Here is a 144,179-nt window from a genome sequence, read left to right as displayed (position 1 = left end):
AATAATATGCAGATATTAGCAACTGGGACTGAGGAGCAAGCAGTTTCCTCTGGGCACCTCTGGGCAATTTATTCATCCAAGCTACTCAATACTGCCCCCAGCCATAAGAAGTTATCCAAAGTTTTACTACTGTGGTCTGTGTGCTTTGTTGTTCCTATGGACACAGACAACATACAGTGCATTCAGAAAGTATTCAGACCCCTTCCATTTTTCAACATTTTGTTATATTATAGACTTATTCTAAAATGGATTAAATAAATATTTTTCTTCATCAATCTACACACAATACCCCATAATGACAAAGCAAAACAGGTTTTTAGAAATGTTTTCAAATAATAATACAAAAATACATAAGTATTCAGACCCTTGAGCTCAGGTGCATCCTGTTTTCATTGATCATCCTTTCAGATGATTGGAGTACACCTGTGATAAATATGATTGATTGAACATGATTTTAACCTCTCTTGGGTAGGGGGCAGTATTTTCACGTCCGGATGAAAAGCGTGCCCAAGTAAACTGCCTGTTACTCAGGCCCAGAAGCTAGGATATGCATGTAATTAGTAGATTTGGATAGAAAAAAACTCTAAAACTCTAAACATCCTGTGAAATTGCAGAGTGCGAAATTCAAACTACAGTATTATAAATATTTAAATTTCATAAAATCTTAAGTGTAATACATCAAAATAAAGCTTAACTTCTTGTTAATCCAGACACTGGGTCAGATTTCAAAAAGGCTTTACGGTGAAAGCATACCATGCGATTATCTGAGGACAGCGCCCTGCATACAAACACATGAAAAACATATTTCAAAAAGGCAGGTGCGACACGAAAGTCAGAAATAGCGATATAAAAAATGCCTTACCTTTGATGATCTTCTTCTGTTGGCACTCCAAAAGGTCCCACTTACATCACAAATGGTATTTTTGTTCGATAATGTCCTTCTTTAGATCCATAAAAACTCAGTTTAGCTGGTGCGCTTCAGTCAATAATTCACCCAGTTTCCCTCCAACAAAATGCTTACAAAATGAATCGCAAACATTACTAATAAACTTTTCCAAACAAGTCAAACAACATTTATAATCAAACCTTATGTACCCTAATATGTAAATAAATTATACAATTTAAGACGGAGAATCGTTATTGTCTTTACCAGAGAAAAATACCAAAGAACGCGCTCTCTTCCACACGCTTGGAAACACTACAGCCAAAATGGGAGGCACCTAGAAAAACTACCATTTCTGGCAAATTTTTTCAAAAACCAGCCTGAAACTCTTTCTAAAGACTGTTGGCATCTAGTGGAAGCCCTAGGAACTGCAATCTGGGAGGACTTTCAATGATAGCCATTGAAATAGTGGTAGGCTGAATATTTTGGGGAAGATGGTTTGTCCTCGGTGTTTCGCCTGCTATATCAGTTCTGTTATACTCACATAATTTGTTATACAGACATAATTTTAACAGTTTTAGAAACTTTAGAATTTAGTGTTTTCAATTTCAAATCTACCAATTATATGCATATCCTAGCTTCTGGGCCTGAGTAACAGGCAGTTTACTTTGGGCACGCTTTTCCTCCGGACATCAAAATACTGCCCCCTACCCAAGAGAGGTTAAGTAAATGTGATATTTCAGTTGTTTAGTTGTAATACATTTGCTTTGTCATTATGGGATATTGTGTGTAGCTTGACATGGGGAAAAAATGATTTAATACATTTTAGAATAAGGCTGTAACGTAACAAAATGTGGAAAACATTCAAGGCGTCTGAATACTTTCCGAATCCACTGTATATTCTTAAAGGGAGAGAGAGATGGCAGAGTGGGAGGGACAAAGGTCCAAAAAGAGAGAGAGGAAGGGGGAACAGAGGAGGAGAGGTATAGGGGGGAGAGTGGGGTATGTTGAGCCATGTTTTGCATTCAGCATCATTCCATCAAGGGATATAGGGATACAAACAACGCAATATAGTATTCTTTCTAGCAAAGATATATACAGTACCAGTCAAAAGTTTGGACAAACCTACTCATTCAAGGGTTTTTCTTCTTATTCTTACTATGTTCTACATTGTAGAATAATAGTATAGACAGCAAAACTATGAAGTAACACATATGGAATCATGTGTTAAACAAATCAAAATATATGTTATATTTCAGATTCTTCAAAGTAGCCACCCTTTGCCTTGATGACAGCTTTGCACACTCTTGGCATTCTCTCAACCAGCTTCACCTGGAATGCTTTTCCAACAGTCTTGAAGGAGTTCCCACAGATGCTGAGCACTTGTTGGTGTAACGATGCATGCTGAGAGTCGGGAAGCAAGTTCAGGGAGTGAATATATTGAATAAATAAATGAAACAAACAGCGCACCGACATGGAACAGAAACAAATACAATGACGACTCGGGAAGAAACCAAAGGGAGTGACATATAAAGGGCAGGTAATCAAGGAGGGGATGGAGTCCAGGTGAGTGTCATAATGCGCAATTACGCGTTACGATGGTGACAGGTGTGCGACATGACGAGCAGACTGGTGACCTAGAGGCCAGAGAGGGAACACACGTGACAGTTAGCTGCTTTTCCTTAACTCTGCAGTCCAACTCATTCCAAAACATCTCAATTGGGTTGAGGTCAGTTGATTGTGGGTGGAGGCCAGGTCATCTGACGCAGCACTCCATCACTCTCCTTCTTCGTCAAATAGCCCTTACACAGCCTGGAGGTGTGTTGGGTCTTTGTCCTGTTGAAAAAGAAACGATAGTCCCATGATGTCGCTCTTGCTGCTGGTGAGTCTCTGTTCCACCTCTACGCAGACGACACCATTCTATATACTTCTGGCCCTTCTTTGGACACTGTGTTAACAACCCTCCAGGCGAGCTTCAATGCCATACAACTCTCCTTCCGTGGCCTCCAACTGCTCTTAAATACAAGTAAAACTAAATGCATGCTCTTCAACCGATCGCTGCCTGCACCTGCCCGCCTGTCCAACATCACTACTCTGGACGGCTCTGACTTAGAATATGTGGACAACTACAAATACCTAGGTGTCTGGTTAGACTGTAAACTCTCCTTCCAGACTCACATCAAACATCTCCAATCCAAAGTTAAATCTAGAATTGATTTCCTATTCCGCAACAAAGCATCCTTCACTCATGCTGCCAAACATACCCTTGTAAAACTGACCATCCTACCAATCCTCGACTTCGGCGATGTCATTTACAAAATAGCCTCCAATACCCTACTCAATAAATTGGATGCAGTCTATCACAGTCCCATCCATTTTTTCACCAAAGCCCCATATACTACCCATCACTGCGACCTGTATGCTCTCGTTGGCTGGCCCTCGCTTCGTACTCGTCGCCAAACCCACTGGCTCCAGGTCATCTACAAGACCCTGCTAGGTAAAGTTCCCCCTTATCTCAGCTCGCTGGTCACCATAGCAGCACCCACCTGTAGCACGCGCTCCAGCAGGTATATCTCTCTGGTCACCCCCAAAACCAATTCTTCCTTTGGCCGCCTCTCCTTCCAGTTCTCTGCTGCCAATGACTGGAACGAACTACAAAAATCTCTGAATCTGGAAACACTTATCTCCCTCACTAGCTTTAAGCACCAGCTGTCAGAGCAGCTCACAGATTACTGCACCTGTACATAGCCCAAACAACTACCTCTTTACCTACTGTATTTATTTATTTATTTTGCTCCTTTGCACCCCATTATTTCTATCTCTACTTTGCACATTCTTCCACTGCATATCAACCATTCCAGTGTTTTACTTGCTATATTGTATTTACTTCGCCACCATGGCCTTTTTTTGCCTTCACCTCCCTTATCTCACCTCACTTGCTCACATTGTTTATAGGCTTATTTTTCTACTGTATTATTGACTGTATGTTTGTTTTACTCCATGTGTAACTCTGTGTTGTTGTATGTGTCGAACTGCTTTGCTTTATCTTTATCTTGGAACTTGTTCTCAACTTGCCTACCTGGTTAAATAAAAATTAAGTGAAAACCAGATGAGTTGGCGTATCGCTGCAGAATGCTGTGGTAGCCATGCTGGTTACGTGTGCCTTGAATTCTAAATAAACCTCTTCCTAAATATTTGGTACATTTTGTGTATGGTTTCTTATAAACAAGGGTGGCTCAACTTACCCCACTCTCCCTTTAAGAGAAATGAACAATGTGTTTCCTGTAAGAGTGTAAGTTGACTGGCTGGCTGGCTCCCCCTTGCACTGGTCCTCTAGTTAGGGGGATCTGCTCAAAGACAGGCTCCACTGGTACAGGCTCAATTATCCTTTACCTGTCATCCCTCGTAAACTGGCCATCCACTTCCCTCCACTCCCTTCTGCTCCCTCCATTCCCACCCTCGCAAAAGTTTGGTTCATTTTCAGCCCCATGAAACACCTAACATCGGTATGGACATCCAGCCACACACACACTCTAAAGTATGCATACACACACAGCTCAAATTCATGCACGCCTTTTAAGTCATGGAATGAGAACTCTCAACTGCAACTGTAGTCCTAAAAAGGTACTATTTAGGACCTAAAAGGGTACTTGGTCTGTCCCCATAGAAAAACCCTTTGAATAACCCTTTTTGGTTCCAGGTAGAACCCTTTTGGGTTCCATGTAAAACTCTTTCCACAGAGGTGTTCTTCCTGGAACCAAAAAGGGTTGTCCTATGGGGGCAGCCGAAGAACCCTTTTGGAACCCTTTTTTCTAAGTGTGTACTCATTTGCTAAATTGGGACAAAATCAATGATGAACGTTATGGTGCTGGATTTTTATGAGGAAGATAATGTAATTTGAAATTTGAAATTCAAATGTCACGGGGACTTGTGCTTACCCCTACTCCACTGTCTTCCCTCCCTCCCTCCCTCCCTCCCTCCCTCCCTCCCTCCCTCCCTCCCTCCCTCCCTCTTTCTCTATCACCCAGTGCAGGAGGAATACAAAGGAGCCTGAGAGAGGGAGGGCAGAGCAGGCAGGATCAAGTGAGAGGTAATTTCTGCTGTCTCACCTCAGCACTTTTCCTCATTCTACTCGGATTAACTCTAATAATCTATGTCAGTCTTTTCGCTGTTCACAAAGAAAGGGTGAATGGAGAAGACCGAGAGGAGTGAGATAGTGAAGGATGTGTCCGCTCCATCTATCCCCCTCCCTTAAGAACGGCATTCAATGTCTGGATCCAGTCTAGATCCCTCTGTGAAGTGATACCTTTGGAAATGATTGTGCGCCTTCGCACGCATGTTGATTTTGTACATCCACACAAGACGCGATCCAAGACATGCAGGTTGAAATATCAAAACAAACTCTGAACCAACTATATTTATTTGGGGACAGGTCGAAACACATGAATGGACATTTAGCTGTTGCTAACTATTTTTTTCATGTGATATAAACATTGGCTTGTTATTCACCAAGAAATGCACAAGGTCCTTTTTTCTGGATCTTGTAGAATTTTTACCCATTTTGAGTCACACAAAATCATGTGTTCTCTACTTCAACATTTAATCCACAGATAAAAGAGGAAACTAATAGTTTCTAGTAATCTTTCCTCCTTCAGTAGTAGTCTTCTTCTTCTGTGGACTTTATATGTCAGTTGGCAACCAACTTTAAGGTGCATTACCACCACAAACTGGAATGGAGTGTGGACCTCAATTCATCTTTCAATCACCCATGTGGGTATATATTCCTAAAAAACAATGAGGAAATGGGAGAGGCGGAACTTGCAGCGCATCACGTGTCAAAAATAGAACCAAGTTCTATTTCAGTGCCTGGCTATGCAAACGCTCGCAAGCAGTTTAGATGAAATTATTGAATAGCATGTATGTGTACATTTATTTTGCAATGTTCACGCACGCAACGCGAGTGGTGTGGTCAGCATGTAAGAGACAAACAGGACACACCAATGACTCCAAACGATATGGCTTCAACGTTGTGGAATTGGTATGGCACAATTCCATACTGAAGCTATTGGTGTCAACTATGCTAGTTATTGATGAGTAGCAATACAGAACAGTAGAGCTAATAGAGCTGCATAATCTGCTATCTTCAACTCCAGTTCATTTGTATCTGTAGATAAACACTTAATCAAAACTGCAATTAATTAAATATGTTGTTAGATGTTGTTCTGGCATTTGCAAAACAACCTTTTAGCAAATCGGGTCTTGGGGAAAGGCAATGTTTTGCTGCCAGATCATCATTGTTATGGTAATCTACAGGGGTAGAAAGCCATTCCACAACCATCTGACAGTGATTTATGAAAAACAGAAACCCGAGGAGAGAATGTATTCTCAGTCAGTCAGTCAGGACTGCCATTGGCAGTACGTATAACGGTCTACGGCAGTCTCTCAGCATCCTTCAAAGCCATGATTATGCACATCATTTTTATGTTTGATTGTGGCAACTTGCAACCTAGCAACTTGCTTCACAATTCACCTATGAATAGAGACTCCAGCAGCACCTGTCAGACCAGGGACTTTTACGGTAGCAAAAGTTGATATATAGGCTACATGTCTTTCACACTGGAGAGCACTGTCTAGGTTATCTACAGATTCATCTGTATTCTCTTCCAGGAAGTCAAAAGGACATGTCTCTCAGTACTGTTCGAAGAGAGCGGTATTGTATTGGCCCAAGGAACCTTCTTTATGTACTCCATATATCTAGTCATTTTCAGATGCATATATTGAGAGATATGGTACAGTATGTGCATCCTCAGACAACGTATCGGTTGAGCTAGCACACATTTACCCAGGCACAATGCCATACACAGACACACACACCAACATGCAAGTGGGCAGCCCCTGGTCATCAGGTAATGAGTCTCTGCCAGCTCTTCACAGACCAGTGACATGTCCATTAAGCAGCAGGGATCCCATTACTGCTCTCAACAGCCTCCCTGTCACGATCAACACACATAATTACTTACAACACCTGACTCACCCATGGTAATTGTTCCTCTCATCCAAACCCTTGTCTCTCTCCTTCTCGATTTGGTTTTTCTTCTCCCTCTCTTCTTCCACGTTCTGTACAGTACCAATTTCATCCAAAAGAGAGAGAGAGAGGTATCACTGGGAGAGCATTGACATCTGCTGTGAGATAGAGTTCTTGATCAGTAATTTACGATCATGAATATAGAGCAGCAGTGGAATCAGACAAAACAAAAGCCAACAAAACGTTTGTCGTATGGCCTAGGACTCTGTCTCTTTCGCTCTCTCACTCTCGCTCTCTCGTCTCTTGTCTCTCGTCTATCACTCCTTTACCTTACTCTCTCTTTCTCTCTCCTTTTCATTTCAATCTCTGTCATTAAGCAAAATCAGATGCATTTACATAGTACATGACTTAGATACACAGTGAGTACCAGACTGTACTTACTGTATCATCACTACTTATCAGTGGAGGCTGCTGAGGGGAGGACGCCTCAAATAAATGGTTGGAACAGAGCGAATGGTATGGCAATTCACCATGTGTTTGATGTATCTGATACCATTCCACTTTTTCCGCACCAGCCATTACCACGAGCCCATTCCCTCCAACCTCATGTGTTACTTATACATTATGTCACATGAATAGAGCGTCCTAGGGTACAGTTCTTGAATGCATGTATGACTAGAAGCATTCAGTGGCGTCATCACTTATTTATTGGCATTTCGGATGCTTCTGTGTTTCTCTTCCTTGGATCCTCCATGTTTTCAGAAATCCACTGCTGTTTGTGACACAACAGCATCACCTGTGGGTGTTTAAGTGATTCACACTCTCACATTCCAGGTACCAGTCTGCCAACCTAAACTAATTTAAAATCATTGGTACTTTCAATACAGCGACCTGACCTGTCATCATCATAAACAACATAAATACACACACACAAACATGCACACACACACACACAGATACACACACACACTGTTCTTACACTCTTCTTTATCCGGTCGTCCAGTTAGACATTCAACAAATATACCAGCTCACTATTCACCAAAGAAAGGGAAAGCATTCTGAACTGACTTTTTTTTTATATCATTGTAATGTGAAACAAAACACAGCAGCAGTGTGCTTTAGGACCATGCTGATGCCTCAGAGCAGTTGGGTAGACTGTTTTCCGGCTTCAGCAGGCTGGATTTAGGACCCTACGGACCACACAGCGTGCGGACAGGCTGGAGTATAGAACCAGCATGGGAGATGAAGAGAGGCTGCTGCTGTCTGTGTGTGTTGAACTTTTTCTCTTAGTTGTAAAAGCAAGCAGAGAGAAAACTGGCTAAGCTTTAGTTAACTGATCTAGCGGGCAAGATAACTGCTGTTTGACAGAAAAAAAGTATTATTCCCAGAGCTAGTAGTGTAACTGACATGTTACGTTAGCTAATGCTTCATTCCCTCTCGACTGAAGTGAATAAACTACAAGCAGATAGTTAGCTAGCTAGTAGCTACCACAGCCAGTTCAGCTCTAGCTAGTGAAGGGGTTAAACCAAGGCCTTGTACCTTTTAAAGGGTTATTAAATTGTGTTATGATAAACTGTAAGGTCTCCTCCTCTTTTGTTTTGAGTGTTGTGCCCTTCAGACACTATCAGAAGGCAGACACCGCCTATGTTCATACTCCTCCTGTCTGGACCCCACCTGGCCATCTGAGGTCCTGAGAACACAAAGCTGCCGCAGGCCTGATGTAAACAGTCACCTGTCAGAAGATGCTTGGACTTGCTATGACGCTATACTTGTGATGAAAGGTCAAGTTTTGGTCAAACCCACTGTGAGCTTTTTTTAAATGTACCTTTATTTAACTAGGCAGGTCAGTTAAGAACACATTTTTATTTTCAATGATGGCCTAGGAACAGTGGGTTAACTGCCTTGTTCAGGGGCAGAATGAGAGATCTTTTTTTATCTTGTCAGCTTGGGGATTTGATCTTGCAACCTTTCGGTTACTAGTTCAACACTCTAACCGCTAGGCTACCTGCAGCCCAGCAATTGCTGACAAGATGGATGCTGCTGTCAGGGGGAGGTTAGATGTATTAAAATGTTGTTGCCAGGGAAACTCATGCAAGGAGGACTGGGAGAGGCTCTATGAGTTACAGGATGTCTTAGACATTTTGCAGAACCTGGGGAGAGCTATCATATGCTGTACTCTGTACCAACGTCTGCCTACAATTGTAACACTAAAGGAGAATTGTAATACTTAAACAAAGAGTCTGTGTTTCCTTTCTACTACCAATATATACGTTTGATAATTATATAGACCTGATCATCTGTTGAAGAAATTGACCAAAACTAGCCTCTAGCTAGCTATCTGTCAGGTAGTAGTATCTTACAGCTGTTGTGGGTATGCTTTTCCCAGTGAAACAAAACATGTAAAACAAAAATGTGAGGAAGATTTGGGAGACGCTATTGATGATGATGAATGGATACAGATATGTTAGAATGCCCAGTCATGTTCATATCATCTCAGACATACATTTCTGCAGTTTAATACCATCCATAGAACCTACCCTATGCCAGTGAAACTGAATATAATGCACTCAGAAATGGTATTCTTCTGCTGGAGGTTTAAAACACAAAAGGGGACATCATATATTCATATATTATGGTCTTGTGAAGACTGGCTGAATTCTGGCAAAGACTATGTTCTTTTATCTCAGCATGTCTACAGATTCTCCCTGTTTTTGTTTGCTTGGAAATGTTGATACTGGAGAATGTTATCAGAAGAAACTGTGTAACCTGGCATTTATACAGCTAAGAAATGCATTGCCAAGGTTGGTTATCCTCTCACAATGGATGGCAGAAATGTGATTTATTACAAGATTAAGGGCACACTGTGCAACTTTCATAAGGTCTGGATGCCTTATATTGATGACTGTACGACAAAAGGAGTCTGTATTGAAAACATGCCCATGTCAGGGGAGATACTTATTAAGGCAATCCTTAGCTGCTGGGCTGCTCAGTCCTGGCCCTGGGGGTCTGCTGTACTGTTCGTTGTCCCTCTGGCCTTGGCCTAGCACACCTGAAACCAATAATGAATGTTTCACTGAGATCCTAATGCTGAGTGGGGTGTGTTGGGTTGGGGTACTGAATGGCCATGGACCTGTAGGGGCAGGACGGGGTGACCCAGCATTATTGTGTGCAAGTAAAAAGAGCTACAGTACAATTAGGCCTATGATATGGAGGATGTACTGTTTCTGTATGTTAATGTGTAGGTGTATGTGTATGTGTGTTTTTATTAAACTTTTGTTTTCCAAACATTTCCATTGAGACATTTAAAAAAAGTGGGAAGGAAATTGGGTTGGGGAGAGAGTTGAGTTATTGACAAGACTGGTCAGGGTCGGGCGTCCAGGTGACTCGGGCTGGCTGAAATTTGATATAGAGGATGTCATAATAAAGACAATCAAAAGTTAAGTCATTTTGTACTATATGTGTACAAGTTATTAATTTGTTAGGCTATTGGTTAAAGTTGCAACACAATATTGATTATTTAATTATCATTGATCTAGTTCAGTATTATCAATCACTTAAACATATTTAAAAATGATCGCTTACCTAGCTTGATGACTATCAGCATTTTTGCTTACTTTTTGTTGTTCTAAATAGAGACTGCTAGAAGGGCCATGGGTCATTAGATTGTGAAAAAATGCAGGAAATTAGCTTTAGATGCCCCCAAAAATGTGAGGATCCCCAGACCCCCCGCCAAGTTATGTCCCCCCAACTTCTAAAACTAAACTTACGCCACTGCTGCTCATTACTGCAATTACAGTACAAGGCCATTGTTCTCTCTTGTTTTCTGGGAGGGAGAACACGTAAAATTACAATTTAGCCAGATAAATCGTAATTTATAGCTGTAATTGACGCTAATAAAATGATTTGTCTTTTTCCCCCGTGGATCATATGCTAATCAAAATGTGAAATATTACAGATGACACCAACAGGGGTGATAAGCAGCTAATGAACAAGGTAAGGCAGAGGAGGAGAGGAGGATGGGGGGATTTGACGACTGTAATAGACGTACGCCATTTAATGTGTTCTGTGCTCATTAGAGCGTTGCGGCGCGGCGGCAGCTCCTGTACCCACTCCAGCACTCCTGTCTCGCCTAGCCAGAATGACAGCTATCTTGTCCCCTGTCAAAGTGATGGCCATAACCGCTGACTGGAATGAGTTATTAGGGGCTTCAGAGAGGGCCCTTAGCGTGAATTATTGTCCCCTTAGGCCTGATATATATGATTAAATACTGTTGAAATGTAGCACTCTAAACTTTCATATAGGATTTTTTTGTTTCTATTTAAAAATCTGAAAGAATTAAGTGAAAGAAGTAGAATGTACAGTATATCACTCACACAGCCTGCATAGAGTTGATATAAAATACTTTGATCTCACCTTCTCTGTCTCTCTTCTCTCTCCCTTTCCCCCCAATGGACCTCTGTATCATCCACAGACACCCATCCACCTGGAAAAGGCAGAATAAAGATGCATGAAATGAGTTGCCAAAGACTCGACTCTCCTCACGACTTGGCAAAAAATGGTGAAAGCGAGATGAGAGCAAGGGGAAAAAAAGGGAGAAGTTGAGTGGGAGAGAGGGGAAAGCAGGCCAAGCCATCGCCTGTAATGAATTGCATGCGACTCCAGTTCCCCACTGATGGGCGTATTAATCTGGTCAGGCATATACAGTGGGACGGCACCAAGCGCGACTTAGGTCCCAAATTACACCCTGGAGGGACTTTACCCTTTACAAGGAGTATGAAAAACTGCTCCAAAACAGCAGGCAAATAGCACCTGTCTTACAAATAGGCAGCAGAGGGGATGTGGGAGAGGCTGGGGGCTAGTCGGGGAGTCATGCAGGTATTAGGAAGCTAGGGATTTGGGCTAGGGATCAGGAGTGGTGGGTTTTACAAAGCAGGCTGAGTAGCTTGGGGAGACAGGGACGGGGATGGGGACAGGGACAGGTGGTTCTCAGAGACCATTATGGTAGTGCTGGGTTTCCTCATTCATTACCTCTGAGGCAGCAGTGCCGTGGGAACTGGTCCCAGTCAAATGTAGTAGGGAACTGCAAAGAGTTACTAGGCCAGCAGAGAGCAGCAATCCACCCAGCCCCACCCAGGACTAAGGACTCATGTTCAGCCGGTAGGGATCACAGGTAGTCTGTCCACGTGGGCAATACAGAAAACATACAGTTCTGCCCCTTCCTTACCATAAGGAAATAGTTGTGTTGGAGAATGATAGCTATGTTTAGGTAAACATGTGAATCATGCATGACTTGGATAGGCTTTGTTGCAATATACTTGACGTATACTTGCCTCTCTGACTTCTCCTTGCTTGAGCCCATTAGACAGTTCCGACATTTCTCAATCTTCAATCAACATCATGAAGCTGTTAGTGCTCCAATCTGTGCTCTGCTGAATGCCAGAGAGAGTTCTGTGTGTGTTATGGGCTATATTTAGAACTTAGATCAGTGGCAACGTTACATTTGTCAAAACCCTAATTGGCGGCAAGCAGAAATAGACTATTTGTACTTCTTCTGATCATTGTCAAAAGATGACTACTGCAAGTAAAAAGGGTGACACGCTTAAAGGTCTGCATGTGACATATCCAATTATCTTTACACACTTTTCTGATTGTATTTACTGCTGGTTCTTAAAACTATGTTTCCAGAGATCAAAGTAAGATATATAAAATATTAATTTCATGTTCTGTTGGATCATTAGGTTGCCCGGGCAATAGAGTTTGGTGGATTTAAATAGAGGATGCCAGTATCTTTGAATAACACAGTAATACAGACTATCCATTCCATCAGCTACTGATGTTTCCATGGGTAAGACAAAGAGAAACAAACGGTAGGAGCAGCAGTAGAAGCTCTCCACATGCCACACATCAGCTCTAACAAAGGCAACCAGCCAGCATCAGATGATATTGAACTCTCATCTCACTATGCTCATGTGTCACTCAGCTGGTGTCTGTGTGTCAGACAGAAGAGGCAACTATGTTGAAGTGTAAACAAATAGGCAGAGGCTCTGAGCACAGCAATGTGTCACCTTCAAGGAGCTGGTTCTGGCAGGATAACAGAGTATCCACAAGACTGAACAGCACACACCTGGATTGGTCAAAGCATCTTCCATCCCTCTCCATCCAGAGTGCTCTCCCGCTAAGAATGAGACATGGTTAGTGTCCTAAACACACAGATGGGGGTTTGCCCTTTTTACTTTCTTCATCAGAGGGAACATCAGACAATGGAAATTATGTTACTGTAACAAAGGCTATGCTTACACTGATTCAGTGCCATCATGTTGAAGTATTCATATGGAAACACGATTCTCTAGATGACAATTAGTAGAATGAAATACAATTATGGGGAAGGACAATAAATAAAAAACATCTATAATACAAAAGGAACATGTTGGCCATTGTTCTTGCAGTTAGCTTCGAAAGGTTGCAGTAGATATATTTTGCCAAAGGTTCTGACAGTAGAAAAATCATCAGCGTTGAGTCATTGTGAACTTCATACCACCTGGAGACATTCTGGGGCCATACTTGCTAACATAAGCACCCATTTAAAGTTATACAGGTTCTCATGCAATCATATACATATCAGTCAATGAAAATAGTTGATTTACTGCATTTGACCAAACGATAAATTGTAGTTGATCCCATCAGATAACATAGTTAGCCCTATGCTAACCTTACCTGGTGGCAGTGATTACATCCTGGCACATCTTCGATTTTCGATCCACCAACCAATGACATTTTTAAATCTACAAACTCAAGGTTTACTTGTTCAGTTGGTCTGTAACAAAATGTTGTTTGGCAATATTGCATTGATGCATCCTTGACTAGGCTACAACCTATTAACGTTAGACAACATTTTCAAGTTTTTGCATATGGCAAAACACATCAATGAGTTTCTATGGGGAAAAAAGATAAATGAGGTCCTTACAAGAAAGTTTATCACACATTGTAAAAAATAAAATAAAAACGTAGAGAATTATGTATTTGTCAAACAGCAGTCATGTAGGCTATAACAATCCTCATCCCCTCTGGGCGCCACACACTGCTAAAGCGGTTGCATTGTAATTGATAAGTCGCTCTGGATAAGAGTGTCTGCTAAATGTAATGTAAATGTAAATGATACTGTTTTTTAACCATGGACATGAGCCCACCTCGCATCAAGCTTTTCTGTTGAGGAAAAAACTGTTCAATGTCGGTCTTTGATTCTCGATTCAAAAATCATGTGACAAAGTGGGTTATTATAATATTGCATAAACTATAAAACATTGTAAGTGTAACCTACATAAGAATATATTAATGACAGCCAAGTGTCTTCCTATATTAAGACTGTCGATTCAAGCTGCAATACTGCCATCTGTAGGATGATAACGAGAGTGCAGACTATTTCTACTGCACATCTCTAGTGAAATAACACATATGTGACAAAGCAGATGATTATAAAAATGCATATAAAATATTTAGTTGGACATGTCCATGTAACATAGCCTATGCAATATGATTATTAGGCAATAGCAGTGTGTTTGTGTGCAAGGCTGAAATGTAAGTCCTTTTTCATTTGTAAGCTGTTGGCTGTAGGCTACATCCCTTTTCAACACACTAACCTAATAGGATACATGTAAATCTAAATGTCAAAGGGGGGGGACTCATGTGAGATTCGAAACCGTGCATTAATCTGTGACAATTACATGAACTAGGCACTTTACACAGAGAGCAATTTGACCAGTGTTGGAACATGTCCAACTCCATCTACGATTTTAATTGGCTGCAGAAGTTGTGCCAGGATGTAATCACTGCCACCTGGTGAGGTTAGAAAAGGGCTAACGTGTGCCATGTTATCTGACGGGACCAGCTACAATTTAGCTTTCTGTCACATGCAAGTAAATCGACAACTTTAATTGGCTGTTTAAATGTTTAACTTTAAATGCTTGCAAGTATGGTGTGTGTGTGTGTGTGTGTGTGTGTGTGTGTGTGTGTGTGTGTGTGTGTGTGTGTGTGTGTGTGTGTGTGTGTGTGTGTGTGTGTGTGTGTGTGTGTGTGTGTGTGTGTGTGTGTGTGTGTGTGTGTGTGTGGGGACATTTTGTGGGGACATCCCTATATCCCCCAACTGGGGACATCCCTATATTTCTGTTATTACGGTGCTATCACTCTGTTATTAGTACACCTGCGTGGTAATTTCACTGTTGATGGACCTGACCTGAGTGCAATGGCAACCATGTACTGTGTAAATATGGTCTAGTAAATGTTGTTAAACTGGAACCTAGTTGTTGTGTAATTTTAAGTGAACACCCACATGGTCAAATGTTATTTCCAGGGGGTCTAGGGTTAAGGTTAGAATTAGATATTTTTTATTTCGAATGGAACTGAATTGTGTGTCCCCAAAAGGTTAGTTTTAAAAGTGTGTGAGTGAGTGAGAGAGAGAGAGAGAGAGAGAGAGAGAGAGAGAGAGAGAGAGAGAGAGAGAGAGAGAGAGAGAGAGAGAGAGAGAGAGAGAGAGAGAGAGAGAGAGAGAGAGAGAGGGAGAGAGAGAGAGAGAGAGAGAGAGAGAGAGAGAGAGAGAGAGAGAGAGAGAGAGAGAGAGAGAGAGAGAAAAAACAGAGTGAAAGTAAAAGCTATGACAGGTGTGTGCTGTTATTCACTCCGTCATCCAAATTACTAACTAGCATGAACTTACCCTGGTAGCCAATTGGAGAGAGATAAGGATAGGACAAGGAAGCTGACAGCATAAAATACCCACTGCTGGAGCAGCACCTTGGTGTGTTTGGGCAAGCATTTTTTTGTTTGTTTTTGGAGTCGGAAGAGCACAACTGCTAGCACTGACAACAACACTTCACCCACCTGTGTACCGAAGCACAACTACTGTAGCTACCCACCTAAAGTCATCTGAGAGAAGAGCGAGAGAGGGACAACACACCCATCGAACACAGGCCTGGTCGGTCTCCATTCCACAGCTCTGGTAGGAAAACATGCTAAGCATTGTTAAGCAACCAGATTTGCTCCTGTTGTTCGTAGCTGTTATAATGACTGAATGTAATGAAATCAATCTAATGTCAAATGGCTGGGCATAGGAATGAATGGGTGTTTTCATTAAGCAGACAGTAGGTATTTTAACTGTAACAAAGCAATGTAGGCATTACTTTAATTGTCTTTCAAACTAGATAGTGCTTGTTTGGATTCATGTGTCTAACTGTGTCAAGCGTTGATTGCCAGCAATGCTTCTTCAACTTATCCATAACGTTCTATTGGTTCTATTCCAGCACACTCTGTTATGAAGCAATGCTATTTCAATCTGTTTCAGCACTGTCTGTAGGTCTCGATGTCATGTTTGACATTGGCCGTTACTTATACATGAGCTCTTAGGGATGCAAACCTCAGCTCCAGATGACCACTGATCTGTGACTGATTACATGCATGAAAGTTAAACTACTGTTTTGCAGTGGTGTAAAGTACTTAAGTAAAAATACTTTAAAGTACTACATAAGTAGTTTTTTAAGGGTATCTGTACTTTACTTTACTATTTATATATTTTTCACAACTTTTACTTCAATACATTCCTAAAGAAAATAATTTACTCTTTACTCCATACATTTTCCCTGACACCAAAATGTACTCATTAGATTCTGAAAGGTTGGCAGGACAGGAAAATGGTCCAATTCACACACTTATCAAGAGAACATCAATGGTCATCTCTACTGTCTCTGATCTTGTGGACTCACTAAAAACAAATGCTACGTTTGTAAAATATGTCTTAGTGTTGGAGTGTGCCCCTGGCTATCCGTAAAAAATATATTTTAAAAACACATGCCGTCTGGTTTGCTTAACATAAGGTGGAGTTAACATAAGGAATTATTTTAACTTTTACTTTTGATACTTAAGTATTTTTTGCAATTACATGTACTTTTATACTAAAGTATATTTAAAACAAAATAATTGTAGACTTTTACTCAAGTAGTATTTATCTAGGTGACTTTCACTTTTACTTGAGTCATTTTCTCTTAAGGTATATTTTCTTTCACTCAAGTATGACAGTTGGGTACTTTCAACCACTGCTGTTTTGTTTTAGGTTGAATGACTGTACCTGATTACAACCTACTCTACAGTAATCACCTAGCATTGGTTGTATCAGTTGGTTGGTTGCATCAGTTGGTATAAAACTCCACAGACTGTATCTGTCCTCAGACACATCAGAGCCAGGAAAGAGTGACCTGCCTGCACTTGCTTGTTGCTTACCTGAAGTGACATTGATCAGTGATCGGACTATTGTCTGTTTACTTCCTTCATCTGTAAGTCTTTCCTCATGGTTTTACATAATTATGTTATGAAACTTTGTTTGTTTGTTTGGTGATATGCACAGTCAGTGAATATTGATCAGAGGTGAGTTTCCAAAGCGCTTTGTCTAGCTAACATGGAACTTTATGACTCATCCCTGAATAGTTCACACCATGTATCGTTAACAAGTTAACCTTCAACCGTCCAGGAGACTATAGAAAATAGAAACTACTCCCTGATGATAGGGACATGCTAACTAAACAGTCAGGAATACAATGCCAGCAGTCTACTTCTATGTACAGTCTTTAGGCTGTTCAGACTAGACAGCAGGCAAACAGACAGTAGACTGCACTGATGGTAATCAAAAGCGTACATTTGGCAAGGCTTGGCAAGATGTCAATAGGATCTAGATCTGAACCCAACACTTGGCCTGAACTGTCAAAGGCCATATGCCTCTAGTGAAAATCATACTCAGGGATCTTGACTCAAGTTCTTGGGAAACTGGTTTTGGTTTGAGGAAGACAGTATAATTTATTATTAATACATTTTTTGCTTATTCTTTGTTTATTGTATGTTTTTTTCACTGCTCAAACCTTATGGTGGGTTGTGAGTCAAAATAAACTTTAATTGCTTGGTCACGAAACAGAAAAGTCTGGAAACCCCTGGACTCGACAAACACTAAAATATGTGACAAAGTCATTGCAAGTACTGTGGTGCAGCCACTCCGCCTTCCTGTTATATACTCGTCACAGGCCTCAGTGCCGACCTCCAACTTTAATAATGTATACTGAACAAAACAATGAATGCAACAATTTCAAATATTTTATTGAGCTACAGTTCATATAAGGAAAAAGATTCATTTGGCACTAATCTATGGATTTCACATGACTGGACAGGTGCGCAATGGGGAGCCAGGCCCAGCCAATCAGAATGACTTTTTCCCCACAAAAGGGCTTTATTACACACATAAATACACCTCAGCACACAGTATATATTTACATATTGAATGCAAATATGGTTGTGGTGAACGGTTTTCTCAACAACAGTTCAATGAACATAACCATGTTGTTGACACACTATGGCCAACACTTCACGGGCAGTCAAGGGAGTGATATAGAGAAGAGTATACCATGGTCCACATACCGTACTGTAGCACTACTGTCTTTCTATAAATATTCAAATGAGTATTCACTGATATTATTTATGTTGCATTTACTTTTACAATGTCACTTCTTTATCAATTCTTTAGACCTTCATTAACTTGTTTGTCAACTTTAAACGTGTCATTAAAGTCAAAGGGGGCCAACCAACTTTCTGGTAGAGAATGCAGTGATGACATCACAGAGGGACAACCAACTTTCTGGTAGAGAATGCAGTGATGAGTACTAAAATTGTCACCCGTAATAAAGTACAGTGCGTAATGATCAACTGCATCTAATGGCTTTAATGAAGTGGCAGCTGCATTCATACAGATGATGTTGCCATAGTGTAGGGCCGATAGGAACATTGACTGAATAATCTGCTTTCTACTATTTAGCGAGAGGCAAGACCTATTTCTATAGAAGAAGCCCATTTTTATTCTCAACTTCTTAACTCATCAATATGCTTTTTAATAGACAGCTTTTCATCAATCCAGATGCCCAGATATTTGTAAGCACGGACACGATCAATATAGACACCATCCAAAGTGCACATGCATAAATCATCAGACTTAATTTTATGCGCTCTAGAGAACAACATATATTTAGTTTGACCATTATTCAGTACTAATTTCTGGTCAATAAAGTTTTTCTATAATACGATGAAGGAAGACTGTAGTATAGATAGAGCCTTTTCAACCGGGGGGGGGGGGGGGGGCAATAGCATACACAACAGTATCATCGGCATACAAGTTTAGGTCACTTTTTTTTCCGATAGTCGATAGTTAATGTTAACAGTAAAAAGCACAGGACCCAGAATCGACCACTGCGGGACACCTTCTGTAAAGAAACTTGATTTAACACCATCAGTAGATATACATTGAGTTCTATCTGTCAAGCAATTTTTAAACCAGTTACATGCAACCTGGTCTAGGCCAATTGAAGAAAGCCTCTGAATTAGCAATGAGTGATCAACAGTATCGAAAGCCTTTGACAGGTCAATGAAGAGGGCAGAACAATGTTGATTTTTATCCATGCAGGTAACCACATCATTTATACCTAGGGGTGAAACAGAGATAGTGCTATGACCTGATCAAAAACCTGAATGATGAACACTATACTGTATATAAAAAAGTATGTGGACAACCCTTCAAATTAGTGGATTGGACTATTTCAGACACACCGTTGCTGACAGGTGTATAAAATTGAGCACGCAGCCATGCAATCCCAATGCTCAAACATTTGCAGTAGAATGGCCTTACTAAAGAGCAACAAGCTCACAGAATGGGATCGGCGAGTGCTGAAGCACGTAGTGTCGACAACATACAGTTCCAACACTCACTATTGACTTCCAAACTGCCTCTGGAAACAACATCAGCACAAGAACTGTTCATCGGGAGTTTCATGAAATGGGTTTCCATGGCCAGGCACTATACACAAGCCTACGATCACCATGCGCAATGCCAAGAGTCGGCTGAAGTGGTGTAAAGCTCGACGCCATTGGATTCTGGAGCAGTGGAAACGTGTTCTCTGGAGTGATGAATCACGCTTCACCATCTGGAAGTCCGAAGGACGAATCTGGGTTTGACGGAAGCCAGGAGAACGCTACCTACCCCAATGCATAGTGCCAACTGTAAAGTTTGGATGAGGACGAATAACGGTCTGGAGCTATTTTTCATGGTTCCAACTAGGCCCCTTAGTTCAAGTGAAGGGAAATCTTAATGATATGTCATACAATGGCATTCTACAAAAATCTGTGCTTCCAACTTTGTGGCAACAGTTTGAGGAAGGCCCTTTAGGAAGGCCCTTTCAGCATGACAATGCCCCGTGCACAAAGTGAGGTCCATACAGAAATGGTTTGTCGAGATCGGTGTGGAAGAACTTGATTGGCCTACACAGAGCCCTGACCTCAACCCCATCGGACACCTTTGGGATGAATTAGAATGTTGACTGATTTCCAGGCCAAATCGCCCAACATCATTGCCAGACCTTGCTAATGCTCTTGTGTCTGAATGGAAGCAATTCCCCGCAGCAATGTCTGTTATAGCAGTAAATTGGGCACCAACTCCAAATTAATGAAAATGGTTTTGGAATGATATGTTCGACGACCAGGTGTCCACATACTTATTGTCGTGTAGTGTGCATTTAGAATACTTTTCAAGGATAACAAAGATCTTAGCTGAGAATTAATCAAGGATTCTAATATTTTAGCTTGGCAAGAAAGTTTAGAAATAGGCCGCCACCTTTGTGAAGGGAAAGTACATGTGCCGCCTTCCAAACTCCAGGAGTATCACGTCATTAAATGTAACTAACCCATTTCATTCTACCATCAGAAGAACACATAGGCATACAGTGCAATCAGAAAGTATTCAGACCCCCTGACTTTTCCACATTTTGTCACGTTACACCCTTTTTCTAAAATAGATTTTTTTTAAATCCCTCATTAATCTACACACAATACCCCATAATGATGAAGCGAAAAACAGATTTTATTTTACAAATGTATTCAAATAAATAATGAAAAACAGAAACACCTTATTTACATAAGTATTCAGACCCTTTGCTATGAGACTCAAAATTAAGCTCAGGTGCATCCTGTTTCCATTGATCATCCTTAAGATGTTTCTACAACTTGATTGGAGTCAACCTGTGATAAATTCAATTGATTGGACATGATTTGGAAAGGCACATACCTGTCTATATAAGGTCCCACAGTTGACAGTGCATGTCAGAGCAAAAACCAAGCCATGAGGTTGAAGGAATTGTCTGTGGAGCTCAGAGACAGGATTGTGTCGAGGCACAGATCTGGGGAAGGGTACCAAACAATGTCTGTAGCATTGAAGGTCTCCAATAATACTGTGGCCTATATTATTCTTAAATGGAAGAAGTTTGGAACCAACAAGAATCTTCCTAACTGAGCAATCAAGGGAGAAGTGCCTTAGTCAGGGAGGTGACCAAGAACCCAATGGTCATTCTGACAGAGCTTCAGAGTTCATCTGTGGAGATGGGAAACCTTCCAGAAGGACAACCATCTCTGCAGCACTCCACCAATCAGGCCTTTATGGTAGAGTGACTAGACGGAAGCCACTCCTCAGTAAAAGGCACATGACAGCCCGTTTAGAGTTTTCCAAAAGGCACCTAAAGGACTCTCAGACCATAGAAACAAGATTATCTGGTCTGATGAAACCAAGATTGAACTCTTTGGCCTGAATGCCAAGCATCATGTCTCGAGGAAACCTGGTACCATCCCTACGGTGAAGCGTGGTTGTGGTAGCATCATGCTGTGGGGATGTTTTTCAACAGCAGGGACTGGGAGACTAGTCAGGATCGAGGGAAAGATGAACAGAGCAAAGTACAGAGAGATCCTTAAGGAAAACTTGCTCCAGAGCGCTCAGGACTTCAGACTGGGGCAAAGATTCAGTTTCGAACAGGACAACAACTCTCAGCACACAGCCAAGACAATGCAGGAGTGGCTTCGGGAGAAGTCTCTGAATGTCCTTGAGTGGCCCAGCCAGAGCCCGGACTTGAATACAATTGAACATCTCTGGAGAGACCTGAAAATAGATGTGCTGCCACGCTCCCCATCCAACCTGACAGAGCTTGAGAGGATCTGCAGAGGAGAATGGGAGAAACTCCACAAATACAGGTGTGCCAAGCTTGTAGCCTCAAATCCAAGAAGACTCGAGGCTGTAAAAACTGCCAAAGGTGATTCAACTAAGTACTAAGTAAAGGGTGTGAATACTTATGTAAATGTAAAGTTTCTTTTTTTAAATTATTCATTTGCAGAAAATTCTAAAAATCTGTTTTTACTTTGTCATTATGGGGTATTGTGTGTAGATTGATGAGGGGAAAAAACTATGTAATCAATTTTACAATAAGGCTGTAGCGTAACAAATTGTAGAATAATTCAAGGGGTCTGAATACTTTCTGAATGCACTGTGTATGTATGCAAAACAGACACCCACACTCTCCCTATACTAACTCCTTCTGCACTTTCACAACTGTCAATGTTGTAATTTGGAAATATCTAATTTGCAAACATCTCAACTCACTATGGGGAATAACACTGTCTATGTGCACTGTGTGTGATTACATGGCAGCCTACCAATCACCTTGTTTGGGGTTTTACTCCATACTGACTGTACGTGTCTTTCTCCCCCAGCTCTGGACCATGGTCCGTCATACCACCTGTATCATGAGCATCCCTTCCACTGCCAGCATTGAGAGCCAGCTGCCCACAACATGGAGCTCCTACCCATGCCCAGACAGTGAGGACTTGTTTGGTTACTCAATGGCTCTTTTAGTAAAATGCACTGCTGGTTTAATTATTTACAAGTACCTGGGCTAGCCAGAGTTAATATTTTTTCACAACACCCCCTGCACACTCAAAGATTGAAAATTTGATATGCTACTCACAGCTATTGCAAAACGCACCTAACCTCTATCTTCAACCCTATCCCCAGTTTCCACAGTGATGCCCGGTTACACCAGTAGCCTGTGGTCCCAGGACTACAAGCCTCAGTATTGGTCAAAGTACCTGGTGTGGCAGTGGCTACAGCAGATGGTGGACATGCACCAGATTGACGCTGCCAGCATCCACTTCCAGAACTTTGACGTGGACGGCCGTCAACTGTGCAGCATGACCTACCAGGACTTTACACGCGCCGCGGGCACTGTGGGGCCTATCCTCTACCAAAGCCTCAACGAGCTCAAATGGAGCGGTAGGTTCACACATTGGACAAAGCTGTAACGTCTTCTGTTATTGTTAGTGTCTTATGTTTATCAGAATGGAGGCCAGGTCTGGCCATGTATTATAAAAACATACTGTTAGTGATAAATTTGGTCTTCAGATGTTTGAATGTAGTATTTCATTTCAACAATATTTGAGTCGGTTAGAAAACCACAAACAAACAAGAACAGACAGTTGAACCAGTGTACGGTGGAAGGATCAAGGATTTAAGATTTCAGCATCAAATTTGATTACATGCAACACAAAATAAAGAAGGGTGTTGTTACTGTCAGTGTAATAACAATGACCTCTTGTTTCTCCATGTCATCCCTAAACAGGACAGCATCCTGGTGTGGAGTTTAACCCACTGGACATTATCAAATCAGAGCCAGATGGTAAGAGCTGTCAAAAGCATACAAACCCAGAGAGGATGTAGTACATTGTTTTTCACATGTCCTTTATTCAAAACGCATTGTTGCATGCTTATAAAATTTTAATTTATAAAGTTATAGAATATATACAATGCTTCAGACCCTCGTAGAGAACGGGGAGTCTATAGAACAGAGAGACTCAGGGTTCCCAAACTGGCGGGCCTTGTGCTGGATTTGTCCCGGGGGTGGTTTTATTTGGCCCCAAGCAACAACAAAAAAAAAAAAAAAAAAAATTGTTTTGTTGAATTTCCATTGTTGGAATTAAAAGACTAAAAACAACAGGAAAGCAGTTCCAAGTGATTTTAATTGGGAAATATTTTCCCAAGCATTCACACGCATAATAGAGAGACATATGTGATTGTATACAAATAATAATAATTGATTGGATTTATAAAGCACTTTTCTACCAATTGAGGTACTCAAAGCGCCTTGCATACAGTAGTAGGGGGAAACTCAACTCACCAATGTGTAGCACCAATTTCAGTTATGCACGGCGACCATTTTGTACAAGAACTCTCACCACAAATCAGTTATCATGTGGAGAGGTGAGGAGTGATATATGCCAATTAGGAATGAGGAGGATGATTAGGTGGCCATGATGGAATGTGGCCAGGTTGGGAATTTAGCCATAACACCAGGGTGAACACCTCTACTTTTACAATAACCGCCATGGGATTTTAAATGATGACAGAGTGTCAGGACACCCGTTTTAACATCCTGTCCAAAAGACAGCACCATACGCAGGACAATATTCCCAAATGTAATCAAGGTTTGAAATGATGTCCGTACGGGAGTTGCAACGATGGGACAAGACTGTAACTACCAAATGGATATCATGAAAATTGGGGAGAAAAAGGGGGTAAAAAGTTTTTCAAAAATGAAATAATTTGTTTGAAATCATTATGTTTTAGACAAATATTATATCTGTTTAAGCTTCTGCGGTCAATTTGCAGTCTAAAAATATCCAGTACTATTCAAAAGTTTGGACACACCTACTCATTCAAGGGTTTTTCTTTATATGTTCTACATTGTAGTGAAGACATCAAAACTATGAAATAAGACATATGGAATCATATAGTAACAAAAAAGTATATAACATATTTTAGATTATTCAAGGTAGACACGCTTTGCCTTGATGACAGCTTTGCACAATCTTGGCATTCTCTCAACCAGCTTCACCTGGAATGCTTTCCCAACAGTCTTCAAGGAGTTCCCACATATGCTGAGCACTTGTTGGCTGCTTTTCCTTCACTCTGCGGTCCAACTCATCCCAAACCATCTCATTTGGGTTGAGGTCGGGTGATTGTGGAAGCCAGGTCATCTGATGCAGCACTCCATTACTCTCCTTCTTGGTCAAATAGCCCTTACACAGCCTGGAGGTGTGTTCTGGGCCATTGTCCTGTTGAAAAACAAATTATAGTCCCACTAAGCGCAAACCAGATGAGATGGCGTATTGCTGCAGAATGCTGTCGTAGCAATGCTGGTTAAGTGTGCCTTGAATTCTAAATAAATCACTTACAGTGTCACCAGAAAAGCACCCCCACACTATCACACCTCCTCCTCATCCATGCAACATGGTGGGAACTACACACGCAGAGATCATCTGTTCACCTACTCTGTGTCTCGCAAAGACATTGCGGTTGGAACCAAAAATCTCAAATTTGGACTCATCAGACGTAAGGACAGATTTCCACCGGTCTAATGTCCATTGCTCGTGTTTCTTGGCCCAAGTAAGTCTCTTCTTATTATTGGTGTCCTTTAGTAGTGATTTCTTTGCTTCTTCTGATTCACACAGTCGATGTTGAGATACGTCTGTTACTTGAACTCTGTGAAGCAGAGGTTGGTAACTTTAACTTATTCTCTGCAACAGAGGTAACTCTGCGTCTTCCTTTCCTGTGGCGGTCCTCATGAGAGCCAGTTTCATCATAGCGCTTGATGGTTTTTACTTGGTCTTTTACCAAATAGGGCTATCTTCTGTATACCATCCCTACCTTGTCACAACACAGCTGATTGGCTCAAATGCAGGAAAGAATTAAAGACGTTTCACAAAATAACTTTTTGTGCAACCGGCACACCGGTTAATCGAAATGCATTCCAGGTGACTTCCTCATGAAGCTGGTTAAATAATGCCAAGAGTGTGCAAAGCTGTCATCAAAGTATAGCGTGGCTACTTTGAAGAATCTCAAATAGAAAATATATTTTGATTTGTTGAGCACTTTTTTTGGTTACTACATGATTTCGTGTGTGTTATTTCATAGTTCTGATGTCTTCAATATTATTCTACAATGTTGAAAATAGTACAAATAAAAGAAAATACCTGGGATCAGTAGGTGTGTCCAAACTTTTGACTGGTACTGTATATTTATAAAAGATTGTCCCGTGGATTAATCTAGTTGATGATCCCTGCTCTAGAGAAACATTGGGATACATGAGTAATGTACTTCAAGTCATCTCTTACAAGCCCATCCAGTCATGACATAGGCCTATCTGTGCTTGTCTCAACATGTTTGACGCCAGTTAAAAAATTAAGTAAGTTAAATCTAGTCTGTGATTTCAATAAACTCTTGAGATGTTACTTTATGCCTCTTATTAAGTAAATGTAAGCTTTATGTGCTCTCCTCTCCTCATAGATTTCCCTTGTTCATTCCCAGAACCTAGCATATATCCTGCAGGTAGGTACCACATTAGAATGGATAGGAGAGACTTAAAAATGCAACATTTTAACTAACTTACGGACAGCATAATTTTTTATATGTTGACCTGTCTTTACTTTTTAGACATTTTTGATCCCTCATGTCAATGCCTCGCACCTGTGGCATCGCTCACTATCTCAAGTCCAGGTAAAAGATGAGGACTGAAAACCTATAAAACATTATGTAAACAAAGAAATTGGAACAAGACCCAAGCCAAGGGAAGACTTTGATCTACAGTAGCCTAGTCCCCAAATAAATTATTGCTGGACCAATGTGAATTTGAAACATAAGACATCATTGAGCAAAGTGGCAATTCAAGGCTACTGAGTAAAGTCCATGAACTGAACGTTCATGGACTTTACTCAGTAGCCTTGAATTGCCACTTTGCTTAATGATGTCTTATATTTCAAATTCACATCAGTAAGTGACAATTTTGGGAATGGGCCAGCTGAGTTTACTCCTTCACTAAACAATGCCACTGAGAAAACAATGTATGACGATACAACTGAACAAACTCATCCTGTAAATGTTTCCCACACCCATGTAATTGTACAGTATTGGGTTCCATAGAATTAATATGGAATGCGTAAGATATAGCGGCACAAGGGTTAAACCGTGTAGGTTAAAGGTCTGTTTGATTAGTTGGTTGGACTACTATGATGCTAGACCCACTAGTGGGTTTGATTGTCACATCTACCAAATATATTGAATGTCTTCATTTTAATTTGTTGTGAGCATCTGCTTAATGACCATGTGTCTATTAATTTACTTTCAGACACAAAGAGATCTCACAGTCGCCCTCATCAGATCAAAAAACACAGTGAGTAGTATTTATCATCTTCAATACTGTCGTTACTTATCTTTTAATGTAAATGCTCAATCGGATGATGGCTACATGCTGAACGTTTTGCCTATGCTATAACTGATGTACAGTAGATTGTTCTAATGTCCACCACCCATGTGTTTCTCCTCAGACCCCCGGGGAACCCACCTGTGGGAGTTCATTAGGGACATTCTGCTGAACCCAGAGTGGAACTCAGGCCTGCTCAAGTGGGAGGACCGGACAGATGGCGTGTTCCGTTTCCTCAAGTCAGAGGCTGTTGCTCAGCTGTGGGGCAAGAAGAAGAACAACAGCAGCATGACCTACGAGAAGCTCAGCCGAGCTATGAGGTAAAGACTGAAGGGATTAGGGGGTTTTGATGTTTATTTCCTGGTTCGCATCTTAAGAAGGCAGTCATTTTGGCTGTTCCAATAACCTCCCTGTCCATACCTTTCCAGATATTACTACAAACAGGAAATCCTGGAACACGTGGATGGCCGAAGGCTGGTCTACAAGTTTGGAAAAAATGCACAAGGATGGAGGGAGTCAGAAAAGTAAAAGAGTCTGGAGGACACCTCTCCACTATTTTGTGCCTTTTTTTGTGCCTCTATTTATGTTTGTTTTTTATTTTAATGTGTCACTGTGATGTTTTACAAAGAGGAGCAGAATGCCTTGTTGCAACTCTTGACATTTGTGGGAGGTTTTGTATGATATGTTTACATTTGGTTAAGAAAGACTACATTTTACATTTAATTGCTTACCCAGCTAGCACATAACGTTCTGAGAACCAAATGTTTCTTAGAGCTTGGTGACAGCGGGGTTGTCATATGGTTATTTTGCATACAACCTTCCTACAACTTTCTGGGAATGGTGCAGGATAGTTGCTTGACTGTGGAACATTCTCGGCACATTTAAGGAACTTGAATTTAAAAAAATAATAATCTTGCTCTTTCATTACTTTAACTGAATGTTTCCTAAAAGTTCAAACATGGTTGGATTTAATGTACATTTTGGGAATGTTCTAGGAATGTTCTCCAACTAGTTTGACATTGGGAATGTTCTCAAATAGTTCAGAGAATGTTAAGAAACAACACTCTTCTGTAGGAATTTCAGCATAACGTTTACTTCAGCATAACGTTTTCTGCAGGTTTCCTCACGGTTATTTTTAAAGTCATGTTCTCAGAACGTTAAGAAAATGTTCCATAAAAACCACAAGAACATTAGTAATGTTCAAATAACTTTCTAAGAATGTTATTTGAAAAAATACAATACTTAGCATCAACAAAACTCTCTTTATCCTCTATCTTGTTAAGTGTGTTCAGGTGTGTTGGCCTTGCCCACTTATTGGTCACACCTGATCTTTATTAATGCTTGTTTCCTTTCAAATGGGGTCTGTTTGAATAGACTAAAATGAACATGGCATGCTAGCTTCATCCTGGTTGCGCAGTGGAGAAATTACATGGATAGAGAACCGAAGACTATAGGTACTGAATTTCACTAACGTTGTGCTACAACAAAAAATACATGTGTTTGCAAATTAATTTCTGTGTCCTATCTAGGGTTGCAAAGGGAAGGTATTTTACTGGAAACTTTCTAAGTTTACCAGTAAACTACCAGAATTTTGACATCTTTAAATTATGTAATCTACCACAAGATACTGTATCTATTGGTCTTTTGGGGGTATTTCATAATATCACCGGTGTCTGTAATTATCTCTGTCCTGTTTTCTGGCCTTATCACATGGAAAATATATTAAATAATTAAATACAATTATTTAAAAATAAAATGAATGAGAAAGCTGTAAAATATCATCCTAAATATAAACCATCCAACTTAGTGAATACCATTGGTGCATTTTTATTTATTTTACTACGTCAACATGTATTTTTTTGTGAATGTTTTTGCCTCAAACTGGTGAAAGTTGTGATTAGATGTTTTTTGATTAGATGCTTGTTGATTAGATGCTTTTCTATGCTATTTTCTCTTCACCCATATGGTCTATCTATTAGAAACTCATGGACAATATGGACACAGATTTTTAATACATTTGCAAAAATTTGTAAAAACCTGTTTTTTCATTATGGGGTATTGTGTGTAGATTGATGAGGGGGGAAAACGAATTTAATCAATAAAGGGGTCTGAATACTTTTCAAATGTGCTGTACAAGGCATCTCCTTCAGTACTGTTAATATGAAACTATTGCTGTCTTCTTTGCATTCATCCTCATCAGATGTATTTTAGTTTTGTATAGGTAACAGATTAGGCAAGTGTAGCTACTAAAACTAAAGCCACTAAAATCATGCAGTACAGTATACATCAAGCAGTTTATTAGTTACACTGGCGGGCCCCGTGGCAATAAATAAATTAAACCAAAAGCTTACCTTGACTTGGAAGAGTTCCAGTGTTGGATAGCCATAGCCTGCTAGCATCCCTCTCTGCTTGAACCGGTTGTTTGAATAGGGTAAACTAGCTAGCTGCATTCACTAATTAAGTAAGTGAAAGTAAAATATATATATATATATACACTACAGTTCATAAGTTTGGGGTCACTTAGAAATGTCCTTGTTTTTGAAAGAAAAGCAAAAAAATGTGTCCATTAAAATTACATCACATACAGTGTAGACATTGTTAATGTTGTAAATTACTATTGTAGCTGGAAAGGGCAGATTTTTTATGGAATATCTACATAGGCGTAGAGAGGCCCATTATCAGCAAACATCACTCCTGTGTTCCAATGGCACGTTGTGTTAGCTAATCCAAGTTAATCATTTAAAAGGCTAATTGATCATTAGAAAACCCTTTTGCAAGTATGTTAGCACAGCTGAAAACTGTGTCCTGATTAAAGAAGCAATAAAACTGGCCTTCTTTAGACTAGTTGAGTATCTGGAGCATAAGCATTTGTGGGTTTGATTACAGGCTCAAAATGGCCAGAAACTAAGACCTTTCTTCTGAAACTCGTCAGTTTATTCTTGTTCTGAGAGATGAAGGCTATTCAATGCGAGAAATTGTCAAGAAACTGAAGATCGCTTCCTTCACAGAACAGCGCAAACTGGCTCTAACCAGAATTTAAAGAGGAGTGGGAGGCCCCAGTGCACACCTGAGCAAGAGGACAAGTACATTAGAGTATCTAGTTTAAGACAGACACCTCACAAGTCTTCAACTGGCAGCATCATTAAATAGTACCCGCAAAACACCAGTCTCAACGTCAACAGTGAAGAGGCGACTCTGGGATGCTGGCCTTCTAGGCAGAGTTCCTCTGTTCAGTGTGTGTTCTTTTGCCCATCTTAATCTTGTCTTTTTATTGGCCAGTCTGTGATATGGCTTTACCTTTGCAACTCTGCATAGAAGGCCAGCCTCGCGGAGTCGCCTCTTCACTGTTGACGTTGAGACTGGTGTTTTGCGGGTACTATTTAATGAAGTTGTCAGTTAAGGACTTGTGAGGTGTCTGTTTCTCAAATAATTACCGGAAAGGAGCTCTGGGATTTGTTTATTTTAGACGGTGCCGATTCCACATAATGAAACACTGTATTAGGGCTCCCGAGTGGCTTAGCAGTCTGAAGCACTGCATCTCAGCGCAAGAAGCGTCACTGTAATCCCTGGTTCGAATCCAGGCTGTATCACGTCTGGCCGTGATTGAGAGTCCCATGGGGGCGGCAGGTAGCCCACATTTGTCTAGTAACGATACCAGGATAATTTTACATGGTTATGGAAAATAGAGACCAGTCATATAATACGATATGTGAGTGAATTGTTTCTAAGGGTAGCACATGCTAAATTATGCGCACATAAACGTTGGGGTAGATTAAAACAAACAATTAATTATTTGAGGGAGTACAATGGACTTATCATGATCATGTTTTGTTTGTAGTTAAAACCTTTGGGTTGCTGATTATGATATTAGTATTGTGAATGCTAAAGAAATTGACATTTCTCTTCCAGGAGAATGGGGGTAGGAATTTTCTCTCTCTTTTGAATGTTTCCTCAGGCTATGGTCTTGGAAGAGGGGTTAGTGAAATTTGGCAGTTTTATAGGCATAAAGGTATCTGGATTCAGTGGTAAAGGGGAGTTACCAGGTTACATAAGGTCTGGCCATTTGTTTTTGACCTATGGTTTAACACACACACACACACACCAGCATGCACACACAACTTCCTGGTTATGAATAAGGGTTAATGCCTAGGTATCTTAAAGGGGCACACACACATATGGAATTTTCAGAAGTGTTTCTTTTCTGAGTTTTAATTGAACACATATTAATTATTTTGATTAAAATAATGTACTGAAGAAACTTACTGTAAACCTGGGATACAAAATCTGTGACATGTTTAACTGTTTTTTAGATAATTGGTCTAATAGAGAAAGTAACAGGGTTTGAATGACCTCTGACCTCTGTCCTGACTTTCTAGTGTGGTGAGTGCCGAGAGACACTGGATGATGATTTAAAGGTCATATTTAATACTGATTTAAAAGTAATTTGTAATAGTGATAATTACGGAGAAGTTGTATAACTAATAGGACCACAAGAAGGTTAGACCTGTCTCTAGTCTATTTTTACTACGAAGCTATGGGTAAAAAAAATGTTGTTGGAGTTAGGGTAGTAATTGATTTGTAGTGTTGTTGTTTTTACACATTAGCCACTATGGTGAATTATGCGTCAAGATGGAGGAATTACCTTTTTTTGGGGGGGGGGGGATTGAAGTTCACACCTTGAGTGATATGTAGGGATGTATTGAGTGATGTATGGTATGAAGGAGTGTATTGTTGCGTTCTGTTTTGGTTTGATAAATCTCACCAGATTGGGTCTGCTGGATGATCAGCATAACTTGTTATGGCTGCAGGGGGCGTATTGAAAAACTGGAAAATATGTGCCCATTTTCAAACGGCCTCTTACTCAATTTTACCTCGTACAATATGCATAAATTATTACTATTGGATAGAAAACAGTCTCTAGTTTCTAAAACCGTTTGAATTATTTCTCTAAGTGGAACAGAACTCTTTTTACAGCCCATTTCCTATCCGGAAGTGAGATTTCCAAAATCGATGTCTCTCTTCAAGAGCTTGTCTATAAAAGGGCATGTCACTTAAGACTGTAGAAACACGTCATACGCCTTCCCCTGGGTGTCATGCGGAAGTGAGAGCAGAAATGACTTGATTATCTCGTCCTGGGATTGAACACAACCTCTTGGAGTGAGAGCTGCGCACTTTATTTTTTTTTCTGGGCGCGAAGTAGGACCTGGACTCGGCTCCTGGAAAACCCTCGTTAAAGGTGAATATGATCTCCGGCTTCGATTTTATTTGATACATGTCACAATATCATCCTAAAGTATGTTTTTTCAATATAGTTTAATTATATTATTGAAATTTATTCTGGACTTTAGACGTGATGCGACGCAAGAATTTTGTCAAGACGGAGAGGTTAGCACCGCACGGCCAGTGTGCTTGCTAATTCAAGAGGGAAATCGTTCGTTCTGGATCCAAATAAAGACGGTTCTGATCAAAGGACCCCTTGGAGAACATTCTGATGGAAGATCAACAAAGATAAGGACCCAATTTGGGATGCTTTTTCATATATCTGTCGAACTGTGCTATCGCTAACGTTTGACTAGAATCAATGCTGCTGTGTGCTAGCTATTGTAGTAAGCTAATATAACGATATATTGTGTTTTCGCTGTAAAACACTTCAAAAATCGGAAATATTGGCTCTATTCACAAGATCTTTGTCTTTCATTAGCTATCCACCATGTATTTTTCTGAAATGTTTTATGATGTGTAATTAGTAGTTGACGTTGGTGTCTGTATTTTCTCTGGCTACTCCCGTGCGATTTCTGACTGTAGCTATGATGGTAGCAGTAATGTAAAACTGATTTATAGCTAAAATATGCACATTTTTTGAACAAAACATAGATTTATTGTGTAACATGTTATAGGACTGTCATCTGAGGTAGTTTTTTCTAGGTTATTTAGGTTGGTTCTAGGTTAGTTAGGTTGGCTTGTGCATGCTACTTGCATCCTACTTGTGCTGTGAAAAATGTCTGTCCTCTTTTTTATTTGGTGGTGAGCTAACATAAATATATGTGGTGTTTTCTCTGTAAAACATTTAAAAAATCGGACATGTTGGCTGGATTGACAAGATGTTTATCTTTCAAATGCTGTATTGGACTTGTTAATGTGTGAAAGTTAAATATAAAAAAAAAAAAATTGATTTTGAATTTCGCGCCCTGCACTTGAGCTGGATGTTGTCATAGGTGTACCGGCGTCGTGCTGCAGCCATAACAGGATAACTTCCTAACTCTGTGACTGATCCTATGACTGTGATGAGGTTGACAGTGTGATAAGGGAGTATAAGCTCATTTGGAACATTGTTTCAACAGAATGTGATATTTTTTTTCTTTGACATGTGTTTTAGAGATTTGCATTAAGAATATTGGTAGTAGTAATAATTTGAATTGTTGTTCTGATTTGTTCTTTCTTGAGGTTATGGTGGAGATGGTATCTAGATGCATAGGAGGGATAATTTGACCAAACAGGGTGTGAACCTCAAAACCCCCTCTAACCGGCTGAAGAAATGGCATTCACTAAGGCCCTGTCCTGCAACACTTCTATCTAGAGACCTGAGTCTGAGCCAACGGTGTACAGCATCCAGCTGAAGTTATCAAATGTTTTTCGCTCAGGAGTGCAAAAGAAGTCCACATGGAGTGAGCATGGAGAGAAATCTGTTCCAAAACTTCTCTCATATTGCTGGTATACTGGTTGGCAAATGGACAAGACTTAATGAGTTGTGGTGGGGTTCAGGTGAGACATTGAAATTGCGACATTATCATGGGCCATCCACCTTGAACTCTGAAGCTATCTAAAGAAGAAAATGAAGAAAAATGCCAGAAGATTAAGTGCCGGAGAAGGGAGGGGGTTGGTCAACTTTACCCGTAATTATTTTAGACTTGGAGGTCTACACTGCTAAATTTATAGTGATTTAGGCTAAGAATGCATTGAGTTACTGATCTGTAATTATAACCCTGATTAGGAACTTAATACTAGAATTATGAGATGAATTTATTGTAGGGTAATATAAATGTACATCCTGCCAGTGTTAAATTGAGTGTTTTTGATTTTGGATGATTAAACCAATGTGAATCACCGAGAAATGTCATTCAAAATTTTGGTTGGATAATTAATTGGGTTTAAATTAGGATTTGGAAACTGAATGATTTCCCTGACGTATTCCCTATTCCTCACTACATCTCTGATGAGGACCCCAATCCTGACCATAAGGACCCAGATGTGGAGCCCACACTGAGTGTACAAGGTGCCCAGAGAGGGGTGTCTGTCACGCTGACCCCTGTCTTTGTGCATAGTGCCAGTGTGATGACTGTCCTATTTCCTGTAATGAATCTTGTGTGTGATTACATTTTCATTTTCTATTCCAGATTGTTGCTTCAAAAAACAGAACACTCAAAACATGAGCACAATGGCAGCTCTTCCTTTAAAGAACTCCAGACCTCAAGAGGGCAGATAACCCAAAAACACGGGTGGAACTAAAAAATTGAGCCAGGATTTCTGGAGGGACTACTTTTACATGCGCACCTGGCAAATAATCATGGGTATAAAATGTTTGGGCTTAGCTTTGCTTGGGTCCTCAACATACACACAGCTCATTGTTCAACCCTAAAGACGCAACTGGTATGTAATGTTTGGAATTATTTATTATGTTGCATCCAGTGCTTAGCACAATTTACATGTTTAACTCTGGTAGGAGTGGTGACTTCTTTTGTTGTGGATATTTTCTGACTGCAGAAGTAATTGCTAGAAGTGCTAGATTAAATTGTTTAAACGTTTAAACCCACCTCTTTAAGGAATACCTAGGATAGGATAAAGTAATCCTTCTAACCCCCCCCCCTTAAAAGAGTTAGATGCACTATTGTAAAGTGGTTGTTCCACTGGATATCATAAGGTGAATGCACCAATTTGTAAGTCGCTCTGGATAAGAGCGTCTGCTAAATGACTTAAATGTAATGTAAATGTTTACTTTATTCAAAGCCATGCTTTGTTGCTGTGTCATGCATTGTTTAGTGTAAAATAATGCATGTTTATTCTCTGTTTAAGGTTATCAACCTATTCCTTATTCCTCTGTCATTCAACTACTCTATTCAACAAATCAACTGTTTCAACATATTCAACAAATGGCATCAAAACCATAATAAAACACTGGAAAGGAATTGAGTTGTCCCTTTGCATCCTTCACGTGTTGAGCAAGCCGTTTTCAGGTTTGGGCAGAGCTGAAATAATTATAACACCTAGACAACTTGACACAGATTGACTGTGTTTAGATAAGTCTAAAACTCAGCCACCAAAAGAAAGGTTGTTTACTATGGATGAAATGTCAGGCACCAGAAATATGTACTTTGTTTGTTTGAATTTATGTTTAACAATAATCATGTAATGCTTGTATCCTTACATTTTTTTGATGAAGAAGCTTAGCTTGAGAGGGGAATGTCAGGGAAAAATTACATACTTACCTGATTTGTTTGATATTAATAGTAAACGGTTATATATTTAACTAAGAGTGAGACTGGCCTGCTAATGCTGAGTTTTTATGGTGTCCACTCTAGCACCCTGCAGCTAGTCTGGGTGTGGGGAACATGGGTATTACTAGAGATAGCTTGAAGCTGACGATTGATATCTCGGTGATAAAAAAACAGCCACATTCCAGTCTATCATTAGTGGTGTATGTGAGACATACTGTATGTCTCTGGTCTAACTGGTCCTGCATGCTATAGATGAGATAGAGAGAGCCTCAATGGTTCTTAGACATTCTGGCATCTGGGAGACAGCACCAGAGGCAGATGACCATAGGATGAACCCAAAGTGGCTTATGGTGTGCCCCAATCTATATGGGATGGGTGGAACCAAGCATTCTGTGTATTAGCTTCATGAACTGTGCATTGTCTGATTCAGACTCAGCCTAACAGTCAGTCAAGACTGTTGGGCTGACGGTCTCATTATTGCAATAATGAATAGATATTAAATAAAGATGATTGTTTGAAGAAATGACTGTCTCTCTCAGTACTGAATTTCCACGACATGTGGTGCATATATTTAGTATAGTTTTATCTAAAAAATATAACTTTTTTTATGTTTCACTATTTCCATTTTTCTGAAATCCACCGAGGAGGATGGTCCTTCCCTTCTTCCTCTGAGGAGTCTCCACTGACTGGCACTGTCACCATGTCTGGCATGCACAATGCATCCTAGTAAGTTGTACTGCAAGCAGTGACACTGTAGCAGTGGTGGAAAAAAGTACTCTATTGTCAAAGATAGCTTTTAAGAAAATGACTTAATGAAAACATATTGGCATCCAGTAAAATACTACTTGAGTAAAAGTCTAAAAGTATCTGGGTTTAAATGTACTTAAGTACAAGTCACATTGTATAATGATTGGAGACAGGTGCAGGAATACGTAATAGGGTTTTTTATTTTCTCCACCCAAACAAAAGAGCGAGGTGTAAACCTCTAAATAATACATGGGACGAGACCCGTAAAACAAGTGCACAATAACACGTAGCATGGAAGCCGATACAATAGCACAGGTACTCACACGGACATGGTAACAATAACAGACAAGGGAGAACAGAGGGCACATACACATACTAATCAGGGGGAATGGGAATCAGGTGTGCGTAATAAGACAAAACAGTCCGGGATTGGTGGTAATGAATCCAGTTCAGTGACACCTAGAAGGCCGGTGACGTAGACCTCCGGAGCTGGTGAAGGGAATGAGCAGCAGTACCGTTGGGATCCAAGACAGTAACCAACGCGCTGAAGGTGGGACAAAACCGGCCTTGGTGAAGACTACAGGGATGAGGTGCGGGTCAGTCAGGGCACCGAGAGTGAAAATCCCTTTTCAGCGAAGCGTCCAGGTTGTCCACCGCAGGAACTCAGCACCGCGGTCTCCTCAGTGTGCCGAAACCAATCATCCACCGCAGGGGCCTCGGTCTGGCTCGGATGCCAAGGTGCCAGGGCCAGCTGATATCCCAACACGCACTGGGAAGGAGTGAGGTTAGTGGAGGGAATTCTGCGCGTACTCAGCCCAAGGTAGAAAATCCACCCACTCCCTTGGCCAGTCCTGACAGTAACACCTCAGGAACCTGCCCACTTCCTGATTGACCCTCTCCACCTGCCCATTAGCTTGAGGGTGGTACTCCGGGATCAAATATATTTATAAAGCTCTTCTTACATCAGCTGATATCTCAAAGTGCTGTACAGAAACCCAGCCTAAAACCCCAAACAGCAAGCAATGCAGGTGTAGCTAGGAAAAACTCCCTAGAAAGGCCAGAACTTAGGAAGAAACCTAGAGAGGAACCAGGCTCCCGTGATCCAGTAGTGCCGGAAGACGTGTGTAAAAAGAGCATCTGCGGTTTGCATGGCCAATGGGACCCCAGGCACGTTTGGATGAAAAGCGTACCCAGAGTAAACTGCCTGCTACTCAGTCCCAGTTGCTAATATATGCATATTATTAGTAGATTTTGATAGAAAACACTCTGGAGTTTCTAAAACTGTTTGAATGATGTCTGATTATAACAGCACTCATATGGCAGGCGAAAACCTGAACAAAATTCAACCAGCAAGTGGGAAATCTGAGGTGCTGCTGGTAGCAATTTAATTTAGCTTTTTTGCCGATGTTTACTGACACCAGCCAAATTCAACGGGTGTTGAGTGTTTGTAAATTCATCAGTTATTCTGCGCTCTCTGACACACTTAGACGAGAGTGCTCTGAAATCGGAATAGATGGCCAGACTGAATTTAGCAATGCACCCGAAATGGTTACTTACATAGTGGAGTCTTTTGTTAAGACATGTAGCTAGCTAGTTATGTAAACAATGAATCATAATCCCAACTCATGACTTTACTATCATGCATGAATCTGCAGGTAGCTAACCACCAAGTCAATGTTAGCTAACATTAGGCTATAGCCAGCAAAGCAAATTGCTCTGAGATACGAATAATAAGTCATACACGTAGCGTTAGCTAGTGAGCTAGCCAGCTAACGTTAGCTAGCTAGCTAGGTAAACAATGAACCATAATCACAAATCTTGACGTTACTACCCTGCATGAATCTGCAGGTACCTAACCAACCAGGTGCAATGTTAGCTAGCTAACATTAGCCTATAGCTAGCCAAGCAAATGGCTCTTTCTGTCAATGTGAAACGTGTCAAATATTAAAATTTAGCTAGCTAGACTATCTTACACGTATACATGATTCATGGTTAGACACATCTCCTGTCGGATGCCATGGTTGCCCTTAGTTTGAAGGTGTAATCCGGAGAAAGGAGTTTTCTCCATCTTCTTAGCTATCAGACTCGAATTCCACTGATTTCAATTCTCAGTCCTCCAGAAAGTGGAGAGCAACACAGTTTTAATACACACAAAAAAAAATTCAAGCTGCGTTAGACAGGATTACCTAGACATACTGACCAGCACAAATAGACAGAAGCATGCTTTGTGGCAGACCAATCCAAACTCATCTCTTGGCATGACCAGTACACTCATTATCTCAGCCAATCATGGTTGCTGTCTGTTTCTTTGGCTAAACCATCTAGGCTTGTAATTTAACAATTTTATTCGTATTTACAGATTTTTACAAGTTATTCGTATTTAAGTATTGACAAGTTTGTTATTAATGCAAAGTGCACATGTTCGAGAAGGCCAAAAAACACATTTTGAAAAAAAAAGTTTGCGTTCAAACGGCTCTCCTGTGAAGTCGTACATACGCCTAGTTTCCTGACACGGGTCACATATATAGTTACAGCAAGCCAAGGTAGGAGAGTCAGACACAATCACATGCAACAACGTCACTCACACTTACTTCCGGTATAGGTACCTACAACGACGAGACAGCCTACAGGGAGGTGAGGGCACTCGGAGTGTGCTGTCAGGAAAAAAAACTCTCACTCAACATCAACAAAACTAGGAAGATGATTGTGGACTTCAGGAAACAGCAGAGGGAGCACCCTCTTATTCATATTGAAGGGATAGCAGTGGAGAAGGTAGAACGTTTTAAATTCCTCAGCATACACATCACAGACAAACTGAAATGGTCCACCCACACAGACAGTGTGGTGAAGAAGGCGCAACGCATCCCCGGGAGCAAACTACCAGCCCTCCATAACACCTACAGCACCCGATGTCACAGGAAGGCCAAAAAGATCATCAAGAACATCAACCACCCGAACCACTGCCTATTCACCCCGCTACCATCCAGAAGGGGAGGTCAGTACAGGTGCATCAAAGCTGGAACCGAGAGACTATCTGAAGATCATCAGACTGCTAAACAGCAATCACTAACTCAGAGAGGCTGCTGCCTACATTGAGACCCAATCACTGGCCACTTTAATAAATGGATCATTAGTCATTTAAACAATGCGCTCTAAATAATACCACTTTAATAATGTTTACATATCTTACATTACTCATGTCACATGTATATACTGTATTTATACCATCTATTGCACCTACTGTATTTATACCATCTATTGCACCTTGCCTATGCCACTCGGCCATCACTCGTCCATATACTGTACTTACATGTACATATTCTCATTCACCCCTTTAGATTTGTGTGTATTAGGTAGTTGTTGGGGAATTGTTAGATTACTTGTTAGATATTACTGCACTGTCGGAACTAGAAGCACAAGCATTTCGCTACTCTCGCATTAAACATCTGCTAACCATGTGTATGTGACAAATGACATTTGATTTGATTTGATTAGGAGTTGTTGGTTATGTGGGCCGGGCGCAGAAGCTGGGATCCTTGGGATATGTTGCCTCCTCTGCATTTGAGGTCTTACCAATGCCTTGCCCAGCTCCTAGTGAAAGAGCTGTCTCCTCTGGAGCCTCCCTCTGTTCCCATCTGGGTTCAATGCCATCCAGATGACAAAAGCGTTGTACGCCGAGATGTCCAAGATGTTGAAGAATATCACAAGTGGCCAGCGAAGGGTTCTTCTTTTGCAGCTGTAGCCAGTCACCATTTTGTCTGAATTGTCCAACCCTCCCATTTTGTTTCATTGTAATCCATTATGATTTCTGGTTTTTCATGTTCCTGGCCACAGATTCTCCCATCCCTATGCAGCGTAGCACATTTTTGCCTTTCTTTGGCACATAGGACACTAGGGACGTGTCAGCCATGAACACAAACTTAGAGGACATAATAGGCCTGTTCCATGTATTCAACAGCTGAGGTGGGAGCTCTGGCTTGTTTTTTCGTACTGTTCCTACCATCGTCAACTTCCTCTTAAGGAGCTCCTGTCCCAGCTTGTGTGAAGTAAAAAAGTCATTGCATGTGATGCTGTGGCCACAGAGTACCTGTGTCATGTCCAGGACAAATCACATCCCTTGATTCTTCTCAGGGGCTCCTCCATCTGGCTTCCCCTTATACACTTGCAAGTTCCACGCATATGATGAAACAGCATCACAGGCAGCCCAGGTCTTGATTTCACATTTTGCGGGTATAGACGGTATGTACTGTCTGAAGTGGCAGCGGCCCCTAAATGGCATAAGCTGCTAATCAACAGAAACGTTGGGCCCAGGGTTGTAAAACAGGGGAACGTGGTCCACCCACTTGTCCCACACTGACCTGATTGCACCTAGCTTGTCTCTCTGTGCGCCGAGCTGGTCTGGTGTCTTGGTTATTGAAGGGGATAATCCTGGAAATAATGTGACAGTTTTACAGAGACATTGTTGCACAGAAAAGTTATCTGACAGCTTCTGCATCCCACAGGGATTCTGTGGATTCCCCATTTGATCTGAAAACACCAGCAAGGATAAGAACCCCAAAGTATGCATGTAAATGAGTTTGGTCCATCTCCTTCCATCTCTCTCCAAAAACATGCCTTCCCTCCTAATTAGTACAGTCCACAATTATTTCCCGAATGGTGTCTGGGATGAACAGTTCAAAAGAATACTTTATGTCCTGCATATGAGTAATCGCAATCCGTGCCGGCCCTGGTTGCATCCTTATCACATTGGCCGCCATGCCGGGTGGCTCATTCCTTGGGCAAGAAGACCATTCAATTTCACAATTTTTTTACATCCATATTTCTCTTCCTGTAGGCTGCTGATGAGCTGGTTGCTGACAGGCTGGTCCTGGGGTTGGCTGCTGACGGGCTGGTCCTGGGGCTGGCTGAGGGTCAATCTCATCCTCTTCTTCCAACTCACTCTCAGACTCCAAATTGACAGAGACATGATCCTCATATATGGAAAATTCTTCATCTTCCAAAGTGGAAGACGCTCCTTCCACACTAGCTTCTCTCTCTGCAAAGATTATTTGAGCAGAGATTATTTTTTGCCATACTGATTGATTTTGGTAAGGAGCCACACATACAAAGCAATTTATTTGTTTTCTTCCTCCTCCAATTTGCACCTGGCTGGGGTAGAGTTGGGGAAAATACAGAATTTTTAGCAACGCATCGAAATAATTGATAGAAATAATGTATTTAAATAACATTGTGCAGGTTCCCGCAAGACATTGTGTAGTTTCACACACTACAAAGGGTAAAGAGAGTATGAGAAAAGCAGGACACAGGCAGACAGGCAGGGAGACAGACAGGTTCTTGGTGCTATGTTGAAACAGCAGACCCAGGGAGGAGGAAGACAGAGTGAAGGCATTCCGCGTACATTTTTGTTAAATTTTCACTTGTTTTCACTTACACTCACACTCTTCCACACTTTTATTACCCTCGGGTCCAGTGAACCCGAACACCACATATTTAATATAAATGATGTGTAGGGGGGTGCACAGTGTGCACTCAATGAAAATTTGTTATTTTACATGTTTTTCACAGAAAATGAGCCAAGGCCAATGAGTCTCAGGTTGAATAAATAAAAAATTCATTATAATATTTATTTTAGTAAACATTGAAAATGGGTCCAACAGATCCGAACACCACTCCACCATACCAAGGGTTAAATCAACTATACTGAACAAAAATATAAACTGCCAGGCCACGCTACCTGGCAGGTAGTCTAGCGGTTAGAGCGTTGGACTAGTAACTGAAATGTTGCAAGATTGAATACCCAAGCTGACCAGGTCAAAATCTGTCGTTCTGCCCCTGAACAAGGCAGTTAACCCACGGTTCCTAGGTCGTCATTGAAAATAAGAATTTGTTTTTAACTGACTTGCCTAGTTAAATGAATAAAGGTAAATAATACCCCCCTTAATTTATGTTGCTGTAGGCAATCTGCTGCCGCGTGCACGTGTAGAACGCAAAGGAACAATGCTTATTTGTGGAAAAATTTGATATTTTTAACTAAAGCTTATCTCTTCAAAAAGTAGATATTTGGCAAAGGTGGGTGTTTTGGAAACCTCACCTCTTTCTGATACAATATAGAAATGTCGCGCAGCGGTCTAACGCACTGCATTGCAGTGTTACGGTGTCACCACAGCTTGGGGTTCGAACCCAGGCTGTGTCACAACCGGCCATGACCGGGAGTCCCATAGGGCGGTACACAGCTGGCCCAGCGTCGTCCGGGTTAGGGGAGGGTTAGGCTGGGAGGGCTTTACTTGGCTCATTGCGATCCAGCAACTCCTTGTGCCGGGCTGGGTGCCTGAAGGCTGACATCGGTGGTCAGTTGAACTGTGTTTCCTCCGACACATTTGTGCGGGTAACTTCTGGGTTAAGTGAGCGGGTGTTAAGAAGCGCGGCTTGACGGGTCATGTTTCGTATGATGCATGACTCGACCTTCGCCTCTCCAGAGCCCGTTGGGGAGTTGCAGCGATGAGACAAGATCGTAATTGTTCCGGAGTTCCAAATTAAGCAGCAGCAGCTGAAAAGATGAGCTCCTACAAATATTGAAATTTAAATGTTTTTTTAGAGTAAAGTACATCGAAAAAAAATCTAAAGAAAACTGCAAACTGAATAGGAGCCCAAACAAGCAGCAAACAAAGAAGAAAGGCTTTTGAAAAAGTAACAATTTTTCATAAAATTATACCGTTTTCTTAGCTAGCTAAGTTGTTTACCTGTTGCTAGGCAGTTGCTAGGGACATTCCTGAAAGAAGCTAGCTAGCTAACAAGGAGTGTCTAGTTGGCAGAAGAGAAGAAGGGACAAAGTGGGACAAAATAAGGACAGAAGAAAAGGGAAAGGGGACATTAAGGTGAAGCAGTCCTCTAAAGACACAAAAGACAATAATACAAGAAACAACACTTCTATTGCCTCTCCCTCTACGGTATGCACTTCCGGTTTGGTTTGGAGCGAGTAGTTGCATTCCGCTTTGCTCCACAGGTAGTATTACAGGTAGTATTACATTTCATTTCATTACAGTACAACAGTTTGATTTGTTTGATCTTAGCTGGCTACATAGCCGTCTTTGTATCCAAGATAATTGTGTAGTCTAGAGTAATTGTCGAGGTTACCTAGCCAGTTAGAGGTTACCTAGCCAGCTACACTTTCAAACAAAGTCAACAACGCAGCCACTGCTAGCTAGCCTATTTCACCAGCCAGCAGTACTATATCATTTTAGTCAATAAGATTTTTTGCAACGTAAGCTTAACTTTCTGAACATTCGAGACGTGTAGTCCACTTGTCATTCCAATCTCCTTTGCATTAGCGTAGCCTCTTCTGTAGCCTGTCAACTATGTGTCTGTCTATCCCTGTTCTCTCCTCTCTGCACAGACCATACAAACGCTTCACACCGCGTGGCCGCTGCTACTCTAACCTGGTGGTCCCAGCGCGCACGACCCACGTGGAGTTCCAGGTCTCAGGCAGCCTCTGGAACTGCCGATCTGCGGCCAACAAGGCAGACTTCATCTCAGCCTATGCTTCCCTCCAGTCCCTCGACTTCTTGGCACTGACGGAAACATGGATTACCACTGATAACACTGCTACTCCTACTGCTCTCTCCTCGTCTGCCCACGTGTTCTCGCACACCCCGAGAGCTTCTGGTCAGCGGGGTGGTGGCACTGGGATCCTCATCTCTCCCAAGTGGACATTCTCTCTTTCTCCCCTGACCCATCTGTCTATCGCCTCCTTTGAATTCCATGCTGTCACAGTTACCAGCCCTTTCAAGCTTAACATCCTTATCATTTATCGCCCTCCAGGTTCCCTTGGAGAGTTCATCAATGAGCTTGACGCCCTGATAAGTTCCTTTCCTGAGGATGGCTCACCTCTCACAGTTCTGGGTGACTTTAACCTCCCCACGTCTACCTTTGACTCATTCCTCTCTGCCTCCTTCTTTCCACTCCTCTCCTCTTTTGACCTCACCCTCTCACCTTCCCCCCCTACTCACAAGGCAGGCAATACGCTTGACCTCATCTTTACTAGATGCTGTTCTTCCACTAATCTCATTGCAACTCCCCTCCAAGTCTCCGACCACTACCTTGTATCCTTTTCCCTCTCGCTCTCATCCAACACTTCCCACACTGCCCCTACTCGGATGGTATCGCGCCGTCCCAACCTTCGCTCTCTCTCCCCCGCTACTCTCTCCTCTTCCATCCTATCATCTCTTCCCTCTGCTCAAACCTTCTCCAACCTATCTCCTGATTCTGCCTCCTCAACCCTCCTCTCCTCTCTTTCTGCATCCTTTGACTCTCTATGTCCCCTATCCTCCAGGCCGGCTCGGTCCTCCCCTCCTGCTCCGTGGCTCGACGACTCATTGCGAGCTCACAGAACAGGGCTCCGGGCAGCCGAGCGGAAATGGAGGAAAACTCGCCTCCCTGCGGACCTGGCATCCTTTCACTCCCTCCTCTCTACATTCTCCTCTTCTGTCTCTGCTGCTAAAGCCAATTTCTACCACTCTAAATTCCAAGCATCTGCCTCTAACCCTAGGAAGCTCTTTGCCACCTTCTCCTCCCTCCTGAATCCTCCTCCCCCTCCTCCCCCCTCCTCCCTCTCTGCTGATGACTTCGTCAACCATTTTGAAAAGAAGGTCGACGACATCCGATCCTCGTTTGCTAAGTCAAACGACACCGCTGGTTCTGCTCACACTGCCCTACCCTGTGCTTTGTCCTCTTTCTCCCCTCTCTCTCCAGATGAAATCTCGCGTCTTGTGACGGCCGGCCGCCCAACAACCTGCCCGCTTGACCCTATCCCCTCCTCTCTTCTCCAGACCATTTCCGGAGACCTTCTCCCTTACCTCACCTCGCTCATCAACTCATCCTTGACCGCTGGTTACGTCCCTTCCGTCTTCAAGAGAGCGAGAGTTGCACCCCTTCTGAAAAAACCTACACTCGATCCCTCCGATGTCAACAACTACAGACCAGTATCCCTTCTTTCTTTTCTCTCCAAAACTCTTGAACGTGCCGTCCTTGGCCAGCTCTCCTGCTATCTCTCTCAGAATGACCTTCTTGATCCAAATCAGTCAGGTTTCAAGACTAGTCATTCAACTGAGACTGCTCTTCTCTGTGTCACGGAGGCGCTCCGCACTGCTAAAGCTAACTCTCTCTCCTCTGCTCTCATCCTTCTAGACCTATCGGCTGCCTTTGATACTGTGAACCATCAGATCCTCCTCTCCACCCTCTCCGAGCTGGGCATCTCCGGCGCGGCCCACGCTTGGATTGCGTCCTACCTGACAGGTCGCTCCTACCAGGTGGCGTGGCGAGAATCTGTCTCCGCACCACGTGCTCTCACCACTGGTGTCCCCCAGGGCTCTGTTCTAGGCCCTCTCCTATTCTCGCTATACACCAAGTCACTTGGCTCTGTCATATCCTCACATGGTCTCTCCTATCATTGCTATGCAGACGACACACAATTAATCTTCTCCTTTCCCCCCTCTGATAACCAGGTAGTGAATCGCATCTCTGCATGTCTGGCAGACATATCAGTGTGGATGACGGATCACCACCTCAAGCTGAACCTCGGCAAGACGGAGCTGCTCTTCCTCCCGGGGAAGGACTGCCCGTTCCATGATCTCGCCATCACGGTTGACAACTCCATTGTGTCCTCCTCCCAGAGTGCTAAGAACCTTGGCGTGATCCTGGACAACACCCTGTCGTTCTCAACTAACATCAAGGCGGTGACCCGTTCCTGTAGGTTCATGCTCTACAACATTCGCAGAGTACGACCCTGCCTCACGCAGGAAGCGGCGCAGGTCCTAATCCAGGCACTTGTCATCTCCCGTCTGGATTACTGCAACTCGCTGTTGGCTGGGCTCCCTGCCTGTGCCATTAAACCCCTACAACTCATCCAGAACGCCGCAGCCCGTCTGGTGTTCAACTTTCCCAAGTTCTCTCACGTCACCCCGCTCCTCCGCTCTCTCCACTGGCTTCCAGTTGAAGCTCGCATCCGCTACAAGACCATGGTGCTTGCCTACGGAGCTGTGAGGGGAACGGCACCTCCGTACCTTCAGGCTCTGATCAGGCCCTACACCCAAACAAGGGCACTGCGTTCATCCACCTCTGGCCTGCTTGCCTCCCTACCTCTGAGGAAGTACAGTTCCCGCTCAGCCCAGTCAAAACTGTTCGCTGCTCTGGCACCCCAATGGTGGAACAAACTCCCTCACGACGCCAGGTCAGCGGAGTCAATCACCACCTTCCGGAGACACCTGAAACCCCACCTCTTTAAGGAATACCTAGGATAGGATAAAGTAATCCTTCTAACCCCCCCCCCCCCTTAAAAGAGTTAGATGCACTATTGTAAAGTGGTTGTTCCACTGGATATCATAAGGTGAATGCACCAATTTGTAAGTCGCTCTGGATAAGAGCGTCTGCTAAATGACTTAAATGTAAATGTAATTGGATATCACGAAATTGGGTAGAAAAAGTGGGTAAAATATATATATTTTTAATCTAAATGTCTTACCTGCATGTGACTGTAGGAGTACTTGAAAAAGTCACTTTTTGGCACTCCAGGGATTTGGTCCTCTTAAAACGTCTTTTAACACAAATTCTGTTTGAGATAATGAAATTCTAACATCGTGCGTGTGTCAAACTGACTTCCTCTGCACTTCTAGCGTTAAGTAGTAATTCAAATCATTTTTTACTAAGACCCATGTCTTACTCAGAAAGTGTCTGGTTCCTGCTATTTTGTGTTTGTGCACTTAAAGAGATCATTTTCACTGTCTCATGAATGGTATGTTGAAACACCTTCTCATGTGATGGTGTTCAGGATCTGGAATTCAAACAAACACATTTTTATTGATGAAACTGTTACAGGGATACTTTGTTTTAATTCAATGTTGAATAACTTTTAGCATATCTGGTTAGATTGACTAGATGGATACCCTATCAACATTATTTCATTGGAGGCCAGGAATCTCTGACAAAAGGGGACAGTATGCATACGCTATAACCCATGCAATCACTTCTCTGGCTCCTCGTATCCTTTGTCACATTGGAAAGATTACATCCCAATTTGAATGAGCCGTGCTAGATATTTGTTTGTATTTCAAAGAGAAGACATTTATGCAATCAGATAGACGGTGGAGGAAGAATAAGGAAGTGATGACAGATAACCACAGGCATAAAGACAAACCCAGCAGGCTCTCTGTCTCTGTCCCAGTCCCTGCTCACTGGAGGTATTGTGTTCTAAAAACAAATACCCAATCACAGTTTATCAGAGCCACTTATCACTCTTAGTCCACACTCACAGGGCCCTTTAAGGCATACGGTCCAAGTCGTGAGTAAGACATATTCAGCTGGAGTTATAATGCAGGCAGAACAGTAAACTGACACTTGTATATTATATCCTTAGTGGATATATCATCCTATCCAAAAAACGCACTGATATTAAGTAGCCTATGACTCCATCTGGAAAGGAGCAATGTGTGTTTGGAAGCATTGTCTCCTCTACCGGAAGATACACTTGAACTTTTTGTTACCACAGAAACAAGTGAGAGGTTCCTTTGGATAGCCAAAGTGATAGAATATGTAAACAACTTTTAACATGTCTGCCTATCTTCACAACACACCATCCAGAGAGAGAAAAACGAAATGTAGCTAGCAAGCTTGACAACTTCAGCCAGTTAGCTTAGGTGTTTGACTGCCAGTAAGGGATTTGATTAATACCCCGGGCGAATCAGGTTAGCGTTGATTTTATTCATTTTGGAATCAGGCTGTCTCCCGGGTTTGGGCCTGGTGTCCTGTTTTGGACGATGGAGAAGTCGGCTCAAAACAAAAGTGACGTAGGTTAAGCACGCGGAGTAATGAGTAGGATTATTTCACATGCAAAAGTAATTGCTTTAAAAAGTATATCTATAAAAAGGCTTTATCTGCCTTAAAATATATTGAAAAGAGATGTTGTGTGTTTCCAAACGATGCATCTTGCTGCCTTGTGGACAACATGATCGAGCGGCACAGATTACTGTTTGATTTGAGAAAGGCTTTCATCCTCATCGCTTTTGCTCATTCATGTTTCCCTGTTCAGCCCAGTATACTTAATTAAACTTTCTTATTGTGAGATCAGATAAGTTAGCTGGACAGCCGGTGTCCGCTCAGAGTGGTTTGAGAAATAATCTATAAGCTAACACCCCGTGTTAGTGGGCATTACTTGAAATCAAACCCCACCCAATCAAACCTCACCCAGCTAACAACAAACATTCTCACAACTTTAGAGAACATTCACTTAAGAGTCTCATTAGGTAATTTCCTAACGTTTTCTTAGGAATGTTCCAGTGACGTGCTAGGTCTGTTTCCAAGATACCATTCCCTTAATGTCAAACGGAACATAGGAGAAAATTCCATCAATTTCCCACCAAACTTACACAGAACATGGTTGCCATGTTCTCAGAATATAAAATATTAATGTTCAAGACACATTTCATAGGAATGTTGCAAAAACATTCCTGTGTCCAGTTTTCTGAGGGTTAGGAGAATATTCCAGCCCACTGATCCCACTTACACAGAGCTACCTTACGCCTTGACCTCTTTCTCCCCTCTCTGTTCAGATGAAATCCTACGACTAGTGATGTCCAGCTGCCCAACAACCTGCCCACTTGACCCCATCCCCTCCTCCCTTATCAAGACCATCTCTGGAGACCTTCTCCCATTCCTCGTCAACTCATCCCTGACCACTGGCTGACTTCAAGAGAACCCAACCCTCGACTCCTATGATGTCAACTACATCCTTTCTTTCTTTCCTTTTCAAAACACTTGAGCAGCTGTCTCTGACCAACTCTCTCGTTATCTCTCCCAAAATTATCTTCTTGACCCTAACCAGTCAAGATTCAAGGCGGCTCACTCAACTGAGATTGCTCTCCTCTGTGTCACAGAGGCTCTCCGCTCTGCCAAAGCTGACTCTCTCTCTTCTGTCCTCATCCTCCTAGGTCTATCCACTGCCTTCAACACTGTGAACCATCAGATCCTCCTCTCCACCCTCTCAGGGTTGGGCATCTCAGGCTCTGCATACTTCTTGATTGCATCCAACCTGGCAGGTCGCTCCTGAATTGACTAATTGTAAGTTGCTCTGGATAAGAGTGTTTGCTAAATGACCAACATGTACAAAAATATATACATACAGTGCCTTCGGAAAGTATTCAGACCCCTTGACTTTTCCACATTTTCCACTTCAGAGTCCTTTAGGTGCAGGCTGTCATGTGCCTCTTACTAGCTTCTGTCTGGCCAGTCTACCATAAAGGCCTGATTGGTGGAGTGCTGCAGAGATAGTTGTCCTTCTGGAAGGTTCTCCCATCTCCACAGATGAACTCTGGAGCTCTGTCAGAGTGACCATCGGGTTCTTGGTAACATCCCTGACCTAGGCCCTTCTCCACTGATTGCTCAGTGTGGCAGGGCGGCCAGCTCTAAGAAGAGTCTTGTGGTTCAAAACATCTTACATTTAAGAATGATGGAGGCCACTGTGTTCTTGGGGACCTTCAACGCTGCAGACATTTTTTGGCACCCTTCCCCAGATCCATGTCTCGACACAATCCTGTCTCAGATCTCTACGGACAATTCCTTCGAACTCATTGCTTGGTTTTTGCTCTGACATGCACTGTCAACTGTGGGATCTTAAATAGACAGGTGTGTGCCTGTCCAATCACTTGACTTTACCACAATCAAGTTGTAGAAACATCTCAAGGAAGATCAATGGAAACAGGATGCACCTGAGCTCAATTTCGAGTCTCAAAGCAAAAGGTCTGAATACCTACATAAATACGCTATCTGTTTTTGATTGTTAATACATTTTCAACAATTTCTAAAACCCTGTAATTATGGGGTATTGTCGGTAGATTGATGAGGAAAATGTTTCATTTAATCTATTTTAGAATAAGACTGTAACACAACAAAAAATTGAAAAAGTCAAAAGGTTTGAATACTTCCGAATGCACTGTATACAGTGTACAGTTGAAGTCGGAAGTTTACATACACTTAGGTTGGAGTCATTAAAATTTTTCAACCACTCCACAAACTTCTTGTTAACAAACTATACTTTTGGCAAGTCGGTTAGGACATCTACTTTGTGCATGACACAAGTACTTCTTCAAACAATTGTTTACAGACAGATTATTTCACTTAGAATTCACTGTATCACAATTCCAGTGGGTCAGAAGTTTACATACACTAAGTTGACTGTACCTTTAAACAGCTTGGAAAATTCCAGAAAACGATGTCATGGCTTTAGCTTCTGATAGGCTAATTGACATCATTTGAGTCAATTGGATGTGTACCTGTGGATGTATTTCAAGGCCTACCTTCAAACTCAGTGTCTCTTTGCTTGACATCAATGGGAAAATCTAAATAAATCAGCCAAGACCTCAGAAAAAGAATTGTAGACCTCCACAAGTCTGGTTCATCTTTGGGAGCAATTTCCAAAAGCATGAAGGTACCACGTTCATCTGTACAAACAATAGCATGCAAGTGTAAACACCATGGGACCACGTAGCCGTCATACCGCTCAGGAAGGAAACGCATTCTGTCTCCTAGAGATGAACGTACTTTGGTGCGAAAAGTGCAAATCAATCTGAGAACAACAGCAAAGGACCTTGTGAAGATGCTGGAGGAAACAGGTACAAAAGTATCTATATCGACAGTAAAACGAGTCCTATATCAACATAACCTGAAAGGTCGCTCAGCAAGGAAGAAGCCACTGCTCCAAAACCGCAATAAAAAAAACAGACTACGGTTTGCAACTTCAAACTGGGACAAAGATCGTCCTTTTTGGAGAAAGGTCCTCTGGTCTGATGAAACAAAAATAGAACTGTTTGGCCATAATGATCATCGTTATGTTTGGAGGAAAAAGGGGGAGGCTTGCAAGCCAAAGAACACCATCCCAACCGTGAAGCACGGGGGTGGCAGCATCATGTTGTGGATGTGCTTTGCTGCAGGAGGGACTGGTGCACTTCACAAAATAGATGGCATAATGAGGAAGAAAAATTATGTGGATATATTGAAGCAACATCTCAAGACATTAGTCCGGAAGTTAGAGTTTGGTTGCAAATGGATCTTCAATATGGACAATGACCCCAAGCATACTTCCAAAGTTGTGGCAAAATGGCTTAAGGACAACAAGTCAAGGTTTTGGAGTGGCCATCACAAAGGCCTGACCTCAATCCAATAGAAAATGTGTGGGAAGAACTGAAAAAGTGTGTGCGAGCAAGGAGGCCTACAAACCTGACTCAGTTACACCAGCTCTGTCAGGAGGAATGGGCCAAAATTCACCCAACTTGCTGTGGGAAGCTTGTGGAAGGCTACCTGAAACATTTGACCCAAGTTAAACAATTTAAAGGCAATGTTACCAAATGCTAGTTCAGTGTATGTAAACTTCCGACCCCCTGGGAATGTGATGAAAGAAATAAAAGCTGAAATAAACAATTCTCTCTACTATTATTCTGACATTTCACATTCTTAAAATAAAGTGGTGATCCTAATTGACCTAAGACAGGGAATTTTTACTAGGATAAAATGTCAGGAATTAGGAAAAACTGAGCTTAAATGTATTTGGCTAAGGTGTATGTAAACTTCCGACTTTAACTGTATATACAAATTATATAACAAATTAAAAACAGGTTTTAGAAATTTTTGCAAATGTATAAAAAAAATAAAGGAAATATCACATTTAATAAGTTTTGAGACCCTTTCCTCAGTAAATTGTTGAAGCACCTTTGGCAGTGATTACAGCCTCGAGTCTTCTTGGGTATTACACTTCAAGCTTGGCACCCTTGTATTTGGGGAGTTTCTCACATTCTTCTCTGCAGATCCTGTCAAGCTCTGTCAGGTTAGATGGGGAGCGTTGCTGCACAGCTATTTTCAGGTCTCTCGAGAGATGTTCGATCGGGTTCAAGTCCGGGCTCTGGCTTGGCCACTCAAGAACATTTAGAGACTTGTCCCGAAGCCACCACTGCGTTGTCTTGGCTGTGTGCTTAGGGTTGTTGTACTGTTGGAAGGTGAACTATAGCCCCAGTTTGATGTCCTGATCTTTCTGGAGCAGGTTTTCATCAAGGATCCCTCTGTACTTTGCTGCATTCATATTTTCCTTGATCTTGACTAGTCTCACAGTCCGTGCTGCTGAAAAACATCCCCAAAGCATGATGCTGCCACCTCCATGCTTCATCGTAGGGATGGTGCTAGGTTTCCTCCAGACGTGAGGCTTAGCATTCAGGCCAAAGACGTCAATCTTGATTTCATCAGACCAAAGAAACTTGTTTCTCATGGTCTGAGAGTTTTTAGGTGCCTTTTGGCAAATTCCAAGCGGGCTGTCATGTGCCTTTTACTGAGGAGTGGCTTCCGTCTGGCCACTCTACCATGAAGGCCTAATTGGTGGGGTGCTGCAGAGATGTTTGTCCTTCTGGAAGGTTCTGACATCTCCGCAAAGGAACTCTAGAACTCTGTCACAGTGACCATCAGGTTCTTTCTTGGTCTCCTCTTGGTCATCTCACCTCTTTCTTGGTCACCTCTTGGTCACCTCCCAATTCTACCCCGATTGTTCAGTTTAGCTGGGCGGCCAGCTGTAGGAAGAATCTTGGTGGTTCAAAACTTCTCACATTTAAGAATGATGGAGGCCATTGTGTTGCAGAAATCTTTTGGTACCCTGTGTCTCGACACAATCCTGTCTCAGAGCTCTACGGAAAATTCCTTCGAACTCATGTGTTGGTTTTTGCTCTGACATGCACTGTCAACAATGGGCCTTTCCAAATCATGGCCAATCAATTGAATTTACCACAGATGGCCTCCAGTCAAGTTGTAAAAATTTCTCAAGGATTATCAATGGAAACAGGATGCATCAGAGCTCAGATCTGTCTCATACCAACGAGTCTGAATACTTATGTAGATATGATATTTATGTTTTTAATGAATTTGCTAATTAAAAAAAAACTGTTTTCACTTCGTCATTATGGGATATTGTGTAGATTGATGTATGTATTTAATCAATTTTAGAATAATGCTGTAATGTAACAAAATGTAGAAAAAGTCAAGTGGTCTGAATACTTTCCAAAGGCACGTAGTATATATACAGTACCAGTCAAAGTTTGGACACACCTACTCATTCAAAGGTTATTCTTTATTTTTACAATTTTCTACATTGTAATATAATAGCGAAGTCATCAAAACTATGAAATAACACATATGGAATCATGTAGCAACCAAAAAAAGTGTTAAACAAATCTAAATATATTTTATATTTGAGATTCTTCAAAGTAGCTACCCTTTGCCTTGATGACAGCTTTGCACAATCTTGGCATTCCTTCAACCAGCTTCATGAGATAGTCACCTGGAATGCATTTCAATTAACAGGTGTGCCTTGTTAAAAGTTAATTTGTGGAATGTCTTTCCTTCTGAATGCGTTAATGCTACAAGGTATGAGTGTTATACATCATATAGCCCTATTAGGTAAAAAACCAAGTCCATATTATGGCAAGAATAGTTCAAAAAAGCAAAGAGAAATGACAGTCAGTCAATTCGGAAATGCTCAAAACTTTGAACGTTTTTTCAAGTGCAGTTGCAAAAACCATCAAGAGCTATGAAACTGGCTCTAATGAGGACCACCACAGGAAAGAAAGACCCAGAGTTACCTCTGCTTCAAAGGATAAGTTCATTAGAGTTACCAGCCTCAGAAATTGCAGCCCAAATAAATACTACACAGAGTTAAAGTAACAGACACATCTCAACATCAACTGTTCAGAGGAGACTGCGTGAATCAGAACTTCATGATCCAACTGCTGCAAAGAAACAACTACTAAAGGACAAAAATAATAATAAGAGACTTGCTTGGGCCAAGAAACACAAGCAATGGACATTAGACCGGTGGAAATCTGTCCTTTGGTCTAATGAGTCCAAATTTGAGATTTTTGGTTCCAACCGCTATGTCTTTGAGATGCAGAGTAGGTGAATGGAGGGTCTCTGCATGTGTGGTTCCCACCATGAAGCATGGAGGAGGAGGTGTGATGGTGCTTTGCTGGTGACACTGTCAGTGATTTATTTAGAATTCAAGGCACACTTAACCAGTATGACTACCACAGCATTCTGCAGCGATATGCCATCCCATCTGGTTTGCACTTAGTGGGACTATTATTTGTTTTTCAACAGGACAATGACCTAACACACCTGCATCTGGGTAAGGGCTATTTGACCAAGAAGGACAGATAACCAATTTGTAAGTCGCTCTGGATAAGAGCGTCTGCTAAATAACTTAAATGTAAATGTAAATAACCTGGCCACCACAATCACCCGACGTCAACCCAATTGAGGTAAGGGATGAGCTGGACCACAGAGTGAAGGAAAAGCAGTCAACAAGTGCTCAGCATTTGTGGGAACTCCTTCAAGACAGTTGGAAAAGCATTCCAGGTGAAGCTGGTTGAGAGAGTGCCAAGCTTGTGCAAAGCTGTCATCAAGGCAAAGGGTGGCGACTTTGAAGAATCTGAAATATAAAATATATATCTTGATTTGTTTAACACTTTTTTGGTTACTACATGATTCCATATATGTTATTTCATAGTTTTGATGTCTGTACAATTATTCTACAATGTAGAAAATAGTAAAAATATGAAAAACCCTTGAATGAGTAGGTGTGTCCAAACTTTTGACTGGTACTGTATATATATGAATATATATATATTTCCAAAATGTATATTTATGGCGGATTGGAAATGATGCAAAGATTTACATTGCAAATTAAAGCTGATATTTTTTAATCTATGCAAAGGAGATGTGTTTTGCGCTGCATGAGACAAATGGTGGTCACGCCCCGACCTTTCCTAGTATCCTGACCACCATATTGTGACCAACAGATACATATCTGTATTCCCAGTCATGTGAAGTCTGTAGATTAGGGCCAAATTATATTATTTCAAATGACAGATTTTCTTATATAAACTGCAACTCAGAAAAATCTTTTAAATTGTTGCATTTATATTTTTGTTGAGTATATAATACATAGTTAATAAATATCAAAGAAGTTTAAAAAAAGAAAAAAATATATATTTCAATTGTGCTGTGCTAGCCCTTTTTCTGTAAAAAAAATACTGGACATGACATTTTCATCAGGTTGCAGTTGAACTACAAGTTCATTACAGAGGAAGACTACAAAGAAGGACCTCAAAGATCCAAAAAGGACGTCTTTGGCATTTTGTTTTTATAGGAGAGTTGCAGTCAAATAGTAATCTTGATTAATGTATATCTGTCTAGTCACCTGGCTCATTTTAAATCGTATATAAACTATTCCACGTAATGGCTTTGTGTTGTACCACTTTACGGTTGATTTTTTTTACTCTTATCACCTGGCAGGCATAAACTTGGGCAGCTCTTATCGACTGAGGACGAAAACATGGCGGCCTCCTTGCGTTTGGGTCGTCAAGGAATTCTATTTGGCCTGAGATTTGCAAAGCTTAAAAAAAAATCCTGGACTTCATATTCGTTTCAGGACAATGTCAGGCAGTTCTTTCAATCGCCATATTTATTTGGTAAGCGTTGATACTTCATTTATTGTACTAACGTTCGTTGCGGATGACAGCCGCTAGCAAACTTGCAAGCTAACCGCTTATTTATTTTTACATCACCCACTTCTAAAAAAAATACGTTTCATCCAGATGTCACTGCATCTATGGGTCTTATTGAAGTAATATGGGTCTTGTGTTTCCTTGGCTTTGCTGAACATTATCAGACGCTCGCTATCCGTTAGCTCTTCTCGTAGATGTTACAGCCGAGCTGTCAAGGTTGCGCAGATTAGGTAACTAGCCAGTTAGCTAACGCTAGTCATAACAAATCTTGGTTTTTATTTTGCTAGCTAGCCAGTTGGGTCATTCCTACGATTTGCCATAGTTTTGGACCTCATACATTTAGAAATGTTTTTATTAAATATTGTTTTGTATTTTGTCAGAAAAGGACGTTTGACTTTCAGGAAAACATTTGTTAACCTCAGGCACTTTTTCTTTTTCTTTCTTCAACCTGTTAGTTGCAGGTTGGAAATGTGGAGCCTAAATTAGTCATAGCTCTGTGGGTGAGCAAAATTGAGCAGGCATAATGGTGAAGACTTGAACAGGATTTTATCTTCTCGATCAAACATATTTAACATTTAGAAATGTGCTTAATTTTCTCTAGAATTTTGCTTAATAGGGTGGACATTTATGGGTGGGACATAGACTAACAAGGTAAAATAGATTCAACTGAGTGTTTGTTTATTTATTTAGCTTTGTACCGTTGTTTTCTCACCGAAGACATTACACTTCCTGAATGTGTTGTCATTGTAGGAAGGGGTTGTTTTCTGAAACAATTACAACAAACTAACAGGGTGGGTGGAATGTGATTAATAAAATAAATAGTCATTAAAAATACATTATTGATGAGAGAGAATTTAACTAGGACCTGATTAGACCAACCTGAAAATCGTGTTGGTTTTTCTGTATGCTGCTCAGTGTTCCTGCTAAAGCTGACAAAACATTGTAGGTATGTTGTAACTAAGTCCGTAATATACTGATGTAAGGTTGATCACGTTTACTCTATTTTAACCAATTCACTCATCCTACCTGGACCTTGTGCTAGGTCAGTTGAGTCATGGACATGGGGCCAGCTTTTACAAATGTGGGGTAATTAGATTTAAAATCATTTGTGTTAAATTCTGCTCCCCACTTCAGATTGTGGCCCTCCTTACTTTTGGGTGTAACTTTTTAAAACAGACGAAACAAAATATCTAGGCCTATGATATTGATATCAAATGATATGCTGCATTTAAAACATGTTAATAAGATCACATTTTATTTGTCACATACACATGTTTAGTAGATGTTAATGCGGCTCTAGCGAAATGCTTGTGCTTCTAGCACCAACAGTGCAGTAATATCTAACAATTCACAACAATATACACAACCTAAAAGTAAAATAATGGAAACAAATATAAATATTAGGATGAGCAATGTCAGAGTGACACAGACTAAAATACAGTAGAAAATAAAATGCAGGTGAATAGAATACAGTATATACATATGAGATGAGTAAAGCAAAAATATGTAAACATTATTAGTGACAAGTGTTCCATTATTAAAGTGGCCAGTGATTTCAAGTCTCTGTATATGGGTCAGAAGCCTTTAAGGTGCAGGGTTACGTAACCAGGTGGAAGCCGCCTGGTGATGTCAATTTAACAGTCTGATGGCCTTGAGATAAAAGCTGTTTTTCAGTCTCTCAGTCTTTATGAGATCCCATGACAATTGAGGGAAATAGGCATATTGCTTTTCAGTTTACTTAAAGTGCACAGAAAACATGATATTTTGGGGGCAGTATTCTAAGATTACACTTAAGATAACATTTTCTGAAAACTGGCCCCTGGTGATGCTGCCTCTTGCTGGATCATTGCCATCACTGCTCATAAAAATGCCCCCTGGCCCAATGATTTGGCAGTTCACAAAGGTATCCAGCAGAGGGCAGTATTGTACCATTCATATGTATGTGTGTATGTGTATATATATATATTTGTACAGTACCAGTCAGGTTTGGACACACCTACTCATTCCATGGTTTCTTTATTTTTTATTATTTTCTACATTGTAGAATAAGAGTGATGACATCAACTATGAAATAACACATTTGGAATCATGTAGTGGGGCTCCCGAGTGGTGCAGTGGTCTATGGAACTGCATCTCAGTGCTAGAGGTGTCGCTACAGACCCTGGTTCGATTCCAGGCTGTATCACAACCAGCCGTGATTGGGAGTCCCATAGGGTGGCGCACAATTGGCCCAGCATCGTCCTGGTTAGGTTTTGGCTGGGGTAGGCTGTCATTGTAAATGAGAATTTGTTCTTAATTAAAATAGTAACCAAAAAAGTGTTAAACATCCAAATATATTTTATATTTGAGATTCTTCAAAGTAGCCAACCTTTGACTTGATGACAGCTTTGCACACTCTTGACATTCTCTCAACCAGCTTCACCTGGAATGCTTTCCCAATCGTCTTCAAGGTGTTCCCACATATGCTGAGCACTTGTTGGCCGAATTTCCTTCACTCTGTGGTCCAACTCATCCCAAACCATTTCAATGGGGTTGAGGTCAGGTGATTGTGGAGGCCAGGTCATCTGATGGAGTACTCCATCACTCTCCTTCTCTGTCAAATAGCCCTTACACAGCCTGGACGTGTGTTAGGTCATTGTCCTGCTGAAAAACAAATTATAGTCCCACTAAGCGCAAACAAGGGATGTGTATCGCTGCAGAATACTGTAGTAGCCATACTGGTTAAGTGTGCCTTGAATTGTAAATAAATCAGTGTCACCAGCAAAGCAATGCTTTACAGTAGGGCTGGTGCCAGGTTTCCTCCAGACGTGACGCTTGGCATTCAGGCCAATGAGTTCAATCTTGTTTTCATCAGACCAGAGAATCTTGTTTCTCATCGTCTGAGAGTCTTTAGGTGCCTTTTTGCAAATTCCAAGCCGGCTCTCATGTGCCTTTTACTTCTGTCTGACCACTCTACTGTAAAGGCCTGATTGGTGGAGTGCTGCAGAGATGGTTGTCCTTCTGGAAGTTATCCCACCTTTACAGACAATCTCTGGAGCTCTGTAAGACTAGCCATCAGGTTCTTGGTCACCTCCCTGACCAAGGCCCTTCTCTCCTGATTACGAAAACATTTCGGAAGTATTGAAGATTCCCAAGATCACAGTGGCCTCCATCATTCTTAAATGGAAGAAGTTTGGAACCACCAAGATTCTTCCTAGATCTTGCCAAACTGCGCCATCGGGGGAGAAGGTCCCTGGTCAGGGAGTGGACCAAGAACCCGATGAGCTCTGTAAGAGTGTCCCAGAGTTCCTCTAGAGATTGGGTAACATTCCAGAAGGACAACCATCTCATAAAAGGCACATGACATTGCGCTTGGAGTTTGCCAAAAGGCACGTAAAGGACTCTGACCATGAGAAACAAGGGACTGGGAGACTTGTCAGGATCGAGGGGAAAAATGAACAGAGATCCTTGATGAAAACCTGCTCCAGAGCTATTATGACTTCAGACTGTGGCAAAGGTTCACCTACCAACAGGACAATGACCCTAAGCACAGCCAAGACAACGCAGGAATGGCTTCGGGACAAGTCTGAATGTCCTTGAGTGGCCCAGCTAAAGCCCTGGAGAGACCTGAAAATAGCTGTGCAGCGATGCTCCCCATCCAACCTGACTGAGTTTGAGAGGATCTGCAGAGAAGAATGGGAGAAACTCCCTAAATAACAGGTTTGCCAAGCTTGTAGCATCATACTCAAGAATTCTCGAGGCTGTAATCGCTGCCAAAGGTGCTTCAACAAAGTACTGAGTAAAGGGTCTGAATACTTATGTAAATGTAGTATTTCATTTTTTTTTATACATTTGCTAAAATGTCTAAACCTGTTTTTGCTTTGTCAATTTGTGGTATTGTGTATAGATTGAGGGGGGGGAAACTATACATTTAGTTACAAAGTATTGCATGTAGTTCATTACCTCTCCTCCTCAGGTCTTTGACAGTTTAAATTGGGGTCAGAATACGGAGAGGATGACCAAAAATGGTCTCGAGAAAGATGCCCCCGAAATGAGGATGATGTGACTTGTGGGTCTTGATGGGCCCTTCTGGACATGCGTCCTCTATCACCTCTGATCCAATACCCCCGCTAAAATTACCCTGACAAAGAAGAAAATCTCCCCCAAATAAGAAACAAACAGGCTATGCCAGGGGACTCCATCCCTGTTCTTTGAGCGCTTACCCTCCTGTAGGTTTTTCGCTCCAACCCAAGTTGTTCTTCTATGATGTAATGGAGCTCTGCAAACAAATGTTAAAGGTGGATGCCACCACCTACTGTGCTGGATGGAGTGTGGTCAATCGCGGTTTACAACATTAGCTCCACATTTCTAAATCCTCCTACCTAATTCAGTACTTCTGAGAAGAAAAAAAGAACCCTTCTAACTTCTAATATACCCTCCCCCATCCCTCAAACTCCTTCCCAACCCCCGTCTAACCTCAACGACCCTACACTTCAATATTCCCCTCTCTTCAACATGTATAACACATTCTCCACCAGTTCATTCACCATACCCTCCAGACACAAACGATTCACATGCTTGCCAACCAGATGTAGTGACAAGTAGCTCTGACAGGTTGAACAACCCCAGTTGTAATTATTTTTAAATAAATGGAACCTTTATTTAACTAGGAAAGTCCGTTTTTAAGAACAAATTCTTATTTACAATAACGGCCAAACACGGATGACGCTGGGCCAATTGTGCGCTGCCCTATGGGACTCCCAATCAAGGCCGGATGTGATACAGCCTGGAACTAACATGGTTCCGCTTATCAACCAGCTAATTATTAGAATCAGGTGTGCTAGATTAGTGTTGGAGTGAACCTACAGGATGGTAGCTCTTCAGGAACAAGGTTGGAGAGCCCTGGCCTAAGCCTAGCCAAAATGAAAAAAGAAGCCAGACAAATTGGCTTATAATTAAGGTTAATTTGAACTAGTGATCTTTCTGCTGTGTGCCGTTAATGGATTGTAAAGACCTTCTTTGGATCTGACTATGATAATAGGTTTTTTGTAAGGCTGGGATGAAAAATTATTTCAGTTGACGACGACAGGCGGGGCAGGGCAATGTTTTACAGACAGGAATTGGTCTGCAAGCTCCTGTCATGGCGGTCACGGCCCTTACATTCTCTAGCTCTCTGCCTCTCTGTCTGTGTGTGTCTCAACAAACGCACACACTCAATTGCACATTGGCTTCCCCTGCCTGTTCGGATTAAGAGAGCTAGGGTTATGAATGGGAGGTTTCAGCGGGTGTGCTTTCAGGGCATTGTTGTGCAGATATGTGCTCATCCAGGCCTGAGTTCTTCACACATGACATGCAGAGCAGAAGGAGACCTTCGTACATGAACGGCAAAAACCACACATGAACAACAACACGAGCACCAGTACATGAGGTTCCCTCTGTTCACCCACAGCCATGGCTCATCACCAAGTATCTTTCGGGCCTTGCAAGCCTTTTCTAATCCACTAGTTCTATCTAAAGGTCTGTATTCTAGCATTTGTCATTCTCAGGCAGCATAACATTGTAATACTCAGTATTACAGTTGGGCACTAGCATGGCCAGCCCAATGCCTACATGACCCTGAGCCAGCTGAACTGTTGTCTTCTGAGTGGCTCCAGCTGCTGTGAACGGCTAGGTCCCAGGCTGTGGTGGCCCAGTGGGTGACAGGGCTACCAGCCCGAGGCAAATATGTCAGCCGCCATCGCAGCCGACTGTTGATCTGCCTGCACTGCTCTCTCTTCTGTCTCCAGTGTGCTGTCTGCATCCTGTGGCCTGGTGGCTTTGATCTCTCCCTGTCAGTGGATGAGTGCTGAGGCACGAGCCCCACAGCTCTCACCCCCTCTCCTATTGCCTCTTACTGTACCACTTCTTTCTTCTTCGTAAGCGCCTATGCATTTCTAGGCTCTGAACTTTCTGCTCCTCTTCCATCTCGAAAGACTGACTGAATATAGCCTAGCTTGCCTTTTTAATGGACTTATTTGATGTCACACAGACCCAATCAGAATAGGATATACACTACATGACCAACATTATGTGGACACCTGCTCTTAGAACATCTCATTCCAAAATAATGGGCATTAATATGGCGTTGCAGTCGGCATTCCAATTCATCTCAAAGGTGTTCGATGGGGTTGAGGTCAGGGCTCCGTGCAGGCCAGTCAAGTTCTTCCACACCGATCTTGACAAACCATCTCCGCATGATCTCCGCATGGACCTTGCTTTGTTCACAGGGCATTGTCATGCTGAAACAGGAAAGGGCCTTCCCCAAACTGTTGCCACACAGTTGGAAGCACAGAATCGTCTAGAATGTCATTGTATGCTGTAGCGTTAAGATTTCCCTTCAGTGGAACTAAGGGGCCAAGTCGGAACCATGGAAAAACAGCCCCAGACCAATATTCCTCCTCCACCAAACTTTACAGTTGGCACGATGCATTGGGGCAGGTAGTGTTCTCCTGGCATCCGCCAAATCCAGATTCGTCCGTCGGACTGCCAGATGGTGAAGCGTGATTCATCACTCCAGAGAACGTGTTTCCACTGCTCCAGAGTTCGATAGCGGCGAGCTTTACACCACTCCAACCGACGCTTGGCATTGCGCATGGTGAGATTAGGCTTGTGTGTAGGGCTGCTCCGTCATGGAGACAGTTCTTGTGCTGACGTTGTTTCCAGAGGCAGTTTGGAACTCGGTATTGTGTGTGTTGCGACCAAGGACAGACGATTTTATCGTCTCAGGGGTCCCGTTCTGTGAGCTTGTGTGGCCTGCCACTTCGCAGCTGAGCCGTTGTTGCACCTAGACGTTTCCACTTCACAATAACAGCACTTACAGTTGACTGGGGCAGCTCTAGCAGGGCAGAAATTTGACGTACTGACTTGTTGGAAAGGTGGCATCCTATAACGGTGCCTCATTGAAGGTCACTAAGCTCTTCAATTAGGCCATTCTACTGCAAATGTTTGTCTTTGGAGATTGCATGGCTGTTTGCTCAATTTTTATATATCTGTCAGCAACAGGTGTGGCTGAAATAGCCAAATCCACTAATTTGAAGGGGTGTCCACATACTTTTGTGTATTTACAGTGTAGCATAGGCCTATTAATGCATTTATGTTCAATAGACTGCTAGTTTTGTAGACTAGGGTGAACATTTCCCTGCTGTTTATAGATGAGCATGTATTGCTACTTGTGATCTGACTGGTGTTGATGTGTTCTCTCTTTCCTCTAGGTGCTGCACCAGTCAAAGTGGAGATGCCTGCTCTCTCTCCCACCATGGAGGAGGGAAACATCGTCAAATGGTTGAAGAAAGAAGGTAAGAGAGCCGTGCCTCCATTTGCCAATGTTCACAACATACTCAGCTTTTCTGTTGCATGCAGACTACAATGCTACATAATATAATCGAGCCTACGAAACAAATCCAATATGGTTGATTTTAATTTTACATCTCCATCCATATACCTTCATAAAGACACACTCATCACCCTAAACACATTCTACATTTTGAGATGTTAATAATGACTGGATATTCCACGGTGCAGTTTAGTGTTTGGCAGATTAGCCAGCCCTCCTAATTTATTAAGGAGGAGAAAAGCAGTGCCAGTCCCTTTCTCCATCCCGGAGTGATAGGGGGCCATTGTTAATTTTTGACCGTGTGACATCACATCCTTCTACATGTAACAGTATAACTTTAGTACGTCCCCTCGCCCCGACCTCTGTAATTTGCATTTTTGGACACCGATTTTGGCCGATTACATTGCATTCCACGAGGAAACTGCGTGGCAGGCTGACCACCTGTTACGCAAGTGCAGCAAGGAGCCATGGTATGTTGCTAGCTAGCATTAAATATATCATATAAAAAAACTATCTTCACATAATCACGAATTAACTACACATGGTTGACGATATTACTAGTTTAACTAGCTTGACCTGCATATTTAGTTAAAAGTAAAAACATTTATGTTAGGCAATATTAACTAGGGAAATTGTCACATCTCTTGCGTTCATTGCACGCAGAGTCAGAGTATTTGCAACAGTTTGGGCCGCCTGGCTCATTCCAAACAAATTTTCCCGAATTTGACATAATTATGACATAATATTGAAGGTTGTGCAATGTAACAGCAATATTTAGACTTAGGGTTGCCAACCGTTCGAAAAAATACGGAACGGTTCCGTATTTCACTGAAAGAATAAACATTTTATTTTCGAAATGATAGTTTCCGGATTTGACCATATTAATGACCAAAGGCCCGTATTTCTGTTTACTATATTATAAGTCTATGATTTGATATTTGATAGAGGAGTCTGACTAAGCAGTGGTAGGCAGCAGCGGGCTCGTAAGCATTCATTCAAACTTTAACTTGTTTGCCAGCAGCTCTTAGCAATGTTTGAAGCACAGCGCTGTTTATAGTCAAAGCTATATGAAATACAAATGGTATAGAGAGAAATAGTCGACGTGTCATAATTCCTATAATAACTACAACCTAAAACTTCTTAACCTTTCTGGGAAGGGAGTTCTGCTAGCGGAACACCTGGCCTACAGCCAGTGAAATTGCAGGGTGCCAAATTCAAACAACAGAAATCTCATAATTAAAATTCCTCAAGCATACAAGTATTATACACCATTTTAAAGATAAACTTCTTGTTAATCCAACCACAGTGTCCGATTTCAAAAAGGCTTTACGGCGAAAGCACACCATGCGTTTATGTTAGGACAGCGCCTAGCCACAAAAACCAAACAGACATTTTCCAGCCAAGGAGAGGTGTCACAAAAGTCAGAAATGGCGTTAAAATTAATCACTAACCTTTGATGATCTTCATCTGGTGGCACTCCCAGGACTCCATGTTGAACAAAACAAACATTTCTTGTGTGATAAAGTTCATCTTTATGTCCAAAAACCAAATTTTTGTTCGCACGTTTAGTTAAGTAATCCATATGCACAAAGCACAACATCCATACGAAAAGTCAAAGTTCCATTTAAAGTTCGTAGAAACATGTCAAACGATGTCTATAATCAATCCTTAGGATCTTTTTATCACACATTTTCTAATATTATTTCGAACGGACAACAGCGTTGACAAAAGAAAGATAACCAACGACGCGCTCACGGTCACGCGCAATTAACAACTCATGGCTTTCAGCTGAGCCACTTACTCTGAGTGGTATTATTCTCTCCCCTTTCACAATAGAAGCCTGAAACAACTTCTAAAGACTGTTGACATCTACTGGAAGCCTTAGGAAGTGCAATCTGCCCCCACAGACACTGGATATTGGATAGGCATTCACTTGAAAACTACAAACCTCAGAATTCCCACTTCCTGGTTGGATTTTTCTCAGGTTTCCACCTGCCATATGAGTTCTGTTATACTCATATACATTATTTTAACAGTTTTGGAAACATTAGAGTGTTTTCTATCCAAATCTACCAATTGTATGCATATCGTAGCTTCTGGGCCTGAGGTACAGGCAGTTTACTCTGGGCACGCGTTTCATCCAAACTTCCCAATGCTGCCCCCTATCCCAAACAGGTTTAACTGGGAATATTGAACCACCAGGTTACACACACACACACACTACACTACACTACACTACACTACACTGACCAAAAAGTTATTTTGTTGTCATTTACGTATGTCCCCATTACCAGTAAAACATAATCAAAACCCTTTTCTTTCACATACTTGCTGTGCTGTTTCATTGTTCAGTTGTTCAGTCTCAACCAGGATTTCATCATGCATGTCAAGCAGTGAAGTTTCAGCTCTGTCTGCCGGTGCCTCTCTTCCTCGGTTCCTCTCTTCCTCGGTGTGCACTGTCACTGTGTCCGTTTCCGTCTTGTCCAGCTGTGTAGGTCAAATGCACTTAAACCCTGTTTCTTGTCTGCATCGAAGTAGCGGTCCTTGTACCTAGCATCGAGCATGGTGGCGACACAGTAGAAGCTCAGAGAGAATGCCACCGAATCGCTTCTTCACAACCTCTAGTGGAATTTTTTGTTTGCTCAGGTGTTTCAATGCAATGACATATCACGTCTGCTGCAGACGCAGTTGAGATTATTTCTCGAGTCAGTTGTTCGAATGGAGCTAGGAGTGTTCATGTTTCGAACATGTTCTCAAAAGCCATTGAAATGGAAGCAGCGGTATGAGAAACAGCACATTCTTGAGCATGCAATACGGCTTTCCTCAGTACGAAATCCTCATCGACCCACTGCTGTCACGCTCATAATGCTCATGGGGCTGACATCGCTGGTCCAAATGTCAGTCGTGAAGCTAATAGCAGTGACGCCCATAGCAAGTATCTGTGAGTTTCAACAATACTGTGTAACTCCGGTAGGGAAACATCGGAAAAATAGCACCTACTTGGTAGTGTGTACCGGTGCTCGACCAGTCGCGAAAGCCAACATCACCCACGACAGAGAAGGGTTGATTTTCAATGGCAATGAATTCCTTTATCTTGGTGTTAATTGATTCCGCCGTTACGTTGTCTTGCTGAAATGCTCTTACTCTTACAAATGACTGCTCGACTTGTTGTTTGCTCGATCCACACAGCAGACATTGTGGGCTAGGTTAGGAATGCTGTGTTGCACGTGTAGCACTATATTTTTCGTTGCATTATTATGTCATCTACCTACGTTATATAGGTATGCACGTCAGCTTTGACATCGTTAATTCAATGGGAATTCTCTGCTGGTGATTTGATAAATATGCAATCCTACAGAAGTGCTATGATTGGTTAAAGACCTATAATGTCAATTTCTACTCTGGATATGTGATGTTTGAATAGTATATTCTTCCAAACAATATGTGGGTGATTCCACACGAAGGTCATCCTGAGCATCCCAAATTAAATTAATAATTTCCAATGGAAACCATGTTTCTTATTATTCTGAAGGTCTATATTTTGGAGGAAACTGTATGAATTCTGATCGTAGGTGACCAAGTCTCTCTAAGGCATTTCAGCCAATCACATTTCATGGCTTTTAGAAAAGGCTCATAGAGCTTGTTTTTCCACTCACAGCTGTCTGCCAGTGTTAGTAATGAAGATGATATGTTAAAAGGAAGCAATACAGACTAAATTTAAAGTGTTTTGAGTTTTCTTTGTGTGTTCTTCAGTCTTGTACAGCTGGGGGTGCGCATTGTACCACGCATAAAGATTTTTTGAAAGAAACGTTTTTGTACAACATGCACCTTACATGGGAACCATGCAATAGGCAAAGCGTCAATACAGGACTAAGATTGAATCCTACTACACCGCTTCGGATGCTCGTCGGATGTGGCAGGGCTTGCAAACTATCACGGATTACAAAGGGAAACCCAACCACAAGCTTCAAAATGACATGATCCTACTAGACGAGCTTGAATGCCTTCTACGCTCGCTTCAAGGGACGCAACAATGAACCATGCATGAGAGCACCAGCTAATGGACAAAGCAAAAACACGTTTTTAGATTGTTGTCCAATCAATTTAATTTACCACAGGTGGATTCCAATCAAGTTGTAGAAACATCTAAAGGATGATCAATGGAAACAGGATGTACCTGAGCTTAATTTTGAGTCTCATAGCAAATGTCAAGGTATTTCTGCTTTAAATTTTTTGTAAATTTGCAAAAATTTAAAATCTGTTTTTTGCTTTGTCATTATGGGGTATTTTGTGTAGATTGAAGATGAACATGTATTTAATACATTTTAGAATAAGGCTGTAATGCAACACTGTGGATGGAGTAAGTCAAGTGGTCTGGATACTTTCTGAATGCACTGTACTTGTTTCGAGCAGACCACCACAGTCCCTTTGCACAAGAACCAAAGGTAACATCTTGAAATGACTCGCTCTAAGGCATATATCACTATGTGCCTGCTTAGTCCCCTCCTGTACTCCCTTTTTCACCCACAACTGCGTGGCCGCACACGACTCCAATACCATCATTAAGTTTGCTGACGAAAAAACAATAGTAGGCGGCCTGATCACAGATTACGATGAGACAGCCTATAGGGAGGAGCTTCACAGACCTGGCAGTGGTGCCAGGACAACAACCTTTCCCTCAGTTAAACAAAGTAGCGGAAACGGAAAGCCGAGCACGCCCACATTCACATCAACGGGGCTGTAGTGGAGCTGGTCGAGAACTTCAACTTCCTCGACGTCAAAATCTATTGTGGTCCAAACACACCAACCCAGTCACAGTCGTGAAGAGGGCACGATAGTGTCTCTTCCCCCTCAGGAAGCACAGAATCGTCTACAATGTCATTGCATGCCCAGACCATTTTTCCTCTTACACCAAACTTTACAGTTGTCACTATGCATTGGGGAAGGTAGCGTTCTCCTGGCATCACTCTCTTTCGAAACCATCGGTTTCTTGGTCACCTCCCTGACCATGGCCCTCCTTCCCCGATTGCTCAGTTTGGCCAGCTCTAGGAAGAGTCTTGGTGGTTCCAAACTTCTTCCATTTGAGAATGATTCTTGAGAACCTTCAATGCTGCCGAAATTTTTTGGCACCCTTCCCCAGATCTGTGCCTCGACACAATCCTGTCTCTGAGCTCTACGGACAATTCCTTACACCGCATGGCTTGATTTTTTGCACTGTCAACTGTGGGACCTTTTTATATAGAAAGGTGTGTGCCTTTCCAAATCATGTTCAATCAATTTAATTTACCACAGGTGGACTCCAAGTTGTTGAAATATCTCAAGGATGACCAATGGATACAGGATGCATCTCAGCTCAATTTCAAGTCTCATAGCAAAAGGTCTGAATACTTATGTAAATAAGGTATTTGTTTTCTATTTGTAATAAATTAGCAAAAATAATAACCTGTTTTTCGCTTTGTCATTATGGGGTGTTGTGCGTAGATTGCCTAGGATTTTTTTTTTTTTATCCATTGTGGAATAAGGCTGTAACGTAACAAAATTTGGAAAAAGTCAAGGCTGCTGAATACTTTTCGATGGCACTGTTTTCCTATTCAGCTTCGAATATGAAATGACTAAGGTGTTTTTGGTGTGACATATTATAGGCCTAATATGCTATAGTATATGCTATTAAATTCCAATCAATGTTTAAGTGATCTTGCAAGACATTGATTAAGCTTTGATCTAACTTTACTAAATGAGCTCCATGGTGAGAAGTGATTATCTTCTATTTGTAATAAGTACTGATTAGGCAACATATCATGATGAGTTTTTTTTTAAGCGATTTGAAGGCCCTTCGAATCGTGATGCTGAAAGGACAGCACTATAAACGTAAGTGGTCACACATCGTTCTGTGTTCCACTGCGCAAAAGGGGGTCCAAGGTAGAGGTCGACCGATTATGATTTTTCAACGCCGATACCGATTATTGGAGGACCAAAAAAAGCCAATGCCGATTAATCGGCCGATTTTATAAAAAAATAATAATAATAAAAAAATGTATTTATTTATTTGTAATAATGACAATTACAACAATACTGAATTAACACTTAGTTTAACTTAATATAATACATCAATAAAATCAATTTAGCCTCAAATAAATAATGAAACATGTTCAATTTGGTTTAAATAATGCAAAAAAAAGGTTGTAGTTATTATAGGAATTATAGGGCTATTTCTTTCTCTCTCTACGATTTGTATTTCATATACCTTTGACTATTGGATGTTCTTATAGGCACTTTTAGTTATGCCAGTGTAACAGTATAGCTTCCGTCCCTCTCCTCGCTCCTACCTGGGCTCGAACCAGGAACACATCGACAACAGCCACCCTCGAAGCGGCGTTACCCATGCAGAGCAAGGGGAACAACTACTTTAAGTCTCAGTGCGAATGACGTTTGAAACGCTATTAGCGCGCACCCCGCTAACTAGCTAGCCATTTCACATTGGTTACACCAGCCTAATCTCGGGAGTTGATAGGCTTGAAGTCATAAACAGCTCAATGCTTGAAGCATTTCGAAGAGCTGCTGGCAAAACGCATGAAAGTGCTGTTTGAATGAATGCTTACAAGCCTGCTGTTGCCTACCATCACTGTCAGACTGCTCTATCAAATCATAGACTTAATTATAACATAATAACACACAGAAATACGAGCCTTAGGTCATTAATATGTTCGAATCCGGAAACTATCATCTCAAACAAAACGTTTATTCTTTCAGTGAAATACGGAACCGTTCCGTATTTTATCTAACGGGTGGCATCCATAAGTCTAAATATTCCTGTTACATTGCACAACCTTCAATGTTATGTTCTAACGTAAAATTCTGGCAAATTAGTTCGCAACGAGCCAGGCGGCCCAAACTGTTGCATATACCCTGACTCTGCGTGCAATGAACGCAAGAGATGTGACACAATTTCACCTGGTTAATATTGTCTGCTAACCTGGATTTCTTTTAGCTAAATATGCCGGTTTAAAAATATATACTTCTGTGTATTAATTTTAAGAAAGGCATTGATGTTTATGGTTAGGTACAGTCGTGCAACGATTGTGCTTTTTTCACAAATACGCTTTTGTTAAATCATTCGCCGTTTGGCGAAGTTGGCTGTCTTCACGCAGTTCGCAACAAGCCAGTGACAGCATTTCCCTAGTTAAAAGAAATTCATGTTAGCAGGCAATATTAACTAAATATGTAGGTTTAAAAATATATACTTGTGTATTGATTTTAAGAAAGGCATTGATGTTTATGGTTAGGTACACGTTGGAGCAACGACAGTCCTTTTTCGAGAATGCGCACCGCATCGATTATATGCAACGCAGGACACGCTAGATAAACTAGTAATATCATCAACCATGTGTAGTTAACTAGTGATTATGATTGATTGATTGTTTTTTATAAGATACGTTTAATGCTAGCTAGCAACTTACCTTGGCTTCTTACTGCATTCGCGTAACAGGCAGGCTCCTCGTGGAGTGCAATGTAAAGCAGATGGTTAGAGCGTTGGACTAGTTAACTGTAAGGTTGCAAGATTGAATCCCCGAGCTGACAAGGTAAAAATCTGTCATTCTGTCCCTGAACAAGGCAGTTAACCCACCGTTCCTAGGCCGTCATTGAAAATAAGAATGTGTTCTGACTTGCCTAGCTAAATAAAAGTGTAACATTTTGTTATGAAAACTTGAAATCGGCCCTAATTAATGGGCCATTTCGATTAATCGGTCGACCTCTAGTCCAAGGCAGACGTGGTGAATTTGGATCCTAGCTCTCATTGGTGTGATAAGGTTAATGTGGTGTATCAGTTTGTCTGCATACGCAATCGAGGTGGTACGTTTCTGTAAGCTAAGCACTCGGACAGTAGGTAGAGTTCAGGTGCGTCGTACATGAGCACTTAGTCCGTAACAAACTGGAGGACAGATGTTTTTAGTAACCCCTGGTAAAGTTTTATGTCTGTGCCTGTTCATGTCACGTCAGATTTGGCCCGGTCGAAGTGGTCAAGCCTCCGGCCGACGGGCCTCTGCACACACGCCAACAGTTATTCATAATTCGCACCACTGCCAGAAAGAGAGAAGACCGGGAAGAAACCATAATTTACCTTACCTACCTATAAGCTTGTTTAGTTTTTCGTTCTAACGTTTTCATGGAATGTTAGTGGTCATTTAAATCAAATTTATTTAGAACAACTTTTCCAGAAATATTTTTGCCAGCTCTGTGTTTTGAGGGAGCCCGCTCACCTGCGGAACAGCAGCACTACATCCCTGCCCATCCCCTTGTAGTGTACGTTTGTGTCACCGTGTAGCTTAATCCTATTGCCATTCCAGTGGAGGAGAGTTGAAAGGGGCAGGTGGTTGACTGTTTAAAACTTCTTATGGCTGCAATCCCGGTAACGGGATCGATATGACAAAAAACAAAAAAAAGTGCAGGGCGCCATATTCAAAAAACAGAAATCTCATAATTCAAATTCCTCAGACATTCATGTGTCTTATATCATTTTAAAGGTAATCTTGTTGTTAATCCCACCAAAGTGTCCAATTTCAAATAGGCTTTTCAGCGAAAGCACTACAAACGATTATGTTAGGTCACCACAAAACCACAATAAGCACAGCCATTTTTTTCAGCTAAAGATAGCTTTCACAAAAAACAGAAATAGAGATAAAATTAATCACTAACCTTTGATTATCTTCATCAGATGCCACTGATAGGACTTCATGTTACACAATACATGCATGTTTTGTTTGATAAAGTTCATATTTATATCAAAAATAGTTGCAAAAACATCAAGTGATTTTGCATAGCCACATCGTTTCAACAGAAATACTCATCATAAATGTAGATGATAATACAAGTTATACACATGGAATTATAGATATAGATACCTCTCCTTAATGCAACCGCTGTGTCAGATTTAAAAAAAACTTTACGGAAAAATAAACCATGCAATAATCTGAGACGGAGCTCAGAACAATAGCCAAATTAGCCGCCATGTTGGACTCTACAGAAACCAGAAAATACATGATAAATGTTTCCTTACCTTTGATGAACTTCATCAGAATGCAGTCCTAGGAATCCCAGGTCCACAATAAATGCTTGATTTGTTCGATAATGTCCGTTATTTATTTCCTATTAGCTACTTTCGAATTGTTTACCAAACGCCCTAACCAAAGTCTCAGCGCGTCCACTATAACGTGACGAAATGTCCAAAAGTTCCGTTACAGTCAGTAGAAACATGTCAAACGATGTACTGAATCAATCTTTAGAATGTTGTTAACATACATCTTGAATAACGTTCCAACCGGAGAATTACATCGACTTCAATTGACCGATGGAACGGAGCTCACTCTCACGTGAATGCGCCAGTTCAATGCGTGGGCACCTCATGGAAGTGATTACTCATTCCTGTCTCCTTCGGTCTCCCTTCACAATTAGAGTCATCAGACTAAGTTCTATTGACTGTTGACATCTAGTGGAAGCCGTAGGAAGTGAAAACCCATCCATATCTCTCTGTATTTTCAATGAGAGCTTGGTTGAAAATCTGGCACCCCCAGAATATATCCAAACAGGAAGTGGAACTTCTCAGGTTTTTGCCTGCCATATGAGTTTTGTTATACTCACAGACATAATTCAAACAGTTTTAGAAACTTCAGAGTGTTTTCTATCCAATAATATGCACATATTAGCAACTATGACATAGGAGCAGGCCGTTTACTCTGGGCACCTCTGTGGACCTTTCATCCAAACTAGTCAATACTGCCCCTTCAGCCATAAGAAGTTAACTTTCAATATCGCTCATCACTGGCTAACCCCTTGGGTCATCTGGTGTTAAAACCACACACACATCCAATCTAGTCCTCCCTTCTCCCAGCTTTCTGGAGCTTCTGAGGTCAATACTCACTCCCACCCCTGCCCACTTCTTCCCTCACATCCTCTATGATCCTCCCACTACCCTCTCTCCCACAACTCTCCCTTTCTCTCTTCCTAAAAGTTGAGGTGATCTTTTACTAGGCAGGATATTGGAGCTGAGGATGGTGTTTCCCTGTATGGATGTGTACCTTCTCTCTCCTTGTGTTATTGTGCTGACCTGAAGTGACCTTCCCACCCTAGGATCACCTATTGAAAATAAAGACTGACTCAATGTGACCCCTGCCCAATAGGCCCCAACATCCATCTTCCTCTTCTGCCTTGTCTTCACTCAATAACAAATGGCCTCTTTTTAATAAAACATATTGAATCACCCCTCCCCTCTCCGGTTTTAGACTTGCTTCTTTAGCCCCATAGGGAAATGTAGATGCATGAGAAATATTATGAAGAACATATACATCCACCAGAACCCCTTACTTTACACCCAGTACTGCTACTGTTTGAATTGAAGGGCAGTCCATTAGCGCAGATGAAGGATATCAAGGATCTGGCAGGATTCTGTATGGAGGAATGGTCTTCTCCAATCTCATAAAACATTTGAGAAAAGCCTGTGTCGTTATCCTTGCAAGGGCAGGGTGCTGGAGTACTGAAAACGGGGGGCCAATCATTTTCACCCATATCTTTTTGAGATTTTGTTTTTATTACTTGTTAAACTAAATCTATTTTCTCTGAGCAATTGTATTAGTACAGTGGGGAGAACAAGTATTTGATACACTGCCGATTTTGCAGATTTTCCTACTTAAAAAGCATGTAGAGGTCTGTAATTTTTATCATAGGTACACTTCAACTGTGAGAGACGGAATCTAAAACAAAAATCCAGAAAATCACATTGTATGATTTTTAAGTAATTAATTTGCATTTTATTGCATGACATAAGTATTTGATCACCTACCAACCAGTAAGAATTCCGGGTCTCACAGACCTGTTAGTTTTTCTTTAAGAAGCCCTCCTGTTCTCCACTCATTACCTGTATTAACTGCACCTGTTTGAACTCGTTACCTGTATAAAAGACACCTGTCCACACACTCAATCAAACAGACTCCAACCTCTCCACAATGGCCAAGACCAGAGAGCTGTGTAAGGACATCAGGGATAAATTGTAGACCTGTACAAGGCTGGGATGGGCTACAGGACAATAGCCAAGCAGCTTGGTGAGAAGGCAACAACTGTTGGCACAATTATTAGAAAATGGAAGAAGTTCAAGATGACGGTCAATCACCCTCGGTCTGGGGCTCCATGCAAGATCTCACCTCGTGGGGCATCAATGATCATGAGGAATGTGAGGGATCAGCCCAGAACTACACGGAAGGACCTGGTCAATGACCTGAAGAGAGCTGGGACCACAGTCTCAAAGAAAACCATTAGTAACACACTACGCCGTCATGGATTAAAATCCTGCAGCGCACGCAAGGTCCCCCTGCTCAAGCCAGCGCATGTCCAGGCCCGTCTGAAGTTTGCCAATGACCATCTGGATGATCCAGAGGAGGAATGGGAGAAGGTCATGTGGTCTGATGAGACAAAAATAGAGCTTTTTGCTCTAAACTCCACTCGCCGTGTTTGGAGGAATAGAAGGATGAGTACAACCCCAAGAACACCATCCCAACCGTGAAGCATGGAGGTGGAAACATCATTCTTTGGGGATGCTTTTCTGCAAAGGGGACAGGACGACTGCACCGTATTGAGGGGAGGATGGATGGGGCCATGTATCGCGAGATCTTGACCAACAACCTCCTTCCCTCAGTAAGAGCATTGAAGATGGGTCGTGGCTGGGTCTTCCAGCATGACAACGACCCGAAACACACAGCCAGGGCAACTAAGGAGTGGCTCCGTAAGAAGCATCTCAAGGTCCTGGAGTGGCCTAGCCAGTCTTCAGACCTGAACCCAATAGAAAATCTTTGGAGGGAGCCGAAAGTCCGTATTGCCCAGCAACAGCCCCGAAACCTGAAGGATCTGGAGAAGGTCTGTATGGAGGAGTGGGCCAAAATCCCTGCTGCAGTGTGTGCAAACCTGGTCAAGAACTACAGGAAACGTATGATCTCTGTAATTGCAAACAAAGGATTCTGTACCAAATATTAAGTTCTGCTTTTCTGATGTATCAAATACTTATGTCATGCAATAAAATGCAAATTAATTACTTAAAAATCATACAATGTGATTTTCTGGATTTTTGTTTTAGATTCCTTCTCTCACAGTTGAAGTGTACCTATGATAAAAATTACAGACCTCTACATGCTTTGTAAGTAGGAAAACCTGCAAAATTGTCAGTGTATCAAATACTTGTTCTCCCCACTGTATATACTGTATAATAAATTGTCCCAATTTTTTTGCATACAATATACAGTAGCTCAGTTGTATTATTTTACACTGTATTTTTTTGCTCATCTTTATCAAGGGTGACTTTATGTACCCCACTGTTTGGCCTAATGATCAGTGTTACCACCATAGCAATATATCAGTTCTATATCTATGGTTTCATCATCCCTTAGAAATTGACTTTCTACACTGTCTCTCACCAATTTTTTTTCATGTAACTTTTTCCTTTCCCCAATTATTGGTCTTTGACATTGTAAGCGGTCTGACTGTTGCTGGTGTCCTGCAGGTGATGCGGTGGCGGCTGGCGATGCGCTCTGTGAGATCGAGACGGACAAGGCCGTGGTTACCCTGGAGTCCAATGATGACGGCGTCCTGGCCAAGATACTGGTGAGTGAACTGTGTTTGTCAGTTCTTAGGGCTTCCCTCTTTTCCTTAATTGGCGGAACATCACTGATGTGCTGCGTGACCTCTGTCTCTGTGTGTGTGTGTGCGCGTTGTGTGAATATTAATGACTCTGCCAAAGACAGACCGATCACTTGTCTTTCATAAACACTGCGCCTCATGTTTGTCCCTCAGAACAGAGGGATGAAAGCAGTGTATCCTCCTCTGTCAGATCGATCTGGCAATGGTAGAAAGCCTTCAATTACGTCCTAACGAGAGAGAGTGAGAGGATATTGATGAAAACTCTGTGGTACAGCTTTGCCTGTAAACCACTCTTTTCCTCCATCCTCTTATCAGAGTTAAATGATCCAGCAGTCATAATGACATACTTTTGTATATATTGTCTATGTGGACACCCCTTCAAATGAGTGGATTTGGCTATTTCAGCCACACCCGTTGCTGGCAGGTGTATAAAATTGAGCACAGAGCCATGCTATCTCCATAGGCTAACATTGGCAATAGAATGGCCTTACTGAAGAGCTCAGTGACTTTCAATGTGGCACTGTCCTAGGATGCCACCTTCCCAACAAGTCAGTTCATCAAATTTCTGCCCTGCTAGAGCTTCCTCGGTCAACTGTAAGTGCTGTTATTGTGAAGTGGAAACGTCTAGGAGCAACAACGGCTCAGCTGTGAAGTGGCAGCCTAGGCCACACAAGCTCACAGAACGGGACCACTGAAGCGCGTAGCGTGTAAAAATATTCTGTCCTCAGTTGCAATACTCACTACCGAGTTCAAAACTGCCTCTGGAAGCAACGTCAGCACAATAACTGTTCGTTGGGAGCTTCATGAAATGGGTTTCCATGGCCGAGCAGCCACACACAAGCCTAAGATCACCATGCGCATTGCCAAGCGTTGGCTGGAATGGTGTAAAGCTCGCCGCCATTGAACTCTAGAAACGTGTTCTCTGGAGTGATGAATCACGCTTCACCATCTGGCAGTCCGACGGACGAATCTGGTTTTGGCGGATGCCAGGAGAACACTATCTTTCCGAATGCGTAGTGCCAACTGTAAAGTTTGGTGGAGGAGGAATAATGGTCTGGGGCTGTTTTTTTCATGGTTTGGGCTAGGCCCCTTAGTTCCAGTGAAGGGAAATCTTAACGCTACAGCATACAATGACATTCTAGACTATTCTGTGCTTCCAACTTTGTGACAACAGTTTGGGGAAAACCCTTTTCCTGTTTCAGCATGACATGACAGCACAAAGTGAGGTCCATACAGAAATGGTTTGTCGAGATCGGTGTGGAAGAACTTGACTAGCCTGCTCCGAGCCCTGAGCTCAACCCCATCAAACATCTTTGGGGTGAATGAAAAGTGCCCGACCTCGCTAATGCTCTCGTAGCTGAATGGAAGCAAGTCCCCGCAGCAATGGTCCAACATCTAGTGGAAAGCCTTCCCAGAAGAGTAGAGGCTGTTATAGCAACAAAGGTGGGACCAACTCTATATTAATGCCCATGAGTCTGGATTGTGTCCACGTACTTTTGGTCATGTAATGTGTTTTTTGTATTTATTTTCAACCCAACATTCATCAACTAGCTAGGTGACACACACACACACACACAGACCCTTGCCAGTCCCACAGCTGATGTCATGGTCCCCTCCAGTCAGTCATCCGATCAGTGAGTGTCACATCGTTCAGAATAGTGTCCTAGTGGCAATTAGCCGTGTAAACCAGGCCACATAGCATAGTTCAGCGAAGCATACCCATGTTGTTCTAGTGCTGTGGTTCAGGTGATGTCTGAGTGTACCCTGAATAAAGAGCTGATATGGCGTAATTACTTAGACAGATAGCAACACGTGTGCATAAACAAGAGTGTTGATCTGGAAATGTAACGTTTCTCTGAGATCACTATCAGCAGGCGAAGTGTCTCTCTCATTGTTATATATTTTCAATTATTATAATTTCTCTGCCTTTTTTAGCCCTTGCTCTATTCTCATTCTCTTCATGTTTTCTTTCTCTTCCTCTTTCTCTTCCCTCTCCCTCCTTCCGATCCATGTCTCGGCTGCCATGGGGATAAGGTAGTTTCCATGGCAACTGCCCAGGAGTTGGAGGAAGGGGCTTAGGAAGGCTAGGAGCTGGCAGAAAGAGGGAGAGCGATAATCCCCCCCAGGTTCAGCCAGCATCCAGAGCAACACCCCCACCCCTGAATACCCCAGACCCAGTCTCTACTGGGGGTATTAGAGAGGAAGCGTGCCAGTCTCTCTGTGGATGTGTGTCTGCGTCCTGGTGTGTATCGTGTGTGTGTGTGGTGTTACTAGTATGAGCGACGTGTTTCCTGGCTGTGTGTGGAAGGGGCATGATGGCCTCTGCTCTTTGTAGATCACAGCACAGATTAGCCCACAGTGGTGTAGTAGTGGTGCTGTCTAAGCATGTACCCACTAGGATTCTAGATTAGCAGCCAGTGTAACATCCGTGAACACACAAAAGGCTGATATGGCACATGTAGAGATCCCCCACACATTGATGGATTGGTGGGTGTGCAGGGATTTTCAGAATGTGGACAGAATGTACATTGAGGGGGGAAAAGTATTTGATCCGCTGCTGATTTCGTACGTTTGCCCACTGACAAAGAAATGATCCGTCTATAATTTTAATGGTAGGTTTATTTGAACAGTGAGAGACAGAATAACAACAAAAAAATCCAGAAAACGCATGTCAAAAATGTTATATTGATTTTCATTTTAATAAGGGAAATAAGTATGACCCCCTCTCAGAGATTTCTGGCTCCCAGGTGTATTTTATACAGGTAACGAGCTGAGATTAGGAGCACACTCTTAAAGGGAGTGCTACTAATCTCAGCTTGTTACCTGTATAAAAGATACCTGTCCACAGAAGCAATCAATCAATCAGATTCCAAACTCTCCACCATGGCCAAGACCAAAGAGCTCTCCAAGGATGTCAGGGACAAGATTGTAGACCTACACAAGGCTGGAATGGGCTACAAGACCATCGCCAAGCAGCTTGGTGAGAAGGTGACAACAGTTGGTGCGATTATTCGCAAATGGAAGAAACACAAAAGAACTGTCAATCTCCCTCGGCCTGGGGCTCCATGCAAGATCTCACCTCGTGGAGTTGCAATGATCATGAGAACGGTGAGGAATCAGTCCAGAACTACACGGGAGAATATTGTCAATGATCTCAAGGCAGCAGTTTGCCAATGAACATCTGAATGATTCAGAGGACAACTGGGTGAAAGTGTTGTGGTTAGATGAGACCAAAATTGAGCTCTTTGGCATCAACTCAACTCACTGTGTTTGGAGGAGGAGGAATGCTGCCTATGACCCCAAGAACACCATCCTCACCTTCAAACATGGAGGTGGAAACATTATGCTTTGGGGGTGTTTTTCTGCTAAGGGGACAGGACAACTTCACCGCATCAAAGGGACGATGGACGGGGCCATGTACCGTTAAATCTTGGGTGAGAACCTCCTTCCCTCAGCCAGGGCATTGAAAATGGGTCGTGGATGGGTATTCCAGCATGACAATGACCCAAAACACACGGCCAAGGCAACAAAGGAGTGGCTCAAGAAGAAGCACATTAAGGTCCTGGAGTGGCCTCGCCAGTCTCCAGACCTTAATCCCATAGAAAATCTGTGGAGGGAGCTGAAGGTCCGAGTTGCCAACCACCTCAACCTAATGCCTTGGAGAAGATCTGCAAAGAGGAGTGGGACAAAATCCCTCCTGAGATGTGTGCAAACCTGGTGGCCAACTACAAGAAACGTCTGACCTCCTGTGATTGCCAACAAGGGTTTTGCCACCAAGTACTAAGTCATGTTTTGCAGAGGGGTCAAATACTTATTTCCCTCATTAAAATGCAAATCAATTTATAAAATTTTTGACATGCGTTTTTCTGGATTTTTTTGTTATTCTCTCTCTCACTGTTCAAATAAACCTACCATTAAAATTATAGACTGATCATTTCTTTGTCAGTGGGTAAACGTACAAAATCAGCAGGGGATCAAATTCTTTTTTCCCTCACTGTATGTCAACATTTAACGGTCGAGATAACTAGTGGCAAGATGGATGGATGTTTAGATGGATGGAAGAAGGAAAGGCTAGATGAAGATGGTCTGACATGGTCCACAGTGCTAACCTGACAGCATTTATCATGTAATTTATCACTCTGCTTCCCTCCATTCCTACATACTTTCTCATCAGGATGCTGTCATTTTAGGATAGATGAATCTTCCAGTGGGGAGTTTGTTGGCTGTGTCTCAGCTTAACTGACATCTTCCCTGCACTACAACTGGCCAAACCATGACTGTAAAAAGAATGGACAAAGCCATCCATCACGTGACATCATTCATTTCGATGTGAAGACTCAATAGATCATTGAAGTCAAATGAAGTGAGTTAAGATGGCGTCTCATGGAGACATAACGTGGAGTTAGAGCTACTCGAGGAAGAGATGTTGCAGGCTAGCTCTGTGCTGCCCCCTCAAATTGAGTAATGCTGCGTTTACCTGGTATGAGGTAGACTTCAATCCGGATGTCATTGTTTTCAATGAGAGCACAACGGTAAATGCTGTTGAAGCTGGCAGTGAATGCCATCAGCCGCCACGGTAGATGGGACTTGCCGCCAGAATTCAAATATTTGAACTTTTGCCGTCTGCCGTAGCATTGTTTTCTACCGGATGTTGATTTGCTCTGAAATCACCATAGCAACGCATCCCGTCGTGCTGGCTTGCTTTTGCCATCACCGTCATTCTTGCTTTCTTGTCCCGCAATGTCGACTGGTATGCCGGTTTTTGCATCCCTCGTCTAAACGCAGCATAACTCAAGTTGATGGCCGACCGGGATACTGCATGCTGCCATTAGCAACTCAATTAGCAACTCAACTTCTCTGTACGATTTTAAAATAAATGGTTCAAGGACATACATCTGTTGTATTAGAAGCAATTATTGGTACCATGTTTTGTCTTCGAAAGTGTTTATTTACACGAAGATTGACCACAAAGATTGCCATTTCCCTTTTCACTATAATGGAGGATCATGCTTTCTGCCAATAATACCTGCAGTAGCGGTGGGCCTTGAACTTCTGTGGCATTAATGAGAAGGGCCAGTTGTTCCCCTGGGCCGAAGCCTTATGATGTTGAACATTCTCCCAATTTACCACCTTTTATAGGCAACGTTTCAATCCAACACAGATCTTCGTCTGGTCTTTGAAATTATACAAAATGCATAGGTTAACCTCATAAATGGTGTTTCGTTATATAATTTATGAACTAGTTGATATATTCAGGATAGACCCCGTAGGAACACTATACTCACTGATCTCCCTCGTATGCTTTAATTTATCAGATTGAGAATGCAGACGAATCAAAAGCCCTGGGAGAGAGAGGGCTGCTGGGGAAAAGCCCTCCTCTGGACTCTAATTAGACTAGTCTGCCCAGTAACAAGTTGCAGGATATAAGATTCAATCATATCGCCTCAAATCCCTCTGTCTCGCTCTCCTGGCAGATCAATACACTCACACAGAGGCACACACACACACACACACACACACACACACACACACACACACACACACACACACACACACACACACACACACACACACACACACAACAAATCAATACAGTATATTTTTATTCCAAGAGTCTCCAAATAAGCCAACCTCTTCCCCACCTTTTCCTTTCTCTTTGATCTGGAGGCGAGGGACTAATTGTCTACTGTTTACAAGTCACGGGTCTCAAGCCTATCCTTGTTGAGGGTGGAAGTCTGGGTGTGAGAGTCTTGAATTGTATCAGAGATCACAAGAGCATAGTGTATCTAATCAATGGTAATTTTCTGAAATCCGTGCATAGCCCGCTAAAAATGGTGTCCTCCTCATCCACCTCTTGACTTATTGTTCTTCACTGAAACCAGGCGGGTCTTCTAATGTGTGTCAGTCAGGTTGAACCTGTGCCATTTCACTGTCTGCTGAGGTCGGAGGTGCTGCTCAGGTATTTGGCTAAGTGCCTGTGTTTGCTATGATGTGACGGAATGGTTCAGGACCGGCACTGTCCTTTTACAACCAGATGGCAGTGTTGAGCCCCACACTAGCAGTGTGTTACACTCTTCTCCCGTTTCTCTCTCTGTGTGCCTATGTGCTCTTGCGTCTTTGATGGAGACATCCACATAAGACGGCACCCCATCTGTGAATAAGTGGAAAGAAAGGGACGATGACAAGGTGTGTGTGTGTGCGTGTGTAAAGGCTGTGAATGACACAGCCCCCAGCTGCAGCTTCTTCGAGAGCTGTGTTAAACGTCTATAAATACCTGCTTGTCTAACTGGTGTTTATAGAGAGCCTAATGGTAGGGAGAGAGCATCGCTGGTCTCTCACACACACCAGTTACATGCATTGTGTGGCACAGTATTGTGCAAGACTGTGGTTGTATGTTTTCTTGTTCATTGCTCAGTATGTGTTCTTGTATTTGCAGCCCCACAGTCACATTGGAATTGAATGGGTTTGTTTTGTAGCACAATAGAGTTGTGTGCCTATTGGGATGGTGGTTGTCAGAGGCAGTTTGAAATACTGCGGTGTTTGCCACCATTCAGTCAAATGAAGATATGTGGATTATGATGGGGATATACTAATCTGTCATGCCCTTCAGACAGCTGTATGACCCAGCCAGGCTAGGGTCAGGGGTCACAGCCAGGGCTAAAGTTCAGTGTCATGTCACATCCAACTGTCCTGGTAATCCTGTCATTTCTCATTGTGGTGAATGTAACCAACATAGCCACATAGTCCTATTGTATGTGGTAATGGCATTTCTAAAGCCATGAGGCCCTGCCATTTATTGATCACCTTACACTGGGCCAGAGGTGCCATGGACACACACACACACACACACACACACACACACACACACACACACACACACACACACACACACACACACACACACACACACACACACACACACACACACACACACACACACACACACACACACACTACCTGTAGCACCTTGCATATGGACAGGAAGCCACATATATAGTCACACAACAAACATGCCAGACCGGGTAGTCTTGGTAGTTTCATGCGTCAGGGATGTTGTGCCACCAGCTATTTTGTAGTAAACAAAACAGTTTTTTTCCCTCACTGCCAAAGCAGTCTCACATCTTCCCTAGTTACCTACTATCCAATGGACAATAGACTTAGCCTACCTTTTTGCTTTTAGGAATCCCTTGCCTTGACTCAGTGAGACATGGTATGAAAGCGTTTTTGACTGTTGTACTGAGGGGAGTATCCTGGTGTGCCTGGCTGGCTGGCTGGCTGGCTGGCTGGGAGTGCAGGTGGTCTTATCCTGCTGTTGTTTCTGGTTAGCTGGAGTCCGTGGTCTTATTGGAGCACATCTATTGTTTAGATGCCACTGGGGAGGTGGTGACTGGGTGAACTGCTGTGATCCAAAGCTATCTGACATTCAGCCAGTTACAAGGGCTTGTGTTCTGATCTAATGCAGAAACCAATGGCCTGATCAATTTCAGTGTCGCCATGATTGAAAGGGACCGCTTTCCCTGTCGGCAACAGCGGTTGTTATTTGTGTTGTTTTTCTCTTATTTTCTGGCGAGCGGAGCTACGCCCTTTAGCAGGAATGACAGCTCCGTAAGTGGATCCCATTTGGAAATAGATGGAGTGTTACAGCCCTGCCTCATCCATTGTGCCTGGCCTCTCATTTAGAACTAATCAATATTGACCGGGGAAAACACCTTGCTGACTATGAGGGGGTGGACACATCCATGCTGTGCCTTAATGACACTTTTAGAGACCAAGATGAAGAGAAAGATGGATATTGAGATCAAATCGATGGGGGGGGGGGGTGAAGGAACAGTAAGCATTCATTCCCCCCTCCATTAGAGTACTTGGCCTTGTGTGTTTTGTCAGAACAGAGGTGAGGGGAAATGAAGTGAATTGAGGAGGCAGTGTGGACAGACACACAGTGGATGGAAAGGTCTGCCTATGGTCCCTCTGGTAGCAGTAACATATTATGTCAAGAGGTAATGATCTTTTGAAAACCCTCCTCCTGGTGGTTCTTTCCATTCTTCCTATAATTTGTTCTCTCCCTTTCTAGTTCCTCACTTCTTCTTCCCCCTAATGCTCTTTCTTTCTCGTTCTTATGTGCTTTCTTCCCCTCTCTGTTTCTCCACCTCTCCTCAGTCTTCTTGCGCATTCTGAGTCAAATACAAATGCAGCGTGCTAGTGATTATTATTCTAAAAGGTCATGTGTCTCTGCGTGTCCTCAGATGGAGGAGGGCAGTCGTGCCGTGCGTCTGGGGACTCTCATTGCCCTCATGGTGGAGGAAGGGGAGGACTGGAAGACGGTGGAGATCCCGCCCCCCGTGGCAGCCACCCCTGCTCCTCCCCCTCCGGCAGCCCCCGCTGCACCCCCACCACATCCCCCCAGAGCAGCCTCCACAGGACCGTGAGTCTCACCTCTCTCCTCTTCTTCCTCTCTCCCACTATTACATCACTCTACTCTGCCATTCTAATCAACGAATCATTAAATTAATCAGTAAATCAATTGGTATTTGTGTAGTGCTTTTCACAAATATACAAACATTTGTCAAAAGTGCTTGATAGCAACCTTGGCATGACCCTGTAAAGAGCAAATAGATGCTTCAGTGGTAAGGAAGAAACCCCCAAGGTAGGAAGAAACCTTGAGAGGAACTAGACTACAGCTGAAGCCCATATTCTTTTGCCTGACCAGATAAACTTTCAGAATACATGCAACTCCTTTTCCCATTCTTAGGGTCTCCACCATCACACAACGTGCTGTGTAAGACTACTGTCCCTTTCCACATCCATGTTAAAACGCAAGAGATACTCTCCTGCCTTATTGACACACATAGGACAGGAGCTGCTACTAAACATCAAATCAGGGCCTATTAGATTTTTTTTTGCTGAATTGGTGTGTGTTCCCATTTTCACCCAAAGCTTTCTCAAATGAAGCAGGGTTAAGTGATCTGCATTTGTGAAAGAACAGGCGTCCTGTTAAATTGGTGTTAGTTCGGAATGAGACTGGAAATGGACTCTAAAAGGCACTTGACTTCAATAAGTGTTTGCTAATTTGAGCAGTACCACTGTCGTTATCCTCAGTCTAAATTGAGAAGGCGTGAGAGCAGTGTCATGTCAAGGTTTTTAGGATTGAAGTGGGTGTTAAGGCCCAAAGGCAGAGACATTAAATCTGTCCTTTAGAACAGTTTAATTGCTCCTCTATTAAAATGTCACAGGGCGAAGCATTTATGCTCATAGCTGCTTTTCTTTTAGCCTTTTTAGGTGAAATTGAATCTAATCAAATGATATTGTATTTGTCACATACTTCGTAAAACAACTAGTGTAAACTTACGGTAGTGAATGGTAATGCAGGTGCATGTTTCGAACTGTCTAGAATGTACACAAACTGAGTGCATTGACAGCTTAATGGGCTGAAGCCTATATGGTCTGCATAAGCTGAAAAATAACACATTCTGAAAAAATATTTGTTGACTATTCATGTTCTCTGACCAATCAGGACATGCTTAGGGTCAGATTAATTGTGTGTCTGTGTGTTCTCCTGTCCCTGTTTCTCTGTGTCCTGTCTTTTCCTCTCCCCCCAGGTTGCGGTTGAGCCCGGCAGCCAGACACATCCTGGACACACACGGTCTGGACCCCCAGCTGGCCACCCCCACTGGACACAGGGGCATCATCACCAAGGAGTGAGTTCACATACGAGATGTGTTCAGCGTGGGGAAGTGTAATGAATAGGGCGGACATGGTTCCCCTCTTCTAATCTAGCTACAGACTGTCAAATGTTTTGTGACTTTAGACTTTAGTGTGGGTACTGGGTGGTTTATGTGTGTTATACACTACTGAGCAAGTTAAAATAGTGCAGATCTCTCTGAGGAAGAAATAACAATCTAACTGACAAAAACAAGTGCGAGAGATGTTGTGAATGAAAGGGGAGAGAGGAGAGTACGGTGTGAAGTGACAGAAATTCACTGAGTGAAAAAGTTATCAAGTTGCCAGGTGCTTTAACCCTGTTATGTGGGTGTGCTCACACCAGAGGAAACTGTAAGCGCAAACAACACACACACACACACAACTTTAATGGCCACCTGCTGTCACGCAGGGTCTGATGGAACGTTCTAGTTACCCAACTCGCACCCTACTGGGGAATCTCATTAAGACACAGCTGTCTCCATGGCAACCCAGTCTCCAGGGCCGACTGGTGGCCATAGAAACACAGGCCGTATGTTTTGGGAGACATATCTGTCTATGTTCCCGTGTGTCTGTTTGTTTTTCACACAAGTTTGTGCACGTGTGTGTCTGTTAAAGAGCGAGTGTAAGAGGACGTAAGGAACCACACTCGACACAGGAAGATCACCTTAAGGCCTTCCCACACTGTACGTTGGATTCAGTCTTTTACGGTTATTACATGTCAAACTCTGCTATTTTATCATTAAAATCTTTATATCAACCTGGCCAGATTGTACAATTTACTTGTTTTGTCGTCACATTCTGGAATTGTCTTGTGAGGCTACGTCAGCCGATGTAGGGTATGTCAACTGCAGCGGTGTATTTGGTCTGTGAATGTGCCAGCAGCGCAAGCCTTCCTCTATGCTTATGCGCGAGTAAAGAGAGTTTGAAAGAACTGAAAGTATGCATCTTCGAAATTGTTTTCACATGCTTTTAGTCATGTAGTGTACAAAGTTGTATGTGGACACCTGCTCATCGAAAATTATGGGCATTAATATGGAGTTTGACCCCCCCCCTTTGCTGCTATCACAGCCTTTACTCTTCTGGGAAGGCTTTCCACTTGATGTTGGAACATGGCTGAATGGAAGTCCCCTCAGCAACGAGCATTCGTGAGGTTGGGCGATTTAGACCTTGATCGCAGTCGGTGTTCCAATTCATCCCAAAGCTGTTAGATGGAATTGAGGTCAGGGCTCTGTGCAGGCCAAGCAATTTCTTCCACACTGATCTTGACAAACCATTTCTGTATGGACCTCGCTTTGTGCACGGGGGCATTGTTATTCTGAAACTGGAAAGGGCCTTCCCCAAACTGTTGCCACAGTTGAAAGCACAGTATCGTCTAGAATGTCATTGTATGCTGTAGTTCCAGTGAATGGAAATCTTAACGCTAAGGGGCCTAGCCCGAACCATGAAAAACAGCCCCAGACCATTATTCCTCCTCCACCAAGCTCTACAGTTGGCACTATGCTTTGGGGCAGGTATCATTCTCCTGGCATCCGCCAAACCCAGATTTATCTGTCGGACTGTCACATGTGGAAGCGTGATTCATCACAGGGGCAGTTTGGAACTCAGTAGTGAGTGTTGCGACCGAGGACAGATGATTCTTACGCACTCCGCGCTTTGTCACACTGCGGTCCCGTTCTGTGACCTAGTGTGGCCTACCACGTCACGGCTGATCCATTGTTGCTCCTAAACGTTTCCATTTCACAATAACAGCACTTACAGTTGACAGAGGAAGCTCTAGCAGGGCAGAAATTTGATGAACTGACTTGTTGGAAAGGTGGTATCTGACTGTGCCATGTTGAAATTCACTGAGCTCTTCAGTAAGGCCATTCTACTGACAATGTTTGTCTATTGAATCAAATCAAATTTTATTGGTTACATACACATGGTTAGCAGATGTTCATGCGAGTGTAGCGAAATGCTTCTAGTTTCGACAGTGCAGTAATATCTAACAAGTAATCTAACAATTCCACAACTACTACCTTATACACACAATGTAAAGGAATGGAATACGAATATGTACATAAATATATGGATGAGCGATGGCCGAGTGGCAATGGTAAGATGCAATAGATGGTATAAAACAGTATATGATTAATGTAAACATTATTAAAAGTTAAATTATTTAAAGTGACTAGTGATCCATTTATTAAAGTGGCCAATGATTGAGACTGTATGTAGGCAGCAGCCTCTTTGTGATGGCTGTATAACAGTCTGATGGCCTTGAGATAGAAGCTGTTTTTCAGTCTCTCGGTCCCAGCTTTGATGCACCTGTACTGACCTCGCCTTCTGGATGATAGCGGGGTGAACAGGCAGTGGCTCGGGTGGTTATTGTCCTTGATTATCTTTTTGGCCTTCCTGTGACATCGGGTCCTGGAGGGCAGGTAGGTTTCCCCTGGTGATGCGTTGTGCAGCCTGCACCACCCTCTGGCAAGCCTTTTGGTTGATGGCGGTGCAGTTGCTGTATTTAGCCATATTCCCCAACATCTTTCCATGGTTGAATGTGGTGGTTCGCGCCTTCAGTTTTGCGCGAATGCCGCCATCTGTCCACGGTTTCTGGTTAGGGTAGGTTTTAATACTCACATTTGGTACGACATCTCCAATGCACTTCCTTATAAACTCACTCACAGAGTTAGAGTATAAATAAATGTTATTTTCTGAGGCTTCCCGGAACGTTTCCCGGTCCTCGTGATCAAAACAATCTTGAAGCGTGGATTACGATTGGTCACACCAGCATTATATGGTTCTAGTCACGGGTACATCCTGTTTAAGTGTCTGCCTATAGAATGGTAGGAGCAAGATGGAGTCATGGTCGAATTTGCCGAAGGGAGGGCGGGGGAGGACCTTGTATGCATCGTGGAATTTGGAGTAGCAATGATCCAGTGTATTGCTCGTGCATGTGCTACAGTCAATGTGCTAGTAGAATTTTGGTAGCCTTGTTCTCAAATTAGCTTTGTTAAAATCCCCAGCTACAGTAAATGCAGCCTCAGGATATATTGTTTCCAGTTTACATAGAGTCCAGTGAAGTTCCTTGAGGGCCGTCGAGATATCTGCTTGGGGGGGCTGTGACTATAATAGAAGAGAATTCTCTTGGGAGATAATGTGGTCGGCATTTGATTGTAAGGAATTCTAGGTCAGGTGAACAAAAGGACTTGAGTTCCTGTATGTTGTTATGATTACACCATGAGTTGTTAATCATGAAGCATACACCCCCGCCCTTCTTACCAGAGAGATGTTTGTTTCTGTCGGCGTGATGCATGAAGAAACCCTTATGTCTTTCTGGAAGGCAACCCTTGCCCTAATTTCGTCCACTTTGTTGTCTAGAGACTGGACATTTGCGAGTAATATGCTCGGAAGTGGTGGGTGGTGTGGACGCCTTCAACGTCTGTCCAGGAGGCCGCTCTGTCTACCTCTCCTGCCGCGGCGTTGTTTTTGGTATATTGAGATTGCATGGCTGTGTGGTAAAACAATGCACAGAAAGTGGTAGACGATTTTAAGCATTTTTCAAAATCCCATCAGGTAGCCTGATTTCAGATGTCATGTAAACACGATTATTAGGTAAGTCGTTCTTCTTCCAAAGCATGAACATGTTTAAATTGAACTATTATATTAATCTGACTATTCACAATAATACTTTTACCCTACCCTATAGTCATCGGGATCCGCTCGTAACACCAGCCACACTACACAATAAAGGCTCCAGATCACCGCCAGAACTTTGTTGGAGCCTACGATCGCACAAAGTGGTACATAATCGGCAGACTTAGACCTGAACGAGGCAAGGCGTCCGGCAATTGTTTACGACCTGAAGATTTGCCCATGGCCATGAGGTGTACATTTTGTCTGGGATGACAAAATTGTGGCATAAGACGGCTAAAATTGTACAGTCTGTGAGGGCCTTACGGCAGACATTGCAGAAAAGTATGTACACTTCTTTGGTGAGGGTAGATAGCCAGCAATGTTTCCCCTATATGCGTTTAACTGCAGCGCACTCAGATAGCATAAGAACAAGGCTTAAGCTATGTAAAAATGTGTAGAATTGCAGGAAACTAGCTTTAAAACTAACATTTTCTCTCTGCCCTGGGGCAAAATGAGTAGAATTGCAGAAAATGTATTTTAAAACAGCAACATTTTGTCTCTGTGGCCAAGAGGAGTGGCCTCTTGTGTGGGTCCACTATAGAACAACAACACAGAACAAAACATATAGCCCATTAATGAGATCATAGTGGTAACTCAAATCCACAGGAAGGGTTCATTTAGGAGTGGAAGGGGATGAGGATGTTGGGTATTTGTATCACTGGTTATTCAGTGCTTGATTTATCATACCAATATCCCTCATACACAATGGAGTAGGGAAGTAGAAAAAGAAATTGAGGCCACTCCCACTCTTTAGTGTAGCCAACTGCTCATCTACTTTCTGGTGCATCAGTGAGTTTCCTAACTAAAGTAAACAGATGTTATGTGGTGCGGTGATATGACAGCTCTGACATCAAAACAAACTCAACTGTCTCTCAAATCATTAGTCTTTATCTCTCTCTCCCCATCTGTTTTTCTCACTCTCTCTTTTCCTCTATTCATTGTCTGTTGATGGTGAAAAGGAGGGCCTGTGTTTCTGGAGAACATTGTGTACTGTTAACTCCACAGAGGAGGGGGGAGATGGGGGATTCAACACAGTGTCAAATAACAATGGCAGGTATGTGGCTGTCCTCTTTCCTTTTCTGTTTCTAAGGCCTACAGCTACAGCATGTACAGAGAACACACATGAATGGCTAGCTACAGATAGATAAAGCACCACTACCTATCTCTACCATGCTTCACTTCACCTCAATGGCTTAGAAAACACTTTCTCATTTGCTGGATGTGTTCCAACAAAATATATGGTTAATGGAATTGATTTATACAATTATCATGCATGCCTTGTAAGGATATGACGGCGAGTGGGTAATCTGTCTCTACCATCAGTCAACGTATAATCATTGGAAAACAAAATAGATGAGCTACGATCACGAATATCCTACCAACGGGACATTAAAAACTGTAATATCTTATGTTTCACCGAGTCGTGGCTGAACGACGACACAGATAACATACAGCTGGCGGGGTTCACGCTGCATCGACAAGATAGACCAGCTGCCTCCGGTAAGACAAGGGCTGGCGGTCTGTGTACATTTGTAAACAATTGCTGGTGCACGAAATCTAATATTAAGGAAGTCTCAAGGTTTTGCTCGCCTGAGGTAGAGTACGCTATTTACCAAGAGTTTATCTAGATTGTTCGTAGCGGTCTATTTACCAAGACCGCACTCAATGAGCTGTAATTCATAAGCAAACAGGAAAAAGCTCATCCAGAGGCAGCGCTCCTAGTGGCCGGGTACTTTAATGCAGGGCAACTTAAATCCATTTTACCTAATTTCTACCAGCATGTTAAATGACCACCTTTAACCCACACACAGACGTGTACAAAGCTCTCCCTCGCCCTTCATTTGGCAAATCTGACCATAATTCTATCCTCCTGATTCCCACTTACAAGCAAAAACTAAAGCAGGAAGCACCAGTGACTGGGTCAATAAAGAAGTGGTCAGATGACGCAGATGCTAAGCTACAGGACTGTTTTGCTAGCACAGATTGGAATATGTTCCGGGATTCTTCTGATGGCATTGAGGAGTACACATCAGTCACTGGCTTCGACAATAAGTGCATCGATGACGTCGTCCCAACAGTGACTGTAACCCACCCAAGCATCAGCTTTTCTGGACGACTGTGTGATCACGCTCGCCGTAGCCGACGTGAGTAAGACCTTTTAAACAGGTCAACATTCACAAGGCCGCAGTGCCAGACGGATTATCAGCACATGTACTCTGAGCATGCTCTGACCAGACCACCATAGTCCCTGTGCCCAAGAACACTAAAGTAACCTACCTAAATGACTACTGACCTGTAGCACTCACGTCTGTAGCCATGAACTGCTTTGAAAGGCTGGTAATGGCTCACATCAACGCCATTATCCCGGAAACCCTAGGCCCACTCCAATTTGCATAGCGCCCCCAACAGATCCCCAGATGATGCAATCTCTATTGCGCTCCACACTGCCCTTTCCCACTTGGACAAAGGGAACACTTACGTGAGAGTGCTGTTCATTGACTACAGCTCAGCGTTTAACTCCATAGTGCCCTCAAATCTCATCACTAAGGACCCTGGGACTAAACACCTCCCTCTGCAACTGGATCCTGGACTTCCTGACGGGCCGCCCCCAGGTGGTAAGGGTAGGTAACAACACATCTGCCACGCTGATCCTCAACACGGGGGCCCCTCAGGGGTGCCTGCTCAGTCCCCTCCTGTACTCCCTGTTCACCCATGACTGCATGGCCAGGCACGACTCCAACACCATCATTAAGTTTACAAAGAAACACACACAGGAGGAAGGGGAATGAAAAAATCTGGCTAATTAAGATCATACATAATTTTTATAATATCTGTGGTAATGCCTATTTCCCAAAGTCTGTGAATTAGACTATTGGGCATTTACCCTCTCTTATGTCAGGGCATGTCTTGTATAAGCTTCTGGTAATTTAACAAAGTTACAGGAATCTTCAGTAATTTTGGTAATGAACTTAATCAATGGCAATCTATCGTAACTCTGGTAATTTATACTTGAATAACTTATAGTATATTCATGTATAGTCTTAATTTATTATATCTGTGTCCACGAGTTTCTAGTAGAGGGAAAAGGGATACCTACTCAGTTGCACAATTGAATGCAATCAACCAAAATGTGTCTTCTGCAATTAACCCAAACCCTCTGAATCAGAGCAGGGCTGCCTTAATCAACATCGCCTGGGGAGCCGTTGTTGTTGGGAGTTAACTGCCTTGCTCAGACCATATGGTTCAAGAGGAAAATAGTATCATTCATGAAAAAAAGCATCTAATCAACAATGGCATTATTTTCAATTAACTCCATCTCTTCCAACTATTGACTTTTTTCACAACTACCACCAGTTTGACGCCAAAACATTTTCAACAAATGCATATTGACATAGTAAAATAAATGTGTTTGTAAAAAATGTTTGTTTTTAATGTTGAAACCCTCATATTAAACACCAATGGTATGTATTCACTAAGTTGGTTTATATTTAGGATGTTTTACAGCTTTGTCATTAAATGTATTTTTAAATGATCGTATTAAATTATTTCATGTGTTGTACATGTGGTAAGGCCACGCAGAGGGTCAGAGATTATTAGTCTCCTGTGATAATCTGAAGTACCCAAAAGAGCCACTAGAAGTCTTGTGATAAAGTTCATAAAATCCTTAAGTTTCCAGTGATAAACATTCCTTTTGCAACCCTAATAAGCATGAAATGGGCTTTGGCTTAAAATTAACTAACATTTACATTGTCTGCCTCGGAGAGACGTGTGTCTAAGCCGGCCATATTGTCTCCATGCGAAGGGCTATTATCGTCAAGTACGTCCCCTGTTGTTAACATCAATACCAGTTTAAAGGCACTTACACCATTTCAGTGTGCTGCATGTTTGTCTGCCGGAGGAGAGAGGAATGGAGTAGAGTTTTTTTTGTACTTCGGGCTGATGGTGTTTTTATGGGAAGGGTTGGCTCAGAAATGTGTCCATTTGTCTGTTGTCCAAGGAAGTGTGTGGTCGTGACTTATTTCAAGGTACACTACGTTTATTTTCGGTGGACGTTAGGGTAATGCAAAACCTGTCTGCAGCATTAATTTTCTAGATTTCTTATCGCCCTCTGATAAGCGATCTGAAAAGCCTTCCTCAGTTTGACCCAGTGATTTTAGATATTATCCTTATCATCATTACTGATAATAGTAGAATTACAGTATCATTATATCGTATCATTACTTTATACAGCAGTGGTTCCCAACCTTTATTGGTTACTGTACCACCAAGTATATTTTTCTCTGCCCAGATTATCATTGGAAGTAACCCATCATCTGCATTTTACAGTAGGTTTATGGGCTCATGAGTTTTCTCAAGTACCTCCAGGGGTCCTACTACCTCTGGTTGGGTAACACTGGTTTACGGTATACCTTCACAGTATTCTTTAATAGCTAGAATCTGCAAGAGTTCAGACCAAAAATCTAACCCAGCTGCACCAGGTTTCTGGACTGTTGTAGATATTGTGTTGAGAGACTCAGATCTTTCCCTCTGTGGCAATATAAGGCTTTTCTCCACTGGAGTAAAGGGGTTTTCATGACCATCATTCCCTCTGTCGTGTCCCAGATGGCAGTGTAGAGTCTGGGTTTCACTCAGACAGTCAGGGGGAGGTGTGTGTGTGTCTGTGTCTGTGGTGTGCGCGTGTGTGTGCATGCATCTTTCATATTCCAGTCACCTCTTCACAGGCTTTGAGGCTCTTTGGCCTTGTCTGTCTGTCAGTGGCTGTAAATGGTCTGTGTGAAAAGCAGATGTCTTGTGTGAGGAAGGATCAGCCAGCCAGGCAGCCAGTGAGCCAGCTAGCAGCACACGCAGTAGCCTATTAGTGAGTGATGTCATCGACACACACTGGGGGCTCTGGGCTGACGATGTATGAGCTAAATTAATGTGCTCTTCATCGTATAGAAAGAACACTCTTCATGTTGCATTGGGATTCATGGATAATGTGGAACACACTCCATCATACAAAGAAATTGGATGAATTTTGTACATGGTACATATATTGAGGGGTTATTTTTCAAGTTGTAATGTGAAGCTCTCTACATGCAGCCCCCATTCCTTTTGAAAGAAACTGACAGGGAGGTAATGACATAGTCAATGTTTAATCTAAATCTCACATCCTCCTCTTGTTCACTGGCTGGACTCTCTTTGTTCTCTTAGCTGGAGTAGGAGCAGTCATGCAAATTCAGATGTACAGTTGAAGTCGGAAGTTTGCATACACCTTAGACAAATACATTTAAACTCAGTTTTTCACAATTCCTGACATTTATTCCTAGTAAAAATTCCCTGTTTTAGGTCAGTTAGGATCACCACTTTATTTTAAGAATGTGAAATGTCAGAATAATAGTGTAGAGATTTATTTCAGCTTTTATTTCTTTCATCACATTCCCAGTGGGTTAGAAGTTTACATACACTCAATTAGTATTTGGGAACATTGCTTTTAAAATGTTTAACTTGGGTTAAACGTTTTGGGTAGCCTTCCACAAGTTGGATTAATTTTGGCCCATTCCTCCTGACAGAGCTGGTGTAACTGAGTCAGGTTTGTAGGCCTCCTTGCTCGCACACGCTTTTTCAGTTCTGCCCATAAATTTTCTATAGGATTGAGGTCAGGGCTTTGTGATGGCCTCTCCAATACCTTGACTTTGTTGTCCTAAAGGCATTTTGCCACCAATTTGGAAGTATGCTTGGGGTCATTTTCCATTTGGAAGACCCATTTGCAACCAAGCTTTAACTTCCTGATTTATGTCTTGAGATGTGTCTTCAATATTTCCACATAATGTTCCTCCCTCATGATGCCATCTATTTTGTGAAGTGCACCAGTCCCTTCTGCAGCAAAGCACCCCCACAACATGATGCTGCCACCCCCCGTGCTTCACGGCTGGGATGGTGTTCTTCAGCTTGCACATCTCCCCCTTTTTCCTCCTAACATAACGTTGGTCATTATGGCCAAACAGTTCTATTTTTGTTTCATCAGACCAGAGGACATTTCTCCAAAAGTACGATCTTTGTCTCCATGTGCAGTTGCAAACCATAGTCTGGCTTTTTTATGGCGGTTTTGGAGCAGTGGCTTCTTCCTTGCTGAGCGGCCTTTCAGGTCATGATGATATAGGACTCGTTTTACTGTGGATATACAGTGGGGAGAACAAGTATTTGATACACTGCCGATTTTGCAGGTTTTCCTACTTACAAAGCATGTAGAGGTCTGTAATTTTTATCATAGGTACACTTCAACTGTGAGAGACGGAATCTAAAACAAAAATCCAGAAAATCACATTGTATGATTTTTAAATAATTAATTTGCATTTTATTGCATGACATAAGTATTTGATCACCTACCAACCAGTAAGAATTCCGGCTCTCACAGACCTGTTAGTTTTTCTTTAAGAAGCCCTCCTGTTCTCCACTCATTACCTGTATTAACTGCACCTGTTTGAACTCGTTACCTGTATAAAAGACACCTGTCCACACACAATCAAACAGATTCCAACCTCTCCACAATGGCCAACACCAGAGAGCTGTGTAAGGACATCAGGGATAAAATTGTAGACCTGCACAAGGCTGGGATGGGCTACAGGACAATAGGCAAGCAGCTTGGTGAGAAGGAAACAACTGTTGGCGCAATTATTAGAAAATGGAAGAAGTTCAAGATGACGGTCAATCACCCTCGGTCTGGGGCTCCATGCAAGATCTCACCTCGTGGGGCATCAATGATCATGAGGAAGGTGAGTTATCAGCCCAGAACTACACGGCAGGACCTGGTCAATGACCTGAAGAGAGCTGGGACCACAGTCTCAAAGAAAACCATTAGTAACACACTACACCGTCATGGATTAAAATCCTGCAGCGCACGCAAGGTCCACCTGCTCAAGCCAGCGCATGTCCAGGCCCGTCTGAAGTTTGCCAATGACCATCTGGATGATCCAGAGGAGGAATGGGAGAAGGTCATGTGGTCTGATGAGACAAAAATAGAGCTTTTTGGTCTAAACTCCACTCGCCGTGTTTGGAGGAAGAAGAAGGATGAGTACAACCCCAAGAACACCATCCCAACCGTGAAGCATGGAGGTGGAAACATCATTCTTTGGGGATGCTTTTCTGCAAAGGGGACAGGACGACTGCACCGTATTGAGGGGAGGATGGATGGGGCCATGTATCGCGAGATCTTGGCCAACAACCTCCTTCCCTCAGTAAGAGCATTGAAGATGGGTCGTGGCTGGGTCTTCCAGCATGACAACGACACGAAGCACACAGCCATGGCAACTAAGGAGTGGCTCCGTAAGAAGCATCTCAAGGTCCTGGAGTGGCCTAGCCAGTCTCCAGACCTGAACCCAATAGAAAATCTTTGGAGGGAGCTGAAAGTCCGTATTGCCCAGCGACAGCCCCGAAACCTGAAGGATCTGGAGAAGATCTGTAGGGAGGAGTGGGCCAAAATCCCTGCTGCAGTGTGTGCAAACCTAGTCAAGAACTACAGGAAACGTATGATCTCTGTAATTGCAAACAAAGGTTTCTGTACCAAATATTAAGTTCTGCTTTTCTGATGTATCAAATACTTATGTCATGCAATAAAATGCAAATTAATTACTTAAAAATCATACAATGTGATTTTCTGGATTTTTGTTTTAGATTCCGTCTCTCATAGTTGAAGTGTACCTATGATAAAAATTACAGACCTCTACATGCTTTGTAAGTAGGAAAACCTGCAAAATCGGCAGTGTATCAAATACTTGTTCTCCCCACTGTAGATACTTTTGTGCATGTTTCCTCCAGCATCTTCACAAGGACCATTGCTGTTGTTCTGGGATTGATTTGCACTTTTCGTACCAAAGTAAATCTCTAGGAGACAGAACGCATCTCCTTCCTGAGCGGTATGACAGCTGCATGGTTCCATGGTGTTTATACTTGCGTACTACTGTTTGTACAGATGAACGTGGTACCTTCAGGTGTTTGGAAATTGCTCCCAAGGATGAACCAGACTTGTGGAGGTCTTGGCTGATTTATTTAGATTTTCCCATGATGTCGAGCAAAGAGGCACTGAGTTTGAAGGTAGGCCTTGAAATACTACCACAGGTACACCTCCAATTGACTCAAATGTTGTCAATTAGCCTATCAGAAGCTTCTAAAGCCATGACATCATTTTCTGGAATTTCTCATGCTCTTTAAAGACACAGTCAACTTAGTGTATGTGAACTTCTGACCCCCTGGAATTGTGATACAGTGAATTATAAGTGAAATTATCTGTCTGTAAACAATTGTTGGAAAAATTACTTGTGTCATGCTCTAAGTAGATGTCCTAACTGACTTGCCAAAACTATAGTTTGGTAACAAGACATTTGTGGAGTGGTTGAAAAACTAGTTTTAATGACTCCAACCTGTGTATGTAAACTTCAGACTTCAACTGTATCAGCAGAACGGGTAGGAAGAGTGGAGTAGCAGGTAGTGATTGGGCCACCCATGCAAAGTGGCTCAGGTCTTTCAGAGGGCATGTAGCTTCCTGTCGCTAGCCTAACCTGGAGGAACCAGCCTCTTCTGCCTGCATGCCTGCCTACCTACATTTATCTTCAATTATATATGTGTGTGTCTGCAAATTGGTTTGTGTGTCTTTAAGTGTGGGTGGGGGAATTCCAACATGCCAAGGTCCCCACAAACAACATCTAAGAACAATGAGAGGGAGGAAGTGAGGGATTACGAGAGAGACTGCATGGAAATGGAAGACGAGAGTCAGGGGACCCAGCCTTGTCCCTGCTGTATGGACGAGGGCAGCAGGTGTAGCTGGTTCAGACAAAAATCTGGGGTAGGAAGGCCTCAGTGCACTGGTGTGGAACCAGAGAGCTCTGAGCAGATACCCAAAAAAGGTAATACCAGTCCCCTTAAATTATTTTAACTCAATGTATTAACATTTACTGTAGATTGCAGCTGCCGATAATGTAAGCCGTGGGAAAGGTGTCTGAAGCGGAAGCAACGTACAACAATGTGTCATGACTAACGACAAAGCCATGCAGGTGTTAATATTTATACCGAAAGAACATTTCTGATCATCATATCTGCCTGTGCTCTGGGCTGGAGGAAGGGCGAGGCTGTTACCTGAACGCACTTTACTGCTCTGTTCTGTTTGATAAGCAGAGAATTCAGCCCACATCAAAGATGGCTGCCACCTTTGAGCCTCCGATCCAGGTGCCTGCCTGACAAACCACATTAATTACGCTTCAGGGACACTTGATGAAACTAATGATAATCAGTCAGGTTTTGTTTTTTTGTTTTCCTAGGCGGTTATGATATAGATAATGTTTTGGAGAGCGACGTGTAGTTGATGTGATTTATTGCTCATAGTAGTTTTGTTGGCATTTTAGTTCCCTGCGTCTCCTGACTTGTTCAGCCTGCCCAGTGTGCCCATGCGATATGCATGCTCCGTTTGTCCGATGAGAGAGTGAATGCATCTGACACCTGATCCTGGCTTCCATTGTGGCGAGGTATTTGTTTGTGAATGGTGAGCGCTTCTCTTCTCACATCACCGTCCCTGTGCTAGCCCTGGAAGGATTTAATAAGAGTTAGCTCTCCTCTCTCTCTCTCTCTCTCTTGCTCGCTTGATCACTGTCTTTCTCCTCTTTCCCTCTTTCTCCTCCTCTTTCTATACCTGGCCCTGCACTTTTTGTTCTCTTAAACTCTCGGTCTCTCTGCCTGTGACATTACACACGAAATGAACAATGGAGTCACTTTCAGTCAGTCTCCTCCAGCCTTGGGTCACACAGTGGAAACCGTGGTGATAGTCGTAGTGCTTGACCTGACTACACCAAGCCCTCTCCTGGTTGGGGCAAACTTCTCCAATGACCTCCGTTACACAGCTAGATAGACATTCTATTCCTGCCTGCCTGGGAATTTCCATTGAAAAGTTTTCAGCTAAACAAACGCTCTCCTCTGAAGATGGTGAGAGGATTCATTTGCTTGCATAAATGTTTATGCGAGTAGTGAGTACTAGTCCAGCCACTACCTAACCTGGGTTTTGAAAGCATGTTGCTTATCCCTGGGAAATATTTACATTCCCCAGGTGTTGGGGCCGTTTTTTCTCAAATGTTTATTTTTGATCATATTGGGCAACGCTGGAGTATGTGTCGACTCCGGTTGAGATACATTTAGAGATGAGTGTTTTTCCTCTCCAAGCCAAGCAGGGTCAATATCAATAGGCCCATTCACTGACAGAAGGCCAGAACTTGGATGTTTACGCTTGGATAGAAAGTACATCATGTATGCTTTACTCAGGCTCTCAATAACATGACACCGATAAATGGCTTCCTAGTGCCTGGCTACCTACCTACACACTGGTGTTTCCGTATCTGCTGCAATACTCCGTACAGGTGTGTGTGAAAGCAGTTTTTATTTGCATTATTAGTTTGTTTGTCCGCATTCATGTTGGGACGGTCAGGGTGTCAGAGGAGTGGCCCAGTGTTAAGTCTTTTCATACGGTTTAAAGCCCTGGTCTCAGATCCACCCACCCTGAGTCATACTGTAGGCATAGTGTACATTTGCTTGGTCTTGTTATAATGGTTGGCTACTTGTTTGTATTGATCTGTGTAATAGTGGTGGGGATTGTCTTTTTTGCCTCCCGCTTTTTTGCTTAATCTATTCTCAACCACCTTGTGCCATTCTTTTCCTCCACAGAGATGCCCTTAATCTCCTGAAAAAGTTCCCTGATTCCAAGGCAGCTCCAGTTACAGCAGCTCCAGTGGCAGCAGCCCCCAGACCAGTTGCCACCCCAGCAGCTGCCCCACTTCCCCCAGGCAGCAGGCCCATGTACCCCCCTCAATCCATACCTGGCAAGCCTGGAGCTCCGGTGAGTACACACACACACACACACACACACACTCTATCAGTAAACACATTAAAATGTCCAAATCGAGATCAACACCAAGTGCTCAAGGGGCTTGAAGCATTTTCAGAAAGTGTATGGCTTAATGACTCATGCACCTCGACACAGTGGATTATATCATAAGGATGTAGTAAAAGCAAGTCATGGTTAGGGAAGTATATATTTAACTCTTCAAGGCTCACTGGTGTGTGTGACGAAATGGAGGGAGGCAGGGACCACCTTGACCCTCCCCCACTTTCTATACGGACACACACTCTTTCTCGCTTTACCTCGCCGTCTCTCAGTGCTGCTATTCACTAAAGGTGATCGGCACAACACACAATTTATCAAGATCTGATTAGTGGAGTTGAGGGCACGTTTTCACGGATTTAATTTTCTCATGACTTCACATTAATAATTTGCCTGTAAGTATTGTAGCCTCGTTCTAGCCTTATGTAACATCTTATAACATTATAAAGCGGAGGAACAGCATTTTCCAGTAGATAATTCCCTCATTCAGAAAGCCAAGTTTATGCTAATATATACTACTGTCGGTAGTTGAATGGTGTGACTTTCATGTTCCTAATTTCCTCCTGTTTGTTCCTGTTGTGCAAGTCTGTGAGATCGGTGATTGGACACAGTTAGCTTGTATTCCAGCAGGGTTTGGAAGAACTTCTGAGAACACTCTGCTCCAAAGCGTATGAAAAGTGTCTTAGCAGACCTTAGCAGCATCTTAATAGGCTCTGGAGGCCCCCATGCTATGGAACAGATCCCTATCGTTTGCACAACGGAGAGTTTGCACACAGCCCCTGTGCTCCCATGCAAAATGAGCATGACGACATATCGTCTTACTCCCTCTCCCGCACAGATTGAGCCATCAAACAGACAGAGGCCTGGGGTTGTGCAGGGGGTATCCAGACATGATCATCTGGTCAGTGGAAACCCTGTAGAGAGCTGAGGACATGGGTCTCTGACCGTTTCCTGAACAACTCCGCTAACCTCCCTGTGATTTGGGAATGAGTGCTGTTGATGACAGCGTTTCCTATGTTCTGGCACCAAGGACACAGAGTTAACAAGACACCATGTTGAAGTTAATGGACAGATTGACAAAGGCCATTGATTTTAGATGTCTGTATGGCGTCTCTAAGCCGTGCATAACATTGGACATAAGCAGAGTCCGCTAAAGTAACAGGTAGCCATCCATCCAGCTCTCCTTCCCTTCCTCTCGGCTTAGCGAGTCGTTACACCCCAGAGAGTTGTGGTATGCGGAAGATGGCACCAGCAGCCTCCAACACAGGCGACTGTCTCAACTTGCCTGTTAAAAACATGGAGGAGAGGCAGAGAGACAATAGGCTTTGGTCTCCTGAGGTTTCTCTCTCTGGCCGTGTCTAGACTTGACAGTTAATGCAGTTTTTGTATTATGATCATGGAGTTCTGATCATGGAATTCCGAGCACATCATGCGTGTACACTTACATGTCAATGTGTTCAGATTCCCCTCTTCTGCGCTATATTCAAATGCCAGTATGCATTCTACAAACGGTAAAATAGACAAAATGTGATAGGCACTACCACCAAGTTGTTGTTGTTGTGTTATCTTCTGTAGCTAACTAGCAAGCTAGCAAGCAAAGCTAAAGGGCTTGCAAACGGGCTACCATAACTAAATATTAGCTAGCTGGCTAGCGTTTGAGGCCAGCAAGCATTTCCTCACATGCTAGGAATGTATTTCCTCCAAAGTTATAATGAAAAGGTGGCTCTCGCTTCCGAAACACATGTTTTTTGGAGACTTGTGGGTGGAGTGCTCATGACTTTGCCCACTGTATTTACTTGTTGTGGCCTGATTGTGTCCAGGCTGAGGAGAAATTAGCACACAGTGCATCCCTGACCACCTCCTGATGTGGTCAGCCAGATCCGAACACAATCTGACCACAATGTGACTTTTGTCTTTTCAATGTGATCTTCGTATTCTCACAGCAAAGTGGCACGTAAGTGTAGACATAGCCACTTTCTCTCTCTGATAGCACCCCTGCTGATCAGTGACTACTGGGACTCCAAATGAGACATCAGTATCACCTCTGTTTCCCCTGACAGACGACTGGTGGGGAGGCAGGAAGGCTCCTGGGTCTCTTGAGGAGTCACGGTAATTGTGTCAGGGCGCCGAGCATCGCTCAGAGGAACAAAAGGCCACCTCCAGTGACAACACTATCCTATTTCTTAGTAGTGAGGTGATGAGGTAATTTGTTTGCTGTATTCTGATATGAGGGAATAGCATTCTGTGGTATGATGACACACACACAAGTTTTATATGATCAGTCATTGCTGTTATTTGACGTATTTTGTACTTTTTATTTGATAGCTTTGTTTTTTTTAAGCTTGACTTGATGCCCTTGTAAAGAGTATTGTGTTTATTGGAAAACTCTATACTCTGAGGTGAATAGAAGGCTCCTCCTGTCCTGAGACAGAGCCCACACCCTGGTCAAGCTTTAGAGCCAGGCCCGTCCAAACATTCCAAACAGCAGCCTCGTAAAGACGACCCAGACTGGTTGGGGTAGTCTGCTTTCCATCCCTGCCTCTTTTTCACTGTAATGGGGATGTAAAGAGAAGCTGTTTAGTTTTGACTGTTGAATACTAATTGTAGCATTACTGCAGAAGTGTTTACAGCAATTAAGATCTACACAAGAGGTTAGTATTCTTATATATATTGTCACAGGCCGGCTCATAGCCTGTGACAAAAATGAGGGGACACGAACAACAGGTATAGGCCAATTTAAAAATGTTCTTTATTATAAACCAAACTATTAACTTTAAACTAAGAAAAAGGAATGAGGTGTGGAAGTATCATAATGTAAGGTGTATGTAAAGTGCATGGATGCGTGAATCTGTGTGTGTGAATATGACTGAGTGAAAACTATGCAAAACTATAAAGGAACAAACAAAACAGGATCATACCTGGAGGAGCAGAGAGAGAAAAGTGATTATTGAAGCAGTTTAAATACACTGAGCCCAGGTGGCTCCAATCACTAACGACCCTCCTCTGCCTGCAGGAGGAACCGCCCCTGCAATGCAGAGGAGGAGCCGTGACAATATATATATATATATATGTGTTTAGGCATGGTGGATTTAGTTGTAATGGCAAAAATTGCACAGGTATTTCCTCATCTTGTTTGCCATATTGGAGTTTATTGGGTTTGTACTACCTAGTATAGTGTCTAGCATGTCAATAACTTAAGTGCTAATTGTATTTTCAAGACGATTACGTCGCTTGGGCGCAATAAATGACCCAATATACCACCTTAGAGTTGGTCCTATTTTTAGTTGAACAAAATCGATCCCAATCGATCCAATCGATCCCAATCAATCAAAGTGAATACGTCTGCAATGGCGTTATTGATGGGAGCAGAGTTATAAAGTCGTCCAGAAATATAAATCTGCACAGTGACTGACTGACCGTTCTTTGTTCTGTCCTCTCTTTCCTCCTCTCCTGTCTCAGGGCACTTTCACAGAGGTCCCGGCCTCTAATGTGCGGCGTGTTATCGCCCAGAGGCTGACGCAGTCCAAGACCACCATCCCTCACGCCTACGCCACCGTCGACTGTGACCTGGGCGCTGTCATGCAGCTCCGCAAGGAGATGGCCAAAGGTGAGGCCACAGCACATCGCGTCAGAACACAACATAACAGGGCACATCACATCACATTAGAACACAACATAACAGGGCACAGCACATCAGAACACAACACATCACATTAGAACACAACATAACAGGGCATAGCACATCACATCAGAACACAACACATCACATCAGAACATAACAGGGCACAACACATCACATCAGAACACAACACATCACATTAGAACACAACATAACAGGGCATAGCACATCACATCAGAACACAACACATCACATCAGAACATAACAGGGCACAACACATCACATCAGAACACAACACAGCACATCAGAACATAACAGGGCACAACACATCACATTAGAACACAACATAACAGGGCACAACACATCAGGGCGCAGCACATCACATCAGAACATAACACATCACAACACATCACATCAAAACATAACAGGGCACAACACATCACATTAGAACATAACAGGGCACAACACATCACATTAGAACACAACATATCACATCAGAACACAACATAACATGCACAGCACAACACAAAGCTGGCCAAAGATAAAGGCTGTTTGTGTTCAAGTAAACATTAGCACTACATCACACAACCCAGCTGAACACTGAGGGATATAGGTAGCCTAGCGAATGTAGGTAGCCTAGCGGTGTAGTCTCCTCCTTATCGCTAAACATTGCAGCATTATTCCTAAGCAGGGAGACGTGAGCCTTCAACGGTTTCTCCCTTTATCAGTACTGCCACAACACTGCCACATCGTGTTCCCTGCACTCAGCCCCTCCAAAGCTTCATTATGGTGCCCCTCATGTCTCTTTTGTAACTGTTCCTATACTTCTGAGTATAACAATGTTCAAAGTTTCACCCAGATTTCAACACCTCCATATGTATTTGGACAGTGAAGCTACATTTGTTTTATTTGGCTCTATACTCCCAGCATTTTAGATTTGAGATATGTTCCATATTAGACGACAGTACAGAATGTCAGCTTTTATTTGAGGGTGTTTTCATACATATCTGTTTTACCGTTTAGAAAGAAACGTGTGTTGAATTGTGATGAGTGAGAAGGTTACAGAGGCACAAATACCATACCCCCCCAAAAAATGCTAACCTCCCGTTATGGTATTAATGAGCAATGAGTAAGCATGTTTTTTGTAGCCTCTCAACGGCATCTCAATCATCATTATTCACGATTCATTCATGATTTTTCTTATTATTGGCATTATCAGGATTAATTTAGAAGTGCTCAGAAACATCTTATCTACTCACTTAGAAAGAAAATTACTCCATCATTCACCATTCTGCAAAACATAACCCAAAACAAACAGCAAATGCATCCCGAGTTTGTAGTCACACGCTTGATGTAGTCTTTGCGTGCAAGGAATATGGGACCAAAAACTACACTTTTGACTACTTTAAAACCTCCTAGAGTTGATGTCCACGCCCCTGCGGAAATGTAATTAGCATAATAAAAAAATCTGCTTAAAAACCTTCTTTTTTTGCATTGGATGCCGCCAATGTCGCACTTCCGCATCTGCGGTGAAAGGTGCCAGCTAGAACGGTGTTTGTCAGACCATGAGACAAATGTCTAAAAACCTTTGTCATTGTGCTTTGTCATTATGGGGTGTTGTGTGTAGATTGATTAGGAAAAAACCCATTAATCAATTTTAGAATATAGCTATAATGTAACAAAATGTGGAAAAAGTGAATGGGTCTAAATTCTTTCCGAATGCACTGTATGTACTGTGTACCCTGCATGGCATTGTCATGTCATTTACGCAAAGTCCCATGGGGGGGGGGGGTATTCTGTGGCGATTTCCTTTTTAAATTAGGGTAAGATACATATATTGTTGGGTGTCTTCATTTGAAGTGTTCCACAGGCAAAGGAGAGACTATTTTATTTGCAGGACACTCAGAACTCAAACGTCTCCAGTCAGCCAGGATAATCATGTATTCCGGGTTCAAAGCATGTCACATTGATGTGTCCTGTGATTATATCATCGCAGCAGGGAAAAGGTGTCTGCTAAACGCCTAAGAAAGGGAGTGATGGGGAGAGAGATGGAGGAAAGGAGGAGGGTGAAGGAAAGGGGGAGGGAGAGAGAGAAACTGAAGGGATATGGAGAGAGAGGAGGGCTGGTGTTTCTTTAATGATATGACATGAAGTGATTATGCAGGGCTGGCAGTGTCTAACCCATTCTGTCCTGCAGGGGATTCCTTGCATGTTCTCCTTTCACTCCCTCACCTCTTCTCTCATCCCATTTCTCTCCACCAATCAAATTAGCCAAGGCATTGTGCACAATATATGTTCCATGTTTCTTCTGCTTAATGGCTTCTCAGTGAAGGGAGGTACAGGTAGGCTACTCTACAAGAAGAGCGAGAAAGATAAAGAACATTGTTTGCACGTGTCATAACTACCACCCGATGGTGTTTTTTTTTTTTATACTTGGACCCGAGCCAGTCCAGAAACTCCATAGTGTTTTGATGTGGTGGCACCAGGGCCCAGAGTTGTTCCTTCTCAGTTTACATGGTCAGGACAAACTCCTGGTTCAGCTCATTATTCCTTTTCAGAGATAATAGATGAATGCAATGCAAAGCGGCCTTATTAAATCTAAACCTGACAGTTAAACCCAACTTTATTTATATGCTCTTCAAGATGACCGTGACAATACATGTAATACATTTCCATTTCCAAGGATGGAAGAATGATTCCTATAATTTTGCTCTTCAGCACTGTTTTAGTCTTGTGTGTCTGTGCTGCAGAGGAAACGTGGCGTGAGTGGCCATTCCAGTCCTATTAGCTTCAGTGTTGTGTGTGTTGATGTATTCTCTATCCTCTATCCGTCCGGTTGTTTTCCCTTGTTCTCTTCGTTCAGGAGCACAGCGAATTTCACGGTTAGCTCATTAGTGATACTGCTAACAGCATTCATAACCGTCTGCCGCTAATGGGCACTCTTAAACAGCCCAGCGCTAACGCCATGCCAGGCCCTGCCCACTCCACCACGGGCACTGTATTAAGGACAGGAGAGATGGTGAGGTATATAGGGGCGAGAAAGAAAGCGAGACAGAGGAAACCTGGAGGACAGAGAATGAGACAGATGGAAGAGGCAGGACAGAAGGTCAGGGAATGTATAAAACATTTGCCTGTTGTTTCTAGAACGTTCCCAGAACACCTTTTTAAAGGTTCCCAGAATGTTTAAATAAGTTGTGGGAATAGTCTAGTGCAAACATTGTGGGGACATCACAATAGATATGTTCGCAAAACACAAGCTGTCCAGTTGTGCGGATTATTATATGAGTTTTGCACCCTAAAATAAACAGTGTATAATAATAATACAATGTTTATTTTAGGGTGCAAAACTCATTCATCTGATGTTACAAGAACATATTTTTTTATGTTCTTTAAAAGTTCCTAACATGTTTCTTTTTTCAATAATAAAAAGAAATGTCATGGTATCCAATTGGTAGTTAGTCTTTTCTCATCGCTGTAACTCCCGTACGGGCGAGGTGAAGGTCGAGAGCTGTGCGTCCTCCGAATCACAACCCACCCAATCCGCACTGCTTCTTGACACAATGCCCACTTAACCCGGAAGCCAGCCGCACCAATGTGTCGGAGGAAACACCGCACACCTGGCGACTGTGTCAGCGTGCACTGCGCCCGGCCCGCCACAGGAGTCGCTAGTGCGCGATGGGACAAGGACATCCCTGCCGGCCAAACCCTCCCCTAACCCGGACGACGCTGGGCCAATTGTGCACTGCCCCATGGGTGTCCCGGTCGTGGCCGGCTGCGACAAAGCCTGGACTCGAACCCATAATCTCGTGTGGCATAGCTAGCGCTGTGATGCAGTGCCTTAGACCACTGCCCCACTCAGGAGGCCCCCTAAACACATTTATTTAGGTTGTGGTAACATGACGAGAGAGGTTCCCAAAACACTAAAGCTGTCCAGTTGTGCTGACATTCAGATAATGTATGTATTAGGGTGCACAAAACATTCCTTTGATGTTGCAAGACTTTTGACATAACAGCCTTTGAGTTCCCAGAACACAAAATATGCTCAATTGTGATAACATTTATGCAATGTTTAAGTTAGGTAGCACAGGACATCCTTTTAATGTTGCAAGAATGTTGACAGAACACCTGGTCTAAGTTTTTTTTTTAAAGGTTCCCAGAACATTGAATTAAGTTTTAAGAGTTGTCTGGGATGTTGCAAGACTATTCTTGTGATATTCACATAGGTTACACAGAACATTCCCACAATGTTCCATTATTTCCTAAAAACTGTGTTTTTATGACGTTCATAGCGTATTTGTTTTAGTTTTAACATTTTTCATTCTGGGAACCTTTTAAAGAACAGACAATGTGTTCTAGGAATGTTCTTATTACATCAGGGGAATGTTTTTTTCACCCTAAAATAAACATTGTAGAATCAATCGCCCAACTGGACAGTTTTTGTGTTTTGGGATCATATATTTTGGGACGTCCCCACAATGTTCTCACCAGACTGTTCCCACAACCTAATCAAACATTCTTGGAACCTTTTTAAAGAATGGTTTAATTTTGTTCTAGGAACATTCAACATCTGGAAAATGTTTTATAATGTACAAACACTCTATAATCATCATCACGACTGGACATTTTTTGTTATGAGAACATTTGCCGCGACCTAACGAATGTTCTGGTAACTTTAGCTGAACCAATTTTGGTTTGCTGGGAGGCCTCTATTTGTCCTAAACACACATGGTTAGTAAGTCTGATTCTTCTTTACAATTCACATCATCCTATAGCTTACATACCAGATGTCACCTGCCATGGTCTTTGGAGCTGTTGGTATTTGGATAATTAACTTAACTGACTAGCAGCTCTTGAATTATAAATCTGGAGTGTTTGACAACTGTTGTCGTTTTTTTTTTCCAGCGGAAATCAAAGTGTCCGTCAATGATTTTATCATCAAGGCTGCTGCTGCTACGCTTAGAGTAAGTACCATGCCTGTTTCAGTCAATGTTTATTTCCATAGGAATGTTTTTGATAGATCTACAGTGCCCATAGAAAGTGCACAGCCCTTTGCAAAATGTGTGTTGCCTCACAGCCTGGAATTTATTCGGTTTTAGTTTCCTGAGCAACAAAGCCACGTCACCTTCACCATTGCAGATCCCCTGAAGCCAATCCTCCCCAACTGTCCCTAGTTCAAACAACCCCATTTATATGTATCAACTGACTGGTGGTAGGCTAAGGCAGGCACAGAGCTTACTATCGTCTGGCTGATGGGCAGACTTATAAATAGACACCAATTCCCAGTTAATTCTAGCACGTCTTTCGGCCAGTTGATGGGAATTCTGAGAGATGAATACTCCTTTCTGGTTAGGGAGTATTAATCTCCCTAATCAGAAAGGTTTTCTAAATTCATTTTGTAAATTCTTCATGGCAAGGAAAGCGACAAGGAAAACATTTCTGTAGTAGGGAAAATGTCTAGATTTTCAATTTCCTGCGCTCTGTCTGAAGACTGGGCATGTAATCGCCAAACAAAATCTGTAGGATTCAGCTGGGTGCCTTAGCTAGTACAATTTGGGGAGAGAAAAAGCTTTGATTTTCATAATGTGCATTTTGAATATAGCTCCTTTGTGTGACTGACTGTATCCATGGAGACAGGGAAGGAGGTGAATAAAAGATGAGAACGTGGCTCACCGCTTTGTTAGGACCTGCGGCCGTGCCTTTTGTCAGAGCAGTGAATCTACTATAACACTGGCCCTTTCACCCTGGCCCATCCTTACTTCTGGGGAAACATCTTAATATGTAATCGTACCTTATCAATCGTGGTGATAGGACAGGGTATAGTTTCAAGTTTTACTGTCACATGCAAAGGATATGGCAGGTGTAGAACAGTACAGTGAAATGCTTAACCTATCATTTATCTGCATGTCCAGTCCTTATACACAGAGTGTACAAAACATTAAGAAAACGTTCCACACTCAATTTGTTGGGGCATGGGCTCTACAAGGTGTTGAAAGCGTTCCACAGGGATGCTGGCCCATGTTGACTCGAATGCTTCCCACAGTTGTGTCAGGTTGACTGGATGTCCTTTGGGTGGTGGACCATTCTTAATACACCCAGTAAACTGTTGAGAATGGAAAACCCAGCAGCGTTGAAGTTCTTGACACAAACCGGTGCGCCTGGCAGCTACTACCATACCCTGTTCAAAGTCACTTAAATATTTTCTTTCCCATTCACCCTCTGAATGGCACTCATACACAATCCATGTCTCAATTGTCATAAAGCTTAAACATCCTTCTTTAAACTGTCTCCTCCCCTTCATCTACACTGATTTGAAGTTGATTTAACATCAGTAAGGGATCATAGCTTTCACCTGGATTCACCTGGTCAGTCTTTGCAAGCAGCATACCACCCTGTATCCCACTGCTGACTTGCCTCTGAAGCTAAACTAAGCAGGGTTGGTCCTAGTCGGTCCCTGGATGGGAGACCAGATGCTGCTGGAAGTTGTGTTGGAGGGCCAGTAGAAGGCCCCCTTTCCTCTGGTCCCAAAAAAAGATCTTAATGCCCCAGGGCATTGATTGGGGCCATTGCCCTGTGTAGGGTGACATCTTTCAGATGGGATGTTAAACAGCTGTCCTAACTATCTGTGGTCACTAAAGATCCCATGGTACTTAATGAAAGAGTAGAGGTCTTAAACCTGGTGTCCTGTCTACATTTCCAATCTGGCCCTTATACCATCATGGCCACCTAATCATCCCCAACTTCCAATTGACTCATTCACCCCCTCCCACCTTCTCCCATGTAACTATTCTCCAGGTCATTGCTGTAAATAAGAATGCAGTCTCAGTTAAATTACTTGGTAAAATAAGAGTTAAAAAATAATAATAATAAATCATGCCAAGAGCTGTTAATATTTCAGTGTATTTTCACCCCACAATTGAGTGTGTTCAAATTGTTCTATTCATGACAACGAGACAAAATTGACGAACAGTTGCATTCATGCGTTTTATTGGCAAATGTCAATAAATAAAAAAACTGACACAAACTAATTTATGTGAGTGCTGTAAGTATAGAAATTGTTAGCTCAGTGCGAAATTAATATCCAACTAGTCAGTGACAACTGTTTTGGAGTTTGTGAAAGCAGCATTGTAAGCTTATTACGGTATTACAAACACAATGTCCTTGGTATTCCTATGATCTATGTAGAAACACCCCTTCTAACGACGCTTGTGTAGCTTGTTAGTCTCAGCTTTTCATAGATTGCATTTAATAGTTTGTAGCTTAAACCATTCCAACTCCACAGAGTTTGGTTTAAAAAAAAGTCTGCCCCGGGCCCCTCTGCTCTAGCTCAGTCCCCATTAATCACACAGACTAATGGTTGGTAGAAGAAAAATATGAATCCAATGGTACAACCCAAAAGTCTGTAGCTCAAACACACATGTTTTAAAAGGGGTTAGAAATCCTAAATCTCGCTGTTGGGACTCATTGGGTTAACTTGCGAGCTCTTTCCCAACAATGCAGAATAAAGGTAATAGTATAGATAAGCAGAAAAGGTGAAATACAAAAATAAATAAATAAAAGAAACACGAGAATGCAGTTAAAGTGGGGTGAACAAGTATTTGATACACTGCCGATTTTGCAGGTTTTCCTACTTACAAAGCATGTAGAGATCTGTAATTTTTATCATAGGTACACTTCAACTGTGAGAGACGGAATCTAAAACAAAAATCCAGAAAATCATATTGTATAATTTTTAAGTAATTAATTTGCATTTTATTACATGACATAAGTATTTGATACATCAGAAAAGCAGAACTTAATATTTGGTACAGAAACCTTTGTTTGCAATTACAGAGATCATACGTTTCCTGTCGTTCTTGACCAGGTTTGCACACACTGCAGCAGGGATTTTGGCCCACTCCTCCATACAGACCTTCTCCAGATCCTTCAGGTTTTGGGGCTGTCGCTGGGCAATACGGACTTTCAGCTCCCTCCAAAGATTTTCTATTGGGTTCAGGTCTGGAGACTGGCTAGGCCACTCCAGGACCTTGATCCTCCAGGACCAGATCTTTTTCAACATTTTGTTACGTTACAGCCTTAATGACAAAGCAAAAACAGTTTTTTTGAATTTTCTGCAAATGTATTACAAATAAAAAACTATCACATTTACATACAGTCAGTCAGAAGTTTACATACACCTTAGCCAAATGCATTGAAACTCAGTTTTTCACAATTCCTGACATTTAATCCTAGTAAAAATTCCCTGTCTTAGGTCAGTTAGGATCATCACTTTATTTTAAGAATGTGAAATGTCAGAGTAATAGTAGAGAGAATGATTTATTTCAGCTTTTATTTCTTTCATCACATTCCCAGTGGGTCAGAAGTTTACGTACACTCAATTAGTATTTGGTAGGATTGCCTTTAACTTTAACTTGGGTCAAACATTTCGGTTTGCTTTCCACAAGCTTCCCACAATAAGTTGGGTGAATTTTGGCCCATTCCTCCTGACAGAGCTGGTGTAACTGAGTCAGGTTTGTAGGCCTCCTTGCTCGCACACGCTTTTTCAGTTCTGCCCACACATTTTCTATAGGATTGAGGTCAGGGCTTTGTGATGGCCACTCCAATACATTTACATTACATTTACATTTAAGTCATTTAGCAGACGCTCTTATCCAGAGCGACTTACAAATTGGTGCATTCACCTTATGATATCCAGTGGAACAACCACTTTACAATAGTGCATCTAACTCTTTTAAGGGGGGGGGGGGGTTAGAAGGATTACTTTATCCTATCCTAGGTATTCCTTAAAGAGGTGGGGTTTCAGGTGTCTCCGGAAGGTGGTGATTGACTCCGCTGACCTGGCGTCGTGAGGGAGTTTGTTCCACCATTGGGGTGCCAGAGCAGCGAACAGTTTTGACTGGGCTGAGCGGGAACTGTACTTCCTCAGAGGTAGGGAGGCGAGCAGGCCAGAGGTGGATGAACGCAGTGCCCTTGTTTGGGTGTAGGGCCTGATCAGAGCCTGAAGGTACGGAGGTGCCGTTCCCCTCACAGCTCCGTAGGCAAGCACCATGGTCTTGTAGCGGATGCGAGCTTCAACTGGAAGCCAGTGGAGAGAGCGGAGGAGCGGGGTGACGTGAGAGAACTTGGGAAAGTTGAACACCAGACGGGCTGCGGCGTTCTGGATGAGTTGTAGGGGTTTAATGGCACAGGCAGGGAGCCCAGCCAACAGCGAGTTGCAGTAATCCAGACGGGAGATGACAAGTGCCTGGATTAGGACCTGCGCCGCTTCCTGCGTGAGGCAGGGTCGTACTCTGCGAATGTTGTAGAGCATGAACCTACAGGAACGGGTTACCGCCTTGATGTTAGTTGAGAACGACAGGGTGTTGTCCAGGATCACGCCAAGGTTCTTAGCACTCTGGGAGGAGGACACAATGGAGTTGTCAACCGTGATGGCGAGATCATGGAACGGGCAGTCCTTCCCCGGGAGGAAGAGCAGCTCCGTCTTGCCGAGGTTCAGCTTGAGGTGGTGATCCGTCATCCACACTGATATGTCTGCCAGACATGCAGAGATGCGATTCACCACCTGGTTATCAGAGGGGGGAAAGGAGAAGATTAATTGTGTGTCGTCTGCATAGCAATGATAGGAGAGACCATGTGAGGATATGACAGAGCCAAGTGACTTGGTGTATAGCGAGAATAGGAGAGGGCCTAGAACAGAGCCCTGGGGGACACCAGTGGTGAGAGCACGTGGTGCGGAGACAGATTCTCGCCACGCCACCTGGTAGGAGCGACCTGTCAGGTAGGACGCAATCCAAGCGTGGACCTTGCCGGAGATGCCCAGCTCGAAGAGGGTGGAGAGGAGGATCTGATGGTTCACAGTATCAAAGGCAGCCGATAGGTCTAGAAGGATGAGAGCAGAGGAGAGAGAGTTAGCTTTAGCAGTGCGGAGCGCCTCCGTGACACAGAGAAGAGCAGTCTCAGTTGAATAACTAGTCTTGAAACCTGACTGATTTGGATCAAGAAGGTCATTCTGAGAGAGATAGCAGGAGAGCTGGCCAAGGACGGCACGTTCAAGAGTTTTGGAGAGAAAAGAAAGAAGGGATACTGGTCTGTAGTTATTGACATCGGAGGGATCGAGTGTAGGTTCTTTCAGAAGGGGTGCAACTCTCGCTCTCTTGAAGACGGAAGGGACGTAGCCAGCGGTCAAGGATGAGTTGATGAGCGAGGTGAGGTAAGGGAGAAGGTCTCCGGAAATGGTCTGGAGATGAGAGGAGGGGATAGGGTCAAGGGGGCAGGTTGTTGGGCGGCCGGCCGTCACAAGACGCGAGATTTCATCTGGAGAGAGAGGGGAGAAAGAGGTCAAAGCACAGGGTAGGGCAGTGTGAGCAGAACCAGCGGTGTCGTTTGACTTAGCAAACGAGGATCGGATGTCGTCGACCTTCTTTTCAAAATGGTTGACGAAGTCATCCGCAGAGAGGGAGGAGGGGGAGGAGGATTCAGGAGGGAGGAGGTGGCGGCAAAGAGCTTCCTAGGGTTAGAGGCAGATGCTTGGAATTTAGAGTGGTAGAAATTGGCTTTAGCAGCAGAGACAGAAGAGGAGAATGTAGAGAGGAGGGAGTGAAAGGATGCCAGGTCCGCAGGGAGGCGAGTTTTCCTCCATTTCCGCTCGGCTGCCCGGAGCCCTGTTCTGTGAGCTCGCAATGAGTCGTCGAGCCACGGAGCAGGAGGGGAGGACCGAGCCGGCCTGGAGGATAGGGGACATAGAGAGTCAAAGGATGCAGAAAGAGAGGAGAGGAGGGTTGAGGAGGCAGAATCAGGAGATAGGTTGGAGAAGGTTTGAGCAGAGGGAAGAGATGATAGGATGGAAGAGGAGAGAGTAGCGGGGGAGAGAGAGCGAAGGTTGGGACGGCGCGATACCATCCGAGTAGGGGCAGTGTGGGAAGTGTTGGATGAGAGCGAGAGGGAAAAGGATACAAGGTAGTGGTCGGAGACTTGGAGGGGAGTTGCAATGAGATTAGTGGAAGAACAGCATCTAGTAAAGATGAGGTCAAGCGTATTGCCTGCCTTGTGAGTAGGGGGGGAAGGTGAGAGGGTGAGGTCAAAAGAGGAGAGGAGTGGAAAGAAGGAGGCAGAGAGGAATGAGTCAAAGGTAGACGTGGGGAGGTTAAAGTCACCCAGAACTGTGAGAGGTGAGCCATCCTCAGGAAAGGAACTTATCAGGGCGTCAAGCTCATTGATGAACTCTCCAAGGGAACCTGGAGGGCGATAAATGATAAGGATGTTAAGCTTGAAAGGGCTGGTAACTGTGACAGCATGGAATTCAAAGGAGGCGATAGACAGATGGGTCAGGGGAGAAAGAGAAAATGTCCACTTGGGAGAGATGAGGATCCCAGTGCCACCACCCCGCTGACCAGAAGCTCTCGGGGTGTGCGAGAACACGTGGGCAGACGAGGAGAGAGCAGTAGAAGTAGCAGTGTTATCATTGGTAATCCATGTTTCCGTCAGTGCCAAGAAGTCGAGGGACTGGAGGGAAGCATAGGCTGAGATGAACTCTGCCTTGTTGGCCGCAGATCGGCAGTTCCAGAGGCTGCCTGAGACCTGGAACTCCACGTGGGTCGTGCGCGCTGGTACCACCAGGTTAGAGTAGCAGCGGCCACGCGGTGTGAAGCGTTTGTATGGTCTGTGCAGAGAGGAGAGAACAGGGATAGACAGACACATAGTTGACAGGCTACAGAAGAGGCTACGCTAATGCAAAGGAGATTGGAATGACAAGTGGACTACACGTCTCGAATGTTCAGAAAGTTAAGCTTACGTTGCAAAAAATCTTATTGACTAAAACGATATAGTACTGCTGGCTGGTGAAATAGGCTAGCTAGCAGTGGCTGCGTTGTTGACTTTGTTTGAAAGTGTAGCTGGCTAGGTAACCTCGACAATTACTCTAGACTACACAATTATCTTAAGAAAGACTTTGGACTTTGTTGTCCTTAAGCCATTTTGACACAACTTTGGAAGTAAGCTTGTCCATTTGTAAGACCCATTTGCGACCAAGCTTTAACTTCCTGACTGATGTCTTGAGATGTTGCTTCAATACATCCACATAATGTTCCTCCCTCATGATACTATCTATTTTGTGAAGTGCACCAGTCCCTCCTGCAGCAAAGCACCGCCAAACATGATGCTGCCACCCCCGTGCTTCACTGTTGGGATGGTGTTCTTCGGCTTGCAAGCCTCCCCCTTTTTCCTCCTAACATAATGATGGTCATTATGGCCCAACAGTTCTATTTTTGTTTCATCAGACCAGAGGACATTTCTCCAAAAAGTATGATCTTTGTCCCCATCTGCAGTTGCAAACTGTAGTCTGGCTTTTTTATGCTGGTTTTGGAGCAGTGGCTTCTTCCTTGCTGAGCGGCCCTTCAGGTTATGTCGATATAGGACTCGTTTAACTGTGGATATAGATAGTTTTGTACCTGTTTCCTCCAGCATCTTCACAAGGTCCTTTGCTGTTGTTCTGGGATTGATTTGCACCAAAGTATGTTCATCTCTAGGAGGAAGAACGCATCTCCTTCCTGAGCGGTATGACGGCTGCGTGGTCCCATGGCGTTTATGCTGGCGTACTATTGTTTGTACAGATGAACATGGTACCTTCAGGCGTTTGGAAATTGCTCCCAAGGATGAACCAGACTTGTGGCGGTCTACAATCAGACTTGTGGCGGTCTTGGCTGATTTCTTTTAATTTTCCCATGATGTCAAGCGAGTTTGAAGGTAGGCCTTGAAATACATCCACTGGTACACCTCCAATTGACTCAAATTATGTCAATTAGCCTATCAGAAGCTTCTAAAGCCATGACATAATTTTCTGGAATTTTCCAAACTCTTTAAAGGCACCGTCAACTTAGTTTATTTTAACTTCTGACCCACTGGAATTGTGATACAGTGAATTAATCTGTCTGTAAACAATTGTTGGAAAATCCTAACCGACTTGCCAAAACTATAGTCTGTTAACAAGAAATTTGTGGCGTGGTTGAAAAACGAGTTTTAATGACTACAACCTTAGTGTATGTAAACTTCTGACTTCAACTGTTATGTAAGTAAGGTATTTCCTTTTTTTTTTTCGCTTTGTCATTGTGGGGTAATGTGTGTAGATTGAGGATTTTTTAAAATATATATATATAATCCATTTTAGAATAAAGTTGTAATGTATCAAAATGTGGAAAAAGTCAAGTGGTCTGAATACTCTCCGAATGCACTGTATGTAGACAAGCAGTGGGAAACCCTTTGGGTAAGGGGGAAATATCTTCATTGGCAAGGTGACATACAACCTGGCTGTTATCAGATGTCAATTACGTATATGGAGGCTTTTACATTTACATTTTAGTCATTTAGAAGACGATCTTATTATTTTTCTTCAGTAAAGTCAGTGCTAGCAAAAAAAGTCAAGTGCAAGAGTTATTTCACAGTGCGGTTGTGATTTCACCTCCAGAAAAGGGCCTTCAGAGTACTTGGGAATAGTACATATATTCACCTTCTGAGGAAGTTTGTAAAGTTAGTCAGAATAAAATGTATAGAAATATTACATCAATATGTCTATAGACTGCAAAAGCATGAACATCATGAACACACACAGGAAATCTCACCCCAGATATCTTATCCTATGCCTGTCTTTGCTTTGTCATTATGGGGTTATGTGTGTGTATATCTGCTTATATTGATATATCCCGCTGTAAATTGTACAGGTAACTTCCAAAATAATGGAAACATTTGAGAAAATGAGCACTACAATGGACTCTATATTGAAAATAGGTGCTTCCAAAAAGGTGTGGTTCTTGTGTTAATTAAGCAATTAACATTCCGTCATGCTTAGGGTCATGTCTAAAAATGCTGGGAAGGCCATCCTTTTGGCTACCATGGCTTTGCCTCCATCCACAGGGCACAAGTGGTCACTGATTGGGTTGATGAGCATGAAAAACATGTAAACCATATGCCATGCCTGTCTCAGTCACCAAATCTCAACACCAATAAACACTTATGGGAGATTCTAGAGCGGCGAATGAGACAGTGTTTTCTACCACCAACAAAGCACCAAATTATGGAATTTCTCATGTTAGAATGGTGTCGCATCCCTCCAATAGAGTTCCAGACACTTGTAGCGTCTATGCCAAGGTGCATTGAAGCGGTGGTGGCCCAACGCCCTATTGTTGGCGTTTCCTTTATTTTGTCAGGTACCTGTATATTCCCACTGTAATCAGCCTATACTCCAGAGTTTTATGTTTACTGTTCTGATATTGTATAGTCTGTATGATGTCTGTGGACTGTCTGCATTTTGTTTGTATATTGTCCATTGCTGGCAGCACCTTCTCACTAAGGCAAGTTCTGGGTATGTGTAAATGTAGGTGATTCTAAGAGTCATTGAGTCTGTCTTCCTTTATCCCCTTCTCTTCCACCCTTCCACTCTCTCTCCCCCTCAGTCCTCTTCTCGTCCTCAGTGTCTAATCTCCTCTGACAAAATCTGACCTGACCTTTGCCTTCAGGAGCTGCCGGAGGTCAACGTGACCTGGTCGGGGGAGGGGCCTCAGGCACTGGACTCCATTAGCATCTCCATCGCTGTGGCGACCCCACAGGGCCTCATCACCCCCATCATCACGAACGCTGCTGACAAGGGGGTGCAGGAGATCTCAGCTAATGCCAAGGTAGGGTTGTTCGATACCCGGGCACTGTTGAGCTCACAGTTCAGAATGGTGGCCTTATGTACTGTTGGAGAAATACATGCCAGTGAGCTGCTAACTATCCCGGCCGGAGGGGATTACAATCGTTAATGTTACAGTATCTGAAATGGAATTAGCTGTCTCCGTTATTTAATAGTAGTTACAAAACACTAAAATTAAAGTTCCACTAAAATTAGTGTAGGACTGTACTATCACCAGCAGCCCTTTGCTCTGAAACTGACTTAGACTGCATTCCTCAGGAGCTTTCTTTAGAAAGGTCAGGCTGGGTAATGACTTGTAGTGTGGAGGCTCATTCTGAATCACTCTAGGTTAACGCATTAGCAGGGTTGGTGGCATTTACCTTCTTGGACAGGGACCAGGGAGTATTGCAGATCTGGGTTCAAATACATGTGTATTTGTTATTTAAATACCATAAATTATTTTCTGTGTATTTCAGTATTTAAGTAATGTGGCCCGAATCAACTGCTTCTATTGGAAGTATTTTCAAATAAGGTCCTATAAATAGCCTACGATTTGAAAATATTTTCAAATCCCTGGGTTAAATGCATTGGAGTGTATTTGATTCAGTGTGTTTGACTATTTTCATGCACCAGCTGTTATTGACAAATAGATACAGACCGCCACCCCTTGTCTTACCGGAGGCAGCTGGTCTATCTTGTCGATGCAGCATGAACCCCGCCAGCTGTATGTTATCTGTGTCGTCGTTCAGCCACGACTCGGTGAAACATAAGATATTACAGTTTTTAGTGTCCTGTTGGTAGGATAGTCTTGATTGGAGCTCATCCAGTTTATTATCCAATGATTGCACATTGACTAAGAGGACGGATGGTAGAGGCAGGTTACACACTCGCTGTCAGATTCTTACAAGGCACCCTTAACCTACGGCCTATATCTCCCTCTCTTCTTCATGCGAATTACAGGGATTAGGGCCTTGTCCAGTGTCTGAAATAAAACCTTTGCGTCCGACTCATCAAAGAAAAAATCTTTGTCCTGTACAAGGTGAGCAATCGCGGTTCTAATATCCAGAAGCTCTTTTCGGTCAGAAACATTATGTACAAAATAAATGACAAAACGCGAAAAAACACACACAATAGCACAATGTGAAGAAAATGTACTTGTTTGACACAGTTTGCATGATGGTCATGTACTGTATCATCAATTCATTAAGACTTGGTTTCTTCTATCAATCCACTAGCAACACCAACATAATTTGTGCAAGATTTAATAACTGCAAAGAATAATGCAGATAATGCTTTGGTAGAGGCCTGAAGTACAACCCTCCAGACCTGGGTTCACCTGTTTTATTTATTTTTTACTTCAGTTTATTTTAGAAAATACTTCCTTAACACTTATTTTTCTTCACTGCATTTGTCTGAGTTATTGGACATTTAAGACTCAAGTTCCCTCCATCTCCATTTCAGCATCCAGCTATCAACTGTGCCATAATTATACATAAATATACATACGGATATGATGAGAAAATATCACCATGGTAGATCAGTAGAAGGTATATAAAGAGGTTTATAGTGGGGGTGGGTACAGAGGCCTCAGCTGCCATAGGCCACTAATGGAGTCTACAGAACCACTAGTCAGTCCTTACCCTCAGGTGACTGCCTGCAGCTGGGGAGAGCGGGAGGGAGGGAGGGAGAGCTCAAACACACTTGTACATGCACATTCATTCTTGCTCGCTCTCACGCACACAACACACCGGTGTGCCAGCTTAAGAAATAGACTTCTGTCTCAAGAGGCTAGTGATTAGGCTGTGTCACCAGCAGTGACAATGTAAATCCCCTCAAATGATGCGGTGGACATGTGCTCCCCATTTTGTGGCCCGCCACAACTCATTACTGTTCTCTAATATTGACTCTCCCCAGAGTGCACACAATCGCTAACAAGACACACACACACAACCATGTATATACACTCAGACTGTTCTCTTTCTCATGCACATTTACTACACATTAAATATGAGTCAGAAGCCTGGTTTGAGTTAGGGCAGAATGTAAACCCCTTATCAGCAGCTAATTGAATACAACATGTGGTCTGGAAAATACACAGAGCGCTCACTGGCTACCATGCCTGAATCCACTGAAAACATGATTGCTTCTCCTTTCAGTGCTTTTATTGCAAATGGCTCCCCATGTGTTCTATTGCGTCTCTGGGTCTTTTGACATAGTGTTTTAGATAAAAGCAGCTTCGCTGCAATATCTATAAAGCATATTTCAATTTGAATGAGCATGACGTACATGAGTGTTGTATGTAGGATTATGATACGTCATATTGATTATTTTGACTTCTGATTGAAGAAGGGAATGTGTGTTTTCATGTTATTGTTTGTAAAGCACCATTACATGAGAGACCTGCTCTCCTGTCTTCTCTGCTCACTGAGTCATGTCAACTCCCTTACTCAGTCTAGTCGATTCAGGTCAATAGGGAGGATGACACACTTAATACATTTGGTGAAGCAGCAACTTGGGCTCTCACTCCACTGTAGCCAGTAAAGGGAAAATGTATAGTATACAAAAGTACTACTGTGTTTGAAGTTTACCCTGGACTTGTAATCAACAATGGTGTCAACTGGGTTAAACTTAGATGATAGGCTACAGGACATGCATTCAGAGCTGTAAATCAAGATGAGTCGATTGTTTACACACAATGTTCATTTAACAGAATATTGTTGTCATTAGTCTAGTGCAGTCACATTTCACCCCAGATGGCCTGCTTAGGATCCTTCTAAAGACTAATAGCTGATTTATGCTCGATCCTGCAATGCTGTCCCGAGGCTCCGTATGGAGGGTGTGACGCAATGGCGGCTCCTGCGGAGGCCAAATCGGGCTCCATATGGCGATGCCATGCGCCTCCTAATTTTTTTAACAATGCAGAGCGTAAGTAGTATGAATGACTTGACTTCTACAGAGGCCGTATCGCAGTAAATGCTGTATGGCCACTGCAAATGACAGATTGACCTTGCAGAGCCTTTAACTCTAAATTAGTGGGATTCTTCATTAAAAGCAATAGCCTGCAGTGTTCCCTCCCGCTCAGCCAATTTAGCTCTCATTGTGTTAATGAAAAAGCAATGTGTTGCCTTCGAAGGGGTTCAACAGAGTGGTATTGAACTGCACTCTGCTCTAGCTCTGTGTGTGTTGATGCCTAGGTTTATTTAAGTGATGCTAACAGAAGCTCTGGTGTGAAGCCCTTTTAGTGAAGCAGTTGGGGTGTTGACAGTATGAACTCTGAGTGAGGTTTGCCTTTAGAATGTTAACCATGCCATGTTGGAGGTTGTCAGCATTTCAACATTACAGTATGGACTTCATGGTTCAACGATATCACTGGAACTACTAGAAACCTGATTTGATAGATATGATTGAACCAGCATCACCTCTAGACAGTAGATCATTGATTTGAGTTAAACTGGTTTACATTCTGGCCTATCCCTGACAATCTCATTTCAGAGTAAGTCCAGAAGATCATCTGACTACATTAGATGACTGACTAAATGCTTATCTCTTCTCTCCAGGCTCTGGCCCAGAAGGCTCGAAATGGGAAGCTGCTTCCTCATGAGTACCAGGGAGGCTCCTTCAGGTAAACACAACACGCCCTTGCTATTAGGGCTGGGAATTGCCAGGGACATCACGATACGATATTATCGTAATATTTAGGTGCCGATACGAAATGTATTGCGATTCTATATGTATTGCGATTGGATACTGATTTTTATAGTGACTTTACATTCACAATACATTGCCTTCATAAAGTATTCATACCCCTTGCTTAGTCCACATTTTGTTGTTGCAGCCTTAATTCAAAATGGATTAAGTAATTATTTTTCTTCAACCATTTACACACAATGCCCCATAATGAAAACATGTTTATAGACATGTTTGCAAATGTATTGAAAGTGAAATACAGATATCTAATTTACCACCAAGACTCTTCCTAGAGCTGGCCGCCCGGCCAAACTGAGCAAACGGGGGAGAAGGGCCTTCGTCAGGGAGATGACCAAGAACCCAATGGTCACTCTGACAGAGCTCCAGAGTTCCTCTGTGGAGATGGGAGAACCTTCCAGAAGGACAACCATCTCTGCAGCACTCCACCAATCAGGCCGTTATGGTAGAGGGGCCAGACGGAAGCCACTCTTCAGTAAAAGGCACATGACAGCCCGCTTAGAGTTGCAAAAAGTCACCTAAAGGACTCAGACCATGAGAAACAAAATTCTCTGTCCTGATGAAACCACAATTGAACTCTTTGGCCTGATTGCCTTGCGTCATGTCTGGAGGAAACCTGGCACCATCCCTACGGTGAAGCATGGTGGTGGCAGCATCATGCTGTGGGGATGTTATCCAGCGGCAGGGACTGGGTGAGGCCTCAGCTGCCATAGGCCACTAATACAACCCTCCAGACCTGGGTTCACATGTTTTATTTATTTTTTTACTTCAGTTTTTTTTTGTAAATACTTCCTTAGCACACTTGTCAGGATATAGGGAAAGATGAGCGGAGCAAAGTACAGAGATATACTTGATGGAAACCTGCTCCAGAGCGCTCAGGACCTCAGACTGGGGCAAAGCTTCACCTTCCAACAGGACAACCCTAAGCAAACAGCCAAGGCAAGTCAGGAGTGTCTTCCGGACAGGTCTCTGAATGTCCTTGAGTGGCCCAGCCAGAGCCCGGACTTGAACCCGATTGAACATCTATGGAGTTACCTGAAAATAGCTGCGCAGCGAGGCTCCATCCAACCTGACAGAGCTTGAGAGGATCTGCAGAGAAGAATGGGAGAAACTCCCCAAATACAGGTGTGCCAAGTTTGTAGCGTCATACCCAAGAAGACTTGAGGCTGGAATCGCTGCCAAAGGTGCTTCAACAAAGTACTGAGTAAAGGGTCTGAATACTTATGTAAATGTGATATTTCAGGGTATTCTTCTCACTTTGTCATTATGGGGTGTAGATTGATAAAAAAAAAAAAATATATATATTAAGATTTGTGTATTTAATCCATTTTAGAATAAGGCTTTAACAAAATGTAGAACAAGTCAAGGGGTCTGAACACCTTCCGAATGCACTTTATAAGCACTTTTTTTTCTCCTGAACTTATTTACACTTGCCATAACAAAGGGGTAGAATATTTATTGACTGAAGACATCTTTTCATATTTTGTTAATTTTAAAAACAGAATTCCACTTTGACATTATAGGGTATAGTGTCTAGGCCAGTGACACATCTGAATTTAATACATTTTTAAGTCAGGCGGTTACATAACAAAATGTGGAAAAAGTCAGGGGGTGTGAATTCTTTCTGAAGGCACTACGTCTGCTGCAGAGGAACAAGAGAGCCATGACAAAAACAGTTCTGAGCAGTCATGGAAATATAAGTGTTGGCACCATATTTCAAAAGATGGAGAACAAGCTATGAAGGAAGTTTTGGTGCAGGTACAGCCAACTAGCACAAATATAATATTGCGATAATGTCAAAACTATACGATATATTGTCAAAAACAGATCTCTATGTAATTATCGATTTTTGGGTGAACTGATCTTTGACTCAGGTTCTACTCAGCACTTCACATGTTCTTCAACATTTAAGTATACAGACGTACAGGTCTACGGCGTGGGAGACCATGTGTGGTAGCAAGGTGCTCAATAGCTGTGTCTGTATCACCGTCGACTTCACTATTATTACTATCTGCCGTGTTTGTGCCAGGTGTCATGTAAAAATCTTCCCAGCATGAATTAGTTCCCAATTGTTCTGATTTTGACGTCATGTTGTAAAAATGTTCACAGTTTGAAAATGTTCCCAGTCATTAATTGCACAATCGTCTGTGTGAATGGCTGAGCTCCTGCAGATATTTCTCACACCCCCTCGCCCTTGACTTAGCTAGCTAACTAGCGTAATTAGCTCTAAACTGGTCGAGTGACCTTGTTCTCAGAGGTGTATAGCTAGTTAAATTAACAAATATGCATTGTCAATCAAAATTGGCAAACGCAAAAAATCTCTCCTCACATCAACCCTCAGCACTTTGACGCGCAGTCTGGGTATTTATATGCTGACCTCAACAAGCATCTTGTTATTGGTCAATACTCCTGGCCAGCATTGATTGGCAGATGTGTGAAGTAAATGTGCGTTCCCACGGAACAGTTTGAGGTAGAGGGAGAGACATCCGCCATCCACATAAAGAGATGCACGTGCAATTATTGAACTGGGAACATTTTCACGCAGGGAGAAATTTTACAGCATGACGTCACAATCTTAGAACGATTGGGAACTAATTCACGGGGGAAGATTTGTACCTGGCACCAGGCATGAGGTAATAATTCCTGTATAGTTCAGTGGTCTGCTGATAGGGAAGCAGTCCTAAATGTCCTGCTATTAGTTATAACCCAGCCCCATATAATAGCTAGTCCATATATTATGCATAGTCTACATTATCACATGCAGGCATGAAGAGAATGTGGCCAGACGACAAGAGCCATCAATTACGTGGCCATCCATTCCAGTGGAGGGAGGGCGGGCTGTTTTAATGCATTCAAATTAATGGGGTCTTTTAGACATAAATGGGGTTTTTGTCTCGGAGAGGAGGATAATTAATTCCTATAGAGGATGTGAGCTCTATCTCTCCTTGAAGATAAACTCAGCAAATAAAGAAACATCCCTTTTTCAGTACCCTGTCTTTCAAAGATAATTCGTAAAAATCCAAGTAACTTCACAGATCTTTATTGTGAAGGGGTTAAACACTGTTTCCCATGCTTGTTCAATGAACCATAAACAATTAATTAACATGCACCTGTGGAACGGTCGTTAAGACACCAACAGCTTACAGACAGTAGGCAGTTAAGGTCACAGTTATGAAAACTTAGGACACTAAAGAGCCCTTTCTTCTGACTCTGAAAAACAAAAAGAACGATGCCCAATGTCCCTACTCATCTGCGTGAACGTGCCTGAGGCATGAGGACTGCAGATGTGGCCAGGGCAATAAATTGCAATGTCCGTACTGTGAGACGCCTAAGACAGCGCTACGGGGAGACAGGACAGACAGCTGATCGTCCTCACAGTGGCAGACCACGTGTAACAACACCTGCACAGGATCGGTACATCCGAACATCACACCTGCCCGAGTTACACCAGGAATGCACAATCCCTCCATCAGTGCTCAGGTTGAGAGATGCTGGACTGAGGGCTTGTAGGCCTGTTGTAAGGCAGGTACTCACCAGACATCACCGGCAACAACGTCGCCTATGAGCACAAAGCCACCGTCGCTGGACCAGACAGGACTGGCAAAAAGTGCTCTTCACTGACGAGTCGCGGTTTTGTCTCACCGGGGGTGAAGTTCGGAGTCGCGTTTATCGTCGAAGGAATGAGCGTTACACCAAGGCCTGTACTCTGGAACGGGATCGATTTGGAGGTGGAGGGTCCGTCATGGTCTGGGGCGGTGTGTCACAGCATCATCAGACTGAGCTTGTTGTTATGCAGGCAATCTCAACGCTGTGCGTTACAGGGAAGACATCCTCCTCCCTCATGTGGTACACATCCTGCAGGGTCATCCTGACCTGACCCTCCAGCATGACAATGCCACCAGCCATACTGCTCGTTCTGTGCGTGATTTCCCGCAAGACCAGAATGTCCATGTTCTGCCATGGCCAGCGAAGAGCCCGGATCTCAATCCCATTGAGCACGTCTGGGTCCTGTTGGATCGGAGGGTGAGGGCTAGGCCCATTCCCCCCAGAAATGTCCTGGAGCTTGCAGGTGCCTTGGTGGAAGAGTGGGGTAACATCTCACAGCAAGAACTGGCAAATCTAATGCAGTCCATGAGGAGGAGATGTACTGTAGTACTTAGTGCAGTTGGTGGCCACACCAGATACTGACTGTTACTTTTGATTTTGAACCCCCCCTTTGTTCCGAGACACATTATTCCATTTCTGTTAGTCACATGTCTGTGGAACTTGTTCAGTTTGTCTCAGTTGTTGAATCTTGTTGTGTTCATACAAATATTTACACATATTACGTCTGCTGAAAATAAACACAGTTTTGCTGAGTTTATATGCTTACTACCTCCCGCGTTCCATCCCTCACTTTATCCATTCGTCCATCCATCCCCAAGGCCTGTATGTCATTAAGTCACACAGCAAATTGCCTATGGATGTTATTGCTCACCAGACACAGAGCTAGGATGGTCTCTCTCTGTGTTCACCTCTGTTGTTAGAAGTGTCACATTGTCTTTGTCTGTTGAGGAAATGTTCCCTCTGGTGTCCTCTTGTATTCCGTTTTATCGCCTATATATTCCACTGCTCTGTTGTATTCAGTTTTATTCACCTCTCACCCTTCTTTACGATGTGAGTATATGTTGTATTGAATTTATTAGTAACAAGGAATCGGTAGTAATAAGGCCCCGTTATCTCTGACTGTAATCTCCCCTTGGTTAATTGTCTGCATGTTTTCCCTGGCTGAGCCATACTTATAATGGGATATCCATTGCCTCCTATCTCTCTCATTTCCCTCCCTTCACTCACCACCCTTCGTTCTCTCTCGCACTCTCTCATACCTCCCCCTCATTCTCCTATCTCTCCTATTTATTTATTCCTCCCAATTCCTCACAAATCAAATGAGCTTTATTGGCATGAAAGATTAAATCTCTCTCTCTCGCTCTCTCTGACAGTATTTCTAACCTGGGAATGTTTGGCATCAGTGAGTTCAGTGCGGTGATCAACCCTCCCCAGGCATGTATCCTGGCTGTGGGAACATCAAGGGCTGTGCTGCATCTGACCGAGGAGACCGGTGCCCTGAGCACCCAGCAGCTGATGACCGTCACCCTGTCCAGCGATGGGCGCCTTGTGGACGACGAGCTGGCATCACGCTTCCTGGACAAGTTCCGTGCCAACCTGGAGCGGCCACAGCGCATGACACTGAACTGAGAGGGGGATGAAGAGGGAGTGAAGGAGAGCGAGGGAAACACTTCCATCATGAAGCCTATTTCATGCTTGTGAGAGAAGTGGTCAGACAGTTAATTTAATTAAATGATCATTGTCAATGCACATTTCAATGTTAGGTGTGCTATTGGCCTGTATATAGTCGTTTTGACTGTTTATGACCTATGCTATGTCCTGATCATCACTCATAAGGCTTTGGGATGGAGGTGTGTAAGTGTACTATTGCTGGAGAGGTCTATGTTCTGTAGTGGAGCCCCGGACAAATGTTACCATAACAGTTAACCTGTGGGAGGTGGGAGCTGCATGGGAGCTATTCTAACACACCAAGTTGGTATCTAAAGTGGCTATTCCAGTCCCATATATCAAGTCCCAATACAATGACCCATGTCACAATTAGTTCTCATTCTTTCACCTGGATAATTCTAACATGTTTTTGTAAATTTATTTTGTGTTTATTATGGGCCATCAAAAGCACTGCATTTCTTCTGTATAACTCATTCTACCCCTGACAGAGTGAGCGGCACTTAGAAATTCCTCTCAACATTCTGACTGTTGTGATTTTTGGGTCTCCTGATAGGTTGAGGAAAGCAAACAAGTCCACTGATATCTCTCACGATTGTGAAAATGAAAGGTTTTAACTTATTTAAATACAAATTTAGTCTATCATAACCACCCCCAAAACAGATATATATTGACAAAGCAAACCAATAAATTGCATATTTTCTGTTCAACTCACAAAAGGCTGTTCTGTGTTTTATTTACCAATGTCTCCTCCATCCTGTCTTATATAATCCTCTCCAGTGTAAATACAGATGTGTCTGTGTGCTTAATTGGAATCTGAAGCCAGAGATTTGCATCATGGCTATTGCATAGAAACCAATTAGGATAATTTGCTGGCTAGAGAGGGTTGTTAAGCCTCCGGCGGAAGATGGGTTTGCGCTGTAAGTATGTTTAGAACAGCTGTTTACGTGTGTGTCAGCACTGGTGGGGTACTGTTTCCTCCATAAACACACAGACACTTTGGACACATTGGAAATGTTCGAATGACATCGATATCCCACTCCCTTTACCCCAACAGAGCCCTCTGTGGCCCTAACAGAGCTCACCTTTGTTAAATCAGAGATGCTCAATATAATTTTGATTTGGAGATCTGAGGTGTTCCCGGATTCATCTTATCCCCCCTTGTGAGAGATCACATGGCCTGGGGGATGGCCCTGGGACCTGCTCCGTTGTGAGAAACGCTTTGAAACAGGTCATACATACGTGCACTTGTCCAATGAGAACACTTTTCGTTACAGCACCCATACTATCAAACATTCCTTTACATGTTATCTATCCCTAAACACGCTACCTATCAATGAAATTGATTTATAAAGGCTTTTTTACATAGCATATGTAATGTACATTATATTTTGCCCTCTGAACAGCCTCAATGCATTGGGGAATGGACTACAAGTTGTCGGAAGCGGTCCACAGGGATGCTGGCCCGTGTTGACTCCAATGCTTCCCACAGTTGTCAAGTTGTCTGGATGTCCATTGGGTGGTGGACCATTCTTGATACACACGGGAAACTGTTGAGCGTGACAAATGCACTCAAATCGTGTGCCTGGCACCTACTACCATAACCTGTTCAAAGGTACTTAAATATTTTGTCTTGCCCATTAACCCTCTCTGAATGGCACACTTACATAATCCATTTCTCATGGCTTAAAAATCATTTAACCTGTCTCCTCCCCTTCATCTACACTGGTTTGATGTGGATCAGTATGGGATCATACTTTTCACCTGGATTCACCCATGTCACCCATGTCATGGAAAGAGCAGGTTCGTAATGTTTTGTGTACTCAGTGTATACGGCATTGTCTTTCAGGAAATTGCTGATTCTATTTTTTATTTATTTATTTCACCTTTATTTAACCAGGTAGGCAAATTGAGAACACGTTCTCATTTACAATTGCGACCTGGCCAAGATAAAGCAAAGCAGTTCGACACATACAACAACACATAGTTACACATAGAGTAAAACAAACATACAGTCAATAATACAGTGAAAAATAAGTCTATATACAATGTGAGCAAGTGAGGTGAGATAAGGGAGGTGAAGGCAAACAAAATATATAAATAAATAAAAATATAAAAAGCCCATGGTGGCGAAGTAAATACAATATAGCAAGTAAAAAAACAAAAAAAAACACAAATGGTTTGTTTGCAGTGGAAGAAAGTGTAAAGTAGAGATAGAAATAATGGGGTGCAAAGGAGCAAAATAAATAAATACAGTAGGTAAAGAGGTAGTTGTTTGGGCTAAATTATAGATGGGCTATGTACAGGTGCAGTAATCTATGAGCTGCTCTGACAGCTGGTGCTTAAAGCTAGTGAGGGAGATAAGTGTTTCCAGTTTCAGAGATTTTTGTAGTTCGTTCCAGTCATTGGCAGCAGAGAACTGGAAGGAGAGGCGGCCAAAGGAAGAATTGGTTTTGGGGGTGACCAGAGAGATATACCTGCTGGAGCGCGTGCTACAGGTAGGTGCTGCTATGGTGACCAGCGAGCTGAGATAAGGGGGGACTTTACCTAGCAGGGTCTTGTAGATGACCTGGAGCCAGTGGGTTTGGCGACGAGTATGAAGCGAGGGCCAGCCAACGAGAGTGTACAGGTCGCAGTGGTGGGTAGTATATGGGGCTTTGGTGACAAAACGGATGGTACTGTGATAGACTGCATCCAATTTATTGAGTAGGGTTTTGGAGGCTATTTTGTAAATGACATCACCGAAGTCGAGGATTGGTAGGATGGTCAGTTTTACAAGGGTATGTTTGGCAGCATGAGTGAAGGATGCTTTGTTGCGGAATAGGAAGCCAATTCTAGATTTAACTTTGGATTGGAGATGTTTGATGTGAGTCTGGAAGGAGAGTTTACAGTCTAACCAGACACCTAGGTATTTGTAGTTGTCCACATATTCTAAGTCAGAGCCGTCCAGAGTAGTGATGTTGGACAGGCGGGCAGGTGCAGGCAGCGATCGGTTGAAGAGCATGCATTTAGTTTTACTTGTATTTAAGAGCAATTGGAGGCCACGGAAGGAGAGTTGTATGGCATTGAAGCTCGCCTGGAGGGTTGTTAACACAGTGTCAAAAGAAGGGCCAGAAGTATACAGAATAGTGTCGTCTGCGTAGAGGTGGATCAGAGAATCACCAGCAGCAAGAGCGACATCATTGATGTATACAGAGAAGAGAGTCGGTCCAAGAATTGAACCCTGTGGCACCCCCATAGACTGCCAGAGGCCCGGACAACAGACCCTCCGATTTGACACACTGAACTCGATCAGAGAAGTAGTTGGTGAACCAGGCGAGGCAATCATTAGAGAAACCAAGGCTGTCGAGTCTGCCGATGAGGATGTGGTGATTGACAGAGTCAAAAGCCTTGGCCAGGTCAATGAATACGGCTGCACAGTATTGTTTCCTATCGATGGCGGTTAAGATATCGTTTATGACCTTGAGCGTGGCTGAGGTGCACCCATGACCAGCTCTGAAACCAGATTGCATAGCGGAGAAGGTATGGTGGGATTCGAAATGGTCGGTAATCTGTTTGTTGACTTGGCTTTCGAAGACCTTAGAAGGGTAGGATAGATATAGGTCTGTAGCTGTTAGGGTCAAGAGTGTCCCCCCCTTTGAAGAGGGGGATAACCGCAGCTGCTTTCCAATCTTTGGGAATCTCAGACGACACGAAAGAGAGGTTGAAAAGGCTAGTAATAGGGGTGGCAACAATTTCAGCAGATAGTTTTAGAAAGAAAGGGTCCAGATTATCTAGCCCGGCTGATTTGTAAGGGTCCAGATTTTGCAGCTCTTTCAGAACATCAGCTGACTGTATTTGGGAGAAAGAGAAATGGGGAAGGCTTGGGCGAGTAGCAGAGGGGAGGGCAGTGCTGTTGACCGGGGTAGGGGTAGCCAGGTGGAAAGCATGGCCAGCCGTAGAAAAATGCTTATTGAAATTCTCAATTATAGTGGATTTGTCGGTGGTGACAGTGTTTCCTATCTTCAGTGCAGTTGGAAGCTGGGAGGAGGTGTTCTTATTCTCCATGGACTTTACAGTGTCCCAGAACTTTTTTGAATTTGTGTTGCAGGAAGCAAATTTCTGCTTGAAAAAGCTAGCCTTGGCTTTTCTAACTGCCTGTGTATATTGGTTTCTAGCTTCCCTGAAAAGTTGCATATCACGGGGGCTGTTCGATGCTAATGCAGAACGCCATAGGATGTTTTTCTGTTGGTTAAGGGCAGTCAGGTCAGGAGAGAACCAAGGGCTATATCTGTTCCTGGTTCTAAATTTCTTGAATGGGGCATGCTTATTCAAGATGGTGAGGAAGGCATTTAAAAAAAATATCCAGGCATCCTCTACTGACGGGATGAGATCAATATCCTTCCAGGATACCTCGGCCAGGTCGATTAGAAAGGCCTGCTCGCTGAAGTGTTTCAGGGAGCGTTTGACAGTGATGAGTGGAGGTCGTTTGACCGCTGACCCATTACGGATGCAGGCAATGAGGCAGTGATCGCTGAGATCTTGGTTGAAAACAGCAGAGGTGTATTTGGAGGGCAAGTTGGTTAGGATGATATCTATGAGGGTACCCGTGTTTACGGAATTGGGGTGGTACCTGGTAGGTTCATTGATAATTTGTGTGAGATTGAGGGCATCAAGCTTAGATTGTAGGATGGCTGGGGTGTTAAGCATGTTCAAATTTAGGTCGCCTAGCAGCACGAGCTCTGAAGATAGATGGGGGGCAATCAGTTCACATATGGTGTCCAGAGCACAGCTGGGGGCAGAGGGTGGTCTATAGCAGGCGGCAACGGTGAGAGACTTGTTTTTAGAGAGGTGGATTTTTAAAAGTAGAAGTTCAAATTGTTTGGGAACAGACCTGGATAGTAAAACAGAACTCTGCAGGCAATCTTTGCAGTAGATTGCAACACCGCCCCCTTTGGCCGTTCTATCTTGTCTGAAAATCTTGTAGTTGGGGATGAAAATGTCAGAATTTTTGGTGGTCTTTCTAAGCCAGGATTCAGACACGGCTAAAACATCCGGGTTGGCAGAGTGTGCTAAAGCAGTGAACAAAACAAACTTAGGGAGGAGGCTTCTAATGTTAACATGCATGAAACCAAGGCTATTACGGTTACAGAAGTCATCAAAAGAGAGCTAGGTACTGCAGGGCCTGGATTCACCTCTACATCACCAGAGGAACAGAGGAGGAGTAGGATAAGGGTACGGCTAAAAGCTATGAGAATTGGTCGTCTAGAACGTCTAGAACAGAGAGTAAAAGGACGTTTCTGGGGGCGATAAAATAGCTTCAAGGAATAATGTACAGACAAAGGTATGGTAGGATGTGAATACAGTGGAGGTAAACCTAGGTATTGAGTGATGATGAGAGAGATATTGTCTCTAGAAACATCATTGAAACCAGGTGATGTCATCGCATATGTGGGTGGTGGAACTGAAAGGTTGGATAAGGTATAGTGAGCAGGGCTAGAGGACCTACAGTGAAATAAGCCAATAAACACTAACCAGAACAGCAATGGACAAGGCATATTTACATTAAGGAGAGGCATGCTTAATCGAGTGATCAATAAGGGTCCAGTGAGTAGAGGTTGGTTGGGGTCACGGCGATCCAGACAGCTGGCCGGGTAGATGGCTATCGGTAGCAAGATAGCATAGGATGGAGGTCTATTTTTAGACACCTCGTGCGATTCCGTCGGTAGATTAGTGGGGTTCCGTGTGGTAGAGGGGATCAATCCAATTGGCAAAATAGATATAGTGACCCAAGAAAAAGAAAATATATATGTTTTGTCCGATATACTTATTCAGATAGCAGCCGATAAGACAGCTAACGATTAGCGGGCCCCAGATGAGCGTTCAGGTAACGTCGCGACGGAGGTGCCAGTTGGATAACTCCCTCGGGCAGATAACGTCGGCAGTCAGTCGTGAAGGCCCGGTGGGGCTCCGTATCTGCAGCAACAACAAAAAAAACGGGTCCGGATAGGTGACTGTAGCCCAGGAATGGCTGATGGAACTCCTCAGCTGGCTAGCTCCGGAATAATTTAAGTTTGCTCCGGGATCGACGTAAGCCAATAGTCACACGGTTTGCAGCTAGCTAGCTGCGAAATCAAGGTGCAAATGTCCAGAGCCTGCGGCTGAAATCCGGGGAAACTGAGAGAAGAAAAAAATAAATAAAAATAAAAATAATGTATATATAAAAAATAAAAAAAGGCCCGGTATGCTCCGGTCCGAGTCGCGTTGTACAAAAGTGCCGGTAGATTATCCGGTAGATTATCGAGCTAAAGGGATAGCTGATGACCACAAAACGTGGGCAGCTGAAACACCAACGCTAGCCAGCAAACCGGCTAACTTCTGGGCAGCTTCAGATTAGCTTTCGGCTAGCTTCTGGTTAGCTTTCTGGCTAGCTTCTGATTAGCCCCTGGCTAGCTTCCACTGTGGATTTTCAGATTTGAGGTAAATATCTATCTACTGTAGGCACAGGAAATTCAGACACTAGCTATATTCAGAAAGGCTATGGTATTCCATGTGTTTCAAAGGAGAAAAGAACACACAAATGAAACATGAAATCCACTAAAACTATACTGGTTACAATTACCAGGACCCAATTAAGAGTCCCCTCCTAAAAGGCAACAGCAATGCAAAACCCAGGGTCCCTCCCACTATTTCACCGGTGACAGGTCTGGTTCCATCGCTCACACTGCATACAACCACACTACAATGACTGTGGTGAGAGAACATTTTGTTCTTCCTTTGAGGTTGGCTGGAGCCGTTGCTTTGGTAGCAGGGAAAGATGTGTGCATTCTGTGTTGAGGGGAGAGACAAGCGGGAGTGCAGGGAGCACACAGGCAATTGGCACCACACAGCTGCTTTCTACAGTGTGCCCACTGTTCTTCCACCCATTTCCACACACACCCAGCCACTGTCTCCTAGTTACCACGGTGATGGAAGGTGTGCTAAAGAAAGAGAAAAGGACAAACACCTCTGAACATTTCAGCTGGAGTTATAACCACCTCGCTACAATATAAGGAAAATAATCCTGTTGTTACAGAATGCCAGCTATTCTGTTCCCATTGTCCCCATCTCACACACAACCCTGAAAAGCCAGCTCAATATTTTGTGGGTTTCAGCTATTGTTTTTGACAGTGCCGTACCATATGATCTTTTATGTATACAGGATATGTGCAAGACGTTCTATGTGGTATAGCTTTGCTTTTTACACAGGATGAAATATGCTATTACCCTAAATCCTCCTATATCCACACCAGCCAAGATAATCTCCTTCCTCATCTTTGCCAATTGAAAATTGAATCCATGAATTACATATTAATGGTCTCATATCCCCTCCAGTGTGCAGGCTACTGCATAGTATATATGGATGCAGGGGAGGCAGCAGCTGTTGCATGCATGTACAGTAGGTTTGATTCCACCTATGACAACCATCGGCCCATAGATTAGATTTGGCCAAAAGTCTGATTCGACAGAACCAAGGGAGCGGCTGTGGAGGGGGTCCATCAAAGACTCTGTCTCATACCAGGGAGATTCACAGGATGGAGAGGGGGTGGTCATTGCTTCTAAATTATGAGTTTATACATCCTTTCACAACCATCGTTTGGATGCCATATGAGGAAGGCACCTACCACAGAACCTTGGCACTAGACAGGTGGAAGTGTTGGTAACGTGGATACATTCAGATTGCCATTAGGAACTAATGTAGCAACAGTATACTAATCACAACCTTGATAGCCCCGCTGTTTGTCAATAGACCTATCTTTTATTGGGAAATCAGGAAGTGTTCCGGAATGGTGTTGGACATTTCATCCACAGGCACAAAGTCTATATAAAAAAAATAATGAAAACAAAAATGTGCTCTTTGGTCTTAATTTAAGGTTAGGGATCATGTTAGCAGTGTGGGTAGGATTAGGGTTAGGTTTAAAATCAAATTTTAAGAAGATAATTGTAGAAATAGGCAAGGTTTATGACTTTGTGGCTGTGGTAACTACCCAGCTAGCACATTTAGTTCCTTGATAGTTGTGGGAACGTACATTTTTGGTTTCCCATTGGTTCTGGGTTTGAACCCATCAGTTTCCTAACCGGTAAAATGGAAAGTTTTAAACATTCTCAGGACGGATGGGAAAATTTCACTTGTTCTGGGAACATACATTTTTAGGTTGCAAGAAGTTTCTGAGAACGTTTTACTATGGTTCGCTGAATGTTTTCCTGGGAGGTTTTAAGGTTATTTTGAGTTACATCCTTAAATCAGATTACCAGCTTATTTTGGGTTAACTGTTTTGAACGCCAAGCACTGATAGGACACGTGGAAATTAATTTGCTTAGGCATTAATTACATTTTACATTTCAGAAATTTATCAGACACTCTTATCCAGAGTGACTTACTGTAGTGATTGCATACATTTTCATACTTTTTTTTACTATACTGGTCCCCCATGGAAATTGAACTCACAACCCTGGCGTTGCAAGCGCCATGCTCTACCAACTGAGCCACACGGGACTTTTAATCATGCTAACACATAAATGTTTTATTGTGGCACAACGTCAGTGAGATTCAACCCTGTCGTCTTCTGTTCTCTAGCCATGGAATTAGTCCACTACGCCACCAAGATAAAGCTAGCATGCTATGTATTTTTATATTTTTTTCTGATACAAGCTGTTCATTTTAGGCTATTCAAACAGACCCCATTCCAAAGGAAACAAACCTTCATCAAGATCAGGTGTGGCCAATTAGTGAGCGCGGCCAACACACCTTAACATCATAGGGCAGTGGTTCTCAATCCTGGTCCTAGGACCGAAATGGGTGCACATTTTAGTTCTTTCCCTAGCAGTACACACCTGATTCAAATAATAAAAGTCTGATGATGAGTTGATAATTTGGATCAGGTGTGTAGTGCTAGGGTAAAAACAAAAATGAGATAGAGGAACTCGAGAGTTTTGTTGTTGAGAACGGATGTATATGTTTTAAATACTAATGTCGTCTTGTGGTTTATGTGCTGAAGTACTGAAATTCCCACTAGGAATGATGTTTCTGAATGTTCTGAGAACATGCTATTAAATAGAAGCATGAGGAAACGTATAGAAAAAACCTGTAGAAAACGCTGGAGTATTGAAATTCCCACAAAATAACGTTGTTTCTTTACATTCTCTGAACTATTTCATAACATTCCCAATGCCAAACCAGTTGGAGAATTTTCCTAGAACATTACCAAAATTGAAAATAAATGTAACTACGTTTGAACATGTAGGAAACATTCTGTTAAAGTAACCTAGAAAACAATGCTTTTTTGTAAAGTTACTAAATGTGCTGAGAATGTTCCAAAGCCAAGTAAACATCCTGCCCCATTCCCAGAAAGTAGTTGTAAGGTTGGATGCAAAATAACCATAAGACAACCATGCTATAAGAAACATATGGCTCTTAGAACATTATGTGCTTGCTGGGTAGTAATGACCAAAGGATTTTGACATGTTGTCAGCCTCCTGCCACAGTGACATTTCCTTCCCTGAGCAGAGGCTGCTTGTCTCTGTCATTACATTGTTGTAGATGCTCTTATCCAGAGCAACTTACAGTAGTGAGTGCATACATTTTCATACTGGTACCCCCATGGGAATCAAACCCACAACCCTGGCATTGCAAGCACCATGCTCTACCAACTGAGCTACATGGAGCATACAGCCCAATACCCAGAACGTCTGGAGTCAGGCACCGCTCGCTGTAGAGGAGCACGTCCGATTGGCTGTTTTAGAAGATATATGGTTTTGATGAAATGAGGGCTGAATCTTAAGGAAAGAGAGCATGGTGTAGTGTCTGGGGTGTAGGGCTGGAGGTCAGACTTACCAACACATAGCATGGCGAGTCACGTGACATCAGTAATACCACGGACAGTTGCCATGGAGACAGAAGAGGGCCAATACTGTCATGGTGTGATGGTTTGGCTATTAAACTAGTGTCCAGATGTCCTTCAGATCCGACTTATGATGGGTGTGTGCACATATGTGCGTGCACGCATGTAACAATGAGCGTTTTGGAGCTTTGGTTAGTTAAAGGGATCTAACATAATGGAGATGTTTGATTACAGACCCAATGGGGAACATGCAGGCCAGGCAGACAGCCTGCTGCTCATTGTGATGTGGGGGAAAAATAAACTTCCTTAGGTAGTGGAAGTTGGGGGGGGTTGGTCTTCATTCAACATTGGGAGAGAGAGAGGGAGACAGACAGAGGGATGAACTCTACCACTCCAACTCTCTCTCTCTCTCCCTCCGCCTTACCCCTCCCTGTCCCCCACCCACTGAGCTTCATCAAAGCAGTGAACCATACATTCATGTCTTAACAGGTCCAGGCATTCAGAAGAGGTCTATATTTTTCATAGCTGTCAACCTCCACAAACCGATGCTGGCACTAAGACCGCACACAATGAGCTGTATAAGCCCATAAGCAAACGAAAAATTCTCATCCAGTGGTGGCGCTCCTAGTGGCTGGTGATTTTAATGCAGGAAAACTGAAACCCATCTTACCTCATTTCTACCAGCATGTCACGTGTGGAACTAAAGGGTTGAGCTAGTAATAGGTATTGGGGAAGCTCCATTAGTTTTTTTTCTCTTTTGTGGTTGACACTGTGCTTCTGTTTTGTCTGGTTTGGTGTGAGAGCAGGTTGTTATTCATCCATAACTGGTTGACTGTTTGACTATGGCTAACATTGAGGAATTCTTCCAAGTCCCGAGGGAGGAGCTTCTGGATTGCTATATTAAAGACCAATTGTTACGAATTGCGAAACATTGAGATTGATGTTAAACGTCTGACTAGACGGTTAAGTCCATACTAAAGGTCAACTTGATCGAATCCAGCATTCTAATGGGGTAGTTTTCTCCTGGTTTGGCTACATTTCGGTCCACAGCAAATGCCCGTAATCCTGTCTTGTCTTTTGAACAGCAAAAGGAAATCTTGCTACAACTAGAGCATGATAGGCTGAAACAGCAACACACCTTGGAGGTTGAAAGGCTTAAACAAGAAACGGAGTGTGTCAAACTGACGCTGCAACAAGTCCGTTTTAGATTTGGTAAGCTACCTGACATGTCTCTTAATGACAGTTATGATGATTTCTCCAGAGGTCGTGCTCAGCTTTCCTTCGACGTAGCTGGAAACTTGAGGCTCCTGCCGAAATTCAGTGAAAAGCAACCTGAGATTTTTTTTACTGTTTGAAAGGGTAGCAGTTTCCAGGAATTGGCCTGACACCGACCGTACGTTGATGTTGCAATGTGTGCTAAATGGGAAAGCACAAGAGGCCTATTTGGCTCTTAACGTTGCTGACAGCCAAAACTATGGCAAAGTTGAAGCTGCTGTGTTGCACACCTATGAGTTAGTTCCTGAAGCATTTCACCAGAGGTTTAGATCCTGGAAAAAAAGCTGACAGACTTATGTTGAGTTCACACGGGATTTGCACACCCAGTTTAACCGATGGTTCATTTCGTTGGATGGTACAACCTACGAGCAGTTGTGCAGCTGCCGTGTTGTGCTGACGCATAAAGATTACTTTGGCGAACCCTGTCTTTGCAATTATGGTCGCAGGGAGAGTTTTGGGACAAAAATTATTTCCTACTGGGCCTGATCTTGTCTCAAGGAGTTGACTGTGGTTCCGATGTGAAATCAGATCATGGCAAAATCTGCAGTTACTGCCATGGTAAAGGTCATTGGAAAAATGAATACCCTGTCCTTAGAGTTAAAGCTAGGCCTTCTGGGGTTAATACGCACGTAAAGCCTACGGCATTAGTGGCACCTGCTTTTAAGGTAAGGGATTCAATTGTTCCACCTCAGGACCAGTTAAAAGAACCATTGGGTATGATTGACAGTGCATCCATCTATTCACCATTCTTTAGATGGTTACGTATCGCTGATAGGTAACCAAGAGAGGGTCCCAGTTAAAGTCCTGCGAGACACTGGTCCTTCAGTCTTTCATTCTGCAGTGCTCCCTTTTTCTCCAGAGACGAATACAGGACACCGTGTCTTGCTCCGAAGGATAGGTTTGTATATTTCGTCTGTGCCTTTACACAAACTTGTGAACTCCACAGATCTGGTACAAGGTGAGGACATCATAAGAGTGCCTCATTGCCTGTCGAAGGAGTGGTGGTGATTCTAGGAAATGACCTTGCCAGTGTGTGGGTCTGGCGAGATGGATTACCACCTCCCATAGTTTCCATGCCGTCGGTCCATCTCAGAGGTGCCAGATGAAAGTGCTCAGAGTTTCTCCAAAGTGTTTACTGCTTGTGCTGCGACTCGTGCAATGAGCCACGCTGAGTCTGGTGTAGAGGCCAGCGAGGTGGCAGACTATTCTGTAACTTTTATGCCTGACCTTCCTTTGTCTGTTTCCCCTAGTGAAGTGTTAGCAGAACAGCGGGCTGACCCTACTCTGAAAGGGTTGTTTGAGCAGGTCCTCCCAGCTGATGATGTTCCAAGTGTAGTACAGGGATGCTACTTACAGGATCACATTTTGGTGAGGAAATTGCTGCCTCATGGGTGACCATTTTTTGGGTGACCCTGTCATTAAAATTGTGGTACCATATACCTTCTGTGATTTTGTTTTTCAGTCCTCTCATGGGGATATTGCTGTTAATTTGGGTGCTCAGAAGACCTATGACCGTATTAGGCGTAATTTCTTTTGGTCTCGGCTGAAAAGATATGTCTCAGGATTTATCAAACTTTGCCATACTTGCCAGTTGACTGGGAAGCCTAACCAGACTTTAAAGCCAGCACCTTTGTACCCAATACCAGTTGTAAGTCAACCCTTTGAGCATCTGATTATTGATTGTGTTGGCCCATTGCCTCGTTCCAAAGCCTGTAGTATTTACTTGTTGACGGTGATGTGACCCATTATCCCGCTGCTTATCCTCTCCGTCCATCAGACCTTGAAGTTGTTGTTGCATGCTTACTGCACTGAGTTGGACCGAGACTGGGAGGAGGGGTTGCCTTGGTTGATGCTTGCAGCTGGAGAGGTTTTACAGGAAAGCACAGGATTTAGCCCTAACAACCTAGTTTTTGGACACACTGTACGTGGTCCACTAGCTGTTTTACGAGATGGCTGGCGTACTACAGAGGCCCCTAAGAATCTGTCATCTGTAAATGACTTCAGGTGACGCATGTATGCAGCTGGGGAGATGTGTAAAGAAAAGTTAACATCTTATCAGTGTAAGATGAAGCGACTGTTTGACAAGACAGCTGAGCACCGCCAGTTCAGTCCTGGTGACCAAGCCCTCGCTCTGTTACCCATTGTTGATTCTCCGTTTCAGCCAAAATTTTGTGGGCCATATACAGTGGTACGTCAGGTTTCGGAGTTGAACTATGTGGTTGCAAATCCACAAAGGAAAAAGGCTACACAGCTCTGTCATGTGAACTTGTTGAAGCCTTACTATGCAGTGTCTGAAACAGAGGTTGATGCGGTGGTGTCTGTACCTTCAAGCTTTTCCCCTCGAGATTCGGCATTAAGGGGGCGGACAATGTTTTGGTGGATGCTTTGTCCCGTCTGCCCTCTCCTTAGCCGTCCTGTTTAATACTGTATATTCTATGACAATTTGGTCTCCTCTGCTTGGTCTCTCTCTTCCTCTCCTTTTCTTAATTTGCATCCAGCTGGAGGTGGAGGTGTGCGTTGAGTTAAGTGGTGGACCAGGGTAGTTGGATGTCCAGGGAGTGTGCAAGTATATTTGTATTGTCTATTGCTTGTGTGTATTAAAACATTATGGTTTTGTTTCGGGGACATGGGAGGTCCCTGTTTTTATGGGTGGGGGTGTGACTGCCCCCCCATGCTCTGTCTACTGGGGTTTGCTGCGCTTACTTCCTGCAGGAGATTGGTGGGCGGAGTAGGAGAGGTGGGCAGAGTTGGGAGGGTCGTCAGTGCTGCACAATTCCACACAAAGACATGGGGGGGAACAGAGGGAATATGTATGTAGTGTGATTAGGGAATGTAAACCAGGTGTGCGGAGAAACAAGACAAAACAAATGGATTTTTTTTTATTATTTTTTTATTTAACCTTTATTTAACCAGGTAGGCAAGTTGAGAACAAGTTCTCATTTACAATTGCGACCTGGCCAAGATAAAGCAAAGCAGTTCGACACATACAACAACACAGAGTTAGACATGGAGTAAAACAAACATACAGTCAATAATACAGTAGTGTGTGTTTATTTTTTATTTTATTTGTTATGTTTGGGAAAGTTGAGTGAGTGAGTAATGAAATGGTTGCATATCCCAGAACCAATGTATTTGTCACGCCCTGACCTTACAGAGACGTTTTATTTCTCTATTTGGTTAGGTCAGGGTGTGATGTTGGGTGGGCATTCTATGTTTTGTTTTCTAGGTTTCTGTATTTCTATGTTTTGGGCTGGTATAGTTCTCAATCAGGGACAGCTGTCTATCGTTGTCTCTGATTGAGAATCAAACTTAGGCAGCCTTTTTTCCCACCTAATGTTGTGGGTAAATATTATTTTTCCATGTGTGTTTGTGTGCACCTCGGTTGCGTCACGTTCTTTGCTGTTTACCTGTTTGTTTTGTTGGTAAAATGTTTCACTTCGATTAAAAAATGTGGAACGACATGCACGCTGTGCCTTGGTTGTTTTATGACAGGGAGTTTGAGGATAGCGAGCGTGACAGTATTGCTGTGAGCTGGGGTATGAGAGGGTTTTCAATGTTGTTCAGATGATGGATATACTTTTATAATGAATTATAAGTCTTATTTATTTATTGTCCTATCATGGTGGAACAGTTTTAAAATAAATTATACATTTAATTTATTTATTGTCCTATCATGGGGAACTACATTTTTAAAATAAATGATATCTAATTATTTATTTATGATCCTATTTAAATGGTACGGTCCATGACCCTATACCCTAGACACCCACCTGAATGACCCAGATACTAAGGAGAAGTCCCTAACTGTTTTATGTGCCTGCTGTAAGCGGTCTGTATGCAACCAAAATTAGGTCAGAGACCAAGAGCAGCACTGTCCCCTCAAGATTCTGAGCCTGCTTGGCAGGGTTGGTCCTGCAATGCCAAAGCCCCCTAAAGGGAGAGCATACTACACAAGGAAATTCTCAAAGCTGCTAATGAGGACCTTGACGACCTTGTACCTAGCCGGTGGGGATTCCGTTGGGGTGCCCCCACCCAGGCAGTGGCAGTGCTGGCAACACTAGCTGCAGTAACCCATGGGGAGGGGGTCACGCTCGGACATTCAGAGAGGGGGTATATTATTGTGACCCTGGTGGCACAAAATCAAAGTCTGACTGCATGGAGATGCTTGGGAATATGGTCAATACGGGTGACCGTATTGTGGGTGTTTCAGGGAAAAGGTGTACATTTGACCTCCATCATCTAGGATGTGACAATGGTTCATAAAATCTCTCAATTTCTGCCCATTTTTTGCGCAGTCTTGCAGGCCTTCTCATGCAGCTGCAACTGTAAGTGCATTTGTAAATCAAGACCTATCTTGAGTTGGGCTCTGGAATGGTGCAATTGTTGAGAATGTGAGCTTATGGTTGTGTGGGGGGTAAGGGTTGAGTGTGTGTGGGTGTATGTGTGTATCCCACAACTGTTGCGAAGGAGTAAAAGATGTTAGGGACAATAGAGGATGATCCACATCTATATATAATACAAATCGAGGTGAGGGTGATGGAAATGCATTTGATCTACTTCAATTCGGTAAATGGCACTGTGTGCTCTTTTCAAAGGATGGATCCTAGTCGGTTCAGGGCTATGGGATACAGGGGGTCGGGGTGGTCTGCCGGGCATTGAGGAGGGATGAGGAGGACTTTTAGCGGGTGGAATAGTAGGGACCAATTGGAGGTTTACTTAGTAGCAATGCAAATATCATGGTACATGGACCTGCTTTTTAAATTATATGAACAAAAAATATTACATTTTATTTGGAACGGCAAGCCAGATAAAATTAAAAGGACCTATTTATATAACGAATATGAATTCGGAGGGCAGAAATTATTAAAAATTAAAGCATTAGACCTCTCACTAAAGGTATCAGTCATGCAAAAGTTATACTTAAATCCAAACTGGTTCTTTAGTAAATTGGTACGAATGTCTCATCCTATGTTCAAGAAGGGCCTTTTCCCCTTTATTCAGATTACACCTGCTCACTTTATTTTGGAAATCATCTCCAAAATATCTTATTTTTTAAACAAGCCTTAGAAAGTTGGTTGCAATTTCAGTTTAATCCACCTGAAAAGACAGAACAAATAATACAACAAATATTGTGGTTAAATTCAAATATACTAATTGATTTAAAAAATATATATAATTTAAAACAAATGTATAATTTTTGTGAATGATATCATAAATAGGACTGGTGGAGTTATGTCACACATGCAGCTAACACAGACATATGGAAATGTCTGCTCTACCCAAAATTACAACCAATTAATTGCAGCATTACCACAAAAATGGAAGAGGCAAGTACAAGGGGAAAAAAGTAAGGAACTTGTATGTCGGCCCTGTATTTAAGAACATAAATGGTTAAAGTAAAGTGTGGTAAATAAAAACATATACCAATTTCATTTAAGGACCAAAAAACTGACAGCTGTGCCATATAAATTGCAAAATAGTTGGGAAGAGATTTTCGATGTACCCATTCCATGGCACATGGTTTATGAATTGATACGCAAAATAACGCCGGATTAAAAACTTCGAATTTTTCAATTTAAATTACTATACAAAATTCTTGCAACCCAATAGAAT

At 42.8% G+C, this 144,179-nt stretch overlaps 2 protein-coding genes across 3 annotated transcripts; both read left to right on the top strand.

Moving 5' to 3' along the window:
* The first annotated feature begins 15,662 nt into the window (after positions 1-15,662).
* On the top strand, positions 15,663-29,176 carry LOC139540112 (ETS homologous factor-like). Of its 2 annotated transcripts, XM_071343687.1 has the most exons (9): positions 15,663-15,897; positions 22,512-22,617; positions 22,813-23,070; positions 23,417-23,473; positions 26,140-26,181; positions 26,287-26,349; positions 26,978-27,022; positions 27,177-27,372; positions 27,481-29,176. In XM_071343687.1, exons 2-9 carry the CDS (start codon positions 22,521-22,523, stop codon positions 27,578-27,580), a joined length of 858 nt encoding a protein of 285 aa, XP_071199788.1. In that variant the 5' UTR covers positions 15,663-15,897; positions 22,512-22,520; the 3' UTR covers positions 27,581-29,176. The 2 variants fall into 2 exon arrangements, with proteins under 2 accessions (XP_071199788.1, XP_071199789.1); XM_071343688.1 differs by lacking the exons at positions 26,140-26,181; positions 26,287-26,349.
* Positions 29,177-55,618: 26,442 nt separating this feature from the next.
* Positions 55,619-128,150, top strand: pdhx (pyruvate dehydrogenase complex component X). Its single transcript, XM_071343686.1, has 11 exons — positions 55,619-55,838; positions 63,104-63,187; positions 75,767-75,867; positions 84,147-84,325; positions 85,500-85,598; positions 99,961-100,132; positions 103,637-103,784; positions 108,699-108,757; positions 118,301-118,459; positions 122,013-122,077; positions 127,140-128,150. Exons 1-11 carry the CDS (start codon positions 55,703-55,705, stop codon positions 127,393-127,395), a joined length of 1,458 nt encoding a protein of 485 aa, XP_071199787.1. The 5' UTR covers positions 55,619-55,702; the 3' UTR covers positions 127,396-128,150.
* The last annotated feature ends 16,029 nt before the right edge of the window (positions 128,151-144,179 follow it).

This window comes from Salvelinus alpinus, chromosome 15 (assembly GCF_045679555.1).
Source record: "Salvelinus alpinus chromosome 15, SLU_Salpinus.1, whole genome shotgun sequence".
Taxonomy (NCBI): Eukaryota; Metazoa; Chordata; class Actinopteri; order Salmoniformes; family Salmonidae; genus Salvelinus; species Salvelinus alpinus.
Note: the sequence above shows the minus strand (reverse complement) of the source record. Positions and strands in the feature narration are given on the sequence as shown.

Excerpts from the sequence above, each read along its gene's own strand:
- LOC139540112 (XM_071343687.1), top strand. The coding sequence starts at position 22,521 with ATGGTCCGTCATACCACCTGTATCATGAGCATCCCTTCCACTGCCAGC. Across the intron at positions 26,350-26,977 it reads GCTCACTATCTCAAGTCCAG|ACACAAAGAGATCTCACAGT; the intron begins GTAAAAGATGAG and ends ATTTACTTTCAG. Across the intron at positions 27,373-27,480 it reads AAGCTCAGCCGAGCTATGAG|ATATTACTACAAACAGGAAA; the intron begins GTAAAGACTGAA and ends ATACCTTTCCAG.
- pdhx (XM_071343686.1), top strand. The coding sequence starts at position 55,703 with ATGGCGGCCTCCTTGCGTTTGGGTCGTCAAGGAATTCTATTTGGCCTG. Across the intron at positions 63,188-75,766 it reads CAAATGGTTGAAGAAAGAAG|GTGATGCGGTGGCGGCTGGC; the intron begins GTAAGAGAGCCG and ends GGTGTCCTGCAG. Across the intron at positions 118,460-122,012 it reads AGATCTCAGCTAATGCCAAG|GCTCTGGCCCAGAAGGCTCG; the intron begins GTAGGGTTGTTC and ends TCTTCTCTCCAG.